The following is a 121,111-nucleotide window of genomic DNA, read 5'->3' as shown; positions in this document are numbered from 1 at the left end:
GGGGCGGTCCATGGTCCCTTAGACCTTGTGCAGAGCCGACTATATTTTGAAAGAAAGAAAAATGAACGAATTCCTATGCCCCACAAATAACCCAGACATGCATTTTAAATAAAAGGACACGCTTTACTCATGTAAAAACACGCTGATTCCTGGACCGTCCACGGGCCGGATTTAGAAGGTGATTGGGCGGGATCCGGCCCCCCCCAGGCCTTAGTTTGCTTACCCATGATGTGTATACGCCATTCTACCTGGAACTGACAGAACCATTCAGCAGACTTCTCTTTTTAAATGATCACAAGCAAAGGTTTACTGCAAGGCATTCAACAAAGGGGTAGGTGTACAATGTCCCACATTAAGTGACTGCTTGTTCTCTGTTCAACATTAAAAGGCCAACACATGGACTGTGGTTCCATGAACATGTTTTTTCTTTTTTGGAGGGGGTTATACATAATGCTTATTGCCATTATGTGGATGGCCTGTGACTTTTTGCACCTTTCTCTATAAACATCCTTCCCCTATGCATGGTCAGAAACACAGATTTTCTTGATTGGTTCATTTGGTTATCATTCTAGAACAGGCTCCTAGAGCTCTTTAGAAAGTTTAATTGCTCCAGAGAAGCCTGTGTGAGGGCAGGTGATCTACAATCTGCCATTTCACAACAGCAGTTTATTAAGACAACTTGAATGTTACATAAATCCATAGGAGACATAAGCTCCATAGGAGACATAAGCTCCATTCTTCTTAAAATGTCCTTCTCAAGCACAATAATGCACTAGAAGGACGAAAAGAAGCCAGACCTCCAGCCACCCTGTGTGTGTGCATAAATGTGCATTTAAAGAGTACTCATTTTAAGTATAACTCTAGAAGTGTAAACATTTCCAAGAAGACTCAACCCACACTCCTAATGTACTTGAACACTTGCAGAACAAAACATTAATTTTGCTTTCTATTCTGGTAGGCCTGTCTTTGAAAATCATGCCTCCCAGACACACACAGCTCTAGATTTTTCCTAAAACCACAATTTCCCCAGACAATTTGTACTTCTTTTTAAATCAGATTTATTATTCATTCTTGATCACAAGAGTTGTAATTTAAACCTGGCAGCTCGTCTTTTGCCTGTTATTAACAGCAGCACAGTAAAAAAATAATAATGCTCATGCCATCTCTTGCATACAAGAAGTGTGCATGCACACGAAAGCTCATACCAAGAACTAACTTAGTTGGTTTTTAAGGTGCTACTGGAATGATTTTTTTTATTTATACAATAAATAAATTAGGGTAGCCAGGTTGCAACCTGAAGGTTTCCGGTTGCAAACAGATCAAAAGCACTTACAGCTGCAGCTTAAAAAACAAGACTGCCCAGCTTATGCCGAATAACGATTTTCCTCAACAGGTTCACAGGGGGGTTATGGGTTCGAACCCCACATTGGATGAAAGATTCCTGCATTGCTGGGGGGTTGGACTAGATGAACCGCGTGGTCCCTTCTAATTCTGGTGGCTGGTGGTGCAACTCAGGTCTGACATCTAGCCTGAACCCTCCTAAGAAAGTCAAAGGTTCAGGATGCATAGCTAGTTACTCTCCTAATTAAGAACCAAAGGCCTGGCCATATAATAATATTTTTGTCCGGCACCTAGAAACAGGTTAAGAATGGATGCGCGGGGGGGGGGGGGAGAGATCACGATGTTTTGACTCGAAGCACTATATTATGATGCCTCTGCATACAGGATCTTGGGAATCGTGTTGCGAGAGGAGGCTTCCCACGGGCAGCTGTGAAAACAAGGTGCTGGACCACACGGGCCTTCGGCCTGAATCCGGCAGACCCCTTCCTTACGTTCTTCCGTAGCTCTGGGCTGCGTCAAAAGGTGTTTGCCGATGGATGGGGATATTCGGAGGTGACCCGTTGTCCCTTCCCCCGTTCTGCCGGCTTGGAACGAAGCCAAGCCCTGCCCTTGGATGTCTCGCGGCCATCGGGAATTCCCCGTTTCCGGCTACAGCCGGGAGGGAGGGACGGACGGACGGAGCGGCGAGGCTGAGCGGTGGTGGGTGGGGTGGCGCTCGGAAACGAAACTATGCGCATCCTCCAATAAGAAGAAGCCGAGCGGCGAGGGGGAAAGCGAAACTTTGCCGGCTTGCCTTGCCTTGCTCAGCTGCTGGTGCGTCAGAGAGGAGCGGGTTTCGCAGAAGTGGGGAAGCTTCCTTTCTGCTGAGCTGCGGGGTAGCCATTTCGGAGTTAAGCCGAGGTGAGTAACACGAAGGTGGCAGGTGTCGCCTAGGGAAGCAACCTGGCCGGCTTCGCGGCGTGACCCGTTAAAACCTTTTGCAGGCACCTAGGATAGAAACCTCTGCTCGCTTCCAAGCGGGGAAGGGGGGATGGCTTTTGCTGTCGCTTCTGCTAAACTTCTTGCAAGCTCGGGGTGAGGGGAGGGCTGGGACACGTTTTTGTGTTCTTTTGCCCGTTTGCTTTTTCCCCCGGCCGTGGGTGGCGGCGGCACCTGCGTGGATATTAAACGGAGTGGAACTGCAAAGGGGAGTGGGGCACGGTTTGTTACATCTCTTACACAGTGGTACCTCGGGTTACATACGCTTCAGGTTACAGACGCTTCCGCTAACCCAGAAATAGTACCTCGGGTTAAGAACTTTGCTTCAGGATGAGAACAGAAATCGTGCAGCGGCAGCAGGAGGCCCCATTAGCTAAAGTGCTTCAGGTTAAGAACAGTTTCAGGTTAAGAACAGACCTCCAGAACGAATTAAGTACTTAACCCGAGGTACCACTGTATATAGGACAGTTTGCAAAGTTGGGCGAGGAGGGGCGGGTAGCTTTCCTGGGTCTCCGCTATTGCCCTCGCTATTGAGGTGTGCTGTTGGTTTTACTGCGTTGGGAAGACGAAGAGGTCCCCACCTTTGCCCTGATGATATTGCGAATTTAAGCAAAGCGGCAGACCCTCCAAAGTCCGCTTCGTTGCTTTTGGGCTGCGGGGTCATGCGCCCCTCGTCGACTTTCTGTTTCACTTCCGTGAGCAGACGCTGGGCCTTTGGAACTTTCCTTTTTAATTTTTAAAGAAATAATGTTTATGGCATGCTCTTGCCGGAGACAATCTCCTGGATCTGGCAAGGATTCAATGGCTGGAATGGTCAACTTCTTGATAATGGCCTAAGTATGGGCCGTAAAGGTAAGAAAGGAAGTGGCTGTGTACCAGGGGGCAAATAGGTGGGGGCCCTCCCTCAGCTGGCTGTGATAGCTAAGCGAAAGCCCTAGGTTTGGGGTTGTTGTTTTTTTGAAAGAGTGAAATTTGTTCCAATTTGTGTGGTAAAAATAGTAATTTGCTGGAAACCAGCGAATAATGTGTTGCAAACATATAAAGAAAGTAATCTCAATGAATTCTGGGGTTTGTAGTGCAGCACCAGCTGCATCTACCAGTTGTAGGTGAGGTGGAGAGACAGAGACTGATCACCCGTTATATTTGCATAGTGGCTGCTGATTGGGCCATTGCACTATCTGGCCCCGGGCCTGGAGTCCCGGGGTTGTGTGTGCTGAAGTGAAAGCTTTTGTATTTCTCTCTCTCTCTCTCTCTCTTTCTCTCTCTCTCTCTCTGTCACTACAGTATTAGATATGGGGAAGAGCTGAGGCAAAATTTACAGACCTTTTGCACTCTTCTCTTGACTATTTCAGTTAGTAGTGTCCAAGCTATCTCAACATGTATGTTGCCAAGAGGCTATTTTGACCCCAATATTCTAGTTTTAAAATGGCAGCCGTCTCCAAGTGCCCAGTGGGGGGGTGGGCCTTGTGCCTTGCCACCCTTCGGTGGGTTTTCGTGACACGTTTCCCAATCCTTTAACAGTTGCATGTCATAGGCAGAAGTTAAGTGGGTGTAAGTGCCGCTTTGTCTCTTTGCTGCGGAAGGACGGCTTCTGCCAGGAGATTTTGAGGTGTGATCCTTTTGGAAAGCCGTATAAATAAATAAATACCAGAGGTGTTGTGAGGTGACAAGATCTTCCTGTCCTCGGCACCTTGTCTCAAGTGGAGGAGTCTGAGGAATGGAGCCAACTTTGTCTTTTCCCATCACCAGCGTAGGTGGAATCGTGAGGCAACAATTTGTGTTTGGCCTCCTCAGAATAAATAAATACATACATATACACACATATGTTCCTTTGCTGTTAAGGACTTGTAAGCCAAACTGCTATGACCTTAATGCACATAAGTAGCTGTACAAATAAGCTGCATTGTATTTAGCAAAATATCAGGCAGTGAAAGAGAAAAGCGATGGGAGATTACACTTGAATTGGGCCTTGCTGATTCAGTGAGACCATTGTGGGTTGATAGTTCAATACAAAAGCACTCTCCTGGTCAGTGATAAATTGTGGATAATGGAGTATAGTACTGACATAAGGTTTAGCAGTAACGCAGTATAAGCTTTGAAATCTTCATAACTGCATTGCGTTATCTCACAATGTTTATGTGGTGGACAGGATAAATGGTTCTTAGTCTTTAAAGGGTGAATGGCATTTCTTGTGTGATTTAAGACAGGCTGCAGTTTCTCTTTGGTTAGTTACTTATAGGTGAAGGGGAAAGTGTCTTTGTATATGTTCAAAGAAACCTTTTTCTTGCCTAGATGTAAATGTAAATACTGTAATTATGACCAGAGATAGGTTGGGGGTGATGCTAAATGGGCACACTAAAAAGAACAGGGATGGACCTACAAGAAGAATAGTACCTGCAAGAGAGACTTTAAATCACTGCTCCTGCTAACCGGTTTTGAGGAAGAGACAGCATGGGTGAGAAGACCACTTACTACTAGCTTTGATTAGTTGCACACTTTGTAGTATTAAAGTGTAGGTAAACTGAAGGCAGAAACTGAGCGAGAGATGTGGTAAATGCCCATCACCACTACTTAAAGCAATATACATATACCATACTGCACAGCCACTGCCAAAATAAATGTTTAGCTCAAAATACTGACATGCTTAGACACCAAACTACCTGAAGGAGAATCTCCACCCCATCATTCAGCCCAGACACCAGGGTGGATTTGATTTAAATCAAATCGATTTAAATCACTAGTCAGTAAGACTTGATTTTATTTTATTTTATTTTTAAAGAAAGACTCGTTCTTGCTGGTATAATCTTAATATTTACAAACAAAGGAAGCTTTCATTTTTGGAATAATAAATTTTCAGAGTAGTTTTTACAGTTATATCAAAAATTACTGATTTGGTTATACTATTAGAAATACATAGACCGATACTTATGAAATTATTGTGAGGTTTAATAAGTTAACTGTTTATATTTGGACAACTTTTCTTCTGTACTTTATTGGAGAGAGAAAAATAATCATTTTCTTAACAACAATTTAAACAATTTATTTAACTAAATCAATAACATTATAGCATATGTATCCATGTTTGTTAACTGTTGTGGTTAAACGTTGTTTCCCCCCAAAAAACTTAGACTGAGCTTTAGCACACATGAAAAACTTAAAACAAATCCTTATTTCCCGATGAATAGCCTTTGGACTATAATGTAACTTAAATAGAAAACTATCTTTAGAAAGATTTTTCCTCCAAAAGCATTTTATTTTAAAAATCAGATTTAAATTTTAAAAAATCAGATTTTTTTAAATAAAAAAAATTTCATTTTTATCCACCCTGCTGGACACTGAGATCCAGCTCCGAGGGCCTTCTGGCAGTTCCCTCACTGCAAGAAGTGAAGTTACAGGGAACCAGGGGCCTTCTCGGTAGTGGCACCCGCCCTATGGAACACCCTCCTATCAGGTGCCAAGGAAATAAACAACTATCTGACTTTTAGAAGACATCTGAAGGCAGCCCTGTTTAGGGAAGTTTTTTATGTTTTAAGGTTTTTTTTTAATATTCTTTTGGGAACCGCCCAGAGTGGCTAAGGAGGTCCGGCCAGATGAACGGGGTATAAGTAATAAATACTTTTTTTTATTACTTATTAGAACATCTTGCGGCAGGTTTGACGCATCATGACTTAACTTTATGTCTGTTCTTGGTTAGTTTTATAAGAATTCATTAGGGTTCATGAGGCAAAATACTTTGTATTAAAAGTAGTATTGTTAATATTATATTTACAATGAACTTTTCAGTCATTTAAGCCAAAGCAGTTTAAAACTATTAAAATTCACTACAAAGATACAAGTTATAACTTTGATTACGTTTTGATGTCTGATGTTAATTTTAGAATTATTGTAATTGAAACCTATCTGTATGCATTTTTGTGTGTGTGTTTGAGGTGGGTTCCTGTGTTTATAACATACTGTTAAAATACAGAACTAGTGAACTTATCCGGATCTGATGAATCATTAAGCAGAACTACATTTATTAATTCTCTATGAATATATGAAATGTTACTCCAGTTAGTTTCGTTTTACTGAGTGAAACAATATGCAAGCAAGTTGTATGACTAATGCCACCTCACCCCATTTGTCTTTCGTTTTCTTGCTTTCCAACAGGCTGGGAAAAAACTTCACCCTGGATCAGCAATTGCATGAAAAGGGCTTTAAATGCCCTGAATGTGGCAGTGCTCAGCCTGCATCTCACAAATTCTGCAGTGACTGTGGGAAGAGGTTAGCTGAGGCTTCTTCTACCAGCACACAAAGTAAGTGATTTACAGCCTTAACCAAGAATCACAAAATGGTGTACAACTACTTTCCAAGATGAATTAGGGACACAATGAAAATACGTAAAAGACATTGAAAGTTCTAGAATCATTGGTGTCTGTCTGGTTTATTGCCCCCCTTGCCTATGAATGTTCCGGACATTGCAGAGTTGTTGCTGGCTAGTCAATGTCCTTACCTCTCCTTGCCTTTTTGTGTTCCTGACACGGGTGGCACTGTGAGTTAAACCACAGAGCCTAGGGCTTGCCGATCAGAAGGTTGGTCGTTCAAATCCCCGCCACGGGGTGAGCTCCCATTGTTTGGTCCCTGCTCCTGCCAACCTAGCAGTTTGAAAGCATGCCAAAGTGCAAGTAGATAAATAGGTACCGCTCCAGTGGGAAGGTAAACGCCGTTTCCGTGTGCTGCTCTGGTTCGCCAGAAGCAGCTTAGTCATGCTGGCCACATGACCCGGAAGCTGTACGCCGGCTCCCTCGGCCAATAAAGCGAGATGAGCGCCGCAACCCCAGAGTCGGCAACGACTGGACCTAATGGCCAGGGGTCCCTTTACCTTTGCCTCTAACTCTGTATTGGAGAGTAAGTGTAAAATTCAACTGGTAGTACAGTGGTCCCTCAGTTTAAGAACAGTCCTGTTTAAGAACGATTCAGTTTATGAACTCTGCAAAACCGGAAATAGTGTCCCGGTTTGCGAACTTTACCTCGGTCTAAGAATGGAATCTGAACGATGGAAGGACACCGGCAGCAGGAGGCCTCATTAGGGAAAGCTTGCCTCGGTTTAAGAATGGACTTCCGGAACAGATTAAGTTCGTAAACCGAGGTACCACTGTAATTTAATCAATAATAGCATGAGATGTATATAAGTTCCAGTTTGTGCATATGTTATTTCTGTCTCTCTCTCCACTCTTTTCTCCCATACCATGTTTTCATTCTCTTTTGGAGTATTAGTTGTAGAGTTAAATGCACTGTTTTAAAAACCACTAAACTCATGCCCCCAAACCTTAACTGGGTAAATCTGTTGGGGTATGTGTTCCTGGAAGTCCAAAGAAGTGATTAAATTTCTCCAACAGCAAGACACACGCTTAGCAGTATTTTACGGATTATATTGCCTCCATTCATAGTTCAAGATATACATTTCACACATATGACAAGACAAGTTCTCCAAGCTTCTAAACACTAGTAGTTCCAACTTACTCAAATTTTACAGAAAGCAATTGTCCAAACGCCTGACTCTTGCAACTTCCCACAGTTTTCTGTTCTCCCAACTGCCCTCTTCTCTTCCTCAGGAATGTGGATGTGGGAGAATATTTCATATGCAACAGTACGTGATAAGTCACCCAGCAACTAGATAAGAAAACCACAAGCCCCTTGCAGCTGCACTTTGGAAAAAATAAATGAATGTCCAGCTTTCCCCCCTCCAGCTTTTTGTCCTTCACTTGCCCATTTTCTGCACTTTCCTAACACTTCCCTTACCTCATGATTCTTATTACACATCTACTTTCCCTTATGCTATAAGGTGAGGAACGCTACAACACTCTGCGATCTATGCAAACATAGATCCAAAAACACCTCTCTGTCCCTTACCTGAGAGATACTATCTTAAGAATATAATGGTGGTAACAAGAGGCTGCTCTTCCTTCTCACCATGCCATCTGCAGTGGGGGGGGGGAGTTTGACAAGCATAATTATGGCCCAAACATGCTAGAATAACACCACTGGGGGGAAACAGCTGTTAGAAGGCTTGTTATGTGACCCATTTATTTATTTATTTATTTATTTATTTATTTATTTATTTATTTATTTATTTATTAAAACATTCTGTATGTCTTAGACAAAATGCCAAACGTGGCTTACATAAAAAGACCAAATAGGCACAGCCAAATGGGTTGGTGGACATTAGTCAAACAGCTTGCATATGTGTTGTTAACACTGTGTGAAAAGAAACTGAAACATTAAGATATATACAGCAACAGATTAAAAAAAACACTGCAGACCAAAATGGCAATGGTGCAGTAGCCACAGAGAAAGTGTAACTTACTTTGTTGTTGTACATTAATTAAAAGAATTACTTTCTGCAGTATGATGAATGGGATGCGCTAATAAAATGAAATGTGAATTATAGAGACAGTATCTGAGATGTGTTGTTGCATCAGAAAGGCAAGCATATGCTCTTCAATTTCTTCATTGAAAGAGAGGTGTAACCTGGGCTCCATGCCTGGGGGTTCACCACTGAGACCCCCAGCCCTGCCTCTGAACTAATGTCAGACTTCTCCGTAGATAACTTTCTGCAATTCTTCTGTTTCAGTTGCAGAAAACAGAGATGCAAAACTGACTTCAGTGCTGGAGATGGAGCCTGGGGGCGAACTGAGAGTGGAAAGCTCCCCTTCCTTGGGATCTTCCGTTGATAAGCAGCCACTAACTGGGGAAGCACAAGGGGAGCCAGAAAAATCTTTATCTGAGAGCCCTGGGAGTCAAGCCTCTCTCACACAGAAAAAAGTGAGTACATTTGAGAACAGGTTGGGCATAGTGCAGAGATTTCAGAAATACAAACTTTCGCTTCCTGCTGTCTGCTATGGTGGAGCTGTTAAGTGTGCTTTGCTGATGCTTCTTGAAATGGCCACTTGGTTTAAAGTTGCTGCATTGATAGGCAAGCAGTTACAATTTGCTTACAAATGCTAAGCTCTCTGAAAGCAAGGCTATTTTTCAACAGGCAGTAAAAGTTGAGAACGATGTTGACTGGAATGAGTTGAATGAGGATGATAACCCTCCTTCCAGAAAAAGGAAAAAGGAGAAACCAGACCTATATGAGGGCAGCAGCCCATGCTCAAGCCCGCAGCAGGTAGTTTTTCCTATGTGCAGTGAGTAATTAAGTGAATTGGTCTGAAGTATCAGTTGCCAGTCAAGTGTCTGCTGTGAATTGCTGATTGGAAAAATGCATTTTTTGTCAGAATCCTTGACTAGTTCTTGCAAATAGAAAAACCCTGCCCAAAATCCTGGAGAGCTGCTGCCACTGCACTGAGCTGGATGGACCAATGGCCTAAGGCAGCTTCCTATGAAAGCTAGGTTTTCTCACCCATGGAAAATGGCAGCCATGGGTGCATTATGTTCCATCTTCAGATTCAGGTCCAGTTTCAAGGGCATATTACAATAATCCAATCTTGAGTTCACCAATGCATGAGTCATAGCAGAAAGTTATTTCTGTCCAGGAAAGTGCATAATTGCATACCAACCAGTTGATAGGAGGTGCTCCTTGCCATGGATTGAAGGACAAGTAATTAGTAGTACAGTCGTACCTCTGCTCCCGAATGCCTTAGGAGTTGAACGTTCTGGATCCCGAATGATTGAAAACCAGAAGTGAGTGTTCTGGTTTTCGAACGCTTTTTTGGAAGCTCGAATGTCCGACACAGCTTCCGCTATTGTTTCTGGCGTGCCTCCGCATTCGGAAACCAATCAGAAACCGTGCCTTGGTTTCTGAACATTTCGGAAGTTGAACGGACTTCCAGAATGGATTATGTTTGACTTACAAAGTACCACTGTAATAATAACGGATGTGCCTAGGTCTTTTCCATAGCTAAGAGTGGAAGCATATGCTGGGAAGGTTAATATTGAGGATGTAGGGTGAATGATCTATTCTTGCTTTACCTCTGAACCTTTAAAAGCAGGGTTTCTCCATTTTAAGAGGTGAGTGTTATTTTATTTTATTTTTTCCATCATGCAGAAGAAGAAAAAGAAGAAGAAAAAGAAAAGGCATCCCTCAGATGCTGAAGTTCAGGACTCCTCAATGACATCCTTGACAAGATGTTTTAGTTCAGCACCACCAAGTCTTGATCACTTTAGCCCTGAAGTGACAGATGCAAAAAACCAACCAAAGGAAATTCAAAGTCCAGAAGATAAATTGACCAAATCAGACAAGGAGTCAGCTGGTGACAGTGGAGGTCAGATTAAAAGTAGCCCCTTAGACATAAATCAGAGTCTAGCAGTTGTTGCAGAAAAATATGCTGGTGATATTGATACCAAGAGTCAGGATAGTAATAATGGTGCAGCAGACCAGCATGTTGGTTCTGCAGTTGCAGAAGAGAAGATGGAGGAGGAAAGCTCTGAAAAGAATGATGTAATTGGTGAACAGACAGGTTCTAGTAAAGAACAAAGTAAGACAAGTTCTACTGCAACTGATCTGTCTCAGGGAAATATATCAGATACCCAGACTTTGGTTGCAACACAACCTAATTCTGATGGAGATGCAGAGAGTGCCTCTTTGGACCCTTGCTGTACTGGTGAATCTTCCGAAAATAAAGTTGCAAAATCAAGTACAGAAGATCAAAATCAGGAAATTAAGACAACTTCGTCTGAATCGGAAGTGAGCCCGGGTCGTAAGAAAAAAGTTGAAGAGACCAAGCAACAGACAAGTGCTTCGGTTTCAAAGGTATGTTGCCTGCAGTCCTATTGGCTGTCTCGTTGTGTGGGCATATGTCTGCTTCCATTGCCTTCTTGGGTGTTTTCCTGAATAGGACAGTTCAAGCTGCATGTCATCCATTTGCTTATTAATGAAAGTAGACGTTGCATCTCTAGATGACCTCCCCTAGTCGTTTCATGCAGTTGCTGAACAGAGTAGAAGGCAATATCGAGTTCTGCAGGCGGTAGTGGACTTTGTGGTGGGCTGACGCCACTTACCTGATCTCCTGACAGCTGTGCCGCTTCTGCTTACTGGGGGGGAAAGGGCGAGGCAGCATGGAGGTTGGCATGGAGCAAATCCACCAACACAGCCAGTCCTAGCACCATTTTCTGGAATCTACAATCCAGGATGGACTAAAACCACTTGTTACCTGTTAATTTCATCCTAGAATGGTACTCTCAAAAGGTGCTGTGCTTGGTATCAAAAGCTGCCGAGAAATTCAAATAGGACCAACAGACTGAATCAGTTCCAGGTTTCAGGGGGGCCCAGGCAAAATAATCCTGCTCCTGTTGAATTTATCAGACATGGGGCAAGAAGCAGCAGTGAGAGGAGTACAGTGAACAAATCATCCTTGTCATCCTTCCCCAGTCTCCCTGGTGTTAAAAGATGGGTTAGTCCCTTATTTGCTGAAGCTTCGTTTGGTGCTAGGATTGATCTTTTGTTTTTAAAAGGGGTTCATTTAGCCTAATGGAGACAAGCTCCCTGCTCTGGACTGGATGGTTCCCTTTCAGAATCTTTCCTTTGTTGCCCACGGCTGTAAGATTCACTGAGGGATTGAAAAGGAAGCTGCCCTTTTCTGTCCTCCCAATTCCCCTGATTTTATGTTGCATAAGTGCATTGGGGAGGGGCTTAAGGGATCACTTGCTAGCTTGTCTGATCTAGTTGCATAGCGCACAGGGCCACAGAGGAGGAAAATACTTAAAGGGAGCCCATCCAACCTGACCCAGTGGAGCGCCAGGTGTTACCACCAGGATTCACCAGAGGTTGTTGAAAGAAGAGAGTCATTTGCGTGAAAACAAAATATTGTGGGGGAGATACCCCTACCCACCTAGTCCATGGCTTCTAAAATAACCCCTTCTGGTAACCTGTCTCAAACATAATTTTCTCATTGGGAGCTGGACACAAGATTAAGCTCCCCCCCCCCCAATATATGTGTGTGTTGTGTGTGTGTGTGTACACACAATTTATTAATTTTATATTAACAAAAACAAACATCAAAATCATACATCTTAATTGACTTCCCTCCACTCCCCCTCCTGGTTCCATTATTTTATACTTCTTCATACACGTCCACAAAATCTTATATTCTTAACTATCCAATTTTAAAACCTTATGTTGTTACAAGTGACCTTTAAAAGTTCAACTAATGTAAAAGCCTGCTAAATATACCTTGAACATCCCCCACCTTTTTAAAAAAAAGAAAGAAAACAATGTCCTTTTTCTTTCTAGAGTTTCAAAATGTCTAGTATGTCCTGCATAGTTCATTAGTTTGCTTTGCCAGTCTCCATCTTCTTTGGTGGTGGCTTCTTCCTTCTATAGGGATGGGCTGGTCTTGGCCTGGCATCCATTCTCAGATGCAGGAACAAAGTCTTTTGCATGGTAAATCCGTTAGGTCCTGTATCTTTCAGAATCATAGCTTCTGTTTTTTTAAAACAAAAGTCATTTTCAACATTCTCTTCAAATCTTTATATATCACTTCCCAAGCCTTCTTAATAATTTTGCATTGCCACCACATATGGTAGCCTCTCATACCTTTTACCTGCCCTTTCTGCTTCATCTCCATCACCGCCAAAGCTTCCCAAATCAATTCACACAAGGTGTCATTTTTGGCATAGACCACCCTCACTTTCCCTTGCATTTTCCTCAAACCTTGTACCTCAGCCTTTCCCATGTTAGTGGTGTGTGCATTCACTTCTTTAAATTGTCCCACAATCTCTGAAAGTAAATTAGTATTTTTCCGAACTAGAGAGGCTGCCTTATCAGCATTCTGCTTTATTTCTTTTGTCTGATTGAACAATTCTCTTTTAAATTCTAAAAGTAAGTCAAATAATTCATATTTCTCTTGTCTTACGGCTTTGCTGGTTTGTTTCAGCATTAAGATTTTTTCTGCCAATTCTAATTTGAGATGGGGCTGCAGTTCTCTTGCTGTTTCCCAGCTTCCTTTCTAAGATTAAATTTCAAAACAAAAAGTCCTTTCCCACCAGGGAAAGTGTTATTTTGGCTTTATCAGTACTTTGTCAAGGCCGTTTCACTAGACTCAATAAAAAAACCCCGTACTTCCAGCCTCCTCCCTCCCTCCCTTCTACTTTGCTCACAAAATCAAATTTTAGCAGATTTAACAATTGTATATCCCCTTCTTTACATCCATTAACATCAGAGTAATTTTTAATTGCCAATACTGTATAAATAAAAGTGAATTATTTAAAAATCTGATTTAGGCCAATATTAGCAATGAATATTATAGTCCTTTTTTATAATCTTGCTTTTTAACTAGCTGTTACCTTTTAATAAAATAAGTCCACAATTATAATTCCGTTAGGTTAGATGTCTTCAGCACTCTGAAAGCTCAAATACTTCTTTCCCACAAGTAGCATAAATTCAGAGGGTCAGTCCAATCTTTCTTCCTGAGAGGAAATTTGTGATATTCTTCCATACAATAACAGTGCAGTCCTTCTCCGGTTTAGCCTCCATTTAAAGTCAAGTTCAGTTGCAACATAGGATGGATTCAAGTTCAAATTCAAGTCAAGTTCAATGTATTTTTTTAAAGAGAAAATCTTGAGTGATTGGTATAAGAGCTTGGTGAAATCTTTTAATCCTTATTATTCATTAGCTAACATATCTTCCAAAGTGAACTTCATCAACACTTCACTTCTATGTATTTCGTGCTCATATCACCAGGAACGGGAGCGGACTTCCTTTTAACACTCCCGTTTTTTACCAAATCAATCAAATTGAGCACTCCTTACCTTTGCTATTGGCTTTGATCTTCTGGAAAGGTAACTGCTCGTGGCTGGATTGGAGGCTTTGCTCTCTACAAAGCCGTGTTGGTGCCTAGCTCACTGGCACACTTGGCTCCCCCCCCCCCCCACTCTCCACGCATTTCGGCACAAAGGCAGGGACCGGCAATACCAAGCGGCCATTGGTGAGTCGCAGGACCTCAAGACACCTCAGCGCTCCTCTTGGGGCTTTGGGGGGAGGTGTGTCGCCCTTGCGCTCTTACCCTTAGGCTCCATAGGGCCAAATCTGATAAGGGGATGTCATATTCACGGTCCGCTCGGCATCTTACAGAAACTTCTAAAATAACCTGTTCTGATTACCTGTCTCAAGCATAATTTTCTCCTTGGGAGCCGGGCACAAGATTAAGCCCCCCCCCCCTTCCAAGCCACAAGGGACTAGCACATTTTTTCAAGCATTTTGAATCACATATGCCTATATTACAGAAAGCCAAGTTGGAAGAACAGACTAAAACGGAAAACGTCTGCAAAAAAACAGAAGAAGCAACAACTCCAGCAGAAGGGTCTGAGAAGGGAAAGACTTCTGCTGCTACCAATGAGAAGAAGCAACAGAAAGATCAAAAGACTAAGAAGCAGCAGGCAAACCAGGAAGTCAAGCAGAGGTATAGCACATTTCTGTTTATTTCAAAAGTGGTATTAAATTGGAATTGGCCAGTAGCAGTTGTTGCATAGTTCTGATCTGAAAGGTTAGAAACACGAAGCTTTACTAAATCTGAAATTACCACAAATACTCATCTAACGCGCTTCACTATGTCCTGTTCATAGATCTTCCCAGTGCCACCAACATCTCATGAGTACCATTTCTAAAATACATTTCTGTAAAGCATTTTTTAAAAGACCGCAATGGATAAGCTAACTGTTGGAGCAATCATTTTTACCCACTCATTATTTCTGTATTGATCAGTTCATTTTATTTTTTAGGAAGAAGTCGGAAGATAATAAACATTACACCTTTTAACATACCTGCTTGTTTTCCCTTTTGACATAAGCCACTTGAGGGTAGACAATCCAGATTACAGGAAGCCAGTTTAATTTACCTTGGGATAAAATATGCCAGTGTGACTTAACCCTATTCCAAACTCTACTCAGAAGCCTAATGGAGGGAAAGAAGTCTTTAAAGTTGAGTTTGACTTATCCTACCCCTTTTGCTAGTGTAACTCTCACTGGGTTGCTAGGTCATATGACTGAGCTGAACAAAATTTGGAATAAGGTTAAATCTGCCTCTCCACACCCCCAACATGCCCTGGAACATGCCCCCCCCCCAAGGACTAAAAGCCTCACTTCAGCTGGCTGAGCCAGGATGGAGGACTTGCCTAGAATATCTCTGGCTAAGCCAGCATGAAAGCCTTCAGTTGGTGTAGGAGATTGCCTGTTCCAAACATTGCTCATCCTAGTGGATCTTGGGTTTGGATTGCTCCCTTAAATTGGTGACAGCCACAGCTTCTCTTGAGGTTGTACCATGCCAGCCCAGGCATAGCTCCACCCTTGCTGGTGTAAAGTCTTTGCATCTTATTTGGGCAGAAGTCTGTCCGCTTATGTACTGCTACACATATGGACTTGCTATGTCTTTTCCAACACATAATTGATGTAATATAGTATTGGCATAGGTAAAGGTAAAGGGACCCCTGACCATTAGGTCCAGTCGTGGCCGACTCTGGGGTTGCGGTGCTCATCTTGCTTTATTGGCCGAGGGAGCTGGCGTACAGCTTCCGGGTCATGTGGCCAGCATGACTAAGCCGCTTCTGGCAAACCAGAGCGGTGCACGGAAACACTGTTTACCTTCCCACTGGAGTGGTACCTATTTATCTACTTGCACTTGACGTGCTTTCGAACTGCTAGGTTGGCAGGAGCAGGGACCAAGTAACGGGAGCTCACTCCGTTGCGGGGATTCGAACTGCCAACTTTCTGATTGGCAAGTCCTAGGCTCTGTGGTTTAGACCACAGCGCCACCCGGTACTGCCAAAACTTTGGAGACTATGATGCAACTGTTCCTACCCTTGGCAGTAATAATATCTGTTCAGCTTGGAACTGAAGTTTGGAGGCTTCTTAATGGCTCTGCACTTAGAGCCAGAACAAATCTCCAGCTGAACTTTTTGGCTTGGGGGGCATGGAGGGCACGGGTGTGAAGGAAACACATACCGTAGTTTATTTCATTTGCCAAACCCCGACACCCTCAATTGGGGTGAACAGTATTCGTGAACCTTGTACATATTGGGTGGTGGTCAACTGTTAATTTCAACGGGTCTACTCAGAGTAAAACTTAAGGAGAGTGGCTAAATTAGGTCCTTTAATTTAGATGGGTCTGCTCTGAGTAATGCTTATTGCTTTTCGTTCCCAGCAATAGCATATTTTGGATTCTTTGAGTATCTGCATTTTCTGACCATAGGAACTATCTTGTATAGAATAAGATGAATAGTTTGAACTGATTTGTGAACCTGGATCATACTGTTTGGTATAATGAATATTCACTGAAATTTATAGGAAAAAGCTTGAGTTTTGATATCTCATCCTCTGTTCCTTGAAGCTTCTGAAAGAGTTCTCTAATTTTATTCATACAGTGATACTTTGTGTCTCTTCTTGGTAGTTTTCTCCCTCTCCTCTCCTCTAACATATAGAGTTGTGGTGTGGACTCTTCAACGCCATGGAACCATTTTCTGTTCTGATAAATTGTGGTGCCCTACTCCATAAATTCATCAAAATATGTTGTACTGACCATTGTTGTCTTCACTGTTGCAGCCATGTGAGTTCTGATGAAGGCGTTACAGTATATTTCCATGCTATACTTTCCAAGGACTTCAAGTTGGATCCTGGGAAGCACAAAGTTTTTGTCAGGGCACAAGGCATATCTGGCTATGTTAACTGGAGGGAAAATGTCTGTGAGATGACTTTCACAAAGTGAGTACAATTTTGTGCATTCATTCAAGCTTTGGAATGGATTCATTGGCCATAAAGAATATTGCTATATGTAGAAGTGCTAGATGATGGTAACAAATAATAAGATCTGGCAAGGTATTTAGTCTCCCCTTTGATTTTTTCAGTTCCTCTGTCCTAGCATTATTGCTTTATCTTTTTCCAACTCTGCGGTTACTAATTTCCCCCCTAGTTCAGATAAGACAGTTTTCATTAACCACTGTGTGATTGGGCCACGCTGATTGGGAACAGATGTCTACTTTTAAACATGTATCCAATTAAACATGATGACCAGAGGAGAAAGATGTTACAGAAAGAACAAACGTAATTTTTAATCTCTCATTAGCAAGGTGAAACTGTAAAACTCCTTTACTATTTTTATTATTGCCAGGAGGTATGATGTTACATTTACAGTATTGATTTTTTTTTTTTAAATAAATGCAGCAGCATACAAATGTTGTTATCCTTGTTACTTTGAAGTGGTAGTTGTGACTCTTGATTTTAAAAAACGTTTTGCTGCTCTCCTTGTTGTAAGCCATTTTGAGCAGTATTTCTCTCTCTCTCTCTCTCTCTCTCTGTGTGTGTGTGTGTGTGTGTATAAAGTTTGCATGATGATAATGAAGTATTGAACTGGATGTACTCTGGGGTGGAGGCAAACCCTGTATGGAGTGATGTGGCCAATACTGGACCAACTGTAAGGGAGAATTATGTGTCTCTGTGTAAACTCTCTCTCTCTTTTTTTTAAATAGTTTTTATTAAATTTTCCATTATACAAATTTGCCATATCAAACAATTTTCACAAATTTCAACTTTTTGGACTTCCATCAGCTTCTCTGCCAGTCATCCATATTTTCCCATTTTTACACATTTTCTAAATTTAATATTGCATTTTTAGATTACCCTTACTGTCCTATTTCTGTTTGACAATACTCCTCTCCTTTAAATCCCACTAGTGTTATTCGTTCGTCACATATACTTTTCAGATATTCTGCAAATTTTCCCCAGTCCTCGATGAACTTGTGGTCCCGTTGATATCTTATCTTCCCAGTTAGTTTATTCAGTTCTACATAGTCTATGAGTTTCATCCTCCATTCTTCAAGAGTCGGTAGTTCCTCCTGTTTCCATTTTTGGGCCATTAAGATTCTTGCTGCTGTTACTGCGTGTTGGAAAAGTTTGTGATCACTTCTATTTATCCCTCTTCCTGTTATTCCTAACAGAAAGGCTTCTGGTTTCTTTACAAATGTATATTTCAACATATTCAACTCATTATATATCATTTCCCAGAAACCCTTCACTTTCTTACACTCCCACCAGTCTCTGTGTGAACTCTCATACATCTCCTCTAGGAATCCCTTACTTTATATGCACATCAACATGCTATGTAGGCTACTGAATTCTTGCCCTCTGGCTACTAAGGCTGCTTGCTTGTTCCTCACATTTCAATAATAGCTATTAGGCTACATTATTCTTTTGTAGATTGTTCCATTATTAACCTCTTGAGAGTAGAATACCATGTATAAATAGGGGCCAGTGTTTAGAATAGTATCGTTCAACATGGGGGGGGAGTGGTGAGTTGTGTGTGTGTGTCTTCTTAATTTAGTATGTATGCATATCTGATCTAGCAACACTGTTTATTCCAGGTCATTATGTTTTAAGGCATATGACTATATATTAAATGGTAAATATTTGGAGGCCTCTCCTTCCATAAAAGTTAGTTGAAAAAGTTTTGCCTGTTGTCTTGCTTTACTGCTAAGATGTACATTTGTGTTTTGTTTTTTTAAAAATACTAGGGATCTTGGTGAGCATGGTCACCTAATGGAAGGCTGTGTCACTATTCATAAGGATAATATGGAGAAACCAATTCCCTATAAATACTATGTTGCACGTGGGAAGGACGGAGAGTGGGAATTCATTTACAAACCTTGTCCTAAAGGAATGATTGTAAATCGTGTTTTGTTTATAGAGTCAGCATTACTATATGGCCCAGGTAAGGAACTATCTCTGCCGTATGTGGTTTTGGTAATACTTTATAAACAGGGTTTGCGTAGTTCCCAAGAAAACAGAAATGGTATATAAAACATTTCTCCATGGAAGTTTCTGAAGTTCTGGAACAAGTGCTAGACGTAGAACAGAGTCCAAGTAGCTAGAAGGAAGGCATAGATGACAGTATCATAGATGAGAGAAGGGCCAATATTGGAGGGCTGCTTGAACATCGCTTCATTTCTCAGGCCAGCATCTGGGGTCACCTCCAAAGGTAGCCCCATGTAGAACACACTGCAGTAGTCCAAGCGGGAGATAACTAGAGCATGCACCACTCTAGTGAAACAGTCTGCGGGCAGGTAGAGTCTTAGCCTGCGTACCAGATGGAGCTGGTAGACAGCTGCCCTGGACACAGAATTGACCTGCACTTCCATGAGCAGCTGTGAGTCCAAAATGACTCCCAGGCTACGCACCTGCTCCTTCAGGGGCACAGTTGCCCCATTCAGGACCAGGGAGTCTCCCACACCTGCCCGCCCCCATCCTCCAAAAACAATACTTCTGTCTTGTCAGGATTCAACATCAATCTGTTAGCTGCCATCCATCCTCCAACCGCCTCCAGTCACTCACACAGGACATTCACCGCCTTCACTGGTTCTGATTTAAAAGAGAGATAGAGCTGGGTGGTATCCACATACTGATGAACACCCTACCCAAACCCCCTGATGATCTTTCTCAGCGGCTGCATGTAGATGTTAAAAAGCATGGGGGAGAAGACTGAACCCTGAGGCACCCCACAAGTGAGACCCCAGGGGTCTGAACAGTCATCCCCCAACACCACTTTCTGAACACAGCCCAGAAGGAAGGAGTGGAACCACTGTATAGCAGTGCCCCCAGCTCCCTCCCAGGAGGGAAATAACTTCTGTTTTTCTTCAAGAGTTTGTGCATGGCACAAAGTAGTTGCATGATTTTTCTCCTCCAGGTTGGGCTTTTGCAGGAGACACCAGCAATTAGTGAAAGAGATTTCCATATATGCAAGGGGATGGAAGAGGGTATTTGCCAGAGGGATGGCCTTTTTTTAATATGGGCCTGTAGGTGCATGGATTTATTGAAACCTGATCTTGTGTTAATGAAACCTAAAATATTTTTTAACAGATTGGCATCAGTATGACGATATAATATGTGTTAAACCATCTGACACTTTATGGAATACTATTAAGAACAACATTCCTGGGCTTAAAAATCCAGAGAAAGAGGTTGTGAAAGGAAAACAAATAGCAGCAAAGGTGATGCTAGAAAGTCTCTTCAGTATATTGAACACTTGGACTCCTCTCAATGTCAGCAGCTTCATCCATCAGTTCCATCAGTTTTTTTTTGTGTATTTGAAACCAATGGTATATGAGGACAAGCCAAAGGAATGGACTGATTTACAGTTTGGAGAAAAAGAGGTATTGTAAATCAAAAGAGGTATTGTAAAGTTGCAATTATCTAGAACAAGATTTTCTACATTCTGAGGTACCACATGTTTAAATGAAATTGCAGGCTTTTTCAATAGTGTTTCAAATATATGCAAGCACCCTGTTCAGCTGCTGCCTCACCCTGTTCTGCCCCTTTTTGTGACTTTTTGGGTCACTTCTGTGTTCGGCGCAATGTGCGTATACACAGTTGCACACACTGAACACATTAATACAAAGTTGCCTGTAATAAATCTGATGGATCTATAACATTTTGTGCAGCCTTTGCAGAGCTAGAGGGACAATACTCTTAGGCAGCTGTTGACCCAGCCCCGGACTAATTGCTGCTACCTTCACTTGGAATGCACTGGCAGAGAAGGTACTCGGTGGCACTGTGGCACCCAGGCCATGCAAGCACGCATGTGTGTGCCATCAACAGAACCCACCTCACTAGGTCAGCCCGTGGTGCCAATGCCCCTGGGTGCATGGGATGCAGAGGATTCATGAAGCCTGCACACCAGCTCAGCTAGTGCCAAGCTAGACCACGCTGCACCCCTGCCTGCCTGCCTACCTGATGCAGCCCTTGGTAGGCAACCCCCCCAAACGCTGGGCCATTCAGCAAGGGAGCTGGGGAGGCGGCAGCAGGGCCAGGCTGAGCGAGAGGGCTCAGAGACCCCCACCAGCAGGCAGGGCAGGACGGGGATCCCTGCATGGGGGCACCTGGCTCATACTCCCTAAAAAGCATGGGCCTGGGGCTATGGCCCCTCCACATACCCCCACGCTACACCTCTAGGTACACTGCTGGCTCTCTTCTTTTTCAGCTGGCATATTATTTATGCTGGGCACTGAGGAGGTTCCTTGGTACTAAGCATAAATAATGGACACATCACATCTGTAAATGTCACTGTTTTCTGTATAGAGGAGAATAATTATTTTGGAATGTGCTATTGGACATAGTATTTTCATTGATGCTGGCCATAAGCCATAGTTAGTCAAATCATGTGTGGTAGGTAGTGCAGGGAGTATAAGTTTTCCTCACTTTGCTCCTCCTTTTCTAGAGTGGGGAAACAAGTCAGCCACTCCATTGTTTAGCTTTGTGGCAAATTGGCAGCTATGGTTCAGTTGTGTGAAGCAAATCATGAGTGCTGGTTCACATGTAATGCCGAGGTAGCTACTCCATGGTTTGTTTACCCAACTCTAGAGAGGGACGAAGTGGGAACTTCTTGAGCTTCATGCACTTGTGCACAGGTTTGCTTGCTTGCTTATTTATTTATTTATTTGCTAGCCTTTTATAAACTGCACAATATTTTAAAACATCTCTTTGGTGGTGTATGTTTTAATGATCTTTAATATTGTACAACAATGAAACAGTAGTGTAAAAACTTCCAAAATACATATAAAAAAATAAAACTGGAATTCATCTAGTTCAGATGCATAAAACTGGTTCCAGACTTATGGGTCATGGAAAGCCTAGGCAGATAAATCCTTTAAAGACACTGGAAGCAACTAATGGTTTCTGTTTTATGTATGGCATTAGCCCTGATTTGTGGCCAGAATTCTGTGCCAATCTAACCATTTAATGATAATCTGAATAAGCATTTCAGATTAAGTAATTGTCTTCTAAAGAAAATAGGTGGAGTTGGTTTTTATTACTTTCATCCTTTTCTCTAGATCAAGCAGTTAATTCTCAATTATTTAAGAGAAACAGCCCACCCCCTCCTTAATCAGAACAATGCAAGCTGTCCATCTTGGAACAAGGCAAAGAAAAATAAGCTGGGCCTGGCAGTGATCATTCTTGTACTAGGAGAATATTATAGACTTCCAACATCAAAAGAAGATCTGGTGCAGTTATGTAGCCTTCTTTGTTTGGAGAAACCACCAGCAGATGAAGCAAAATCTTTCAAAGAACTGTTTCCACATGAGCTATGGTATGTAATTTTGGATTTGAAAATTCAGGTTTAGTGTTAATTAAATGACTAGTGTTTCAAGTTTGTGACATTGTTTTAGCAGTTCACTGATATGCAAAACTTCAACAGGCTCATAATTCTATACTTTAGGAGGAATTAAGTGTCATTCAGTTATGATTTTTCTGTCAGCACAAGCATTTTTGATTGACAAATAAAACAACCCTTGGGAGTAAGAGGGGAGAAATTTCCATTGTGCTAGTAGGAGCTATATCTCCATAAAGATGCACTTGATTTTTTTGCCTCCTAGAACAGGGTATGTCATTTTAGGGGGTGAAATTTAACCTTTGCAAATTTCTTCAGTGAGCAGTCTTTAACAGGGGTCAGCAAACTTTATCAGCAGGGGGCCAGTCCACTGTCCCTTAGACCTTGTGCGGGGCCGGATTATATGGTGGGGGGGGGGGGATGAATGAATTCCTATGTCCCACAAATAACCCAGAGATGCATTTTAAATAAAAGGACACATGCTGATTCCCAGACCATCCACAGGCCAGATTTAGAAGGCGATTGGGCCCCGGGCCTTTGTTTGCCTACCCATGCTTCAAAATATGTTTTTTGGTGTGAGGAATTCAACTGAGCTATTTTTGTGATTGGACACCATTTAGCTTGGTAAGTATATTAGATGAAGTAACACATAAACTGCTTTTGGAAAACCAAAGAATTTTAGTTTTGCTTTCTGAAAACATCACGTAAGACTAAATATTAATATATAATATATAATACTTGACAATCAATTCTAATGATTTCTGTGCAATTTTATTCCTACTCTACTATATTAAAATACCTTTTGAATTCTGAACTTTTTAGTACTCCTTGTTTTGTAATTTGTAAGTTGAAATATTCAGCATGCTGTACTCCTAAAGAAAAAGTAGTAACTTTATGAGACACAACAGAAAAATATAATTTGACTTGTTTTTTGTGTGCAATTTTAAAGATAGCTGGCTTGGTTCTGCTACTGGCAGAAGTGGAAGAGATGATTTTGCTGATTCCCTTTGGATGTTTCCTTCCTGTAAAATCTGGCTTGGAGATTGGCAAAAAAGTATCCCAGCCTTTTTCTACTGGGGACCTGCATTGCATTGGATTTGTTGCAGTTGCAAAAGAGACGCTTTCAATCCAAGCCCATTGTTCTGGCCTTAAACAGCTCCTGTGCCTCATTCAGAATGCAGCAGAAATACAACAAAACCAGAAATTAATTTGGGGCGACTATGTTATTACCTTTTTGTTGCAATGGTCTATGTATTTCTATATCAGAAATGCAGAAGTATTGTAGAGAGCACCCTATGCAGAGAACCACAAAGCCTTTGGTTTCATGCACAAGTACTTTTAATGCAGGTTTTGTTTATTTAGAAAAAAACCTTTACTGGTAGGCGTTAGTTTCTTATTTCTCTTTCAGTGTGGAACAATATTTGAAGAGGTTTTGCAATCATTGTATCCAAGAAAAAATTAATGAGTGGCTGTGGACAATCCCAGCTTTTCATCTATTTACTGCTTCTGTTGATCTTGAGCATGTTCATGTGAATACTCTGCTTGACTCTGAAGAGAAGTGTGCAGGGCTGGAAGGACTTGTATTTGTTGAATGCAGGAATAAACAGGATCATAAAAAGTAAGTTTTAAATGTATTTGTTACTTTATTTCATTCTGAAATTATCAGTAGTCACATTCACTTACTGCACTGAGAAGTGGCATGATTTGAACAAGCCTCCTGTCCTCCCTGACTTGTAGTCTCCTTCATCACCTTGCTTAGAGGATTTTCCAAAGCTTTTCTTATGGCAAGAAGTAGAATGGGAATGTTTCCTACAATAAAGGAAACCATCTAAGATCAGGATTTTCTTGTGGTGGTAGACTTGTGGTCAACGTGGCACCTGTGAGTGCCAGTGTGCCTACCAGTCCCTGTCGCAGTTGTGTGTGGCACATACAAAAGGCCCTTCAAAAATCTGTGGTACATGAGAGACTGGTTGCTATTCCTATTCTGTTCCTCTCCTACATTGTGCAATTGAGATATCTCTCCTTATTCATCCACCCTCTCAAAAAATACATCAGGACTGTGACCTACTGGGTATGTTAAGAAAAGGTGGCCTCTGAACCAGGTCTTGAGCTGTATCTTAAATGTTAGTACCAAAATATTGAGCTTGGCCTGATAGCAGACTGGATGCCAGTGCAGATCCCATAAGCAAGGTATATTATATGCTGGCAGCAGTTTGACCTCACAAGTTTATCTACCTGCTCTGTTCTCCACCAGTTGTAGCTTCTGGGCCAATTCCAAGGGTAATCCACTTGGAGCACATTGTAGTTGTCTAATATTGGGTTCCAAAAACATAGGCAATTGTGGTCAAGCTATGTCCTGCTTCAAAGGATAAGGATGCCAGCAGCCAGTACCCATTTGCAGAATAGTCCAGAGAGCAAAAGTCAAATCACAGAAGAGAAACCAAGTCTAATCACAGGCCAGGGTCACATAGGGAAGTCAGATTCTCAGCAAAGAACCATAACTAGTCAAGAAGCTGAAGGACAGAAGCTGTTCAAGCAACTTTCCGAAGGGATTGAAGGTTTTTATCCTGGTTTCAGCCACCTTTTTCATTTCAATTTCAATCCGTTACCCCCAAGGATGTGGACAGGCTGCTTGGACGCGTGAAACCAGCCACCTGTCTCCTTGATCCTTGCCCATCCTGGCTAATAAAAGCAAGCCGGGAAGGGCTGGGCGATGGGCTCTGCGGGGTGGTGAATGCTTCCCTCTGTGAGGGAACATTCCCAGATCCGCTGAAAGAGGCGGTCATTAAACCACTTCTTAAAAAACCATCTTTAGACCCGGCCAGTATGGCCAACTATCGCCCAGTCTCAAATCTTCCATTCTTGGGCAAGGTGATTGAGCGCGTGGTTGCTGAACAACTCCAGGCACGCCTGGAGGATGCAGACCATTTGGATCCCTTCCAATCGGGATTCAGGCCTCATCATGGGACTGAAACTGCCTTGGTCGCGCTGGTTGACGATCTCCGGCGAGCTAGGGACAAAGGTGAGAGTTGTTTCCTAGTTCTGCTGGATCTCTCAGCGGCCTTTGATACAATCGACCATAACATCCTTCTGGACCGTCTAGAGGAGCTGGGGGCACTGTTATACAGTGGTTTCGCTCCTTCCTCCTGGGCCGTGTTCAGAAAGTGGTGGGGGGGATGAGTGCTCAGACCCCTGGGGTCTCACTTGTGGGGTGCCTCAGGGTTCCATCCTCTCCCCCATGCTTTTTAACATCTATATGAAGCCGCTGGGAGAGATCATCAGGGGGGTTTGGACTGGGTGTCCATCAATATGCAGATGATACCCAGCTCTACCTCTCTTTCAAATCAGAACCAGTGAAGGCGGTGAAGGTCCTGTGTGAGTGCCTGGAGGCAGTTGGAGGATGGATGGCGGCTAATGGATTGAAGTTGAATCCTGACAAGACAGAAGTACTGTTTTTGGGGGACAGGGGGCAGGCTGGTGTGGAGTACTCCCTGGTCCTGAATAGGGTAACTGTGCCCCTGAAGGACCAAGTGCGCAGCCTGGGAGTCATTTTGGACTCACAGCTGTCCATGGAGGCACAGGTCAATTCTGTATCCAGGGCAGCTGTCTACCAACTCCACCTGGTACGCAGGCTGAGGACCCTACCTGCCCGCGGACTGTCTCGCCAGAGTGGTGCATGCTCTAGTTATCTCCCGCTTGGACTACTGCAATGCGCTCTACGTGGGGCTACCTTTGAAGGTGACTCGGAAACTACAACTAATCCAGAATGCTGCAGCTAGACTGGTGACTGGGGGCGGCCACCGAGACCACATAACACCGGTCTTGAAAGACCTACATTGGCTCCCAGTATGTTTCTGAGCACAATTCAAAGTGCTGGTGTTGACCTTTAAAGCCCTAAACGGCCTCGGCCCAGTATATCTGAAGGAGCGTCTCCAGCCCCATCGTTCTGCCCGGACGCTGAGGTCCAGTGCCGAGGGCCTTCTGGCGGTTCCCTCATTGAGAGAAGCAAAGCTACAGGGAACCAGGCAGAGGGCCTTCTCGGTAGTGGCGCCCGCCCTGTGGAACGCCCTCCCATCAGATGTCAAAGTGATAAATAACTACCTGACATTCAGAAGACATCTTAAGACAGCCCTGTTCAGGGAAGTTTTTAATCTGTGATATTTTAGTGTATTTTTGGTTTCTATGGAAGCCTCCCAGAGTGGCTGGGTACAAATATATTATTATTATTATTATTATTATTATTATTATTATTAATCTTCCTGACAATGCAAAAACTTGGGTGTACTCACTTTGTAGTCACTTTTGCTCACCATTTCTGTTTATTTGCTATTCTGATCTATATATTGAATATCTTTTCTTTCTTTTTTTCTTTTTGGTAGGCACTTGCTTACACTAATGAAAAATAAGAAACATTTGATGAACGGAGACAGAGCACTGTTCAGGTCATGGTTCACCCTGCTGCCTCTGGGGGACTTAGTTGAATTTATCTCTGAGTTTTCTGCTTATCCGTTAGATTGTCTTCTAGGAACCTTTCATCGACTGAAGAATTTGCAAATCGCTTACCGTAATTTTGAGGTTTGTTGTTTAATTCTGGTTCATTTATAGAAGATCACACCAGCACAAGTTATAATACCTCAGCTCCCCACAGTAACCCTTCAATCAATCAGATCTCATTATTTTTAAAATAAAGAACACTGGTCTTTATCCTGATAGTTTGAATGAGAAGCCATAGAATTGTTATGCATGAAAGGGACATTGAGGTCTCTTAAGTGAGACAGCATATTTTATGGGGAATGAACCTTTGTCCATACATAGTGTTCCATAAAATATACAGTCTTACCTTGGTTTTTGAACAGCTTAGTTCTCAAACGTTTTGGCTTCCGAACGCCACAAACCCAGAAGTGAATGTTCCGGTTTGTGAACTATTTTTGGAAGCCAAACGTCCGACGGGGCTTCCGCGGCTTCCGATTGGCTGTAGGAGCTTCCTGCAGCCAATAAGAAGCCATGCTTTGGTTTCCAAACATTTTGGAAGTTGAACGTACTTCTGGAATGGATTCCAAGGTATGACTGTATAGAGATTCCATGGATTCCCTAATCAGAACTGTTTAGGATTAGTATTGACTGATCTAGAATCTAGCTAATCATGATTACTGTGTCAGGACTGGGTCATGGGAATGCCCTACTCCAGCCTTTTCTTCTCTTTCATTAATCATACCTAGGGCTGTTTGGTGCAGCAATCTTAAAATTTAACACGTGATTTATTTTTTTAAAAAAAGAACACCTAACACTTAATAACTCAAACCATATAGATTTCAAGCCTGGCAAACATAACCATGGTTATTGTTAAGAAAAGTGCAACTACAAAAAGTTCAAAACCAAATTCTTATTGTTGTTTATTAAATTTGTATGCTGCCTTATATCTGCAGGTCTCAGGGAGGTTACAACATAAAATCACAATATAAAAACACAAATGGTCTTTTTTTAATAACTCCAAACCACATTGCCAAATTCATTTGGCAAATAAATAAATCTAATAAGTAATACTGATTTGAATGCATCAATAAGTTCTGTAAATATTCTACAATACTACAGTAGCACTTGCTTTATTGTTACTGAGGCTGAAATCCTGTACTTCCGGAGAGAGGAACCTTTTCAGCCTGAGAGCCTAATTCCCACATAGACAACCTTCCACAGCCCACAGGCCAGTGGTTGGCGGCACCAGAGGAAAAAGTTGGTAAAACAACAGATACTGTATAAGTAACTTCTGAACAGTAAGGTACATTCTAGCTATTCAAATGCCAGTTTTCTATACCAATCCATCCATCCTCCCAACTAGGCAAATGAGGCTAAATTGTCACAGTTCAAGGAAGCATTACAGCCAGGGGAAAGCACGTGAGGAGGGGATAGAGCAAGGCGAGATGAGGGGCGTGGCTTGGGGAGAGTCCCAAGGGCCTGAGGTTCCATATCCCTACTACTACAGTGAAGCATCGGTTTTCGAACATAATCAGTTCCGGAAGACCATTTGACTTCCAAAACGTTTGAAAACTGAAAGTGGAAGCTTCAGATCAATAGGGAAACTCAAAACGGAAGCCGCGTCTGAAAAACATTTACTTCCAGGTTTTCGGCGTTCGGGAGCCGAAACGTTCGATAACACAGGCGTTCGAGAACCAAGGTTTGACTGTATACGTACTTAATCAGAGAGAAAGTCTTATCTAAATCCATGAGACTTGGTCTTTAGTAATGTGTATATAAATCCACTGTTAATATGTGACTAAAAGTATTTGTGGAACTAATTCCCAGGTGGTTGAAGGGGAAATTCTTGAGGATGCTGAGTATTCTTTTGGATGGTAACAACTTGGCGTGTTTGGAGTGAGACTGCTCCGGAGTTGGCCAGCTGGATATAACTCCACAATTCATGGCAGCCATTGCATAAATACCTTTTGGATCTCTGTGCCTATTATAGAACTGTTTATCATTAGTTCCACCTCTCATTAGCTGCCCTGCTTTCTGCCCCACCAGACCCAATGAGCAGTGGCCACCGTTGAGCCAAAGCCCTAACCTAAAAAAGAGCTTTGAAGCAAGAGAGATTAGTAAGCAAAGAACATAACCAGATAGATCAATTTCATTGTTGCATGATTTGAAGGTGTTTTGTACAACATTCTAGTAAGAAATGATTCTGGTTCTCTGGCTTAATTTTTATTGCTTTCATAGGAAATAGAAAAGCTTCTGGAGATGGTGATAAATATCCTCTGTAATACACAGAATGGGTAAGTAAAAGTTGTACATGCCTTCCTTAAACATGCTTATCTGGAAAAAGTCCTCAAAGCACAAAACGGAGCCTGAGATTGCGATACAGTTATAGAAGGATTACAAAACATTTAACTGTCTCTAAAGAATCATTTTAATAGTTATGTCCTTACAATTATTACCTAGAACATTATTACCTCAGTTTTCATAGCATGCTCTCTGCCTTTAGAATCTAATTAGATGTGTTAATTCGCTTAAGTACAGTACAAGTTTTCCTTAGCTCTGCTTTACTAGTTCTTTAATTGTGAATGATCTCAATTTGTCAGTTTCATTGCTAGTTTTATCCTTGCTCTTGTTATCAAATTATGAAATGTGTTTCTCCTTCTGCCAGTAATCTAGTATCTTTTCACCCCGCCACACGTGCATATAATCTGCATGCAGGGCTGCACAATTTCAGTAATTATTCACATTCCATAGACTCTCAGAGGTAAAGGCTGCATTAGAGAAGCACTGCTTTCTGCACCCACAGTAACTAAAGTATTTCACAATTTAGCATGCTGCAGCAGGACTCTTGGAACTCGTATGTGTCAGTCTGTGTAAGACTTCATCAGATGATATGCAGCAAAGTTAAACTAGTAATTCAATACAAGATACCAGCTTCATCTGCTGCGGTTTTTTCAAGGATTATTGGACTTGCACCTTCAGAGGTGAGAATCTCTATATGATTTTGCACATTTTTTGTGTATCTGCATATTTTTCTGTGTTCACCTGAACCAAGTCACCAGGCCATCTGGAAGAGATTCTGTAAGGAAGCTCAAAAGGAAGGGGGAAAGAGGCTAAGTTTGGTCCCCCTATGTCTGATTGCCTTACTTTACTGTTGCCCAGTAGGTTCAGGAAAAAATGTAAAGCCTTCACACAGTGTATTATTTATAAATGTATACACCACATTTCTACAGAATTACACAAAGGTGGCTTATGCAAAACTGACACAGTATAAAATAAGCTAACAGTGCAACCTAAAACAAAGAGAAAATGCAAGCTAAAAACAAAGCAATTTAAGGAGCAAAACCATCAGAAACTAGAAACAAACAAGCACCATTTAAAAAGCAGATCACAGAGTAGAATATCTGCAATTCTTGCCTTTCTGTGGGTTTTTGTTTTTTTTTGCCAGCATTAACCAGGATTCCTTCTTAACTGATATTGACATGAAATCCCTTATAAGATATGATGGGTATGAGATTAGGTGACTTAAAAAAAAGAAATACTCTAGATCTGCCAATGTCTGTTACAAAGATCCCAAATGGAACCTCTCTGTTCAGAGACACATGATACCCCTGACGGCCAGATGCTGGGGATTGAAATGTGGTGGCCTTTACCTTCATGCCTTTTGAGTTCTAGAGGTGCATGGTTGGCTGGTATTGGAAACAGAATGCTGGACCAGATGGTGTCAGTGAAGATGCTAGGTGGACCTCGCTTGGGATGGCCACCTCTTTTTCTTTTGTAAATAATTACTAGTTTTCAAAATATCCATATTCCAATACTGTAAATCATGTACTGACAAACAGGGCAATAAAACGAAACTGCATTAAGAAAAATAACCACAGGTATGTGATAGTGTGGAAACTTGTATCCATTTTCTTCCCCTCCCCTGTTTTTGTTTTCCTCTCTCCATTTTGCTTCTGTTTTTAATGAACTGCAAATGGACAAACTGGTTAGTGTTTACTACGGTTTATTGAAAAAGCAAACTTTAAGTAATAATGATCCTGACTTGTTTCAATAAATACTAATTGACGCTAACTATAGTTCATGATTTAGTAATAACAACAAGCTGCAGTTAACTGGAAGTGGAGGAGCACATAAGCTGGTTTAAACCATTAACTGGTTTAAACATCTGCTTAAATTGCATTGGCTAAAGAAGATTCTCTTTACTCTGATATCTTACACTTCTAAATGTATTTGTATTAATAGTTCTAAAGTGTAGTTTAGAATGGAGCCTTTTTTAAAAAAAAATTAAATTACTGGCAGGTAAAGGTGCTTTGTGGGACATGGGTGGCGCTGTGGTCTAAACCACTGAGCCTAGGGCTTGCCAGTCAGAAGGTCAGTGGTTCAAATCCCCATGACGGGGTGAGCTCCCGTTGCTCGGTTCCAGCTCCTGCCAACCTAGCAGTTCGAAAGCATGTCAAAGTGCAAGTAGATAAATAGGTACCACTCCGGCAGGAAGGTAAACAGTGTTTCTGTGCACTGCTCTGGTTTCACCAGAAGCGGCTTAGTCATGCTGGCCACATGACCCGGAAAAACTGTCTGCAGACAAACATCGGCTCCCTCGGCCAGTAAAGCGAGATGAGTGCCACAACCCCAGAGTCGTTCGCGACTGGACAGTTGTCAGGGGTCCTTTACCTTTTTTTAAAAAGGTGCTTAATTCTAACCAAAATCTGGAATGGATTTTTGCATGTGAAATACCACCCAGTGCCCAATAATATGGGAGATGCATAAAGTAGAATGAAAGGTTGACATCTTTCTCCAGTATCAGTACTATCTCTCACTATTTAGATTGTGTACTGCATTCTTTTTTAAATATATAGAATATTCTGTATTATCTTAACCTCTTTATTATACCAGAATGTGCCTACTGTATTATACTTGAAGGAGGGAGCAGTAAATGCTGGGGGGGGGGGGAGAGAGACTAATGGAATCGATAGGAGAACTGTGTGATAAAAACCAAAATGTAAAAATCTCAATAGTGGTAGGTTGCTTTTGTATTCAGCGGTTTGTAACTTTCCCTTTTGCCTAATAGGTTGCAGGAATATTCCAAAGGCTCTGTGAAGATACCCGGACCTGGTTTCGTCAAGTTTTGACAAAACCTTTGCTAGAAAGTTGTTCATATTCATCTTCAGTTTCATTCACATTTCCAGCAGAACTTAAGGTTTGTATTTTCCAGCTAAAGCTATCCCAATCTTTGACAGTATGCAGTGGTTTTTTCCTGTTAACTTAATGAGGTTTTTTTAGCAGCTGCCCTTACTTCCTTCTCATACCTATGTGCTCCTTCTGACCTGTTAAGAAATGTCAGAGAGTTTATTGTTTGATAGCTTAAGATCTGTGGTTTCTGCCACCCCATAGATACAAGGTTTTACCCATCCAAAGTTGGTTCCAGAGAGCCCACCCTAGAGTCACTGTTGCTCAGATGCAAATCATTAAAGCCATGCAGAGAGAGAGAGATAGTGGAGTGCCACTCATTTCCAGACTGGGAATATATCCAAGTTAGTGTGGTGGCTCCTCTACATAGAGCAGGCGACTGCCAAGCTTCTCCTTAGTCCAGCACTTGAACCCAGCAGTTGCATTGAGTTCTAAGAGAGAGATTCTGTACTTCATAGTGACTGAGAACCCAGTGCTTTATTGGTGTGCAAAAATGACCAGTCATAGTTCCTAGCCTAATTATAAAAGTGGTGGGAGGAAGAAGAAGAAGAGGAGGAGTTTGGATTTGATATCCCGCTTTATCACTACCCAAAGGAGTCTCAAAGTGGCTCACAATCTCCTTTCCCTTCCTCCCCCACAACAAACACTCTGTGAGGTGAGTGGGGCTGAGAGACTTCAAAGAAGTGTGACTAGCCCAAGGTCACCCAGCAGCTGCATGTGGAGGAGCGGAGACGCGAACCCAGTTCCCCAGATTACGAGTCCACCGCTCTTAACCACTACAGAAAGTTTGTGTGTGTGAGAGAGAAAGAGCGAGATGGGATCTTAACGTATGCTCTCTTAGAGGTCACAGACTAGGAGTATATGCTCAGTAGGAGAAAGCATAGAGGAGTAGGCATGTTAGCTACGGACTGGTGTACATGCCTGGTCCCAGCTTTTTAAGAAGGCCTGAGTAGGTTTTCCCCAGAGGCTTGCCAAACACTGTGGGGCAAAGGTGGGACAGTTGATTGGCAGTTTATTTGAAAACAGCCCATTACAGTTCCATTTCTGCCAGGTAATCCCAGTTGCAAGTCAGTAAGCATCAAGGAGAGGTGTGGTCCTCCTTTTGCATGTAGTATTGAAATGGGCCTCTACCAGGTAAGCTGGCAGGTGAAGGAAGGTGAGGCTGGCATCTACAAGTCTGCCACTGCCAGGATCCCATGAGGTAAGTTCGCAGCCCTAGTGGATCCTGCAGAGGCCTCACGAAATGCCCCTCTCTTGTCAGATGCTGATGTCGCTGATGGGGATCTGGTCACTTATTTTTTGCCACTTTTTAAAAGCTCCTGTGAAGCATGCAACCTGTCTTCTAAAGATGCAGGCATTATCCCTGTTGTCTTTATCATTCCATTTTTTGTATTTCTCACCTACTGGGAAAGGGTAGGGGATTGTTGTCACATGCTGTTCTTTTCTTCTGCCAAAGATAAAAAAGAGGGCCTTGGCCAGGGAGAACCAAGGGCCTATGAATACAACCCCCTTCTGCTCTTAATTTGGGTTAATTTAACTGAATAATAATTTTCTTTCTTAGGCTTGGGATCATTTTTTGAAAATAGACTTTGCCAATACAACTTTCACAGAAGAGTGGAAGAAAACTTTAATCACAGATATGGAAGGCAGAATCAAAAAGGTACTGAGATGAATGGATAATATTGTATCATATGAAATGGAAACTACAGTGGTACCTCGCAAGACGAATGCCTCGCAAGACGAAAAACTTGCTAGACGAAAGAGTTTTCCGTTTTTTGAGTTGTTCCGCAGGATGAATTTCCCTATGGGCTTGCTTCGCAAGATGAAACTTCTTGCGAGTTTGTTTCCTTTTTCTTAAAGCCGCTAAGCCGTTAATAGCCGCTAAGCCGTTAATAGCCGCTAAGCCGCTAATAGCCGTGCTTCGCTAGACGAAAAAAACCGCAAAACGTAGAGACTTGAGGAACGGATTAATTTCGTCTTGCGAGGCACCACTGTACTACATTCAATCTAAATCAGGGGTGGGAAACCTTTTCCCCATAGCTACTTTTCAGCAATGAGCAGTGCCAAATATGTGTGGCCAGAGTTGAAAGTGGGCATGGCCAGCCCCACAATATTACACACCACCTTTTCCTGATGGACTCTAGAGCCAGGTAGCCTGTGTAAAATTATGGCATACCAGCCTAGACAGGAAGTGTCTCAATTAAATTGCATGTCAGTTCCGCCTTCTAGGCAGTCTTGTTTCAGGAAATGTCTGCTGTCACTCCATGTCACTATCATATTGAGGAAAGATCCTTTTCCTTAACAGAGCTGGGAAGCTTGACCAGCAGGGACAAGCAGAGAGTAACCTAAATTCAAGTTACAATCCCTTGCCAATCCTCATCTTTTGCTGATCCCCATCTTTTTTTTCTGGGTCAACACCTGGCCTTACAAAGGCAAATGGATAGGGAAAGGCAGTCTTATCAAGCCAACCAGGCCACAGCTCTGGCCCAGATCTCATTAATGAAAGCAGCCTTGGTGAAGAAGAGGCCTCTCCCATTCCTCTCAGTACCCCATTCTGCATATCAGGAGACCCCACCTTGGGTCATCAGAGAGAGATCTCCCTGCTCACAGAGACACTCCAGGCCCTTTACTCCCTTCCCCTATGAACCACTGATGCCAAATGCAATGTAGGGTAGCGGCAATGCAGTTCCTTATCAGATAATGACTCTGAGCCCAAGCAAGAGCAGCTGCTGTGGAAACAATTGTATGTCCCTTGATCTCTTTAGTACCTGTCTCAGCTGAACTTACGTTCCACTCCTGGAGCAGCTACCTCTTAAAGTGCAACTATTCCTCCCATCCACCAAGGTGACACAAAAATCTGTTTTGTCATTACTTAAAAAGTCTCACCTTTTTGCAATGGACAGTGCCACTTATCAGTAACAAAAATCCTCCAGTTATGCTAATCCACAGTACAGTACAGACTGGAGGATCATCAGGAAGTTTTTAAAGTTTGATGTTTTATTATGTTTTTATGTGTTGGAAGCCGCCCAGAGTGGCTGGGGCAACCCAGCCAGATGCGCAGGGTTTAAATAATAAAATTATCATTAGTTACTATTACTAGAAAAATATATTTGCTTTGTTTTATTGTCCTAAATTACTTTACCTCCATGTTTTCCTTATCTGGTAATCTTAAATAACTGGAACCAGGTAGAATGTTTTGTTTTTCTTTTTGCTCTTCCCTGATAGGAATCTGCTGTTAAACAGATTAAAGCCTACTGCTGTTGCCATGAGGAAATGGAACAATTTGACCCTATGATTAGCAAAGCTTTTGAAAACTGTGCCATAGACGCTATAAAATTAGCATACCAGGTACTATATCTAAAATCTTCTGAATCCTACACTTATTTTCCAAGTACTGTTACTTTGTTGAGATTATGCTACATGTGCCTGACTGTGGGAGTAAGCAATAATGGGTTTGTGATTCAATGCCACAGGTAAATCCAGCTTGACTTCCTGGATTGCCAATCAAGGCAGGCTGACAAATCATGTAACTGGGAGCCATTTTTTTGTGGCTAATCCCTGCTCAGTGACAATCCTAGGATTACAAAGTCATTCCTCAACTGTATTTTTGTCTCATCAAATTTATGATTTCTATTGCCATATAATTTACCCTTTGGGAAAGGACAGCAAATTATTTGGCAAATCTCACAATGAGCAGATCTGTGAAAGCAAGTTCCTTTTGGAATCTGTTTGATTGGGCTGCATTATGAATAGTAAACTTTTTAAAGTGATGTAGCAAATTTGTGAAAATAAAATGACAGACTCATTGCTATCTAATGCTGCCAGGTCTGGCCTGCCCGTGAGGCAAGGTGAGGCAGTTGCCTTAGCTCTGGATACCTGGAGAAGGTGTTTGCCTTCTCCAGGTATCCAGAACATTTGCATTGCCTCTAGCGGCAAAACATCCAGGGCCCTGAACCCTCTACATATTTTGTGTCATATGTAGGAACAGACTAATCTCCTTGAACTGATATCTCGTTACAATTTGAGCAAGCTGGGTAAACTTGTATCTGCTGCCATCATAAAATCATGGCCAACTGATTTAGCAGGGAAGCCTATAAGAGATTTGGAAGGCGTGCTGAATCATCTGCTTGTTTGGCCAGACATCAAGCATCTTTTCATCTTCAATGGTAAGTGCAGCTATCATTTAATGGGTAAAGTTCTGGGAGCAGGTGGGAAATATCTTATTATTGAAAGGAGCACAGAGGGTTATTTAATATCAAAACAGAGTTGGATAGGAGGAGAATTAGTATTGGACATTGTAGAAAGGAAAAGTCAGTTAAGGTTTAGTAACTGGTAGAGGATTTATGCTGAAACACAAATATTGTGCGTATTGGAAGAGTATGATGTTGCAGGCTATTGCAATTCTTTTATGTTTTATTTCTTCTGACGAATAATGGGTCACCGTTGTTGTAAGGAGGGCAGCAAACTTTCAAACTGTGTGTAGAACAGAGAGACGTAAGGAAACCTAAAGGGGTCACCTTGCTTCCAGCTGCCATGGGGGATGAAGTTATTTTAGCACCTAAGGACAAAGGTTGTTTGCTTGTTTTTAAAATACCTGACTGATCTAACAGGTGTGGTTGGAAACATTCTGGACCAACTTACTGAAGAAGCCCAAGAGCTAATGGCCAGCGCTGACTCTATATATACAAAGGTTTCTGATGAACTCATGACAGGCCATATCCTAGTTAAACATTTAGAGCTGGTTTTAAAGCACAAGAAGCAGTTTCTGTCCATTTGGGAATTCAGTAAGTGTGTTTTATCTGTATATATAAATGGAAAGATGTGTAAAATGTAGGACTGAAGTCCAGTTAAGAAATGCTAATAAATGTTACTCAATTAAAGCATATCCATTTAATGTCAATTTGAATTTGCATATCGTTTTAAAACTGCAGTTCTGAAGCAAATATAGTGGCTTTGTGTTTAGTTGACACATGTATTGTAGCTGTCATTTGCCAAATTCACATTTTGTAGTAAGCCAAACTATTGCTCACCAGGACCATGTGAATTTGTGAATTAGGAGTTTGCAGCTTGGTCTATTTTACTCCCATTCCATGCTGAGCTAAGCTAAGGTTTGGTTTAGTGTATTGCCTGAGCCCAGGATTATGGTTAAGCTCCTCCTCATTACAGACTGTAGCCAGTGTTCGTTCCATTCTCCAGTAGCCCACACATTTGCAGAGTCCCAGTAAGTCATGGCTTAGCATGACATGCAAACTAGGTTCACATACAATTAGCGTGCCTATTGTGTGTGAAAGATGGGAGAATATTTCTTCTAAGATAGTGATTGCTATTTGTTGCCTTTTATAAGGTTGGGGTGGGATTCAGCTAATGAGCCCTACCAGTGGAAGCCTTCTCAAGGACTTCCCCTAGCACAGTGGACCTTTTTTCACATGTTCCTCCCCCTGTGTCTCACTTGTCCACTCCCCTCCCCCCCCAAATAATTGGCTCAGCGGGTTGGGAGAACCCTTGGAACAGCATGCAAAGAAAGGAGAGGGGATATTGCTCCATCAGACAAGCAGAAATGCTTACACTGACAGAGCAATCTGCTTACCACTGTGTTGTGTTACTCCTGCTGTATTAAAGATATTCCTTCTTAAAAATGAGTGCACCCTTTGGTTGATCTTTGTTTTTATCCAATCGTGGGATAGGAGACAAGGGAAGCACTTAAGCCTGAAGCTTCACTTGGGCTCGGGGTGGCTTGTGCATGTAATGCTAAATCACCGTTTAGTGGTATTTGCACACCAGCTGTTGAGAAGCAGAGTTCTGGAATGCCCTTGTTCTTTAAGAGCTTATTTGGGAGATAGTGAGTCCAAGTTTTGTAAAAGGAAAGAAAATAGGGATTTTGTGCAAGTGATTGTAATTGGCAATTTTCATTTCAGGGCCCAAGCATATTTCGCTGTTTGATGAAAAAGAGCACAGATCAAAACTAGAAGGAATACTTGGCTTGAGGCTGCAAGAACTACTGTATGTCAAGAGGGAGAAAAACTGTTTGGAATCCCTCTTGAACATGTGCAGGAAAGTGCAAGAGTATATAAAAGGTATTTTTAAAGGGGGAGGGTAATTTTAAAACTCTGGCTCTGTTAGTTTTCCTTTGCAAAGATTGTTAAAGATTGGGAGTGGAAATAAACCGTGGAATGAGAATGTCCCAGAACTCTCCAACATCAGAAAAGCAGATTGATCCAAGTAGAAAAATTGGGTAGAAATTGCAAATTATTGTTCATTTTTTAAACAAAGGTCACAGTTTGGTGTTTGATGCTGCAAAGATAAGACCCACTGAAGTTTTTTGTGTGTGTGTCCAAGTTCTGATTTTCTCTTTACTTTCAGTGGAAATTTCTGAAATAGAGCAGAAGCACAGTGAAAACCTGGCCTCAAAAGCACTGGACGATGTTGTGAATGTGAGAGACATTTCCCAGAGTGCTGATAAAATTGAGACATATTACCACCTGAGTCCAGCCCTGAAGAAGATAGCGGAAATTGTGAATAACTTTAAAGAGAGTGACGTCTTCCAGTACTGCTGGGAGTGGGCAGCCAAAAAACTTGTCGTTGACGAAGACATTCCTGCTCTGGATCTTGATGAAGTGCCTCTCTCCCTTTTTGATCCTTGTTACAGTGAATTCTTGAGGCTGTATAACAGTCTGAAATCTGGGGAGCTCATGTTTTCTGAAGTAGACATGCTCTTCAGAGATTTTACTAACCGTTACGAGGATCTGAAAAAGGATTTTCAGGTTATGTGCAATCTACAGCGTCAGGATGGTAGAGAATGGATAGATGAGCGGATTCAACAAATCCAGCAATATCATGAATTGCATTTGGCCATGGACTCTGCTAAGGTTATCGACAAGGTCAGGGAAGGTTTGAATCTCTCTGGTGACTTCAGAGTCCTGCAACAGTTACTTAACTTCGTAAGTATATTTCTTTGAAACCACAGTTCGAGAGCTTATTCAGTAAACTTATGTAGCTTCATTCTGTTCAAAAGCCGACAGAGTGCACTTTTCATTGGGGTCTATACGTTATCACAGGAACACCAAATGTGGATTACATATAGAGTTGTTTAGTACTTTGGCTTTTTGGATCTCTTTAATTTCTTTAGCATGGTTTTTCTGCACTGAAGACAAGAGATGGGTTTTTTTGTAATTACACCCCATTTGTGAATTGCTTTCCCCAAGGATGTCCAGCCATTAGGTCCCCCCCCCCCCAATTCCTAACTACTTAATACTGTCAGGCATTTGGTTTGTAGAATTTTATAATCATATTAAAGAGGCAATTGTATGGGTTGGATTCAGGGTAGGTGCTTGCAAGACAGAACAATCCTCTCTCCTCCTACTGTGTACTGTATAAAATGCAGGGGCACATAAGAAGAGGAGAGGGGGAAGTCCTTTTGCATTGGTGGAACTTTTTCTGGCTTCCTCTAGCATGCCAACTTAGTTGAATCTAACCCTATACTACGTTTCTATTCCATACTGCAGAACCATCTACACGCAGTAGGCAATTTAGAGGGTATGCAATTTGGAGGGTATGCAAAACACATATAACTTATGGCTCAATTTGCCATGTGGATATTGTGTAACTGGAGAAAGCAAAACAAAAAAATAACAAACTTTTAAGGACATTTTGACGGGCAGAAAAATAATCTCTATGCTACTAAATAGTCTATCTATGCTACTCAATATAGTTTTTGGGAGTCAGGTGTGTCCTGATGAGTATTCATCCATGTGGTATCTACTGAGTAGTGGATCAAGAAGTGTAGCAACCAGTGCAATCAGGATATCAAAGGGCAGATACAACTAGCTACTTACCTCATGGTAACAGTTTCCAAATTTAACTGCATATGCTGTTCATTTGCCATATCTAATCAAGTTTAGCTCACTTGCATCCCCACAAAGAGTCAGAAGTAGTAAGGATGTGGTGATATTTAAATCATAGCCATTGTGGGCAGATTGGGAGGAAGGGGTTGAATTTAAATCTAGCGGAATAAAAGATGTGCCTAGGTGCTACAGGCTTTCATCTTACCTACATGGCTTTCACAAACTCTGCATTAGAGTTACAGGAGGCTACTATGTCATAAGGCCACTTGCCATCTACACTATACTCTGAGCAGCATCTCCAAAATGTTTCATCATGGGATGGCACGTTACCATAGTTTTCCCACCCTTGTAAAGACAAGGGGATTCCAGTTCTTGGGAGATTTTCCTTTCACTTTGTATAGAATCTGTTGTAGTTGCAACAAGCAACAAATGTCTCTCTATAAAGCAGCCTAACTCATTGTTTTCTGAAAGGGAAAAATATAAATAAATGTTCCCCTGCTGTATGGATGCCATGGTAATATCTGGTTCAATTTCTGATGTAGATATTGTGCTTCCACTGGTTTGGACAGCTAAACATGGCTTCTGTCTGATTTTATGATTTAATTCATTTTCCTTTCTACCCCCCCCCCATGCCTTCACAAACAAACAAAAGCCTTAGTTGCGGTCAGTGGGGCAGCAGCAGTAGGGTGATCCTCATCCCTTGCCATTGGAACACTGAGTGCAGCTGCAGGTTCCTGAGAGGGGCGAGGTGTGTGGAGCCATTCCAGTGTTCCTAGAAGGAATCATGTCTGAAACAATCCACGATGCCTCCTCTTGAAACCCAGCACCATGGGGCTGAAAAATGGGAGATGGAAATCAAGGGAAAGGTTTTGCACATCCTTAATGTGCAGTACAATCCTATTATTCCCTTTTCAGGTACAGAAATTCCAGTTTCAGGAAGAGAAGCTCTCCTCCATGAGTATTGAATTGATGCGTGTAAAAAAATCGCTGCAAGACATAACTGAACCACGTCGTAGGTGCCTTGAGGAGCTGGCACTCAGGAGGGATTTCGTCAGCTGGGTCAAAGAATCCCTGGAAGGTAGAACAGATGTGCACCTGACATTCTTGTTTCTTAGTTTTAAAAGGCTAAAAAGTTACTGGGACATATGATGTACATGTGAACACTGTTATATTATGTACAGTGGTACCTCTGGTTACGTACTTAATTCATTTCGGGGGTCCGTTTTTAACCTGAAACTGTTCTTAACCTGAAGCACCACTTTAGCTAATGGGGCCTCCCGCTGCTGCCACGCCGCCGGAGCACAATTTCTGTTCTCATCCTGAAGCAAAGTTCTTAACCCGAGGTACTATTTCTGGGTTAGCGGAGTCCTGAAGCATATGTAACCCGAGGTACCACTGTATAGGTGTATTACATGATGTATTTCCTCATTTTGTTTTCTGTACAAGCTGGCACCTGCAAGATGTCTCAGTGCAGGAGGGACCCCAAAATGGGATGTTGTATTGTCCATTTCTCAGCCACCAACTCCTTTCTCATTCCCTTGTCTCATGCTTCCTGTTTTTCTCCCTTAAATTTGTTATTTCCTTACACATTGAGGAACACATAGCTCTACACTCAAGACACATATGCATGTGCACACAAACTTAAATGTGGGCAGGGCATAGGAAGGAGGATCTCTTTCCACTTCATGTCTCCATCGTATTTTTATTTGTACAGGCAGCCTTATCTTTAAATGAGACATGCACAAGGTTGAGAGAAGCAATCATTTCAGCAAGAAAAATTACTGAACTAACAGGACTTTCCATAGCAAATTATTTTTGTAGTTTTTACTTGGACAGAGTGGTTTTAAGAATGGATCCATCATATATTTCCAAAGTGAATTATTTTTTGCCAAGTTACCACCTTTTATTCCTTCTCCCTCACATCCGTTGGAAAAAGCATGGCTTTCCTTGGACGTATGGAGAGCACTGAAAATGCATTTCTGTGTTACAGGTTTTGTTCTGTTAATGAACTCCTTATTTTATTATTTTTCATCCTAACACACTAAGGAAGGTGCACAGTTCCACTTTAGCAAGGTTGATGTATTATGCTAGCTTATGAGCCCCTCAAAAACTCCTGTTTGAAAAATCAGATTTCAGTGCATTCAGGGTGGCTGTGACTATGGCAGCTTTCTTATCAAATGTACCTCTTAATGAGGTGTGTGGGGAAGCTGCATAGGCAACTTCAGCAATGTTTATGAGGCATCATAATATTGGTAAATATGCTTTTCATGAGGTGGCTTTTGGGAGGCAAATCCTCCAGCAGGTTTGTTAAGGGGAAGTAATAGAATAGAGAGTCCACCCAATTGAGATCTTACCTTTATTCAATCCAACCATGCCACCTTTGGAAGGAGCAATTGTTCTCCTCTGAAGGGTGCATCTCAGAAGTGTTGAACACATGGCATGGGCCCAACCTACGATCTAGCTTCCTTATATAGGTTCAGAGAGTGCATCAAGGTTTTCCCTGTAGGTTGCCATGAAGCAGACTAATGTTTGGGGGGCATGGCCAATGGACAAAGAGCAAGATGCATTTCCTGTTTTTAATTTGAGAGGGCAGCATAGCCCACAATGTCATTTTTTCAGAACCTCTGAGAAACACCTTTCAGATTATCACAATAGTTCTTTTGCCTCCTTGTGGTTTACTCCACTTCACAACTTCACATAAAAAGCAAAGGAAGCAAACGTAAGTAATGCAGACTTTGTGTCAAGCACTGAATAAAGATGTAGGTCCTAGTAGAAAGACATGGAGCATTTCCAGGGGCGGAACTTACAGACAGTAAACTTTGGGGTGTCTTTCACTTTGTTTATTTGCCTTAGATAAGAATGAGCTGAAGGTATTTGTGGACTTAGCTTCTATCTCTGCGGGAGAAAATGACATGGATGTGGATCGTGTGGCTTGTTTCCATGATGCTGTCCTTGGCTACTCCTCCCTGTTGTATGACTTGAAACGGGAATCGGGATTTGGGGAGCTCATGAAGTGCTTGAGGAAACTTTGGAAAGCTCTGGAGAGTGACAGCAACCTCCCAAAGAAACTGGTAATTCCTGCAGTTGGACCTTAGTTCATCTGTGTATATCTGCTCTTATTAAGCTGTGTATTTTATAAAGATACTGCATCCAGTGTGAGTTTAAAGGTAAAGGGACCCCTGATCATTAAGTCCAGTCATAGACGACTCTGGGGTTGTGGCGCTCATCTCACTTCACTGGCCATGGGAGCCAGCGTTTGTCCACAGACAGCTTCCGGGTCATGTGGCCAGCATGACTAATCTGCTTCTGGTGAAACCAGAGCAGTGCACGGAAATGCCGTTTACCTTCGCACTGGAACGGTACCTATTTATCTACTTGCACTTTGACGTGCTTTTGAACTGCTAGGTTGGCAGGAACAGGGACCAAGCAACGGGAACTCACCCTGTCGCAGGGATTCGCACCGCCGACTTCTGATTGGCAAGCCCTAGGCTCTGTGGTTTAGACCACAGCGCCACCCGTGTCCTGGTGTGAGTTTACTGTAGATATAGTGAAGGGTAGAAAATTATTGGTGTGGACATTGAGATTTTGTAGGGATATCCACCTTGTAGCTACTTAAACCTACATTCTGCAGAGTAGTGTGTGCTTTGTATGTGAATATAATTTATGCCTGTGCTCTATTCTACCGCATACACTGCAGTTATGTGCATCATACCAGCTGGTGGGCTCAGTAGCTACTTTTAATTTCATGAAATATCTCTGGGCTTCACAGCACAGAATAGTGGAACAGAAATGTTCCAGATTCAAATAATCATGTCCTTGAGTGAGGGTTGTCATTTAGCAACACACCATGCTCCCTTGTCATCTATGGCTATGCTATTATCAGCATATGATTTGTTCTGGGATAAAATATGGGACTAATTCAGAGTATATCTTCTCCCTAAACCCTACAGCGTGATTCTGCGAGATACTTGGAATGGCTAAAAACAATAAAAGAGAGTCATGGTTCTGTGGAACTGTCATCTATCTCACTGGCAACTAAAATCAATAGCAAGGGAATCTACCGAATTAGGGCGCCAGCAGAAGGCCGGAAGGTGAGACCATACTTGTAGTATATTGTCCCAGTTTTTGTAACCTTTCTCCTCATCGCTCAGTAGCTACTTTTTCTGTATACCACACCCAAGAAACAGCCTGCTATAAAGTGAATGATATAAGCCTTTCTAAGTGTTTCTTTCAATAAACTGCTTCCTTTATCATTTCCTGGTGCCTCTCTGTTGTAACATCATTAAGTCGATCAGGGATTTCCTCCCATAGTGTTCATGAGTGGAACTTGAGAATTCACTATCACAGAGCTATTTTCTGTTGGTGGCATTTGCCACAACTTTTTACTGGCATCTTTCCAAAGACATTGCCCTCATAATTTGGTGCAACCCTCTCAGTATTTAGCATAAACCTATTTACCGCTGACAACTGCTATCTCTACATATAGTAGGGGGGAACCTTGTATGACATCATAAGGAAATAAAGCAATGATTAAATTTATTTCTAGGTTTCTTTGGATACTGTCCTGTGCCTGACTATCTCAGAAAGTCACGGTGGCCAAGAAGAGGAACGGCAGTACTCCCTAGAAGAGCTCCGAGAATTGATGAATAAGCTGATGCTGATGTCAGGCAAGGTAGAACAAGGTGCAGAAGTAGAGAGGTTTTCTGAGGTCAGTTTTCAGGCATAATTTCCTGTTTGTATTTTGAAACTCATATTGTCCTTTGAGGGATGTGTGGTGGGGGACAAGAGTAATGGGGTTCTTCTTCCAGTCATGCTGAATATCTGTGTCCTTTGAGAGATTGTAGAGATTTCAGTAAGTGTTTTCCCCCCTGAGATGTAAAATACAATTTGAAACTTCACAGAAGTTTGCATCACATTGAATTGTGATGATTTGTTGCTGATTAGGATGTTCCTTTGGGAATTGAATAGCTCCATCATTTGGCTCACTTGACCTTTCTAAATTTCAGTGTTCCTGATAAATTTTAAAACAATTAAAATTTTACACCCTGAATGCCCTTGGACCAGAGCTTGTTGACTGTTTGCCTGTACAGAATGTTGAAGGGAGAAAGGTTGAAGAAAAATTCAGGGAGTATATGTCTCTCCCCCCCCCCCATTATTTTAATACATATTGTGAACCCCTTTGAGCTCTATAAATGAAAAGTGGTGTGTCAGTTTTTAAATCAATAAATGTTAGGAGAACCAGTTTTTGATACCGCCTTCATGTATTTTGGTTAACCAGCTTAAAAGTTCAATTTGGCCATAGTTTCTGCTGGTGTAGCTCTGTCTCTAAGCAAATGGAGTTGGCCAACGCTAGTTTAGGCATTCTAGTAGTAAGGGTGGCAATGGGTAATGCATATTTCACATTCATTGGTGTTGTGATACTTAGATTCATTGTTCTGTCTTCTGCTGTGTTTCTTCTGCACCCAGGTATTTTCTAGTGTCCAGAGGCTTGCACTGTCTTTCATCGACCTTCATTCTGCTGGAAACATGCTTTTCCGCTCTTGGGTCGCTAGTGTATATTGCTCACCCAACCATGAATTCTGCCTTAGGATGAATTTCAATTTAAATTCTAGTTCTGTCCTTACTGGAAATGGAGATGTCACAGATGTTCTGCCACTCATTTGCCGAAAGATGGAGAGTTTCCTGGAAAAGTGGAACCAGTTTATGTCGGAGAAGCGATCCCAGTACTATTATTTGAATTACTATACGGCAGAACAGTTTGTATACTTGTGCAAGGAGCTTGGCTCAAAGTGCCCCAGTGAGGCTGCCTTAACGATGCTGTCATTTATAAAGCACAACTGCAGCAAGCAAGATATCCAGGAGGTCTCCAGCCAAGTAGCGTCTAAAAAAGCAAAGAGGAATTTTGCCGATTTATTTAGGCCAGTGGCAAGAGGGAAAGAGTTGGCTGTACAACTGGAGGACATCTGGGAGTCGTACATGGGAAGTATGGGCTCATTCCTTCCAGGCTGCCTGGACATTGAAACCCTTGGCATTTACTTGGCCACCCTGGCAGATCTGGAGAAGAAGAGTGTTATGCGAAAATTGCCACAAGGTCTTCATGCTGGCAGGCCTAACCTCATTCTCTGTCCTCGCTCTGAGGTGTTGGCTTCGGCACTGGCTATCTACATGAACAGTCCAGGGGAGATGCTACCCTCTTACGATGAAGTCCTGCTCTGCACACCACAAACCAGCTATGAACAAGTGGCACTGTTTTTGAGGCGGTGCCTCACTCCAGGCTATAAGGGGGAAAAGATTTACACCTTGCTGTTTGCAGATGAGTTGAGTTACGATGTTGGCTACAGGTCTGAGGAACTTTTCCAGAGTCTTCACTTAAAGCAGCAGGATGATTATAGGCTAGTAATTCTCTGCAACTGTGAGAGAGAGCACTGCTATGTCCCTTCTGTCTTCAGCCAGTTCAAAGTTCACATGATCCCTCAGCAGCCCCTGAAGGACATTCAGGGCTACCTTGGGAATCATTACAAAGCAACACAAAGTTCATCGGCTTCTGTCTTCAAGGACCAAATGTGTGTTGGGATTGTAGCTTCTGAAAGAGCTGGAGTAGGTGAGTGAACTAAGTACATCTAGTTTTCCATCTATGTTTCAGAATGCGTAGACTAAAACTCGAGGGTATAAAACATGGTCTGTTGTTTTTCCTTCTGTGATGCTCTTTCAGCTTGTGACTGGAAAGATCAGCACAGGAATAATGAGGGGCAAGGGGCACATTAAACAGCAGGCTCAGTGCCTGTCTAAAAGAGTAGTTATACTTGAACAGTATTTCAGCCTGCTGTTTAGTGTTTTTGTCCCAAGCTTAGACATAAATGTTGGAAGGAATAGTACCTCTTTTTACAGAGATGATTCCAAGATGAAAACCAGAGGTTACAGTGCAGGTGGTGGCAGCTGTGACTGGTACATTTTGGGATAAACAGTTAGTACAGCTCTAGCTGAAGACTGTATCCAAGTGTTTATTGGATCAGTTTCTCTCCCTCACCCAGATTCTTCCTACTTGTTGCTCAGCAGAAGCCCAGACCATTGAGTGCTCTGTTTCAAACCAATCCACCGTGTGCCTGCTGTGCCCATTAATAACTCAGATATGTTTTTATTATTAACAATAGGAAAATCTCTCTATGTAAAGAGGCTGCAAGAGAAAATGGAAGCAAAACTACATCACTCTGAAGTGCCATTAAAAACTATTAGGTTGATAGACCCCCACGTGGATGAAGCGAAAGTGCTGAAGTCTCTTCTCCCATTCCTGCACCATAAGTACCAGAAACAGCCTATGATATTTCATTTTGATATCACTTCTTCAGTGAGTATACCATGGTTTTGGCAGAACTTTGTCTCCTTACCCTACCCCTCACTTAATAAAGTTGGTTGGGGTTTTTTTTTTAACCTAGCAACTCAATGAGGAGGAAATTTTCATTTTTCTTTTTAAAATTACGTACTACATTTCTGTATTTTCCTAGGTTCATTCTGGAATTCCAGAATTTCTGTTCAAGCTCTTAGTTTTACAGTACCTGGCAGATATACATGGGAAACTCTGGCTGCGGAAACAGTGTCATTTGTATGTCGTAGAAATTCTTCAAACATCTTCATCACCAAGAAAACAAACTAGATCTGTAAGTACCTATGGGTATTTAACTACTGTGTCCTTAATTGCTAGTTGTTGTTTAGTCGTTTAGTCGTGTCCGACTCTTTGTGACCCCATGGACCAGAGCACGCCAGGCACGCCTGTCTTCCATTGCCTCCTGCAGTTTGGTCAAACTCATGCTGGTAGCTTCAAGAACACTGTCCAACCATCTTGTCCTCTTGTCGTCCCTTTCTCCTTATGCCCTCCATCTTTCCCAACATCAGGGTCTTTTCCAGGGAGTCTTTTCTTCTCATGAGGTGGCCAAAGTATTGGAGCCTCAGCTTCACGATCTGTCCTTCCAGTGAGCACTCAGGGCTGATTTCCTTCAGAATGGATACGTTTGATCTTCTTGCAGTCCATGGACTCTCAAGAGTCTCCTCCAACACGATAATTCAAAAGCATCAATTCTTTGGCGATCAGCCTTCTTTATGGTCCAGCTCTCACTTCCATACATCACTACTGGGAAAACCATGGCTTTAACTATACGGACCTTTGTTGGCAAGGTGATGTCTCTGCTTTTTAAGATGCTGTCTAGGTTTGTCATTGCTTTTCTCCCAAGAAACAGGTGTCTTTTCATTTCATGGCTGCTGTCACCATTTGCAGTGATCATGGAGCCCAAGAAAGTAAAATCTCTGCCTCCATTTCTTCCCCTTCTGTTTGCCAGGAGGTGATGGGCCCAGTGGCCATGATCTTTGTTTCTTTGATGTTGAGCTTCAGACCATATTTTGCGCTCTCCTCTTTCACCCTCATTAAAAGGTTCTTTAATTCCTCCTCACTTTCTGCCATCAAGGTTTTGTCATCTGCATATCTGAGGTTGTTGATATTTTTTCCGTCAATCTTAATTCCATTTTGGGATTCATGCAGTCCAGCCTTTCGCATGATGAATTCTGCATATAAGTTAAATAAGCAGGGAGACAATATACATCCTTGTCGTACTCCTTTCCCAATTTTGAATCAATCAGTTGTTTCATACCCAGTTCTAACTGTAGCTTCTTGTCCCAAATAGAGATTTCTCAGGAGACAGATGAGGTGATCAGGCACTCCTATTTCTTTAAGAATTTGCCATAGTTTGCTGTGGTTGACACAGTCAAAGGCTTTTGCAGTGTCAATGAAGCAGAAGTAGATGTCTTTCTGGAACTCTCTAGCTTTCTCCATAATCCAGCGCATGTTTGGAATTTGGTCTCTGGTTCCTCTGCCCCTTCGAAATCCAGCTTGCACTTCTGGGAGTTCTCGGTCCACATACTGCTTAAGCCTGCCTTGTAGAATTTTAAGCATAACCTTGCTAATGTGTGAAATGAGTGCAATTGTGCGGTAGTTGGAGCATTCTTTGGCATAGCCCAGTGGTTTTTCCTACTTTCTTCAGTTTAAGCTTGAATTTTGCTATAAGAAGCTGATGATCTGAGCCACAGTCAGCTTCAGGTCTTGTTTTTGCTGACTGTATAGAGCTTCTCTATCTTTGGCTACAGAGAATATAATCAATCTGATTTCGATGCTGCCCATCTGGTGATGTCCATGTGTAGAGTCGTCTCTTGTGTTGTTGGAAAAGAGTGTTTGTGATGACCAGCTTGTTCTCTTGGCAGAACTCTATTAACCTTTGCCCAGCTTTGTTTTGAATTCCAAACTGGCGCTTGCCAGTTGTTCCTTTTATCTCTTGATTCCCTACTTTAGCATTCCAATCCCCTATAATGAGAAGAACATCCTTCTTTGGTGTCATTTCTATAAGGTGTTGTAAGTCTTCATAGAATTGGTCAATTTCAGTTTCTTCAGCCCCAGTAGTTGGTGCATAAACTTTGATTACTGTGATGTTAAAAGGTCTGCCTTGGATTCGTATCGAGATCATTCTATCATTTCTGAGATTGCATCTCAGTAAAGCTTTCACCACTCTTGTGTTGACTATGAGGGCCACTCCATTTCTTTTACGGGATTCTTGCCCACAGTAGTAGATTTGATGGTCATCCAAGCTGAATTCGCCCATTCCCGTCCATTTTATTTCACTGGTGCCCAGGATGTCAGTATTTATTCTTGCCATCTCATTTTTGATCACATCCAACTTACCAAGGTTCATGGTTCTTACATGGTACTTTGCTAGTACACCACTGAAAAACCCTATTGCAAAGCTCCCATTTTTAATGAGTTTAATGATTTCTAACATAATCATGTATTTATGGAATGTTGATATTAAAATTGTATGTGTGCTAAGATAACTGATATTTTTTTAATTATCCAGGAAAATAGAATGAATGAGAAGCAGTATTAACTCGTCAGTTTAAAAGTTTAAAAGCTGTGGAAAAGTTACCAAAACCAATAAATAAATAAATAGTATGAGTGACCAAGATGTGTGATATTGGGATAACCTTTCCCTTCTTTCTCTCTCTCTCTCTCTTTTTTTTAAAAAGTATTTTCCAGGATTGAAGTACAACTTCATGGATGTGTTCCCCAAAGTAACCTGCAGATCTCCCAAGGAAGTCCTAGAAATGGACATGCAGAGGAATCTGTCCTATGATTGCTCAGACCCAGGTATAGATCAGGAAGTGTTCCGTAGCGAAGCCTTTCAGAGACCCTACCAGTACTTGAGAAGATCTAGCAGAGGAGATTGTCTTGACACATTCCAGTATGAAAAAGGCTCTGTTGAAGGGACACCAGCGGAGTGCCTGCAGATGCTCCTGATCCACTGTGGAGTGATAGATCCTTCATGGTCAGAACTGAGAAACTTTGCTTGGTTTTTGAACGTTCAACTGAGAAATTGTGAAACATCGGTGTTCTGTAATGCTGATTTTGTCAACGACACTTTACATGGCTTCAAAAATTTCGTGGTCACATTTATGATTTTAATGGCAAAGGATTTTGCTACACCATCTCTAAACATTTCTGATGAAAGCCCTGGGAATCAGTTTTTTGACATGGAAGGAGTCACAGAAGAAGATCTTGCTCCATTTCGTATTCGGAAGAAGTGGGAGTCAGAACCCCACCCATATATATTTTTCAATGCGGATTCTGTATCTATGACATTCATTGGCTTTCATCTCCAACCCAGTGCTAATGGTGGTATTGATGCCATCAATCCCTTGAATGGGAGTGTCATCAAGAGAAATGTAATGACAGCTCAGCTATACCAGGGATTGTGCCTTCAGAGAGTTCCATTCAACATTAATTTTGATGCACTGCCCAGACATGACAAAATTGAGAAACTTTGCATGGTTTTAGGAATACAGTGGCCAATTGATCCTGATGATACGTATGAGCTCACAACAGACAATATGCTAAAGATCCTTGCCATTGAAATGCGATTCAGGTGTGGTATCCCTGTTGTCCTCATGGGAGAAACTGGCTGTGGAAAAACCAGGCTAATAAAATTCCTGTGCGAACTACGTAGGAGCGGTGCCAATGCCGATAACATGAAGCTTGTCAAGGTCCATGGAGGCACCACAGCAGATGCAATCTATGCTAAAGTCAGGGAAGCAGAAGACATTGCTATTGACAATAAACAACAATACCAGTTTGACACCATCCTGTTTTTTGATGAAGCCAACACCACTGAAGCTGTCAGCAGCATCAAGGAAGTCTTGTGTGATCGTACAGTTAAAGGAGAGCCTTTGGTCCACAACTCAGGTCTGCAAATCATAGCTGCATGCAATCCTTATCGCAAGCATACAGGGGAAATGATTCAGCGCTTGGAATCGGCTGGCTTAGGCTACCGTGTCAAAGCAGAGGAGACCAAGGAAAAGCTTGGCTCCATTCCTCTTAGGCAGCTGGTATACCGTGTCCATGCGCTCCCTCCTAGCATGATCCCTCTAGTGTGGGATTTCGGACAGTTGAACAACGTTACTGAAAAACTCTATATACAGCAGATTGTGCAAAGACTTACTAGGTCAATACCAATGTCTGACGTTGAACTCCAGTTAATAACAGATGTGCTTTTTGGGTCTCAGACGTATATGAGGCAAAGGAATGATGAATGCAGCTTTATCAGCCTCAGAGATGTGGAACGCTGTGTGGAAGTCTTCAAGTGGTTCCACAGCCACAGTGAACTACTAATGAAACATCTGGAGAAGCAAGTTGCAGAGAGGAAGGCAGCTAAAGGTTTTGTCCAGCGAGACCCAGTACTTTGGTCCTTGGTTCTTGCAGTGGGTGTTTGCTACCATGCTTCCCTTGAAAGGAAAAGGGAGTACCGAAGAGTTATCAGCACCATCCTTCCAGAGCCATATGATGATGAAAAGGGAATCCTTGAAGAAATTGGCTTAGTTCAGGATCTCTTCTTGAGTGACCTACCTCTGAGGGAAACGATCGCCAAGAACTTGGCATTGAAGGAAAATGTTTTTATGATGGTTATCTGCATTGAACTTAAAATCCCCTTGTTTCTCATTGGCAAGCCTGGCAGTTCCAAATCTCTTGCCAAAACGATTGTGGCTGATGCCATGCAAGGCCAAGCTGCATATACTGAGCTTTATAAAGAACTGAAGCAAATCCATTTGGTGTCCTTTCAGTGCAGCCCACACTCTACGCCTGAGGGAATCATCAACACTTTCAAGCATTGTGCTCGCTTCCAAGAAGGAAAGAACCTAAAGGAGTATGTCTCTGTGGTGGTGTTAGATGAAATTGGCTTGGCTGAAGACTCCCCCAAAATGCCTCTGAAGACCCTTCACCCGCTCTTGGAAGATGGCTGTGTTGATGATGATCCACTCCCTCATAAAAAAGTTGGCTTCATTGGGATCTCTAACTGGGCGCTGGATCCAGCTAAGATGAATCGAGGCATCTTTGTATCCCGTGGAGAACCAAACAAGAAGGAACTCATAGAAAGCGCAAAGGGTATCTGCTCTTCAGAACGCTCCGTCCTGCACAAAGTTGACCGCTTCTTTCCCATCTTTGCAAGTGCTTATGAGGAAATTTGCAAGACCCAAGGCAAGGAGTTCTTTGGGTTGCGTGATTATTACAGTCTCATAAAAATGGTGTTTGCTTTAACAAAAAAACTGAAAAGAGAGCCAGCTTCCCGTGAACTAGCAGAGATAGTTCTCCGTAATTTCAGTGGTAAAGAAGGTGTTGAGGCCTTGAACATTTTTATGTGTAGGTTCTCGGATAAAGGAGATGTCATCCGTGAGGACATTGGTACAATTGATCTAGTTCAGCAGAACATTTACAGTGACTATGAGGATGGTGAATGCCGTTACCTGCTGGTGTTGACGGAAAATTATGCAGCCCTCCAGATCCTGCAGCAGGCTTTTTTCAAAGGTACACAGCAGCCAGAAATTATTTTTGGTTCCAGTTTTCCAAAAGACCAGGAATACACCCAGATCTGCAGAAACATCAACCGAGTGAAGATCTGTATGGAGACAGGGCAGATGGTCATTCTTCTCAACCTGCAGAATCTGTATGAAAGCCTCTACGATGCCCTCAACCAGTATTACGTTCAACTTGCTGGTCAAAAGTATGTTGACTTGGGTTTGGGGACCCATCGAGTGAAATGCAGAGTGCACCCTAAGTTCCGTTTGATTGTCATTGAGGAGAAAGAGGTGGTCTACAAACATTTCCCCATCCCGTTGATCAACAGGCTTGAAAAGCACTACCTAGACATCAATACTGTGTTGGACAGGAGGCAAAGAGACACTGTGGAAGAATTGAAGAAATGGGTGAACAGCTTCACAACAGTTGAAACAGAAAAATACTTTTTGGGCCAGCAGAAATATACCCCTTCTGATGTCTTTGTTGGCTACCATCCTGACACCTGTGCCTCAGTTGTCTTGCAGGTGACGGAGAAGCTGAAAATGGATGCTTCCCCTCAGGAACTGATGCAAAAAGTACAAGAAGAAGCCAAGTTGGTCCTGTTAAACTGTGCAACGCCTGATTCTGTAGTCCGCCTTGGTGATTCGCAGCTGGGTTCCTTTCTGGCAGATGACTTGGCCAGGGTATACTTTCAGCAGCAACATCACACTTCGCTTGCAGAGTTCCTTCGTGCTTGCCTTGAGACAGAGTCTAGGGGTCACACAACCTTTATTGAGGTGAGTTCTGAAATACATCTTTGTTCTTTTTTTAATACATTAGGAATTTTGCTCTCCTGAGATGGCATTAGAACTTTAATAATTCTAGACTACACATGGGAGCATATGGATCAGAAAATATATTTCTCTTCACCTTGGAGATCATTATTCTATATTGTCAGAAAACGTTAAGTCAAAAGTCTGGTCTAAGCTATATTTTACTGGTTGTACAAAGGTTTAAGATATTCCTCATGGGTAAAAGTGAAGCAGCCATTACCAGGCGTACCTTCATTAAATTGTCCATCAAGCAGTATTTACAGCAAGGTAAAATGTAGCTACTGGTCCAGTTCAGGTGTAATGGCGAGATACGGTTTGTAAAGAGAATGTGCTACAGCAAGCCTTGGGCTTGTGTGTGAAGGAGTAGGGAAGAGAGAATGCAAATGTAAAGCATACTGTAGATGCATCTCATAACAGCAAACCAAGTTGTATTGTTTTATTTGATCGTATTCAATATGAAACAGTGAATATCTTGCTATCCGCTTCGCCATGGGTGTTCCATGTGCCAGAAACATTTTGAAATTAAAAGTTCAAGCAGCAGATACAGGTGGCAGGTGATACAATTAATTTTGCTTTTTTGGCAACTCAGATGCCAGCATTCTTGGTGTCTCATATGTGGCCAGAGATCTAGAGAATCTAAATAAGATCTGTTTTGCCCATGTTTGTTGGTGGAATGATTTCCTAGTGCTTCCTTTGGCAGTGGAAAGACTGTCCAAGAAATTAGCAACGTCTAGACTGCTTAAGTCAGGGTAAAAAGGAAGGCATCTAAATACTACTCAGCAGATTATACCTTTTCCTTCAAACAGCAGTTTCATTTCTTTTTTCCTCTCTGCCTCCCTTTTAATTTTATTTTCATTCCCATCAGATTTAATAGAATTTTGTTGTCAAATAGGTGTAGTAGTTGACAACCAAGTTTTGGGGATTTGTTCTGACAGAAATGTTGGGTTCTTGATTGCTGTCAGCATCACTCAGATCCTAAGAGCAACTCAAGGGCCTCCTTAGTGTATGTGGTGCTGGTGGGGCTAACCTTAATTTTATTGGACATGAGACTACCATGCCATATTGCTTCATTTTGTTTCAAAAGGGTTTGCTGTGTGCAGTTGTGCAAAAATCTTTTTTTTTTTTTATAAAATTTTTATTGGTTTTACAAGAGTTTTTATAACAAACAAACATAAAAGAAAAACAGACAAACAAACAAATATAATTTCAAAATGTCCTTTCATAAACTTCTTTCCTCGGACTTCCCCATACCTCCCCTTTCTGCATCCTCATGTCCAAATTTTATAGCAACTTATAAATGTTTTTTCCGATCCTAATTCATCATAGTCCTTTCTTAATCTAATCTTATATTACTGCAACCCTTTCTCTCTGTAGAATCTCGACATTCTAAACTTCATCAAGTTTATAATAGTTCTTAAGATAAATCTTAAATTTCTTCCAGTCTTCTTCCGCAGTCTCCTTTCCCTGGTCACGAATTCTGCTCGTCATTTCTGCCAATGTCATATAGTCAATCACTTTCATCTGCCATTCTTCCAAGGTGGGTAAATCTTGTGTCTTCCAAAACTTTGCGATCAGTATTCTTGCTGCTGTTGTTGCATACATGAAAAAAGTTCTATCCTTTTTTGGCACCAGTTGGCCGACAATGCCCAAGAGAAAGGCCTCTGGTTTCTTAAGAAAGGTATATTTAAATACCTTTTTCATTTCATTATATATCATCTCCCAGAAAACCTTAATCTTCGGGCATGTCCACCAAAGGTGATAAAAAGTACCTTCAGTTTCCTTACATTTCCAACATTTGTTATCAGGCAAATGGTAAATTTTTGCTAGCTTAACTGGAGTCATGTACCACCTATAGACCATTTTCATCACATTTTCCTTTAAAGCACTACATGCCGTAAATTTAATACCAGTGTTCCACAACCTTTCCCAGTCAGCAGACATAATATTATGACCAATGTCCTGTGCCCACTTAATCATAACTGATTTAACTGTTTCGTCTTGTGTATTCCATTTCAACAGCAAGTTATACATTCTTGACAAATTCTTAGTATTGGGTTCTAACAATTCTGTCTCAAGTTTTGATTTTTCCACCTGGAAGCCAATTTTCCTGTCTTGTTTAAAAACCTCCATTATTTGATAATAGTGGAGCCAATCTTGTACTTTGGGTTTTAATTTTTCATGGCTCTTTAATTTCAGTTTCTCTCCATCCTGTTCTAAGATCTCACAATACTTTGGCCATCCGACCTCCATATTAACTTTCTTATGGGCCTTAGCCTCTAAGGGTGACAACCATCTAGGGGTTTTGTTTTCCAACAGATCTTTATATCTCATCCAAACATTAAACAACGCTTTCCTTACAATATGATTTTTAAAGGCACTATGCACTTTGATTTTGTCATACCATAGATATGCATGCCAGCCAAATGCATTATTGAAACCTTCTAAGTCCAAGATATCTGTATTCTCGAGGAGCATCCACTCTTTCAGCCAGCAGAATGCTGCTGCTTCATAGTACAATTTTAAGTCCGGCAGGGCAAATCCCCCTCTTTCTTTTGCATCTGTTAAAATTTTATATTTTATTCTGGGCTTTTTGCCCTGCCAGACAAATTTCGCAATGTCTTTCTGCCACCTCTTGAAACAGTCCATCTTGTCAATAATCTGCAAAGTTTGAAATAAAAATAACATTCTAGGCAGTACATTCATCTTAATCACTGCAATTCGGCCTAACATTGACAATCTCAAATTTGACCATATTTCTAAATCTTTTTTAATTTCTGACCAACATTTTTCATAATTGTCCTTATACAGATTCAAGTTTTTAGATGTTAAATTAACCCCTAGATATTTCACCTTCTTAACCACCGTCAGACCTGTCTCTTCTTGAAACTTATTCTTTTCCATATCTGTTAGGTTTTTCCCTAAGACTTTAGTTTTTTGTTTATTCAATTTAAATCCAGCTACCTGTCCAAATTGTTGGATTATTTCCAACACTCTTTTTGTACTAGTGTTTGGCTCCTGCAAGGTCAAAACAAGGTCATCTGCGAACGCTCTTAACTTATAGTGTTTGGTTCCGACCTTTACACCTTTAACCTGCTGGTCGTCTCTAATCATGTTCAGCAACACCTCCAGGACCGAAATAAAAAGCAATGGGGAAATTGGGCACCCCTGTCGTGTTCCTTTTTCTATCTTAAGTTCCTCAGTTATTACATTATTTACAATCAACTTAGCTTTTTGTTCGGAATATATTGCACCCATACCATTCTCAAATCCTTGTCCTACCCCCATCCCATGAAGATTCTTTTTCATAAAACTCCACGAAATATTGTCAAAGGCTTTCTCCGCATCCACAAATATCAAAACTGCTTTAGTATTTATGTTCACCTCTAACTTTTCCAAAATGTCTATTATATTCCTAACATTGTCTGAGAGGTGTCTTTTTGGGAGAAAGCCTGCTTGGTCTCTGTGAATCTTCTCCATCAGTACTCTTTTAAATCTTTTTGCTAAAATGTCTGCAAAAATTTTGTAATCCACATTCAGTAACGAAATTGGGCGGTAGTTCTTCAGTTGAGTCTTTTCAGTCTCTGTCTTTGGTATGAGTGAGATATATGCTTCTTTCCACGATTCGGGTGCCTTTTTTCCCTCTAAGATCTCGTTACAAACTTCCTTTAACGGTTGTATCAGCCATTCCTTTAAAGATTTGTAATATCTGGAAGTCAGTCCGTCTGGCCCTGGAGATTTGCCCAGTTGCATGTCCTGAATGGCACCCTCTATCTCTTGTTCTGTTATTCTCTGGTTTAGATCCACCTTGCTATGATGAGAGATTTTTTGTAATCCATATTTATTAAGGAATTTATCTATGTCCTCTTCATTTTGTAATCCTTGGGAATAAAGTTTTTTAAAATAACTCACAAAGCAATTTCTTATCTCGTTGGGTTTAGATATATTTTTTCCATCCACTTCTAGACTTGTGACTGTATTTAATTTCTGTCTTTTCTTAAGTTGCCATGCCAGAAGTTTACCACATTTGTCTGCCGACTCAAATGTCTTTTGTTTCATTTGCTTTATTTTCCATTCTATCTCTTGGTTCATCAATTCCATATATTGTGTTTGATACAACTTAATCTCCCTCAAAATCTCCTGGGACTTTGGTTTTGATCTTAATTTTTTCTCTCCTTTTATCTTTTCCAAAATTTTTTCCTTTTTCTCATTCTGTTTTCTCTTCTTTATTGAATTTTGTTGAATCAAAAATCCTCGCATCACAGCTTTACTTGCGTCCCAGATCACTCTTTTTTCCACATCGCCCTTTAGATTGATTTCAAAATAGTCCTTTAGAGTTTTTTGGGCCTTCATGTGGATCTCTCTATCTCGGAATAGGGTGTCATTCATTCTCCATCTAAACTGACCAGTTGTTGTAAATTTCATTTCCATCTTCACGGCGTTATGGTCGGAACAGGTTTTTGGGCAGATTTCTACCTTCTTAATCTTCGGAGCCATTCCACTAGTAACCCATATTTGGTCGATTCTGGTCCAGGTCATCTTTGCATGGGAGAAAAAGGTTCCCTCTCTTTCAAGAGGGTTCCTTGTTCTCCAAATGTCTATTAAGTCCATATTTTCAGTCATTTCGAAGAAAGTCTTCGGGAGTCTCCCTTCTTTAGTAAGTGTCAGTCTTTGTGTCTTGTCCATGTTTGTAGAGACTACACCATTCATATCTCCCATGATTATCATATTGTATTCCAAGTAATCCGTCAAAGTTTCATGGAGTTTTTTGAAGAATTCTGCTTTACCTTCATTTGGTGCATAGATCCCAATTATCAGAAATTTTTCTCCTTGTACCTGAATCTCCACCGCTAAATATCTTCCTTGTTCATCTTTGAACATCATTTTTGGAGCCCACTTCTCTTTTACATAAATCACAACTCCTCTTTTTTTCACTTTGTCCGACGAAATAAATTCTTGTCCCAATTTTTTATTCATAAGCAGTCTCCTGTGTGCTCTAGTTATATGGGTTTCCTGTAAGCAAATCAAGTCCAGTTGTTCTCTGTACAAAATATGGAATACTTGTCGTCTCTTCAAAGGACTGTTCATCCCATTACAATTCCAGCTAAGGAATTGCAGGGCCATCTTGTTATTTTTCTGGTATTCCTCCAACAGCTCCCAATTGTTGTTCCTCCTCTGTTGGTGGTGGAAGATTCTGTCCAAACGAAAGGTTCAGGATGTCTATTACACTCTTTTGCTCAGCAATTGGGTCTACAGTTCCTTTCTGTAAATCTTCTTGATTTCTTTGCAGGAACCTGTCTTTATCCTGTATCGTCTTTATTTTCACCTTCTTCCCCCTATAGTCAAAAGACAGTCCCTGTGGAAATTCCCACCTGAAGAGAATGGTGTTCTTCTTCAACAGGTAAACCAAATCCTTATAAGAAGCTCTCAAGTCCAAAATATGTTTAGGAATGTCTTTAAAGATCTGTATCGGTGAGTTCCCAATTTGTAAGGCCTTTTCAAAGTGCAGTCTTAGAATTTTGTCTCTTTCCTCCTTCGATCTCAAGGTAATCAGACAGTCTCTCGGCGCCTTTCTGTTCTGTCTTCTGCCCAGTCTAAATGCTGTTGTAATTTTAAATTCGTCTTCCTCTAGATCTTCCCAGGAATCAGCAAACTCTTTCGTTAAAAAGTCCGTAAGATTGTCTCCTTCGTCCTCTGGAATTGATCGTAGTTTCAAATTCCTTTCTTTTCTTTGTAGTTCCCACAATGCCAGAGTTGCGTCGTGGTCATAGACCTTCCTGGCAATCGGTTCTAATTTTTCCTGGGTCTCTCCAGCAATAGTTCTAGCTTCCTCCGCAATTTGACGTGTGGCAGAATTTTCTTGCGTAAGCCTGTTTATAGATTCTGTATTCAGGTCAAGTCTTGTTGTTAAATCTGTCAATTTCTGTGAATTCTCTGTCAATTTCTTGGTATTTTCAGCCGTCTGCTTTGTTAGATTCTCCAGAGACTGGTTTATCTTAAGAAGGGCTTGCGACACTGCATCCATGGAGACTGCTGTACCTTTTTCTTGTCCTGTTGTCACTGTAGGGGTTATGCCTGAGATCGAGCCTCTTTTCTTGTGTTGCTGTAGCTGTTGTTGATATTGCCTTGTCTTGGCTCTCGTGCTTATCTCGTCTGCTGGGCCACTCATATCCCAAGGTCGTTTCCCACGAGAGCCTTCTCCTAAAGGAAAATTCCACTGTCCCAAAGCGTAGCAACTTTTAATTTACCCTCTAGAGGGAGCAAATCAAAATGTCCGCAAACAAAGGCAAAGAGTATTTAAAAAGCAAATTTATCGGGAGGCTTCTATATGTATATTGCAACACTTTCCCAATAGATAGAGTCCCAGCCTTCCCTGATATATTGTGTCCACAGAGTCCCAAAACTTTGTAACAAATAAGCAATGAGACTTCCACTTTGTTACTTTCACAGGAGTCAAGTCAGTTCAGTGTTCCTTTGTTTTAATAGCAGTTTGTGCCAGGTTGAAGGCTGCAGAGAATTCCCTTTCCTTTAAGTTGGTCATGCAGCTTATAAAATCACTTATTCCTCCCCTCTGCCCTGCAAGCTAGAGGGGATAGTCAAAGTCCAAATGTCGGATTCAAGCAGTTAAAGACAATATCCCATATGGATGCAGCTCAGTAACTTTCGTTGCTTTAATTGTCATGCAGTCGGGGGAAGGCAGACTTCCTTAATTTTCGCCTTTCCCGTTTTCAGCCTAATTTCAAGTAGTTTTGACACGAATAAAGGTTCAATCTTACTCACGGGTCTTTTTTGTCCAGATTATTCAGGAAGGGAATCGGCGCTCTCCACTAATGGCGACGCGGCTTCACCCTGCGGGCTGGGTAGCGATTCTCAGCACCGCGCTCCCCGTTGTCGTTCCGGAGCCTTTAAAAAGGCTCTTTCTGCGGTAAAGGGGGGTGCTTCAGGTGCCCACCGAATCTCCTTGTTCACAGGCTCCGTTCCTGTGATTTTAGGGGTCCCCCGCTTGCCGTAGCGGGTCAGACCCGAACTCGCAGAGCCGTCCTCTCTCCGGAGCTCGGAGAGGGAGCAGCCATTAGCACTGGCGCCGAACCGGAAGTCCCAGTTGTGCAAAAATCTTAAAAGGCTTTGTACATCTCTGACAGAGAAATCTCGTATTTTTCTTTACGTTTCAGGTTACAACTTTCTCTAGACTCTTGACTGCGGCAGACACAGAGACTTTGAAGACAGAACTATGGGACAATGTAGGAATTCCAAAAGTTCTTTTCTTGCAACAGTTTGACACAGAACATTCCTTTTTGAAAGAAATTCGGTGAGTGGCTTGCGTTTCTCAGTCCACTTGGTTTGTAGACCACATTGAAGATGACAGTAACAGAATTTTTGAGTGAAATAGAATTTTTGAGTGAAATAAGCATGGGCTTGTGGTAGCATTTAAGGTTATGTTATAGATTCAGATTGCTGGGATAGATGGAAGTTGATATTTATTTATCTATCACCCACCCTTCACCCTAAGGTGCCGTGGTGTGTGACAATATTAAAAACAACATATAGTCATAAAAAGTGGGGCCTAAAAATATACAGGAGTTGGGTCTTCAGCATTGTCTGGAAGCTGTAGAATGAAGGTACCAGACACACATCTGTGGGGAGGGAGTTCATAGCTTAGGGGCAGCCACAGATAATGCCCTTTCCCAGGCTACCACCACCACCCCAAACCTACCAAGAGGACCCCCTCTGCCAGTCTCAGCACCTGAGATGGTCTATAGAGACGGAGGTGGTCTTTCAGATATTTGAAGTCTGGGTACCGTACTGTTGTGTGTGATGATCCACTCTGTGCCTGAAATACAATACCCTTTTAACCATTCTTGTGACATCTGTTGTTTTCTCCCAGGAATTCTCTTTCTGTTGCGCCTGGAACTAAAATACTGATTATTCAGACTGACTTTGAAAATGGATCTCTCAGTGCCCAGATTGTTGCCTCAGCCAAGTATGTTATATAGCATGTGTTGTATTTTCCAGCTTCTTTATTAGAGCAGCATTGCACTCATGGCTAACAGTTACCACAATCTTTTTCAAGGTCTACCCTTTTCAAGGTCTAGTAAAACACTTGAGGAAAGTGTGAGGGAAGATAAGCTTTTGTGTGAAGCTATATGAACATAGTGAACCTTTAAAGCTTGGTGTTAGGATGGGGTGGAGAAGTAAGCCTTGTAAGTGTTGCTATAATGAGATGTGATTAGGCAGTAGCGTCCTCTGTACTGCCGCTTGAAATTGCCGACAAGTGTTTCCTTTCCCTTACAGATACTCAGCTGTTAATGAAATTAACAAAATAGATCTGTGTGAAGCCTCAGTGTTTGTGCTCTTCATCACTAAGCTATCTCGCATTGAAGGAGGAAGTTCCTATGTGGGATTTCATGGAGGTAGGACTGCACGACTGGTGCAGTGGGATGTAGAATAAATACGAGGTTTTCAGTGAGTTTGGAGTGCTGTTGCAACTCTGAATAAATGCCTGATATTGGCGCAAATAGAGAAGAAAATAGGGCTATTTTGTGAAGTATCAAATTGAGGTCCAAATTGAATCTTGTGGTCAGGACACTTCTCTAATAAATGCAATATTTGCTGTCTTTTGCTTTCTTTTGAAAACAATACAAAGAGAGCAGACGGAGTTAAAAGATGCCCATACTGTGAATACCTTTTGATGAAGGATGGTATATAAGTCTAATAAATAAGAAATCAGTATTATTGAGCCTCTAGGTAGTTAGGCTCATCCCTATCTGTCCTGCACTGGATTTTTCTTTTTTTTTTTTAGATCATCATCATTTTTTATTTGTATGCTGCCTTTGCACAGTTAAAAAAACAATTCTCAAGGCGGCTTACAGCGTAACAAGATTTACATAATTAAAAAAGTCATAAACAATAAATAAACCACATTAAAAAATACACAACCAAATGGGAAACAATTTCCACGTAAATCAAAATCTAAAACTAAGAATACAGCATGAATATCACAGTTTAAAATGACATAGGTAAAAAATAACAGCAATTTAAACAAAACAAAACGGAGCCCTCTCTGCCTAGCAGCAGCAGCAGCAGTCCTTTATAGAGCCCACCAGGCCCCGTCCTGGGCCAGGTGGTGAGTGGCAGGACTGGGGCCCTCAGGTGCTGAGCCATGATAACTTCATGGCAGTAGTCACCGAAAGTATTTCTGTCTATTGCTAGGAATGTGGCAGTCTGTGCACATTGATGATCTAAGGAGATCCAAGGATATGGTTTCTGATGTAACTTCCCTGAGGAACATAACCCTCAGCCAGCTGTTTTATGAAGATACGGGGAAGTCTGCACAAAAACGTGAGTGTAAGAATTTCAATAAGTGATGTAGCATTAACTTCTGACAACTTGTAGTCATTCCCGGTGTCCTTAATTTTATCAGTAAGCAAAATTCAACCCATGCAATCTTCTGTATTATTTGCAGCTGTGATTATGGCAAAGGAAGAAGAACAAGATGAGGAGATGGATGTGGTATCAGCAGCACCCAAAACAGAAAGATTGGCTGTAAGTTTCAATGTATCTCACTTTAATTATTTTATTTGGCTACCTTTGAAAACAGAGAGTGCTTCCCCCGCTCCCCTTATTCATGCTGAGGACAAATCATAAAAATCCCAGAGGTATTATTGTACTTGTTCTCTGTTATGGTTTCCCCTCCATCCCCCCCCCCCAAATGGTATGGGAGCCTGCATATCCCCAAATTTTCTCAGGTGTAGTGAGGAAACATCTAATAAGCATGGATTATGCTTCCTCATACCAGAGGTTGGGTTCCTTTCCCTGTTTTCCTGGGCTTCAGCCCTTCTCCCGTCTGCTCTGCTATCTTTGCATGTTTTCTGCCCCCACCTCCCAGCCGCCTTTGCCTTTTTCCTTGCTCCCCTTATTGTCCATTTCTGCTCTCTCACCTGTACATTGTTTCTGTGGCTTTCCTGAACAAACAGGCAGATCTGTAGTAAAAATGACCACCCATGTTAGAATGGTGAAAACCTAAGGGGTGGGAATTCTGGCTGCTGCTGCTGCCGCCATGGAGTCTCCAAAAGCAAGTCTCTCCAGAACATGTGTTCCTCTTGAGCACAGGGATCGCTCTGGCCTACCGTTCCAATTGATCCCTAAGGGAAAGTCTTCCTCATCACAGAGGAACAGGTTGGCTACCTCCAAACTCTAGACACCCCTTCTAGACACTAAACAATTAGTTAGGGCCCATTTCAGCCAGCTTCCATCTCTGGGCTTCTACTGAGCCTCAAAGACAGTGGTGAATGGTATCACCTCAAGGGCCTCTTCTCTCCCTAAGAACTAACAAACCTTATGATCATCCTCTGAGGTCCTTCTTTGTGTGTCTCCTCCATGAGAGGTCTGGAGGGTCAGAAAACAAGAGTGGACCTTTTCTGCAGTGGCTCCCCATTTGTGGAATGCTCTCCCCAGGGAGGCTTGCCTGGCACCTTTGTTACATACAGTATATTTAGGTCCTGGGTAAAAACATTCCTCTTCTCCTAGGCCTTTGGCTTATTAGCTAATTTATGGCCTTTTAAATTGTCTGTGTTTGGGTGGGGGCAGGTTATTGTTTTTGTTTGCTACTATGTTATGTGTTGTAAACAGCCCTGTGATCCTCGGATGAAGGGCAGTATAGAAATTTAATGAATAAATAATCACAAAGTCTGCAGGCGTCCCTTGTTAGCACTGAGAGTAAGCCCAGCATTTTCCTGGTGGCCGTCATTTTGTTAGCCTCACTATCATCTGTTTACCAGAACATTACAGGAGCTCCTTTTTAGTGTCTCCATGCTTCTGTACTCAATTCTTGCTCTCCCCTCTGCTCCCAGCACTAAGCCTGTTATTGGACTGATAAAACATAGATCCCATGCTGGGTCTTCTCTTAAACACTCCAGAAAGATCAAGGACACCAATTATCGCAAGTGGAGTAGATCTCCAATGCAGGAAGTGGGTTCTTCTCACTTCTCCACCATAACAAAACAAGTACTTACTGGTTTTTGTTAATAGGACCTTGCTGTGCTATCCCTTTTCCTTGCTTTTATGACTGCTCTTCTCCAGGCAGATAAATATGCTGATTCCTGGCTGCAGGGGAGATCTTGTATCTTTGTCTCCTGTATTGGCCAGCAAGCAAGAGAGTCATTACAGGCAGAAAGCTCTTGTTTACATCAGTTCCCTTTTTCAGAGAAGAAATGTGCACCAGGTTAGTCTGTGTTGCTTCACAATATTAATAGGCTCTCTTTCTCTACTCCTGGAAAGCCCAAAATCTTGGACACCACCGTTCTTCTGAGGAGCTGCGTGCAAAGTGCTGTGGGGATGCTAAGAGACCCAAATGAGAGTTCCAGCCGCAGCACTAGGAGGATTGAAATTCTCCTTAGCCTTCTTTCTGAGGAAAGTGATTTGAAAGGTATGAATGACTAGGAGCATTTTGTTTTGTACAGTGGTACCTTTTGGTTATGGGCCCAGATGTGCCACAAGATGTGGCAATAAGGCAAAATCATATCAGTTAAAGCTTTTAGTGCTTCCATCTTGCCAAGATAACAGCTGTAGTTTACTGTCACCTAGTCTAGTTTCTAAACACCAGTGCAGCACATTTGCAACCTCTCCTACTTCATGCTGAGCATTCTGTAGATTCAGTATACTCTAAACTCTTCACTCATCCCCAGATGACGACTCGCAACAATTTTATATAGATAATACAGGGTGAGTCTTTTAAAAGAGGCCCCATGGAACATGTGTACACTGTATCCATGGGGCCTCTTTTAAAGGACTCACCCTGTATATTTGTAATTTTATAGCTGACAGTCAAGCACTGCAGAAGTTTGTGAAACCTTAACTGGTGTTGATGATAAAATCGGACTAAATTAGCTATCGGTCCAATAGAAATAGATACCTTTTGTTTTGTCTTCAACACTTGAAATCTAGCCTTAAGGAATACCAGTTAGCACACTTTCTGCTATTTTTCAGCTTCCTTCCTGAAGATAACAAAGATTCGCCTCTTAACCCTTTTGAGAAAGCAGGAGGAGAACTCTTACATCATGAAAGAGTGGGTGCTTCGGGAGGCATCAAACCTCAATGCCCTCCAAGAAGCGGGAACTTTCAGGTATACACATTAGTTGAAACTAGTCGTATTTCAGCAATCTAAAAATATAGGCCAGTATCTAAAGAGTAAAAAAGGTAAAGGTAAAGGTACCCCTGCCCGAACGGGCCAGTCTTGACAGACTCTGGGGTTTGTGCGCCCATCTCACATCTATTGGCCGGGGGCCAGCGCTGTCCGAAGACACTTCCGGGTCACGTGGCCAGCGTGACAACGCTGCTCTGGCGAGCCAGAGCCGCACACGGAACGCCGTTTACCTTCCCGCTGGTAAGCGGTACCTATTTATCTACTTGCCCCCGGGGGTGCTTTCGAACTGCTAGGTGGGCAGGCGCTGGGACCGAGCAGCGGGAGCGCACCCCGCCGCGGGGATTCGAACCGCCGACCTTTCGATCGGCAAGCCCTAGGCGCTGAGGCTTTAGCCCACAGCGCCACCCGCGTCCCTATCTAAAGAGTACACCTCTCTTAAGATGGTTCCATGCACTCAGAGGAATTATAAATTTATTGTTCCAGCTGTAGCCCCACAAGCTACATTTGATACTTCTCCAGAGGGTCCCCTTGAGCTTTGGGAACTTTTCAGATGGGTTTAAGGGCCGCAGAATCAAGGTGGTGTTAAGAGTTTGGTAAATATATTGCAGTGGTATGCTGAGCGAAATAATCTAGTAAAACAGCTGGTTGAAAGGAGAAATAAAACAAGGTTTATTAGTCATGACAAAGTCATTCTGAGTACAGGCTTTAAAGGTAAAGGGACCCCTGACCATTAGGTCCAGTCACAAACGACTCTGGGGTTGCGCACTCATCTCGCTTTATTGGCCAAGGGAGCTGGCGTACAGCTTCCAGGTCATGTGGCCAGCATGACTAAACCGCTTCTGGCAAACCAGAGCAGCACACGGAAACGCCGTTTACCTTCCCACCGGAGCGGTACCTATTTATCTACTTGCACTTTGACGTGGTTTCGAACTGCTAGGTTGGCAGGAGCAGGGACCAAGCAATGGGAGCTTACCCTGTCGCGGGGATTTGAACCGCCGACCTTCTGATCAGCAAGCCCTAGGCTCTGTGGTTTAACCCACAGCGCCACCCGCATCCCCATGTACAGGCTTTGCATGTGGCCAAAAGTAGTGTCACTAGCACATGCTAACTCACACAGGGCTTATCCACGCCTCCCTTTTCCTTACCTCTTTCCCCCAGGAAAATCTGCGGTTTAGCACTGAATTGGAACAAACAGCAATCAGGTTTTCCATGGATTCTTAAAGACAGTCTTAGGGTCCCATGCCTAAGAAAGCACAGGACAAGTAGAAATGAGGGCGAGCCCTGAATCTGTTTTGAGCAAATGTAATACAGAGAAAATACAGGAAGGAAATAAAAGTCTCAAATGAAGTAATCTATTTCACCAACAAGTGGTTACTAAGAAAGAATAAGCAGGGGGAGAATAAATTGTCATTTTGTCTATTTCCCTCACCATCACCACAATGGTTCAGGTAACTTACTGCAAAGCATTGTTGCTTTATTCCCAGGAGGTGGAGGATCTGAAATTTCTCACATGTTTTTCTTTTTTTGTTTTCTGCAGTCAACTGCAGTATTACAGCTAGTTAAATATCCTGGCCCTTTTGAGTTCAGAGCATTTACATGTGTAGCTGGTGCAAGATGGGAACCAAAACTCTTAATAAAACTGGGTGTTGTTGTTTTCTGCAGTAATAGCTGTGTGGGCCAATAATGTTTGACTGTCTTTCAAAGTTTCTGCCTCTGCTTCAGGTGGTAACATTCCATATGTAAATAGTATAAACTTTGCTTCAAAACCATGGTTCACAGTTGGAAAGGTGCTTTCAAAAGAAGAAAGAAGTATATACGCAAGTCAAAAAAGGGATTGCTCTTTCTTTATAACATTCTCCCTTGAGATTTTCAGTCTGTCAGAATGCTCCTGAAAGAGTGCGTGATTGTGTCTGAACAATTTCTTCTTAATATTGGGTATTCTTTCTTTCTTTCTTTCTTTCTTTCTTTCTTTCTTTCTTTCTTTCTTTCTTTCTTTCTTTTGTTTTGTTTCCTTTACCTCTCTTGAAACTTGCAGGCACACCTTGTGGAAGCGGGTGCAGAGTGCAGTTATACCATTTCTGGCCTATATGGTGTCTGTCCTAGACAGAGACGGCAACTTGGACCTGTTGGTTAGACCAGAAACAGAAAGTTGTGTGAAAGATCTGTGGATGTTCATCTTCAATGATCTCAATCTTCTGAACATCCCTTACATTATGAGTGAGAAAAGGTAAGTGGCACAACCAAGGCAGCAATGGTTGCTGGTGAATTGATTTGTTGTTAAATGTAAATGGTGAATGTGATTTTGACTCCCATGTGAAGGAATATTTTGAAAGCTGTTTGTTCATTTGGCAACTATGTATGCCAGTAGAAGGCCATGACAGTTTGGCTTCCCATTTCTCAGTAGGTTTGGCTTACAGCAGAACTCTTTAATACCTAGGTTATATCACATACTTCTAGCCTAGACAGGAGAACCTTGCTGCAAATTTGAAAACTGTCTCCTCCATTTCCAGGAGCTTCTCCCATTTTGTCTTCTTGTCTATCCTAGCAGAAGTCCTCCTTTTTTTCCTCCATCCTTTGCACAATTTAATCCTCTTCGCTCCTCAACTTGTTGGGGGTTTTTCGCTGTTCTACCCTGGGGTCTAAATCCAAAACCCTGGCCTGAAAAAAGCAATAGTCTATCTTGAAATCTAGGCAGTAGATGATCTTCTCTCCCATGAGAATTGGGTGAGTGAGCTGGGTGGACCTGATCTTACCCAGCTGCTCCCATAGTACAGTACCAGGCTAGTCGGGGTGTGTGTGTATGTATGTATGTAGGCCTTGTGAATTGCTATCCTGTGGGACCAAAGAGAGTTCTCCAGACCTGTAGTATCCTTTTATTCCATGTGTTAATTATAGTGTCTCTGAAATGCATCCACTACATTCATTCATCCATCCATCCATCCATCCATCCTTATAGAATAAGTTATTGAGGCAGCCCTCATACTAATTGTATCCTGTAATCCATTCATTCTGCATTCATTGTTTCTTTTTCTATATAAACAGATTGCATTTTACATGCACCTTGATTAAAGGCTGGCCTTATTATCTATTTTTTGTTTTTTTTTAATAGTAATGATTAATAGATTAAAGAAAAGTAAAAGTAAGTTTCCCCGCTTGGTAATGGAATTCTACCAACTTTCTGATTGATTTTGCATGTTTCTTGCCCAGCTCCCAATCCAAGACAATTCTGGTGGAGAATTCCTTTCAGGTATTTACAGATGCTGGCAATGAACTACCCTTCAGCTGGAGGATAAAGGATTTTTTGGAAGACCTTTGGGTTCAAGCCCCATATGTCATTGGTGATGAAGGTGAGAGTGCAGGGATGACACTGAAACTAGTGTCACTCATAGGAACCTTTAGATAAATATGTCAAAAGGATCTGAAGGCAATAATGAGGCACCATCCCTTTTCGATGTTTGTTATGGGGTTCAGCTGCTGTCCTCTATGGTTCTATTTGCCAAAAAAACCCCAAAACGGACATTTTGCTGTTTTTCTGAAGTTCCCCCCAGGCTCTGTTTTCCCCATAGGAACCCTGTTCGCAAATTCTCCCTTCGTAGAGAAGGTGATTGAGAGGGTGGTGGCACAACAATTGCAAGTACTCTTGGATTAAACATGATCTCGGCCCATTTCAATCTGCATTCAGGTCTGATTATGTGACTTGATTGGGTCTTGGTCATCCTAATTTGTGACCTTTATCAAAAGGAGGACAGGGGAGTGTAACTCTATATTCTTATTTGATCTATCAGTGGCTTTTGGTTCTGCTTATGCAAGTTTTTAGTCCCTGAGCATCTTCTGTTTCTAATTGCTTTTATAGGCATATCATAAAGTATACAGACAAATGTTCCTACTGAAAATTTACTGCATATCCAAGAATGTCCTGGATTTATGTCCAGGACATGACAGTCCTAGGTGCTAGACTTGCTAGCTGCTAAGAGCATTGCTTTGGGACTAAAGGAGTGATTTGGGCCACATTTCTGGTGCAATGTCAAATTTTCTATTTCTCAGTAGTTACCAAAAGACTTCTTCATAAACGACAAACAGCTTTCAGTGTTTTGGGTTATGAGTCTTACAAAGTAAAGGGTCATCATACTTTTAACTTTTGAAATAGGGCCGTGCCACTGCTGCATGGTATTTCTGGGAGATATTTATTTATTGAAGCATTTATATACTATCCTATCATAAAATGTCAGGACATTTTAAACAATATAAAAACAAAATACCATCAAAAAGCAATACAAAACAACCTTTAAAATGACTGGCAATTCAAGAAGATTCATGCCTATTGGCATAAAGAGATACTATGGCATTTAAAATTCCCATCTAATCTAGTTTCCTCCCATTGTACTCCTGACCTGCAGGCCATGCGGAGAAGTTTGTAGGACTCTTTCAGAAGACACCACTGGGGCAGCATATTGCTGGTCTCTCTGCTGAAGAAAGAAACATCATTTTCCACTGTTTTATCAGAGACTATATCCGTCTGATAATGCATGTGGCCTCTTCGAAGGAGCTAAATGTGAGTATACCAGTTAGAGATGTTGAGCTGCTTTGAAGAAAGCATGTGTCAGTTGCTACGTTCACAATTTGTGTGCTGTAGCATCTTCAATAAATGGTATTGCTGGTAGTTGTCTTTCATAAATATAAGTCTGCTTTGTCAAGATACTGGAAGCGTTAACCACCAGAATTACCTACCAACAAGGTTTCCCTGTAAGTACCAAGCTATTTTTAAAACAAAAACCTAACCTAAATAAGAGATTATAGCCATTGTAACACTGGGATTGTTAGGACATTTATCTAATAACCATTTGGTTATTAAGGAAAAAAAACACAAAAGCAACTTTGAAGAAATTAGATTGTTTCAACCGGATATGTGATTACTATAAGATTTCACTTATTTATAAAGACTTGTTGTTCAATTTCCAGTTGCTGCAGACAGCTCTCTTATCATGCATAGAGGAAATGAAGGCAGCCTTGCCCAGTGCGGCGGAGGAGGTGCTGCCCATCTCCTGGATCCATCTTGGTTACCATCAGTTTAGTAGTCGTCTGCAAAACCTTTCCAGGATTCTTGCTGTGAACCCTGAGGTGCTCAATGCTCTCACTGAACATATTGAGAAAGGAGGCAGCCTCTTGCATCGCCAAATGGTAGGAATCATATTGGGTGGGTGGTAATATTTTAGAAAAAAACACAGCCTCTGAAGTACATGGTATTCTTCCGTTGCTTTTCTAAAGTATTAGGAGAAACTATACTGCTTTTAAGGAGAGGTACTAAAGATCACACAAGGCTTTAACACGTTCGTATCTGCTATACTCCTAATAACAAAGCTAATCAGCATACTGCCCTGCATCTTTTGTTGGGCTCTGACTTGAATTAGCCTCAACCAGCATTGCCTCTCCCAGGGATGATGGGAGTTGCAGTCCCAACAACATCTGGAGGGCATCCCATTGGGCACCTCTGTCTTAACAGTGTATCTGCCCTACTGTGAGAACACAAAGATCTTCTATGAGCTTGTGAACCAAATGATTTATACATAATTGCAGTGCCAAACAGCCGTGCAATCAATCTGTTGTGGACATATGTACAGTGAGCATATTCCACAACTCTCCTGAGATGTCTGTGGAAGATAAGATTAGAGATTATGCATGGGGGATTATGCAAATACTCCCAAGGCAGAATTACGGTGAAAATTGCTGGACTGAGAGCAATAAGGTGAAATTGAATAGTTAGTGTAAAATTCTATGGAAGGAAGAAAATAGAGGTGTTAAAGGTTGGGTGATGGAATGTGCCCTATTTAGAATAGAGGGTAAAGCAGGACATTTGTTTTAAAAGAAATAGATGGGATAAACAGAAAGGAAACCAACTATACACACTGCGGAAGTGTCATTACGTGTTTATGAAACTGGTAACGCGGATATCATCATAGTTCTTCTCAAGTTCTGATGCCAACTTAAGGGAGAGGGATATTTATTTTCTGTAACTTGCTTAGTTAAGGGGGGCATACAGCCTTACTAGTGTCTGAAGCGAATGTATTTTTCTTTACTATCCATGTCTGTATTAAAGCCCTGTTCATGCCTGATTGCTTAGGTTTTGGATGTGCTTGCCACAATTGCTTGTACTGAGATGTTGGAAGAAAAACTGCTGAACTGCAAATCCCAAACGTGGCTCCAGCAGGTGAAGAAGCTTCAAATGCCAATTGAACTTGTGTGTACAGCAAACTACTTTCAAAGCAATGAGAGCCAATGTGATCAGCTGCTCCAGGAAGTCAGGTAGGTCTGAGAGGCAAAATATGAATTTAAAAGTATAGTAATGTTTTCCTTGAGATTAATTGCATATGACATTGTCACTTGGTTACATTGTTGTTTCACCCATTTGAACTGTTGTGGTAGTCGCCCATTTGCAAAGCTGCTTCCCTCTTAATACCCTCAAATCCCAGATGACATGTTTCCTGTGTTATCACACGCACACACAGCTTAGTAAGTGGTATAGTGGTTAGAGAGTCAGACTAGGAGCTGGGAGACCAGGGTTCATCACCTCGCTCAACCCTGAAGCTCACTTTTCCTACCTCACAGGATGGTTGCAGGGATCAAGGAGGGGAAAAGAACCTTGTATGCCACCTTGAGGTTGGGATATAAATGCAATAAATAGTAAAAGTAAAATGTTATTATGGAATCTACAAAGGAATATGGAATGAAAAAATTACAGTAGTCAAGTGGCTCTGTGAGCCTCCAAATTGAAGCTCAGTGGAACAGATGTAGCTTGTTAAGTAAAAGAATAGTAAATGGAGAGGCTGTGCATCTGTGCTGCTGCACTCACTTGAGTACTGGCCCTCTCCTTAGTTACATTTTACTAGTGGGTTACTAGTCTTTTCCAAATCAAGTCTTCAGTGACACTGAATTTTATGACGTGCTCTGCAAAAGGCAGTGATGATCTCTTCTTATACAGCAGGAGTCATCCTTCAATCCAGTCATCTGGTACTTTGTTCCTACTTTCTTGTCGTCGTCCCCCCCATATATAAATAAGCCATAACTCGCATTTCTCTTTGAAACAGGAGCCGATGGAATCGGGTTTTCTCAGTCTCTCTCTTTGTGGAACATGTGCTACTTGGAGCAGAAAAGGCGATCCCAGAGATGGTGGATCTGATAAAGCAATACACCACAAGGCTTGGAAAGGTAAGGACCCTTTTTGCATTTGGAGGGAAACATCACTTTAAGAAACATCCTTTCCTTATTTGGCTGGCCATAAACAAGTTAAATATGTACCAGTTTTATTTCAGCACTCAGAATTTGCTTTTCTGTTCATAGGTAGAATGGCACTTCCAATTTGTAAGACAGAAACAGCAATAAGCATAGTGCCTCAAATGCCTAAAAAAATATATGTTTTAATCTGTTAATGTTGGTGCCAGGCAGGCCTCACGGGAGGACATTCTATAGCTGGGGAGGGGTTGTGTACACATAATACTTGTAAAGCAAAGTAGAAATGCATTCTTTCCATCAAAGAATTCTAGGTACTGTGGTTTGTGGGTTTATGGGAACTGTAACCCTGTGAGTGGTAGACTGCAGTGTCCAGAATTCTTTTAGGGGAAGTGTGTTTCAAAACTTCTTTAAAGGTATAGTGTGTCCACATCTTAAGTCTTATTGAACTTGGCCCTTCTGCAAAGACATGTATCATTGCTGTAGTAAAAATAATGTAATAAAGTCAGTTGGAGTAGCTTATTTGGCTAGCTTGTTAAACCCAGTTAGAACAAATGCATGTTCTGCTATTGCAGTTACCAGAACGATAAATGTGCAGACTCCTGTGGTTACTGCATTGTTTGCCTACATTTGAGGGCCTCTTCCCATTCACATTGTTTTTATTCTTTTCAGTGTTTCCAGTGGAATTCTGACATCAAAACTCTTAACACATTCACTGCAGTGATGAAAGTGCTGTGCGACTGCAAGGATGAAATCAGTTCAGCATTTTGCAAGTAAAGCTTTTGGGATGAGTGTGTGAGGAGGGCTGGGGGAAAGGCAGTTTGTGGGGAAGCAGTGGGATATAAGTTAAATGTGAAAGGAGATAAAAAAAATGACATGAGGTGAACTGAAATCTTTTGAGAGCTGTGGGAGTTTGAGAGGGGAAAAATTAAATTAAAGGCCTTATTTGTTTGGCATCTCTGGGTGAGCAGATTTTGCCTAAAATGGGATGACTGACTCATAACACCTCCAGAACCAATGTCTATACTTGTTGATTAAAATTAAACTATGGAACTCCCTGCAAGAAAAAAATTGCGGTGATGAAGAGTCTAGTGATTTCCAAAGAGGAGTTAGATACAGGGGTACCTTGGCTGTCAAACTTAATCTGTTCTGGGAGTCCGTTTGACTCCTGGAACTGTTTGGCAACCAAGGCGCGACTTTCAACTGGCTGTAGGAACTTCTTGCTGTCAAACTTAATCCGTTCTGGGAGTCCGTTTGACTCCTGGAACTGTTTGACAACCAAGGCGCGACTTTCAACTGGCTGTAGGGACTTCTTGCACTCAATTGGAAGCCGTGACGGACATTCGGCTTCCGAAAATCATTCAAAAACCGGAACAGTCACTTCTGGGTTTTTGACATTTGGGGCCGAAAAGTTCAGCAACTAAGCTGTTCGAAAACCAAGGTTTCACTGTATTGGCAGAAAATTTTGCCAGCAATTGACAAGTGATTACACCAAATTTCACCTTTTTATGACTTGCAGCCCCTACGCTAGCATTTTGTGATTGCAAGGGCAGGCAGGGCTCAGTAATTTTCAGTCCTCTCAAGTGGACCCTGAAAGGGGAAGGGTATAAAGTTTGAGCATCCCTGACTTCGGCAATGGGCTCTACAATTAAATATATGATCACATTAACTGTGGCTCTTGAATTCACAGGTATGGCTTAAGACCGTGTCCAATATGTATGGGAGATCCGAAGGACCCAGTCAACCTACCTTGTGATCACGTATATTGCCACAGTTGTATCAAACAGTGGCTGGTGGCAGGACAGATGTCCTGTCCGCTTTGCCTGGTTGAACTACCAGAAAAATATTCTATTGAAGTATCCAAGGAGCTCAGGTAATGCCTTCTTCTGATTAACAATCTATAATACTGGTAATGATTTAGAGACACTGGCCTTAATTTCTGAGGACTTAATATAACCCACTAGCTATGCATTTCTTAGCATTTACACATGTGCTTTGTGGTGCAAGTTGCGGAGTTGACCAGATATGTAATGGCTTGTGCATTTTCTTCACAGTATTTGCATAGAAAAAAACACCCAGTTCCGTAAGTTTTGCAACAGTTTTTTCATAGACCTGGTTTCTACTATGTGCTTCAAAGACAATGAACCCCCAGAAAAAGCTGTGATCCAGATGCTGCTGAAACTCCTGTTTTTCCATACAAAGCCTTTGAGAGGTACGTGCACAAGATCTTTTATCAGCTGTCTTGTCTTGAATAAATAGACTTTTCCATGTCTTTATGCAGTGTTTTATTACTTCTTTAGGAAACCCCAGGGTGCATACAAAATCTCTGTCCCCTTTTAACGATGTGGTAGATAAAACTCCTGTAATTCGTTCCGTCGTGCTAAAGTTGCTTCTAAAATACAGGTAAGGACTTTCAATTGGGACTTTCAACTACCCTGCTTCTTCTTCAGCGTTTATCCCACTGATGCATGTTTTCGTTAAATTGAAGTCCTTGTGGTTCTTTCCTGGGTTCAGCTATTGCTTTTCAGAAACTCTTGTTGGCTCTCACCTTGGCTCTGTTGTACAACTGAAATGCATACTTCTGACAGTGGAAATCTTTCATTTTGAGTAAGGAGAGTTTTCTCTTTTTCTATAGCTTCAACGATGTGAAAGTCCATGTACAAAATTATTTATCAGAAGTAGAATCAAGCGGCATCCTAGACAAAGATGATAAAACAAAAGTGTACGTGCTATTTGTCAACTGCCTTGAAGTAAGTATACTTTCCAGTTTCCTTGTTTACTTTGCAGGGGTGACCTGGCCCAGTGGTAGAATCTTAAGTCATTCCAGAATCTTAACTTTTCAGAGACATAGAAGAGATAGTATAGAGCAATCATTGCCTGCTGCACATGTGTACTGGAAGGAAATAGACTAGATCAGAAGGTGCTTGCGATTAGATGTAGTCATTTGCAGTTGACTTCTGTGGCGCAAACAGGATTTCCTCATCATCTAAGCTTACACACCACATTTTGTTTATATATTTACCAAGCTGTCAGCTGATGGATCAGGTAGGAGGGAAATACCTTTCCTTACTCGACAAAGCCTGGCACAGCTTTTGCATTAGCATCAAATTCAAAAATTTCAAAACTGAAATGAGCCAGTGTGGTGTAGTGGTTAAGAGCAGCAGACTCGTAATCTGGTGAACCGGGTTTGCGTCTCCGCTCCTCCACATGCAGCTGCTGGGTGACCTTGGGCCAGTCACACTTCTCTGAAGTCTCTCAGCCTCACTCACCTCACAGAGTGTTTGTTGTGGGGGAGGAAGGGAAAGGAGAATGTTAGCCGCCTTGAGACTACTTCGGGTAGTGATAAAGCGGGATATCAAACCCAAATTCAAACTTAACTAGCACTTGGGAAAGATTGAGGGCACAAGGAGAAGGGGACGGTAGAGGATGAGATGGTTGGACCGTGTTCTCGAAGGTACTAGCATGAGTCTGACCAAGCTGTGGGAGGCATTGGAAGACAGGAGTGCCTGGCGTGCTCTGGTCCATGGCGTCACGAAGAGTCGGACACGACTAAACAACAACAAACTAGCACTGTGTGTTTTGATTATTGGAGATGGTAGCAATTTCACCCCCTGATATTATTTTGAAAAGCAGTGAGTGAAAAGCCATAATGACGATCATGAGTCATTCTTGAAACATTTGGAACTGTGTGACTTGCTTCTTGATAAGCAAGCCTCGTAGTTGTTCAGCTTCCTAAAATTGCCACAGTCCCTACTAGTTTGCTTTTACCTGAGTATTTTACATGCCCTCGGAGCATTTGCTTGGACTAAGACTGCACTCCTAACCCCTTACCTAGGAGTAAACCCCATTGAATTCAGTAGTACTTTTGAGTAGACATGGTTAAGATTGCATTGTAACTGGTGACCAAAATGTTTCCAGATTGGATTATTTATTTCTAAAGCACCACGAGAAAGCAGAAAAAGCTTTGCAAGCTGGCATACCTGTCGGCTTGGTGGCATTCCATGTACAAAATGGTGTGTGTGCGCTTGCATGTCCGCAAAGGTGCAAACTACAAATGCAAGAAGTTTAAACAGCTTAAACTGTATGGTATGGAAACTTATTTGTAACCAGGAAACATGGTTTCATTTTTCAGGATTCTATGTGTGAGAAATCAGGAGCCTCCTCTGAGGAAAGCAAAGCAAACCGGCTAAGAGAGGATGGGCGTTTCCTGGAAAACTACTTACAGTGGAGCAGGAACAGCGGTGACACCCGTCAAGAAGCCACCATCGAGTATTTGCAGGGTGTGGCCCACATCCAGCTGTGCATGGACAGGGCTGCAGAGCTGCTCTTTGAGCTTCATGGAGCTTCAGGCAAGTGGGATTCTGGTAACCAAACAGGAATGCAAATGTACCAAAGAAATGGCGTGTGAAAGAGTTCCTGCTGCTAGATGATTTTTATCTGTCATACACTTTTTAAATTGTGACCTTTCTATAGCACGGCATAGGGAATAAGGCCATGTTTTCTTTCTCTCTCTCTGTAGATGGTAGTGAAGAAACAGAGAAGCAACTCTACCTGCAGAAAGTGAAGCGCTTCTGCTATCAGACTAAAAATGACTGGTATAGAGTTTACCTTGTCCGAAAGCTTACTAATCAGTATGGAATGGAGTTCACACAGAGGCTTTCCAGTGAACAACAGTATCTCTGGGTATTTCCATCGGAAGTAATTAAACAGCAACAGGTAATACATATCTGTCTCTATCGTTAATAAATTTGAGATGTTTATTTCTGAGCTATGGCTTGGTACACAAGGGCCAAATGGAATGGCTCTTAAGAAGGAATTTGCAAAAATAAAAGGAATTTGTTTTGCTTACATTGAGATTTCACCCTCTAAGCTAAGAGTTATTCACTCAGGCCTTGGGTAACTAAGCTGGTTTCTATGGTGGTACTCATCTTTTTGTGAGATAGGCAGGACTAATTTTATTCAGTGAGCATTTTAGGTATATTGTGCTATACATGCTTTAAATTTTCTGGTTTTAGTTGTTTTAATCAGTTTTTTTATCTTGTAAGTCACTTGTATTTTTTTTAAAAAAATGTAACTAACAAATATGTGTAATATTAATAAGCAAAATATATTGCTTTGGCTAGAGAGCCTCGTGATAACTTAGAATGATTGGGCAGGCATCTATTGCCCTTCTGAAGTTTGAAATTCAATTGCAGATTTGTTGGGCAGATTCTGTAGTTACAGCACATTGTTTAGAATGTGCTTTCATATTCACACTTTTTAAAAATGGGACTTGGTATTTTGTGGCCTCAGAGTCATCAGCACAATCAGATGGATCGGTTCCTGGTATGCGGCAAAAACTACAGAGTGGTTCGTGATGCTTTGGGGAAAGCAATAATAGAATGCCAGGCAGATGGTATTGCAGCAGCCCTGAAGGTAAAGCCATTTATTTTGATTTCATATATTCCTGATGATTTTTTCTTCCCTCCTTCCTTTGTATATGTCAGCTCTATTAACAAAGTTTTCTTGCTTACTATTGGTGTCTTTAAGTTGTCCAAAGCCCAAATATTCACCTGTGTTCTACTGTTTACTTGTGCTTATCAAATGACAAGCCATTCTTGCATTGGCTGGAGTATCGGGGCTGAATTTCAGCGTGCTACATGTTGCATTAGAAACATTGACTCTGCTAATAAGTGATGGACTTCCTTTACTGTGCCATTTTGTAGTGTCCTTCATATGTTTTCATCCAGATCTGTGTGGGTCTGCTACCTACAGGAAAAATTTGGCAAATAAAGAAATCCCAATTGAAATACCCTTGCCATAGGTGATGGAATCTTACTGGTTACCAGATTGGAACAGTGTCAAGGAAACATTTACAAAAGTTGTGCCTTTAGTGTCCTTTTTGGACACATCTAGAGATATATTTGGACTGATGCGCTAGATGAAATCTTTGTGACCTGGTACCATTTCGTGTGGGCGTGTTTTCTGTAGCAATATCCATGACTACTAATAGCCAAAGATGGAAGCTTAACTATTGATAATCTCTCATTTCTTGCCCTCTTCTCCACCCTTCCCCACCCCCAATCCCAGCATTGTAACTTGTGCCTTCTTTTTCAGGCATGCAATGTCTCCAAGTCTGTCCAGGCTGTTCATTTTCTCTTGGCTGTCTTCAGAGAGTTCACATCTCTGTATGGATGCAAGGAGCAGAGTCTTCATCCGAAGCAGGAGGTAAATGCCTTTGTCTTGGTGCCAGTTTGCATGTTGCCTTGTGCACAAGTGCTGCTTCCTTAGGAGAGAGGAAGATTTAGGATATCAATTATAGAACTGAGCAAAGGTGGTCGTTTCCCCCAACTTTAATTTAAAAATCCATTGAAAGGCATTGACCTATATGCATTATTAATCATCTTCCAAACAGTTGATCATCTTAGTTGGCCATAGTTCGTATGAAGATTGAAGTGAGTCTAGTTGACAAATCTCACCTTACTTTTTGAAAAATAATTTCCTTCTTATTTCAGCAACGTGATGTTATCAAGGAGTTCATCCAGAGCTCCAACGTTCTTCCTTCTCCAGAGCTGGAGAGATTTGCAGAATCTCTGATGGATAACCATCTCCCCTCACTGGCACTGAGCCCCCAAGATTCCAGCCACAAGAGGGTAGTGATTGAAATGGCAATTCACACTGCTGCTGTCTTGCTGTCTGGCCAGAATCGAATCCTTGAACCTCTAAGGAATCTGGCATTCTCACCTCATACCATGCAGGTAAAGTAGTGAATGTTCCATTTTCCTTTGCAATTCCCATCAGTTCCTGCACTCATTACTGTTTTACTTGTATTCCATCACACAGAAAAAGCCCTCTCCTGCATGCAAGCATAACACACTTTAGCACTTGGCGAAAGATTTCAACTGAAGATCTTGATACATGAGCAGGAGGGCACTGCATATTATTCTAGTTCCACTTTGATATTCTCCTTCTCCCCTTCTAGGGTGCTTTTCTGCCAACAATGCCAGAAGACTTACTGGCTCAGGCTGTGAGATGGGAAGCAGCAGCAGGACTTCGATGGTATAGTAAGTACCATGCTCAAGCTTGGGAGCAGTCTAGAGAGCTATTTTTCCCCAGTGGTGTCTTGTCCCCCGAAAACAGTGGAAATAATCCAGGGTATGATGGGGATTGCTTCCATATATTACTCTCCTGTCAAATTACTGTGTTGTATCTATCCATTTAGGCACAAAGACATATAGTTTAGTGTCAGTGGGTGGTACCCAATTCACTCATTCTTTTAGTGCAAGGATTTCCACTTCCGCAGCAGATCCCCCCCCCCCATCTTTCCTCCCCATACACCCCCATGACCTCTTCAGAACAGCTTCAGGGGGTAGAGGGAACCCCAGAACAGCCCACAGTCATTGTGCTGACAGAATGAGCTTGTTGAATACCACCCAGTGTGGACTTTTTAAAAATAATCTTGATAGTAGTGTTAACTTCTCAGAAATGTAAAGTAGTTATCAAAAATAACTTTAAATGTACTTGTAATGTAATGTAAGTGAAATAAGCAGACCTAAAATCCAAATTATTTTGATGTGTACCATGGGAACAAGTAGCAGATTGATAGAAATATCCAGAGGTGTTCTGAGATCAGATTCTGTTGTCAGAATCAGCAGGAATTTGTTCATATTTGCCCCATCATGCATCACTTTGCACTAGTTTACATTTTATCGCATTTGCCATTTTACTGCCCAGTATCTTAGCTTGAAGAGAATAAAAAAAATCCTTCCAGTTGCACCTTAGAGACCAACTAAGTTTGTTATTGGTATGAGCTTTCGTGTGCATGCCCACTTCTTTCTCTCCCCAAGGAGGTTCGCCTGGCACCATCATTATACACCTTTAGGCGCCAGCCAAAAACTCTCCACTTTAGACAGGCCTTTGGTTGATTGACATCCGATGCCCTTTAAAAAGGGGGGGGGGTTATTGGGTTGTTTTTGTTTTTATTTTGTTATGTATTTTGAGATTTTATATTGTGAACTGCCCTGTGACCTGCAGGTAAAGGACAAATGAATGAATAAGTAAATAAATCCTTTCTTTTTTTTTCCAAATCAGCATGTCCAAATGGCCATCCCTGCACTATTGGAGAGGTAAGCGCTTTCACAGATTGTGTGTGTATTCTTGTTTATTTTTTTAAAAGCAGTTTGTGCTACCGTTTGTGTAGCACTTCATTCTCCTTCAACATTCTGTCATGTTTTCAAGGACTGCTTTGTAAAGCAAACTAAATCAGAACTTTGCTGTGTGTGTGGCTTTTGCTTGCTTGTTTAGTTTAGTTTAGTTTAGTTTAGTTTAGTTTAGTTTTGCAATTGCTTAACATTTTGGAAAATAGTTGAACCTTAGCCTAAGCTTTACCAAGCAGAATTACTTCAGTTTTCTGCTTCTAATATTCCCTCCCTCTCTCCTTTCAGTGTGGCCGTCCCATGCAGCGTGGTTCCTGTAATGAGTGTGGTGCTGTAATAGGAGGTGTGGACCACAAACCAGTGGACGGCTTTCATGAAGCACGGTATGTTTTTATGTTAGCTTTTTGGAATGTGGAATGGCATATACTTTTTTAGAGTGTTCCGTAAAGATTGGGAGGTGGGATATTTGCAGCTATTTAAGGTGAATTTATTCTAGAACAGGGCTCTGCCCCATCAAGTTATAACAACTTTAGAGGTAGAAAAAAACTAATTTACCTTCCTAGAATACTGCAGTGATTTCCAGTTCACCTATTTCAATGTCCATGTTCAGAAGAACAACCAAGGCTTCAAAACCTTCTATTTAGGAAGTTGTGGCTGTCCCCTTCCCTATCCTTTCCCCTCTTCCTATCATGTTCCACTTTTGACCCAAAGACTGGGCTTGTATTGAGCTAGCACTCCCTATTTTATGTCCAAAGTGGAGAACTGTGGCTTCCACTGCTCACAATTATCTGAGAGTAATTCTCAGTTGGACTTACTTCTGAGTAGGCATGTATAGAACAGGCATTAACAAACAAGAAAGAAGCCAGGATCGTACTATGGCTTTCCTAATTTCTTAACTTTGAGCCACCACCCCTCATTTTTATTTATTTATTTATTTATTAGAAGTATTTCTACATCTCTTTATATAAGGCATGTCAAGGCAATTTACAGGATAAACAGTTCACTAAAAATACAACAACGGCATTAAAAACAAATAATTAAAGCAGTGTATATAAGTCAAGGGGGTATTTTAAGTGGAAACATATATAACAGCAAATAATGGTATTTTAATATTTTATATACCACGTATGTAATATGTTTGTATCTCTTGTTTTAGTGTGATGATAATTACTGTCTGGATGTCTGGGAATCAGAATTTTTAAGTGTGCAAAAGTACTGTTTTGTAGCAAGTGTGCACACACTGTATATATTATTCTGTACAGGAATATTCAAGACAGGTCACAAACTGGCCATGTGCTTGGACAACCTGAAAAAAGAGAGGCTAAGGTTGCATCTGAGAGGGAGATGTCTCCAGCTGTCCTGATTCTGATTCGCTTGCTCACTCATTTGTCGCTGCTTTTGGGAGCCACAAAAGATCGCCAGGTATTTTCAAATAAAACTAGGAACCACACAATTCTGTTTGAAAAGCATTGCTGCATGGAAACTAAGAAAGCATATCTGAAATGGAGCTCAATTTTTATAAAAAGGTTTACTCTCAGTATCGTGTGAAGGAGATGATCGGATGCCAGCAGGACTGGCCTGGGATGTGTTTCCACTTGAGGCAAAGTGCCCCACTGGGGTTTTTTTTAAGTATTTTTTTTTAAAAAAATGTGGTTGTTAACGATTCATGCAGAAATGCATTTGTTACATTTCAGTAATACATGGAGGGAAAGTAAGACTGTTAACAAGCTTCATATATCGATAAATGTTTCCTAGAAACTGAAAAGGTACAGTAGTACATCAGTGTACAAACTTAATCCATTCCAGAAGTCCATTCTTAAACCGAGGCACACTTTCCCTAATAAGGCCTCCTGCCGCCGGTACCCTTCCACCGTTCGGCTTCCGTTCTTAGACTGAGGTAAAGTTTGCAAACCAGGACACTACTTCTGGTTTTGCGGAGTTCGTAAATCAAATAGTTCGTAAACAGGGCTGTTCTTAAACCAAGGTACCACTGTACTCGGTTTCTCATACTATAGTGGACACTTGTGGTAGACAGTTCATTACAATAGACCTCTGGCTTCCTCAGGGATGAAATAATTTATCACAGTTGTCCAGCAATTTGGCATCAAGTGGCATTGACATCACACAGATGCCTTCACTATACTCTTTCCAGCACCTCCTAAAAACAATTTTGTTTAGACAAGCCTTCTTTTTGTTTAGACAAACCCCCAAAACGTATTGCTGGTTTTTAATTTTTAGAAATGTTTTGATTGTTTTTACTAATAATCTTCCTGTTTTATTCTTTTTGTAAACACTTTGAGATTTTTCACTAATCAAGCAGCATATAAATTTTATGAAATAAATAAATGACTGACTGTTAGTCTGCATGCCTTGCAATAGAACTGCATATTGATCGCTCTGAACCTTGCATTTTGTTCTTGAAGTCCCTGCTACAGATCATAAAACCACCAGTTGAGGATCCAGTGAGCTTTCTCATGGATCATATTCTTAAGGACTTGGAGCAACTGATGAATACTCTTGGGAAGTGTGCTGATGAAACCACCAACGTTGTCCATCTCATTCTTTGTAGCCTTCTCAAGGAGCCTCACCAACAGACAGGCCAATGTAAGGAGAGCAGCTTGCAAAACGTGGTTGCTTACATTTCTAGTAAAGCAGACATAAATTCACAGCATTGACTGTGACGTTATATTTCAGAGTTGATTGAGGCAGCCATGGCAGAGTTCTCAAGAAGAGCTGTATTGTACCTATTTCTAAAAATAAGTAACTTTTTTCTTGTGAGTGGCATGTGTGCTCTTAACCTAATTTCATAGTCTCATTGCTTTTATTATTTAAGTCTCCACTTTTCAAAATAGTCCTATTTGCATTACTGGTGGTTCTGGGCAAGTTCTTTTATTGGGCTTTGCATTATTGAATCATAGTACTGATAAAGTGAAGAATGCACACAGAGTATCTTGTTTTTAGAATATACACTGTAGTGCAGTCCTCATTTATATTCAAGAATGCTGCCCGCATTGAATCGGCTTGGCTCCTTTTGTAACTTAGTGTGAGTCACTTAATGTCCATACACAGAATAGGCCTGTGCATCACCATGCATATATAGAAGCTAAACCAAATTGACACATTCTGATGTTTTAGAGCTGTTACACCCTTAATGCTATGGTTCTCACATAATACTAAGTCATGGTTGGGGAACTTCCTTGGCTTCACAGTCCAGATACTTATCAGGCCTAACCTCACCAGCCAAATTTGGCAGGTGGACACTGGTCAATAATCCGATGCCACAAATGTCACGATGAAATCAGGTGATTTGGCACTTTGAAGTCCCAAATTTGAGACTTCAAAGCTGTGTGCAGGGTGGTTGGCAAACTTGCCAAGACTCCTGCACAGTACTTTAAATCTCCTGAGACTGGCTGTCTGGTTCATCAGCTGATGGGTTGTATAGCCAAAGCTTGCTTTTTGAAGACATCAGTTCTTCGTGTGAATTCTCCTGTGAGAAACACTCATGCACTGCTGATCCAACAGGCTTTGGTTCTCCCACTCATCAGTGAATAGGCAATGTGCCTTCCTTTGCCAATGTGCATACTTTAAGTTTCCATATTCTGCACTGGCAGCTGGGTCTCTATGTGTCCCACACCTGAAAGCACATATGATGCCAGATGTAGGGCAGGTGGGTGTGGTTTGGAGGAAATTGCCTTATGGGCCAAGTTTGGCCCCCAGCTTAGTGTCATGTGTGAACTCTGTTCAGCAGCTAAACCATGGTTTGTTTACTAGCAACAAACTATGATCTGAAGCCATGGTTTGTTGTTGACTTACAAGTCTTGATTTGTTAAACATGGCTTAGCATTATGTTAGAGCCTGGCACCCTCCCTTAATCATGGTTTGTTTGACCATCCCATTCCAGGAACTCACCAAGCTACTAGGGCATAAAGCAGGAACAACAGGAAAACAAACTTTGACAGAATAAGCTATGGGTTGTTTGTTCATCTGTGGGGCAACTCTTTGTTACATCATGGTTTGTTAAAGGAACGATAGCCTTAGTATTTTGTGCAAACCAGGCTAGACAATGGGAGGATGTGTAGCTTATGTGGTAGTCAGGGGAAGGAACCAGGTTTTTTTTCCTTTTAGAGGCTAATGCAGGCAGAAGAAACTGGGAATTGCTATCAATAATCTCCAGCCCTTTAACAAAAGCAGGGACAGAGAACTATTAATTGTTACTGCTACTGCCACTTTCCATAGCTGACCCATGTCAAATTGAACTGCATGCAAGGAAGCAGAGATAATAAGAAGGTGTTACATGCAATAAATGTCCTTTTGCAGGGCCAGTGCGTTTTGATGGTCAACTCTCCAAAAAAGAGCAAAGAAACAACTGGGAGGGAATTGTTGCACACATCATTCTTCCTGAACTGGAGGTAACATAAAACACACTCAAAAACTTGTATTTTCTGACAGTACACAGACTAGCCCTGTGTATATTTCATTAGCAGCCGATACAACATACATTATTATCCTGATTACAGTGGAACACTGTGCATGTATTTGTACCTGTTTGTGCAGGGATGTGTATGCAGGTAGGTCTGTCACTTCTGCAGGGCTGACAGAGTATCTGTTGAGCAGGGGAGGGAAAGCACAAGAATGAGAAATCTTTCTCTACTGCTAATTTAGCAACAGATAAGGCCACCTGTCAGCAGCAGGAAGTAGTGGGGTTTCTAGCAGATGCTACGTTGACCTCCCCATTCTATTTGTGGTGCAAAAGAGAAAGTAAGCACGAGAATCCTATTTTTGAAATCTAACGTGCCCAGTAATTCCTTCCAAGGCTAGTGGATAAAGTAATGGTGTGCACTCAGGGAAGACATTGGCAAGGGCAGGTTTAGCCCCATCCATTCTTAGTGTCCGACATGAGGACCAGATCTTGTCCAGATTACTGCATAAAATTGTTTGGGAGTTCCTAGGGACTGAGGAAGTTGTCCTCTGCAAAGCTTCACTCTGGGTTCAGTTTCTTGCTGTGATGCTACTTCAGGACTCTAGAAGCTAGTTTTTTATTTATATTGATAGGAGTACATTTGAAAGAACAATTACTAATTAGAAAAATGAAAGACTTCTCTTTCAGAAGTAACTCTCCTTGATACCCCACACCTGCAATTTTCATAATAGCTCTAAGGAAGTGAGCATTTCACCTTTTGAGAGCTAAGGTGTTCAGAACCCTCAGATGAACTACCAGATTCAATTATTCAAGATGCAGTTAGAATCACACCAATTCCTGGATCAGTATTAAACCCCACTTCCCAGCCCTGCCTTAAAGTGTGTGCGTGTGTGTGTGTTGAGAGAGGCTGCATCTTAATGGTTATAACCCTCACTCCCTCATTTCCCCCATGCAGGTTCTGGATAAAACACTTCTGGAGTTGAATCGACGAATCAGTGAAGATGAGAGAATCTCTTCGAACCCAGTAGTGAAAGTTGTATATGGGGACCCTGCAGCCTTCCTGTTCACACTGACCAACAGCCCTGTACACTGTTCCAGGATGTGGAGCTGCAAGAAGAGGATCTCCATTGAGTACCTGGGGCACGTTGTCCAGCAGAAAGGTGGCAAGGACACACTGCCCATCTTATGGAAGTTTCTGCAAAAGGTGAGCATGCCCAGATTTTTTCCTGGCCCTAATACAGGAATACATGAGTCAGAAACTGCCATGCAAGGGACCCAAGTGTATGCTGCTCTTCATAATTAATAAAGGGGAAACCCCAATATATGCCCTTCATCTTCCTTTCTCTTTTCCTTCGTTTTATGAATGTTATGACTTTGTTCTTATGAGCAGAAGTCTCCTGTCAGCTACTTGTCAAAAGCTGAAGTACATCAGTAAGCATCAAACCAGGCAGGTGCTTTGAAATATTAAAATCACAGTCATAGCATAAGGTAACTTTGTGCTGGTATCTGTGAGGTAATGACTATCAGAGACCCAAATCTACTTTACCATCCAAAGGTATTGAGTGCTGTCAGAACTGGATTAAGGGAACTATTATGCATGTTTCTGGAGCTGAGATTGAGAGGAACGTAAGGACAAGGGGCAAATTCTACTGTTAGAAGTTTTTTTCTTGATCCAACACCTAGCTGTTTAACCCTTTTCTGCACCTGGATACCACTTGCCTTACCATCTGTGGGGTGGGGGGATAAACTGGGTCACAGTATCTTTTCTTCCTTTGGATGGATGAACATTTGGGGGTTCCCAGCTTTCATTGCAGGGTGGGGGGAAATGGACACAAAATTACACTCCACCCCAATGTACAACCAGTTTTAGCATCTACTTGCCTCTGGCAAGCAGTAGAAGTGCTTAGACTTAGGCTTCACCAAGAAGCTGAAGAAAAGTTTCATGACCACTTTTAGTACTCATTTATAGCAAAAGGAGATGTGTTAGAATGATGTTCAGTTTATTTTGTGTTAAAAATATTGTGTGAAGTCTTATGTAATGAGAGGAGCTTTGCACAGAGCAAGGTCTACTTGCATCAAGCAGATCTCTGCCCAGAATGACTTAAAAGTAAATGCTTCATTTATACCCTTTCCTGGTGGAAATGTTACTAGAATTGAGAATATATTTTTTGCAGCTGAAGAAAAATAAGGGGCAAAGTGAAGTAGGCAAAAAGCCAGAGGGGATGCATAAAATTGTGTAAAGCTGAAACCAGGAGAGAGATTGTGCAGGGGTCCTGCTTATTTCTAATTCTGGTAGCCCCTTACTCAATTTGCTTTACAATGAAGTTATACCTGTGGAAAACCATGTTCTACGGACTTGCTAGATATGAAGAGTTCTGTGTGTATGTTAATTTCTCCTTATTTACAATCACCAGTGCTGATTCTTCTACATGGGAATGGCTCACCCGGTGAGGCAGAGCTACAGTTGCTTCCTGGAAGCAGCATCACTGTGAGGTGACAGCAACAGGGTGGGGGGGCTGTGCAGCAGCAGCACCAGCAGAGGCAATGTGGTGCTCTCACTAGTGCACCTACATGGGCCCAGCCTCACTGCAGTTTCGCTCCTGGCTCTCCTGGTAAGTGGCAGTGATACCACTGTCTGGGCCAGGTGAAGCAATTGCCTCCTAAGGGGAAAGCCACTCATGCTTCTGTAGTCTTTCAACTCCTCTTATCTCATTAGCACTACTCTGCTTCATTTTAGGAAGCTGAATTGCGACTGGTAAAGTTTTTGCCAGAAATTCTGGCCCTGCAGAAATACTTGGTGAAAAGGTTCCAGAACGTGTCAGAGCTGGAATACCGAAAGATTGAAGATTTTCTCAACATTTCCGCAGGTAGACTCTTCCATATTAAGTTAGCAGAGCATTAAGGCGTGTAGTTAACACCAAGCTTCACATTTATATGAGTCATCCCTGTTTTGTGACCTTGCACAGAGCAAAAAAGAGGAGAAAGTCGAGTGACTTCCTGGTTAAAATGGTCACCTCATTGTGGCAATGCATCCTTCAGGAAAACACAGCCATTGTTTTTGTAGACATAATGGACATGATCCAACTAAAATTAAGCATTTTGAAGTCCCTCTGATTTCAGTGGAAACATTAGGGCCATGCTTAAATTTCTGCCATTGAAATCATTGGGATCCAGAAGTGTTTAACACAACCTGGATCATGATCCATTTTAGCAGTTGGAAGCTAGCATTTGACCAGGAGATAGAACTTGCTTATATTTGTAGCAGTATTTCATCACAATTAATTTGGGGATTCAGTGCAACAACGTACAATGGTGGACACTATCTTAGATGGCTTTGAACGATGGCATTCATAGAGGATAGGTCTACCTGAAAATTAGGCATCTTAGTGATGCGGGGTTGCCTGAAACCAAAAACTAGATATAAACATCAGGAAAGGGTGTTGACTTTGTGCCATGCCTGGGGCTTCACAGAAACATGTGGCTGGCAGCTATGGGTACTGGTTTAGGCAGACCTTTGGTCTGCTTCAGCTAGGCTGCTCTTCCATTCTAACTTCCTGAACCAAAACTTACTTGGGCAATAACTCCCTTTGAAAGACATGCAGAACTTTGCAATCTTACATATGTCACATGCTGTTTGTTTGTTGCATTCTCCAGAAGGCAAGAGGTGCCTTATGACAAACAGAGTGAAGATATTTCTAACTGTTTGGAACAAACTCAGATCTTCCTTGGAAACCAGTGGTGAGTGGCGAGTTTACACCATTACTCTAGAAAAATAGTAAGATTGCGAGGTCACCTGGTGCCATCTAATGGTAACTTGGGTCTTTAATGCTGGAAGAAACACTCTCTAGTCTTGTATCCTGAAAAGAGTCTAAAAAGGTTGTTCCATTTAGCAGTTTCTCCTTTTACAGTACTCCCCCACCCACCCTTAACATAGGACAGGGTGAACTAGTAGAACATAACATAGGACATTTGAGTTTAGAGCAAAGGACTGTGCAATGGGTTGGATTGGCAACTTTGAGATTATATTTAAGTGGCAATAGATAGGAGGGACCCAGTGTTATGTGAGAACTAAAAAGAGAGGTACCAAGCTGAAGGCATTACCTATTCCAGAACAATAGAAGGGAAAGAAGGATGGATCGTGTGTCTCTGGCCTTTGGATGCAGGGGTGGTAGCAATCATTGGGTCTATCCATTATGAGTGCTTGGAAGTCAGACACCCTGGATTTATATTAACAGCTGCTTTGTCATCAACCCAGGAAGATGGAAGTAATAGGCAATTGAGGGCAGGTTGATCCCGTCTAGATCTCCTTGAACTCCTTATGGCATGGAGCTAGTCTTAATGGTGATGGGTGGTTTATGTATTATGTGCCTCTCTTGGAGACCTAAATATGCAATATATAAAAACAATGGATATGGAACTAAGGGAGGGAACACTGGGGGAAGGAGGTGGAGGTCAAGCTAACTAGGAGTGGAGTGATTTAGACTGATCTGAACCAAAAGGATCGGCTTGGGCAGCTCAGGATTGTACACGGAAGGCTTAGTGGAATCTCTAATAGGCTTGATCATCTAATGGAGACGTTTTCTTCGATCAAAGGGAGAGGAAACTGCATTTAAGTTGCAAATTTCCCCACCATAGCTGGCAAGTTCAAAAAGTGTGGGTGAAGAGAGAGAGCTTGAGAAATACTCATGTAATTCTGGGTGGAGATTCTGATCCTTTGTTAATGCTAATCAATGCTTATGGCTGACTCTGATGTCTTTACCAGTTGGTTCCCAGCACTTCAGGCACGAAACATCTTCAGTCAGGGCTCTGTAATGGCCATATTAGTGGACACCCCTTGAATGGCATTTTCATTTTATGGAGTGTGCATTTCTCTTTGCTTAACTGTTTGGAGTCATTCCTTGTGAACATGCTGAAGGTGATCTTTGCCCTGCTTTCCAACAGGTTTTCTTAGTTCACCACTTTCTGAGACAGAACAAGAATGTGGGAGTCGAGGTGCTGAGGCATACTTAAAATGAGCCAGCGTGGTGTAGTGGTTAAGAGTGGTGGACTCATAATCTGGTGAACCGGGTTCGCGTCTCCGCTCCTCCACATGCAGCTGCTGGGTGACCTTGGGCTAGTCACACTTCTCTGAAGTCTCTCAGCTTCACTCACCTCACAGAGTGTTTTTTGTGGGGGAGGAAGGGAAAGGAGATTGTTGACCGCTTTGAGACTCCTTAAAGGGAGTGAAAGGCAGGATATCAAGTCCAAACTCCTCCTCTTCTATCTTCTTGGTAATGAACAAAGATAATTAGAAACCTGGTCACTCACTAATGTTTTCTGGTCCAAATGCAGGTGAAATTAAACTCCCCAAAGATTATTGTGCTTCTGACCTCACTCTGAATAGTGACTTTGAGATTCTTCTGCCTCGCCGACATGGTCTAGGCCTCTGTTCCACTGCCTTGGCCAGTTATCTCATTGGCCTACACAATGACTTTGTCTACACCGTAGAAAAATATACAACAGATGCCGAAAGGTATGCCTGTGTGTGTATGTGCTAGAATCCCCACTACTTCCTGCAGGGTGACAGATAGCCTTATCTGGTGCCAAATCAGCAGTAGAGCAAGATTTCTCATTCTCTTGTGTTCTCCCTCCCCATCTCAACAGATACTCAGTCAGCCCTGCCGAAGTGACGGATCTACATGTGATCACTTACGAGGTGGGGAGGGACTTGATCCCACTGATCCTGTCCAACTGCCAATACAGCGTGGAGAAAGGAGGAGAAGCCCTCCAGGAACTGGAACTGGAAAAAATTGAGCAGCAAATTACTAGCAGATTCCTACAGGGAAAGCCTTTAATCACATTGACAGTATGTATCATAGAAGCTTAATGCTGCCACATAGCTTTCCTGGTGCCTTGTGAGATCCATTTTTCAGGTTAGAGAGCATTATTGCAAAGGCCTGCTCACTGGCATATTTTTTCTCTCTTTCTCACTAGGGCATACCCACTCTGGTATACAGGCATGACCAAAATTATGAGCGTCTCTTCAATGATATCAGAACCAAGCTGAGCCAGGTGAGCTTCAGAGATGGGAGAGAAAGAATACAAAAAGTGGCTGATTGCATTTCAGTAAAGTTTTGTTATAATTAGGATTAGCTTCTTGCTGCACAGTGCCTGATTCTGTGCTTGCTTGGTTTTTGTTGGCATCCTTCTGTCTCGAGAGATAATGGAGTGCATTGCAGGGGTGAAGTTAAACCACTGGAGAATCACAGCGCCTGCTGTGGCTGTAAAGACCAGTAACTTGTAACTGCATTGTTTTTGCTGTGTTAGTAGCACTGAAGTGACCCTCACCAGGTGAAAGCCTGGGTAGTGTGTATGGAGGTCAAACAACTCTGTGTATTGCCCAGAGGACAAGACCCCACTCTTGGCCTCGCTGATGTGGTTCATTGGGCACCAGATTGGCTGCTGGTATTGTCGGAAGGAGGGTGGATAAGATGCCATCCAACCATCTTAAGGACTCCACTGCGGATTTGTGTAGGGTTTACTCCTTAGCCTCCCAAGATGTCCCACAAGGCAGCAAGTACATTGGTAGCCCTTTGGAATTCATTGGGACACTTCCTTGTAGGTGTGTGCCCAGTTTGCTGTCCAAGTCAGGGCCTGGCAAACTGCTTCTATAACGTGGAAGAATCATTGCAGAGAAAAGGAGTGGACTATATAGAGACTGACTGCAGTGTTTGCAACTAATCTGTGCTGAATGATGGGTGTTGACTGGCTTTCATTCCCTTGAATTACAGAGCTCTCTGCCAAATTCCACAATTGGCATGATCAGTGGGGAGCTGCTATCCTACAGTGACATCTGTGAAGCTCTGTCGGTCACCGAAATAACCTTAGGATTCCTAGCTGTGGCTGGAGGAGACCCAGATATGACTTTGTCTAAGTATGTTGAAAATATCCTGCAAATGGGCCATCAGATAAGTGACCACGTGATGAAGGTGAGTGCAGGGGAAAAGAGGAAAGTAGACTAGGCTGAACGCGATGACTGTCTTACATGCCCCAAGCTAAAGGAGGTGCTCTCTCCACCCATTTTTTTCCAGAGGTCCAAGTTCCATTCACCTTTGGCCTTCCTTTTGACATGGAATGGGGGACCATCCCCACAATTATACTGTCCATTGGAGAAAGCACAATGCAACTGTTGTCTTCCAGCTTACGATTTAAGTCCCTTTATTTTGGCTGTTTCTGACTTTTTAAAAGAACATCTTTTTGCTATTGCAAGTTTTCAGTCAAACCGTTTTTTGCAAGAACCTAAAACTACCACACAGCCTAATGATTTATCCACACGCCACGCTTTCCAGGCATGGTCCTCGCATTAAAGCTCCACCTGCTCTGAATTGCAGCAGAATTGCCATTAGTTGCGCTTCAGCTTTAAAGAGCAGGTTTTCGTGGGGGAAAGCTCCGGGGTGAGAAAGAGAGCATTCAGATACAGAGCTTTAAAGCTCAGGCCTGTGCGTGGAAAGCACAGGGCAAAAAGTAAGTCCTAGCACCTTACTGGTCCAAGACATTCTGCTGCTTCAAGGGGTGTTAAAATGTCACAGAAGGGGATGCTGGTTTCAGTTTAACTTGATACAGATAAAAAGTCAGTTATGTATACACAAGAGTTGAATAACAATAAACTCTTGGGCACTTTAGGATGAGTTTCAGTGAAAACAGAAACTTAAAGCTATTTTTAAAGAAAAAAGATGTTGCTGGTTGCAAATTTATTGTCTCTAGAGAATATACGTGTAACAGAATGTATATATTCATTTCATTTATTTAATTTCTTTGCTGCTTTTCACTCACACGAGTGATGAAGCGGCTTACATAGATAAATAATAACACAGTAGAACATCACAATTGCAACATAAATCATGCAAAATAATTAGCAAATCGTCAGTAAGATAATTACAAATCATCAGTAAAACAACCACCTTCTACTAAACATTATTAATGAAAAACAACTTTAAAAATATATTTGCATTTCTTCTAAAGGAATGTTTAGCTATGTCCACCTCATCTTCATAGCTGTTGTATACCTAGTTCTGAATTATAGTAAACTTAAAAACGGTCAAACATTTGTGTGTTTCTTACAGGTGCTGAGCCGATGTCACCTAAAGCACATTATTGCACTGTGGCAGCTCCTTTCAAGCCATAAATCTGAACAGCTGTTGCATCTGAAAAAGGTAGGAATCTGAAAGGGGTGGGGAGGATGAGATAACTTGATGTTCTGTGCTCCTGTTCTCCCTTCTTCCCCTAACGATGCTGTTGTGTGTTTCTTCCCAGGATCCCTTCGCAGAGGTCAGCGAATCCTATAAAGAGGAGCTCACTCCAGAGAACACAAAACTCCTCAATGCCTTCCTTATGCAGGCTGGGCTGGAACCCTTCCTCCAAGAGTTGCACGAAATGATCATCCTGAAGCTGAAACATCCCAAAGTTCAGGAGGTATTCGATCCCAAGTGGAGGTAAGAGCCTGTCAAGCCCAAACTTTGCATATTTTCTTCATCACCTGAATGTAGCTCTTTTTGTGCTCATTAACAGTGCCATGTACTGCAGAATAGCTGATTATACTTTGTGCTCACTCTCTTTCTCTCTTTCCCAGCCTTAAAGAAACACTTGTTTCATACCTCGAAACAAAAGGGAGCAACATACCAGAAGAACTAGAGGATACATTCCCAGAAGAGATCCTGCTCTCCCAGTGTATCGCTGCCTGGAAAGTGGCTGCCACTCTTAAACGAGACCGAAGGCTTGGTTAAATGCAGACACTGTGCTGCTTCCTCTCTTCTTGGCCAAGCCACTTTCTGGAAGAAGAAAAAAAATCCTGGAGAGCAAAGCACTGGATTTAGGTGCTGCGTTTCTTGCACATAGCAAAAACGAAAAGCACCTTTTGGATAAAAAAACACCCCTTTCATTGCTGAAGGAGTTCCTAATGGAAAGTGTCGCTGCGCGATATTAAGAATAAACTATAATGTGCAAATCTTAATTTAAGCCATAGAAGCCAAAATAAAAATGCTATTTATCCCCCAGTAGAGCACAAGCCGAAAGATGCAAGCCACATTCAGAGGAAGGCAAAAAGACCTTTTCAGTGGCAAGTTTAGTGGCTAGCAACACAGGTCCTTAAAAAAACAAAGGTATAAATGGTCAGTATGGGGCTATAGAGCAGGGGCTGTGTGTCACCTTTCTGTGGGATGTCTCTTTCCCCTTAAGTCACTCAGGTCGGCAAGATACAAGGAACCAATCCTCTTTCCCTCAGGTTTTTTCTTAGTCTTCCTAAGTGCTACCAAAGCTGCCTTCTCTACTACTAGAGGCATCGTTTGTTTGTAACTTTTATTTTGCCATGGTGTGTCTGTTAGTCTTTGGATCAGGACACCCAAACAAAAATTGTCAAAGCTTGGTCAAGGAAGTTTTCTAGGTGGCTTTCTTAAAGCCATTCAGCAGGCACAGACTCAGAACTAGCTTGACGTCACTGCCTACACGAGAAGCAGCCAGTCAAGGTTGCCTAACCTGCCTGTTGTTGGCCATTGTGAATAGGTATATTCACTCACTTAGGCAGCCTTCTTCATAGTCACATGAGTGTCAAAATCCTCTTGTTTTGCCGCTGGACCCTTGTATGCATAAACCTGGTTTTCCTTTCTTTGACCTCCACGACTTAGATATTCTATTTGATGTTAGTGCTTTGAATATAACAACTGATTTGCTGCTGTTAAATTTGCAACTGTGATCATGATTAACTATGCCGTCTTAATTTCTGTTCGGGCCGAAAAATAGCTTAAGCACATTTCTCTGATCAGCTTTATGAAGGAAACAGTGTTGAATTTATTGGACCAACTAGGATGCTTTCAAAAATAAGATGGCTATTTTAGTTCATTTAAATAATGTTATGTTTAAACTGTCAGCTATATACAGCGCATTTAGCAGCTTGAGATGCTGTGCCTCATTAAAACAACAAAAGGAGGAGATTCTGTGAAAGTGATTAAGATTTCTTGAAGGAGGAAGAAAATACCACTTACTCCTGTGTGAACTGGTGCACCATTAATTGAAGGAACTTTTTCAAATTTCTGTTGAACTGTATTCATGTGGATTTTTAAGCATCTTTCCCAAAATATTCTTGTCTTGACAGGAGGATGACAACGACAACCCAAAATATTTTTGGGAGGAATTTCTCAGGGTGAAAGTAAAGTAGTATCTGCCACTGCTGTAAATGATACTAGCCAAGTTCTGCTGGTGCTCTAAATTTTATGTGCTTTATAAATAACAGGGTTCTTAACAGGTAATCATACCACATGTGCTTACACATACTTCAGTTCACTGAACTTTTTCTTAAAGGGCTATCAAAAGCTCATTTCACATATTCTGAGTACTTGCATTTCTGGCCATCTGCATAACTTCCCTAAACTTGACCTGTTCAACATGCATAATCTATTGATAATCTACACTGGGTACTAAATACAGTTTGAGTCACTGCTGATCCAACTGATCGTTATTTAAGTAGTTACCTTATTACTAGAAAGTTCTGAGTCTGGGGCTGAGTTGCTTAGACTTGATCTATTTCCAAACAAGAATACAAGGGACAGAACACAGTGAAGGAACAAAATCCATTATTCTCCTTGTGGATGATGCATTTGGCTGTAATAAAATTAGCACTGTACTGGCGAAACAGTAAACTGTGGCTTTGTTTACGAGTATACTGAGTTGGCGGACCATAACCAACAAATGTTTAAAAATTATTTTGTATTTTTTCCCCTCCTTTTAATAAAAAATGGCTACACAAGACTTGTATTGTGTTTAACTGTCCTGAAATTTTGCTATCATGATGAATTCAGCCTGGAAAGTTGATTGTGTTCCTTGCTACTTACAGCAGATCTCTACTTACACCATTATTTCTTGGGTTGGCAGGGGTGAGGTTTTCTATAAACTTGCAATTCAAAAGCAAATCAGCATAAGCGTTTCCCAATTATTAATCAATACGGTAGGTCTGAGATGCTTTTCTACACAGAAGAGGGACATCTCTTCAATACATTATCGGCTGATTATCTGCTCAGCATGAAAATTCTAAATTCACTTGGGGGGGGGAGAACCCCCACCCAATCTCCTTGCCATGCCCTGTATGTATTTTTCCACAACAAAGGTGGCAACCCAATCAGCAGAACGTGCCCTTTCCAACCCTAAGGTGCGCCTTTCCCTATCCCGGGACGCGTGCGCTCCTTTCCATCACTGAACTGCAGTGCAGGGAGAGCGAGCGCCCTTGGATCCGCTCGGTGGGGGCGTGATCAGTGCAGGAGCAGCCCAGGAAGTAGTAAGGCGGGAGGTCCGGCTGGAATGGCGGACAGGGCTGAATCCGAGGCGCGGGTGGCGGAGGAGACGTTGCGCGCCTGGGAACGGTAAACTGCAGCGGAGACGTCAAGTCTGTCTTTCAAGGCGGCAAGCGGGAGCGCGCTATCGCTGGGGGCTGCGGGATTTGCATTGTGCTTTCCGGGCGGCTGAGGCTGCGGCTCGCTCGTGCGCCACCTCCTGGGCTTACTGCTGCAGTCCTTGCTATTTCACAGGCTTACCTAATTGTCTCCCGGCGACGAGCGCGCCACCCGGACTGCTCACGCGCACGTCCCTTTTGCATGGTTATAAAATGCCTTTCCTAACGCTGCAGTGCCTCAAGGGACCGTTGCGTTTGGGAGCCAGGAACTAGTCAACGTTTCTCGCCTAGCAGCAACAAAGCACCTTCTCGCCCCGAGGAGTAAAAACCTTAACAGCGCGACCAGAAGCTGGTTGGTTTACTGGGAAGCCAGCGCCATCGATTCCGAGCGAGGCTGCTTAGGATTTGAGCCTTAGCGCTATCTTTGCTGGTCAATAAACAGCCCACTCCTGCAGTGCAGTCCTACACGTGTCTCATTAGCAGCAGGACCCACTGATTTAAATTGGTCTGATTCCCCAGGCAAATGAATTTAGGATTGCAGGATTAGTGCCTCCTGCTGTTGGGCTGAATAAAAGTTACAAGGTGCCTGATAAACCTTACCAAAAGAAGTTGGTTGGGTTTGGACCGCTGTGTTTCACAACACTCCGTAGGGCAAAAAGTTCAGGTCACCTAATCTTGCCAGCTTTCCTAAATCTGATACCTTTGGACTGGATTACAACTCCCATCAAGCCTAGCAATTGGCTGTACTGGCTGGGGGTTGATGGGAATTGGAGTACAGCAGCATTGGAGTGCCAAAGGTTTCCCAGCCCTGAATTTGGCTTTGCAGGGTCACTGGTGAGAAAGTGGGTGGAGAAACTTTGAAGGATTGACTCCAGATAGTAAATATACAGTGAAAGGTATGGATATGGGTATATTTGAAAGCAGAATGGTTTGTCTGCTTATGTGTTGTTCCAAATGTCAATATGCATTCCCTGAGATGGAAAGCAACAAAAGCAGACCACTGTCTCCCACCATCTCCCTCCCACACAATTAAAAGATAAAGGTATCCTTTAGGCCTTAATTTGTTTGTGCGGGTTGAAGAGAGATGTTCCTGTATTTATGGAAAGACACATGTTGAAGCAAAATGAGTTGGTTTCATAAGCATTCTGGGCCAACAAAGGTCTCCTGTACTGTATATTCTTATTAGTCTGGAGACAGAGAAGATGTTTGAGGTTTTTTAAAAGAGCTAATTTGTATGGTGGAGGCATCGTTGGTGTATACATTTACTGTGCCTACACTATCTCAGGGTTAAACAGATTGTGCAGGATTTCAAAAGGCTACAAAAACCTGCAGAACCTTTGAACCAGAGGCAATCAAGGGATAACTGAACAATTATGCTTCTATCATACTCTTCCAACACATTGAAAATTGCCTGTTCCTGGCCTGTTCTGGTGCTGGAAACAAACAGATGCTACCTAGTTCTACTATGTTTCATAGTGATCAAGCACAGCTGAAGGCAGATGTAATTGACCAGGACACCCAAGAGTGGCAAAGCAACCCCTCCTTTGCTGGACTGCAGAGAGTTGGAGGAGTGGACCTGTCTTACATCAAAGGAGATGACACAAGTGCCTGTGCTTCACTGGTGGTGCTCAGCTACCCAGACCTTGAGGTAACCATCATAGATCTCCCAGGTTCTAAAGTTGACAACAGAAGGAAGGGCTCTTCGAGTTCTGGTAGAGCTAGCATAGAAAGGATAATAAATGTCAAATGTTACAGTATTCTTAGTTGCTAGCTGAGTAACTTTAAATTAGTAGTTCTTTAAATAAGATTATGGCAGCAGTTCAGGGGTAATTCAACAAGACACGTGAGTTTGAGGAGTTTCTGCCAAATTATGATCGCTTGATCACTATAGGCCAGACATAGGCAAACTCGGCCCTGCAGATGTTTTGGGATTACAGTTCCCATCATCCCTGACCACTGGTCGTGTTAGCTAGGAATGATGGGAGTTGTACTCCGAAAACATCTGGAGGGCCGAGTTTGCCTCTGCCTGCTATAGACTCTTATGAGGATGCTAAGATGGTGATGTGTGTATATTACTTCACTTGCTTGAGAATGTGGTCAGCCACTCTTGCTCATTCTGCTGAGTGAGTTACTCCACAAGGAAATATTTCACTCTGCATTCTCCCTTGATCTTTTTAGGTCCTGTATGAAGACTGTTGCATGGTAGCTGTGAATGCCCCATATGTGGCAGGTTTCCTGGCCTTCAGAGAAGTCCCTTTTCTTGTGGAGGCCCTGCAGCGGCTAGAGCAAAAAGAGCCTGGTCTCAGGCCCCAGGTGTGATATTTCCCGCCCTATTCTCAATCAGACCAAGAGTCCATCTAGTCCAGGATATTTTCTTTCCTGCAGTGGCCAACCAGATCCCTCCAACAAGCTCACAAGTAGGGCTAGAAAGCAACAACCCTCTCCTGCTGTGGTTCCCCAGAAGCTGATATTCTATCATCATCATCGTGCCAATTAATTTTTATATTGCTTACATGCTGAAACGTCTTCTAAGCAGGTAGCATACTGGTTCTGAACGTGGAAGGTTCCCTATTGGTATCAGCAGCTGCTTTTCTCTTTCCTTTGTGGGAAATTGCCACTAAGGACATCTTTTCTGCATAACAGTTTTGTGCCAACATCTGCTTCACAGGAGAGCTCACCAGGCTACCAGCCCCTGTGCAATCTGTGCAAAAAAAACAGGGATGCCACCTATGCTTATTTATACGGCATCTGTAAATGAATGCAGATTGCTAAATCAGTTTTTTTGCTCCTGATTTAGTCTGTTGCTCTCTGTTTTGATTTTACGTGCTCCTGTTTTAATATTTGGTTAAGTTTCCTTTTATATTGCTGAGTTGTTGTAATCTTTTTTAAAAAAAACAAGTTGCTTTTTTTTTTTAAGTTGCTTTTTAAAATTTGGATCCAGACTTAATCATGCTTTTGCAGTCAACGCAGTGAAATCAGTGAGACTTAAGCGAGCTTTGCTAGATCTGAGCTTCGCAGCAGTAGCCAGCCAGGTGCCACTGCCACCCACACCTGTCTGTTTACCTGCTCAGCACGTTTCTCCTGCTACACTTCCCATTGAAGCATGTGCAGGGAAGCAAGGAGCTGCTGCATCTCTGAGCGCATGCCGAAGGGATCCAGGGGATCTCTAAAACGGCCTATGTGGAGTCATCCACAACTGCTACAGGAATTCCCTCACAAAAGAGGTAAGACTGGAGGGGAATATTTGGAACCAAAAGGATGGTGAGGCCTGAGGAACAGGCACTCTGCCACATGTTCCTTCTGAACTTGAGGTGAGGGAATTGTGTACATTGCTCACTTCCTACCCCTCAGCTCTACATCCTCAATGAGGCATTCCTGGGGTATGACTCTGTGATTGCATCTCATCTCTTTTAGCATTGGGGGAAGATGGTGTGAATATGTGGGTGCATTCTCTCTCACACACCTTCAGTTATTGCAAAAATCTCCCACCCTACATCACCTGTCACTTATGTCTCTCTTTGTGGCTTTTCTAGGTCCTGCTCGTAGATGGAAATGGCATTCTCCACCACAGAGGTAAGACTCTTGAATTGGCTTTTTAGTCTAGCAACAATCGGATTTCCCTTCCATGTTTGGTTGGTCTGTTGTTGTGCCTGGGAATTCTAGAGATGCCAGCATGGGGAGCTTCTCTCCAGCGCCTGCTCGCATCTTTTACAGTGCCCTTGGGAAAGACGCCCTCAGTTTACACCCTCTCTCACACAAACACCCCACTCAAAGCGGGCAGACCACTTCCTTGACGCGCCGCGTAAATTAATAATGCAGAGTTTTTAAGTGAAAAAATAAGAGCTTTACTGAGTTAAAATAAACTTCTTCATAAACAACATGGTTCCAAACAGTTTGACTGAGATTACATACTGACTCTGCTCACAACTGAGGCAGACTGACTCTGACTAAAATCTTACTGAGAACACAGAGAGAAAATGGCTGCTACTTATAAGGAGAATGAGTCACATGTCAGAGTGACTCAACAGGTAGCAGTTAGGCCTGAATAACTTTAGTAGGCTCAAATGATTGTGCAGTCCCAGCACTTCCCAGCCTGCTTTGCTGCTTCTTTGTCGCATGACATTCCTTGCCACTGTCCCCTCACTCACCCTTTCCCTCTGGAGTCTGGACCCAGTTCTCCCAAAGGCTGCGCTTATCACTGCTTGCATGCTTGAGGAGAGCAGGTGAAGGAGCACCAGCAAGATGGGAGAGGAGCACCAGTCCCACAACTGGGTGGGGGCCTCCATGGGTACCCTGTTGATGCTGACCCCTGACCCTGGGTCCAGCTCCTTGCAAACGTTTGTGGGCTTGCCTCTTTTGGCGTGCTTTAGCTTTCCTTTGACAGTTTGGATCTCGCACCCTCCTAAAGAGACCCGCAGCAAGTTGGAAAGCTCTCTCCCTGCCTTCTTTGCTTCAGCGTCTTCTTCCCACTTTTCCTTTGGCAGGCTTTGGCATTGCTTGCCATCTCGGTGTGCTCACAGGAATCCCCTGTGTTGGTGTAGCCAAAAACCTCCTGCAAGTTGATGGTCTGGCCAATGATGAGCTGCACAAGGAACAGGTAAGTCCGGGATAGCGATTCTGAGCTCACGTTCCAATTCTCTGGCTCAGTGTAAGGAAGCTTTCTACGAATCATAGATCAAGTGAGCCTCTTGTAGGAATTGTAGAAGATTTTGCTGGTTTCTCTGCACTGCAGTTGCAGTTCCAACTATGTACGTGTGTGTGTGTGTGTGTGTGTGTGTGTGTGTGTGTGTGTATTCGTGTATTCCATTAGAAGGGATGCATTGACCAACATGCACTGTGTCAGGGAACCACAGCCAATCTTGGATTCCTGACATGTGTGTGCATAGACATGCATTTGTTGCATGCACCTGAGAACGGTCTTATGGGTAATTGTAATGCGTTTTACGCATTGTGAAGTGGCCCCCAAAGGGAAGTCACTCCTCTTTGCGTGGCATGATCCCTGCAAGTGAGAATTCCACCCAGGCTACTCCTGCCCCAGATGCTTCCTTCAGGGACTTGCTGTACAGAGCTGCAGGACTGAACAGATACTAGCAAAGGAAATGCCTGACGAGTGTGATCCCAACCTCTTTTTCTTTTTTTTAATTGTCTCCACTTACAATTCATAGACTTTTTCACAGTTCGTTTACATTTATTGAGAGACAGTTTTGTCATCAACATCTTGCAGTTGGGGGTGGGGGAAAGGAATAGGTGGGGAGAGAAATGGGGGTATTGTTCTTTCATTCTGTTGCCTATGGTTAGTGTAGGGATTTGTGTCTCACCATCATGTCCTTCGTTTACATATATATTTATTTTTATTGATAAGGCAAGAGATTAGGGGTCCTGAGCTTGGTTGCTTGCATTCAGTTGCTTGCAGTGTGGCTTGTTTGTATGTATGTGTAGGGGTGAGGGGGGATATTAGGTTGTTGGATCCCAACCTCTTAAAGCAGAAGGAATTCTAGGAAGTCACCTTACGATCAAGTTTATAAACCCCATGGACTCGTTTTAGCTGCAACAAACCTATTGTATTCTAGATCCAAGACCTTCAGGCAGGAGGAGACACATTCCCCCTATTGAGTACTTCAGGGAAAATCTTGGGTATGGTAAGTACTGGGGTGCAGAGAGGAGCACTGTTGATAGTGAGCAGAGTAGGAAGCACTGAGCCCCTGCCAAGGGCGTCATCAGGTAGATGGGGAGTAGGCCCTGGTGGATGTTAGCAAACACTCCTGGGGGGGATGGCAGACCCCCAGTACCTCCGAGCATCTCCCAGTGGGCACGTCTCTGGAATGGCATGTCCCTTCACTCCAGAGTGCCCCTCTGCGACACTTCTCATATGAAAAGTGGACACAAGTCTTCTGGCATCACACAGCAAGAAGATAGAAACATTTGTAGATCTAAACTATGTTTTACTCACAATATATACAGAGAATCCATAATCACGTCTGTGTTCTCCAAACTCTGGCAGAAACAGAAAGCATACAGCAAAAGCGAAAGTACAGTCCAATAACACTCTCAGACGGAAGAGATAAGACAGTCTTCCGTTCCCACACCCTTCTCAGACATCTCATGTGATTTATACTAATCACATTAGCCAGCATCGGCTACATAAAATCCTAACAGTGGGTCCTTTGCCTGTACTTGAACCAGGCAGAGGGCCTTCCCGGTAGTGGCACCCTCCCTGAGGAACGCCCTCCCATCAGAGGTCAAGGAGATAAAGAACTACACAACTTTTAGAAGACATCTGAAGGCAGCACTGTATCAGGAAGTTTTTTATGTTTGATTTTTTTAAAAAAGTATTTTGGTGGAAGCAAAATAAAACCCAGCCAGATGAGTAGGGCATAGATTATAAAACGATGATGATGATGATGATGATGATGATGATGCTCCTCCATCTGAACTGGCTCCAGTTGCTTTGGCGTTTGCACCCAACTCGTTGTCACTTATACCATCTTTTGTTCATTTGTTTTTAAATCTGCCCTAGGCTTTGCGCAGCTACGCCAAGAGCACCAAACCCGTGTACGTCTCTGTGGGCCACAAAATGAGCCTTCTGTCTGCTGTGCAGTTAGTGCATTCCTGCTGCAGGTATCGGGTTCCTGAGCCCATCCGGCAGGTGAGAACAGGATTTCAGGTGGAAGGGTGGTGCTGGCAGCCTCAGGCCAAGGGACCAGCTGATCTGCCAATTTGCCGCGTCAGTTGTAGGCTAACGCTTCGAGTGGTGGTTGACCTGATGGCTGCTAGAAGGTTGCAAACATGGCGATGACCATTGTCCTGTTGTTTGTCCTCAGTGTCTTGTGTTCTTATGTCCTGTATATGCGAAGGCTCCAGTTTAGGTATCTTGGCTGGTGATAGCCATCAAAGATCTGTCCTCCATGACAGGGGGTGGTAGCCTGCTGGTTTTGGCCTAAATTGCCAAAGCACTCAGAACTTGGGCAAGAGCAATCTGTCTCTTCTTTAGCAGGATTAGCAGAGAGACAGAGAGGGATGGGGTGGCAGATACAAGGAGTGGCATGGCAACCCAGCCAGATGGGCAGGGGGATAAATTATAAAATTGTTGTTGTTGTTATGGACCACTTTTAGCTCTGGCCCCATCCGCTGCTGACTACTACCCTGCCCACTCCTGGCATGTGACCACCAGCAAATTACACCTGTCATGGCCGCCGGCCACCTGCCAGCTAGCCAGCCTCTGGGCCATCTAAGGGGAGGGTCTTCCTGGCTAACACAGAGTGTAATCCTCTGCTCAGCCGATTCTTCCTTTTTAAATTACTTGCTGCCACCAGGTAAAGCAGGGGAACTTTTTCTTTCTATCTTTTTTTACAATACTGCCTTAAACTTACAAGGCTGCCTTAAATCAGGCTTAAACTCTCCCCCGGGGTCTCCCTGAAACTTCTCAAGGTACTGCAAAGTTTATGGCTCCCAGGTAGGAAGGTGTTTGCAATCAGCTTAGACACCCCCCCCCCAGGTTTATGAAAAAGCAAAAGGAAATGACTAAGATTGGATGTTTTAAAGAAAAGGTATTACAAGGAAAAGTTACAGAAAAGCAGTATATTCCCCAATGGAGCAAAATATCAAAATAGATTAAAATGTGATCCTCTTTTCCTCTTCTCTCATTTCATGCACTGGAGCTGGTTCTCACTTATTCTCACAAAGCCTTTTCTTATCACACTGAGACCCATCTTGGTCTGCTCACCTCCAAACTACAGTGGTACCTAGGGTTACAAACGCTTCAGGTTACAGACACTTCAGGTTACAGACTCCGCTAACCTGGAAGTAGTACCTCAGGTTAAGAACTTTACCTCAGGATGAGAACAGAAATCGCGTGGACCTCCGAAACGAATTAGCTTCTTATCCCGAGGTACCGCTGTATTCTAAATGCTTTAAAAAACAAAAACAAAACTTTGTTTACCTGCCCCCACTTTATATCTTCAGTTCCTCCTGTCAGGCTGCACAAGTTCACCTTCTAATCCCCAACTGGATGTACGAGATAGTATACAGCATTTCATAAAAGCAAGGCTCAATTCCTTCACAACCTTCAAGGCGGGGAATCGCCGACCCATAAGCCGAATTGGACCTGCCGAAGCTCCCCATTTTGTTTTGTGTGCCGTTTTAGCTAAGCCATGCCCATGCATGCATTACATATGACATGGGCCAGATCTAGCACTCCAGCCATTCCTTTTGCTTCCCAAGCACGTATGTGCATGCCCTTTTATGAGGTAAAAATCGTAAAAAAGCTCAACAACTTCAATCCTTAAGAAATCTCAACAACTTTGGTTGGCCCTCTGGTTGGCCCTCATGGACCTTCACTTTATCAAATCTGGCCCTCTTTGAAAAAAGTTTGGACACCACTGTCCTAGCCAATGGCATTTTCTCCTGTCACCCCTCTGTCAATCATGCCACTGCATAAGGGGAGCAATTTGCTTTTACTGAGAAAACTATAGGGTGCCCAACTATAGGTGGATGAAGTCTCCCATCCGAATTTCATGCCTGGGTGTTCCTAGAGTGCAGGATTTGATATCACTGCATGATATATTACTGCCTACGATGCGGGTGGAGGTTGCCCACAAATAACTGGCAAACCTGCACATCAGCAGACTTAAATGGCAAACACGATGATAAAAGGAGTAGGCTAAATTGTCCACCTCCTTCCTAAGGCCTCTCTTTTCTTGACATGGAAATACCTTGCCAGCTGCAGCCCCTTTGAGAGGCTGTGCGCTGGCTGGCTGGCTGGCTGAATAGCTCTAGCGGCATTGCTCACATCACCAGACTGCGGTACTACCTCCGGCTCTGGACCCTGCAAGAGGGTCTGCAGAAGCTACCAGTTGAGAATGCAGCCAGAAGGGGGCAGTGCTAGACCACCTTTCTTAACCTGGAGGCTGCCTTTGAGCAGCGGGAGATTGTAGAGTGGTGTGTGGGCAATCAGACATGCCAATAGCCTGTGCCTTTGCTGACTGCAAGGTAGGAAAAAGTTCAGGAGAAGCGGCTTTTCCCTTCTCTGTAGCAGGGCCCAGCTACCAAAACCGCAGGGAACGTTTCTTAGTTGGCGGAGTGTGCGTAGTTGGGGCTCCCTCTTGATCTGTGGTTGCTTTGCACGAACTTGCACATGCTCATCATTTATTGGCTACAGCATTGCCTAAGAAGCCATAATAGTTCAAGCATCAGAGGGAGGGAACGAGAGGGAGGGAGAAAAATGCTTGTGCTGCACCACATCAGCACAAACACAAGGCCTTTCGGTGCGATCGGTTTGCGTTTCCAAGTCACCAAGTGTTCAGTGATCCAAGGTTTTGTGTGCGCTTGAGAATGGAGCTCATTCCAATGTATATTTGAAAAGAAAAACTGCTCCAGTGCTTCTGTTTGATTGCTGCAGCGTGCCCCACATCTCACTACCCTCTAGTCATGGTGGGCTGCTTCACCCCTACCCCTGCTCTCACTGCTACACAGGAGAAAGTCCCCTGTCCAAAAAAGGGCAGGAGGAAAGCTTGCTGTGTAATTTTAGGCCCTTCTTTCCATGCTTCCCAGCACTGGAATGAAACAGATTCCAGTCCAGTGGCAACAGAACTTCCATGCTCCACAGTCTCCAACCATGCCCTGGGCTGATATGCCCAAATCTCTTCCCAAAATACTCCCGGCATAACCTCCAGCCCCTAATGCTGCTGCTGCAGCTAGTCTATTCCAAAAATAGGCGTGATCTGGGGGGATTATTAAGGCAACATGATCCATCTTATTGATTAGCCTCTTGGTTTAATAAGCCGGGTTAAGCTGACTCTTAGCACAGTGCTAGGAGTGAAGACTGGCAAGACTTTTTTGCAATATAAAAGGACACTTAATGATGCATCAGATAAACTTGCTTTGGGAGTGTCTCCCAAACCCAGGCTACCAAAAGTGAAATGAAGGTAGCTCTTGATGCTGCTACCAGTTAGTGTAACACTTGATAAACTAGAAATGAAATGCCCCATATTCTATTGAAATATACTGGAATGCATTTAAATCCCCTGGTTATGAACCCATTTGGGCCACTAGGGACTGGAAGTCCCTGGTCGTGAATTTCATTGCAAAGCCAACTTTTTAAACAAAGAAGCAGAGTTATTTGTCAGCTGGGTGTAAGATGAGAGAAATTCATCCAGTGAAACAGTTCCACCTAGAGCCATTTTCCATTTTCACTCCAAATGGATGGATTTATTTTGGAAGAACAGGGTGGCTTTTAGCTTCTACTGTAGCATACAACACAACTTACTTGTTTGAGCCATCTAGATTCCCTTGTCCCGAAGGGAATTCTGGTATGGAGCTGAATGATGGGGACTAATGAAAAGTGTAGGAGAAGGAGTCTCAAAGTTTGTCATAATGAACCTTCCCAATGTTGAGAGATGCTGGTAGCTGGCAGGCATTGAAAAGCAGCACATTGCGAAATTCCCCTAATCTAACTCTTATTAAATGTACCGTCTCAGTATGGACCTGACAAGCTCTAGTGGAACGGTGAGACCTAAGAAGCAATTGGGCTGAGGGCCTGATACAATCAGCCATGTCATTTTTTGACCACAGTTCCCATTGCATACAAAGACTAACGCTGCCTCTGTGTATACATGTAAGCTTCTCTCTCTTCAAAGGCATTAGTTGAGCTGCAGTGGTATTAAAGAATATTAGCCAGTTATAGGGGGAGAAGAGGAAATCTTCATTTTTAGCATTCCCCAGTGAAAGTGGGGGGGGGGGCAGCTTTGCCTTGGGCAAAAGAGAAGAAGAGGCTTGAGGGTGTGCAGGACAACTGTGTAGCTACATGGAGGAGAGGGAAAGATGCCTAGCTGGGGGACAGGAGGAGCCGTCTCTGCAGAGGGCAAGGAGCCTGGCTGCTGGGGTCCCCCAATTGCCAAGGCGATGGGAGGGAGACTCTACCAGGGACGCTCTAATAGGAGCAGCTGCACTATGTTTGGGGGAGAAGAAGGACAACGGCTGAATGCCATGTATTGGTTTGAAATAGTTAACGAAAACCAGTGGTTAACAACAGCAGAAAGAAAGTTAACCTGTCCAAATATGGGCAAACCAACTTTGTCCTGCGGAGTGCTGCAGAAACTCAATCCCAAGTCATAGGGGTTGGGGAGGCAGATTATTCTGTGATATTTGGGAAGCCTGGAAGATGGTGAAACTGGGTATTGGCTTGTACATCAGGCCTAAGCATTGCAAATGGAGCCCTTCCCTTGCTGCCTCCATGGATTCAGTTTACAACATGCAGGCTTGGGAGATCTAGGGCATGCATGGGGTATATTGTGCCCCAGGCCTTCTGCTGGCTCATGGCACGAAATGAGACCTTCCTCAGATAACTCTGTAGGCAAGGCAGGGAGAGTCTGAGCTGTACCATGCAAGTTACAATAGGCAGCTCTAAGCACTGGCAAAGGCCAATGGCAATTCAGAGGGACTGGAGACTTGTGTGCAGGCCTAAGGTGGCCTGGTGATATCCGTTCTGAATCCTGGCTGGCCAACCACAGGAAATGATAAACCCTCCACCCCATTCTCAGCCCTGGCACAGGGACTATCTCAAATGACTGCTGGTCAAACACACCAAGTCTTTGCCCCAAGTGGTGTGAGAAGTGGTCAGAAATTGGGAAGGGCGGGTTGTGGGACGTCTTTATTGTCTACCATCTGGTGAGCTCTGAGTTAGTGGCAGCAATTTCCCCCGCAAGGGTGATGAGCCCATTCAGATGGTTCGTCCTTGGAGATTTATTGGACCTCATGGGTTCCTAAATCTTTCCAATGAGGAAAGCTAATGATCCCGTTGCAGCCCTGGTCTTGCTGTCAGATATATTTGTTTTTAAAAGCATTGCTGTAATTATTGACATTATTTTATTGTATACACCACTTAAATATTTTTCTGAGTAAGCAATCTATAATCCCATATATATATATATATATATATATATATATATATATATATATATCAATAAACCCAGCCAGACCACAAATCCTCCACCAAGTATTGGCTTGTTCTAGAATTAGGAAGTGATTCCCCTGGGAAGCCTAGTGAAATATGTTTCCCAAGGAAGCATGTGACAACCCGTGATGAGAATTTTGTCCCACTGGCTCTCTGCTATTTCACTCAGCTCAGCCATTTTGGCAGCATGCGCCTGCTCACATCACTTCATTCTGAACACTGAAGTGGCACACCTGCTGTTTGAGCCGGCGAATCAGTCAAAAACTCTCACATACATACACGCACATGCTCACATACAATATATTCATAGCCTAGAAGTAACTGCTTGAATCGCCTTTGGGAAATCTCTAACCTGCTGAACAAGTGATAGGTATAGAAGACCGTTTTCTCCAAGTTATTCAGAAGGCACTTCCCATTGAATCAAGACATGGATTAGGGAAGGCTCACAGCAGCTCATGCCTGCAGAGTACATTCTGTGTGTTGTTGTTGTTGTTGTTGTTTAGTTGTTTAGTCGTGTCCAACTCTTCGTGACCCCATGGACCAGAGCACGCCAGGCACTCCTGTCTTCCACTACCTCCCGCAGTTTGGTCAAACTCATGCTGGTAGCTTCGAGAAGACTATCCAATCATCTCGTCCTCTGTCGTCCCCTTCTCCTTGTGCCCTCCATCTTTCCCAACATCAGGGTCTTCTGCATTCTGTGCGTGCAGAAGGTCAAATCCCCATCATTTTAACTTTTAGAAGGGGTCAGGTCAGAAGTGACAATGAGAAAGATGGCTTCCAGAGTGGAAACACCCAAGGCTAAGTGGGCGCAGGGTAGCCTGACCCTTCTACAAGGCCTCTGGATTTGTTCCTTGATTTCAATGCCCGTTCTGTAAAAATAATAATAATAAAATGGCACCCATGGCCGTAGACGGGTGCCAGGGATGTGTTTTGCTGCCTAATTACTTGAGCCAGATTGGAGCGTAGCCTGGAATTAATATGGAGGCCTTGTGGTGAGTTGTTGGGTGAGAGGTCAGTCCAGAAAATGTTCCTCAGATGGTTGGCCTAAGCATGGGCAGGACTGGGCTTTGGGCGTTTCTTCTTCCTTGTTCATTGGGTGTTATTTATTCCCTCTCGTCCTACCACAAGCTCCTCAGATACAACCGCAGATATCAGCCAGCCAAAACAAACTGTGTGTGTGTGTCCCCCCCCCCCCGGTTCTGTTTTCTGCCCTGATTCCAGGCCGACATAAGATCCAGAGAGTACATCCGGAAACATTTGGAAGCCGTCTCTGCATCACCTCAGCCAAAGAGGTAGGTGTGGGCGATTGGGTGGGATGCGTGGCCGCGCATCCCCTTCGGGCAATCTGCTTTTTTAATGCTCTTCGGTAATGGCATTAAAGGGACAGCTAGGGTAACTTGGCAAGGTGAAATGACCGCAGGGCCCACACAGCCTCCGGGAGCAGGCTATTTCCAGCAAAGCACCGTGTTGCGCCGTGTGTTCTCTGGGGAATCACGTGGCTGGGCATGGCAGAAATGCGTTTGGTTCGCAGTTGCCTTCAGAAGGTCACAGGATTTGCTGTCCTTTGAGCAAATGCAACAGAAGCCGGTGGTGGTATTGCAGAAGAATGCAAGTCCTGAAACGGATGGGGTAGGCAGAAGGTAGACGTCTGGGTGCTCTGCAGTAGATTTACCAACAGTTTCTTTCCCAATTCTCACTTCTTCTACAATCGCAACAGCAAAAATGCTTCGCACAACCTGCCCTTATGAGTTAGGCTACTGAAAAGATGAAGAAAGCTTGGGGAGAAGGTGGATTTTTGTGTGTCAGGATTGTGTAGCTCAGTTTCTGGCACAGTGAAAACCAATTCTTGGGCTGAGCGTGAGCTCTGCACTACCCTGTTCCCTGGTTTTCTGCTGCCACTATGTTGAACCCACTTTCAGTTGGTTCTTGTAACGAAACCAAAGTTGATCCTGCAAGCCTAGAGGTTGCCCATTCCAGTTCAGAGTTGCAGGACTCTGGCTGCTCTGGGCATTGAGACCGCTGCATCTTCTATGCTGTGTTAAATCCGCAGTCACCCAGGTGATGTTTTGCTCCTACAAACCAACCCACGTCACTCCGGCTTGCAGCCAGGGCAGATTTGCTCTGTTCGGAGGGGGAGGGTGGCGTTTAGGAGGATAGTTGATGAGGAAAGGGATTAATCTCTGAATGGTGCAGCAGAACTTTTAAAAAGCATTTGACCTAGCGTGGTGGGGAGGGGCAGATTAGGTGCTGTGGATCAGGCGGCAAAATGTTTTGGTCTGGCCCTGTTTGCCACTCTGCCCCAAACCCTGCTTTCATTCCAATTCATTTCTGCTTCGTTCCAGATCTGCAATCCAAATGTGATGCTATGTCCAAATAATAAACCAGAATCCATTTTTTAAAAAAATGCTGTCCTTATTATTGTCCTTTCACCGCACTTATGACCTGCCTGTTATCTGTAGTGGCTTCATTTTCAGCCCCTAGTCTCATTTTCAGCCTAGAATGTCCACTGACCCTGGGACCACCTCCATTCATAATACGCAAGCCCTGCCTTGGAGGTTAAAGGCAGCCAGGGAAGCTGTTTTGGAGATGCTTCCCCTCTGTAATCTGACAGTTGCCTTCAGGCTGAAGCTCTTGGAGGAGCAGGGATCGTAATCCTGGCAGGGAGGGAGTGATAGGTGTTTTAAGTGAGTGCAAGTGTCAGCCCCCCTGAAAGGCTATTAGCATTTATCTGAAGGCGGGATAATGGAAGAGGTGAAGATGAGGCAGGCCAAGTCCCTCTGCAGAGAGCTGGCAAATTGCCCTCCTACCCTTTGGAGCCTGATGCATGCAGGATTCTGCATTCGTTCAGGGCACTGGGGTTTGAGAAACATCTGCCACCGTCCCAGCTATTGTTGTCTCTGTTCAGCTCAAGGGGTGCTGAGTGCAGGATACACCCCCAGCATGAGCTGCCCCAGGCCAAGGCTCTTGTGCCCTCCCGTCCCATGTTGCTCCTGCTTTTTATGATACGCCTAGTTGTGTTTGCATGTGTGTGTGTGTGTGTGTGTGTATGTGCTGGGAGTGTTTACCAGGGCTGCAAGTTTTTAACAGGTTTGCGTTGCTCAGTGTAACCCCCAAATGGCGCTGTGCTTGATCTATTCTAGATTCAGGTAAGGTACATGAATTCTGATTTTATTGTTATTCACATTTTATACTGTATTTTATGCTGTTTTTTGTTGCATCAATTAAGTGTTTTAAAGTTGTTGTTAGCCACCCTGAGCCCGGTTTTTGAACCGGGAAGGGCAGGGTACAAATACAAAATCATTATTATTTATTATTATGAGCGGTGGATTCTCTCCACCCCAGATCATGGATTCCTCGGTGCTTTTGGTTCTATGCTCCTTTTACACATTCTAGCCTAAAAAGGGAAAGACACTCAGATGTAGGTGCTTATTCTGCCCACACCTTCCAAAAGGTACAAGCTACCGTATTTTTCGCTCTATAACACGCACCCGACCATAACACGCACGTACAGTGGTACCCCGCAAGACAAACGCCTCGCAAGACGAAAAACTCGCAAAACGAAAGGTTTTTTCGTTTTCGAGTTGCCTCGCAAGACGAATTTCCCTATGGGCTTGCTTCGCAAAACGAAGCTTGCCCCGGGGACAGCGGGTCTTCTCTTTTGAAGCAAGGGGCGGCGGGGAGAAGCGATCTTCTCCCCGCAGCCCCAGGTCCGGGGACAGCGGGAAGCGCTTCCCGCTGCCCCCGGACCTCTTTTGAAGCAAGGGGCTGCGGGGAGATCGCTTCTCCCGGTGCTCCGAAGCCGGGCGGGGGGGAGGGAACACCTCCCGCCGCCGCCCAGCTTCGGAACGGTGCTCCGAAGCCGGGCGGGGGGGAGGGAACACCTTCTGAAGGCGGGCGGGGGGCGAAAGTCTTTGCTCCCCCCTGCCTGCCTGTCCCGGAGGGCTTTTGAAGGCAGGCGGGGGGGGAGCAAAGACTTTCGCCCCCTGCCCGCCTTCAGAAGAGGTCCAGGACCTCTTCTGAAGGCTGGCGGGGGGCAAAAGTCTTTGTCCCCCCTGCTTGCCTTCCCAGGGGCTTTTAAATCGCCCCGGACAGCAGATAAGTCCTCCGCTGTCCCGGGGCGATTTTAAAATGCCGCCCGCCAGCATTTTAAGATCGCCCGGACAGCGGAGAAGTCCTCCGCTGTCCCGGGGTTTTTTAAAATGCTGGGGGTGGGAAGAAAAGCCCTTGTCCCCCCCCCCAGCCTTCAGAAGAGGTCCGGGGACAGACTGTCCCCGGACCTGGTCTGAAGGCAGTTTCCCTAGGAATGCATTAATTGATTTTCAATGCATTCCTATGGGAAACCGTGCATCGCAAGACGAAAAACTCACAAGACGAAGAGACTCGCGGAACGAATTAATTTCGTCTTGCGAGGCACCACTGTAGTTTTTAGAGGAGGAAAATCCGTAGGCATGCCACCCGTAGGCATTCCCTCCATAACACGCACAGACATTTCCCCTTACTTTCTAGGAGGAAAAAAGTGAGTGTTATGGTGCAAAAAATACGGTATTTTGATGCCTTGAATTTCACCTCTTTCTTGCTGCTGTTTGCCCCGGTAATAGGTTTCCAACGAGGCTCACACTGCAGGGTCAGAGCTGGGCAGCAGCACATGTTTGCGATGGAAATCCTGTTCCAACCAAGAAAAATATTGCATGCCATCTCTGCTTAGGCCCTGATTTCTCTAGTGCCCGGGAGGGTGTGGGTATACAGTTCTAGGGCTTCTATTCTGCACAATTCCGATACCCACCACCAAAGGCACACTGCCCTATGGCTGATCTTGTGGGGGCTACATCTCAGAAGTGGGAATGGCTTAAATGCAAAAGGCCACAAGCGAGGCCTGCAGTTCTCAAGGCTGCTTTCCGAAAGCCTTTACCGTCAACTATTCCACGATGTCTTAAGTCATGCCTTATCATTCATTATTGATTATTCAGTTCAGGAAAAAACAGATTAATTTTTTATTGAAGGACAAATAGGGGTGGGGGTGGGGAGGGCGCAGTGTCCTGGGGAATCACAAAAAGCTTTTTAGATCATGGTGTCACAGCAGGAGGCCAGTAAGGAAAAACGTCCTTCATTGTGTGTGCTTTTTTCAAAATTAAAAAATATATATTGGCTGGGTCAAATGTGGCAGGTTGTGGGGTCTGCAAAAAAACAACAACTCCTAGCATCAAAGCAGGGGACCTTCAAGAGCAATGTGTGTGTGTTTAAACAGGGTTGAGGAACATTTTTCAGTCTGAGGGCCACATTCGCTTCTGGGCAACTTTCCAAGGGCCGTCCGTATCCCTGTGATAGGTTGGACTTGAGAGAAAAAATGAGAAAATGTAAATTTTACCCTGGTGCATTAGGCTTGTTTCTACACACACACACACACCCCTTCTCTATCCCCCATCCAGACAAGGAAGAGATACTAACAAGAGTTCTAGTATTTATTTTAGCGGGAGTACGAAGCAGGACGAGGGAGAAGTAGAGTTCTGAGGGATAGCTAGAGAGGCCTAGCGGGCCGCAAATGCCTGCCGCCATTTTAAAAGATGGGCACATTGAGAAGGGACCCAGAAAAAACATTTGCAGTCATGGACTCATAGTGGGGGACTCATGCACGCATAGAGAAAATAAATAATGCTTAAAAAAATAAAAAATACAACTTTGTGGTAGTGAGTTTTGTGAGGGGGCAGGGCAGCCTACGGCCTGCAGGGTCTAGCTTAGCCATTCCTTGTCTAGTATGAGCTGTGCCAAGTTGCAAGGCCTGAGTCCCGCCCCCGCCCCCCCAGTGGAGGTTGGTGTTGAGGGCACTTTTCTTTAGCAAGCCAGTGCACTTTGGCTGAGAAGTCCCACTGCATTTTGAAGGGCTTTACTAGAAAGTAAATGAGCTGAGGATTGCCGCTTCTGTTCCTCCAGGTATCACAGCAGCCGCCTACAAATACAGAAACCTGTGACTGTAGGAACTGTTCCCGTCAATAAGTAATCTCCAAATAGTGGCTTTTGTTGAGATACTGAAAATGTTACACAAATTGGCTAATTAATTAGCTAACAGCAAGGCTGTTGATGAGATTTTTTTTAAAAAAAACAAAACTCTAATTTGTTTGGCAGCCGTGGAAATGTTCGTTCTTTCCCCCTCTTTTTAATACCTCCTCTCCTCTCTAGGATGAGTGAAGACACAGACTCTGAACATTAATGCAGCATTGAGGACGTTCTTTGAAACCTCTTTGTCCGGGACAAGTGACACAACGACCTCCCAGCTGCTCTGTGACTTCTGTTGACTCCCCTGTGCAGACGTTCAGCAGAAGGAACAATGGAGCTTCAGTGCCACCAACATCGTGGCCCTGATCCCCCAGTCGTACAGCTGGGGCAATCTCGGGGCTGCTTCTCACCTTTGGTAGCAGGAAATACTCTGTTGGTTACCAGAGCCCGGACTAGATGCAATGTTAGTTGCACAAAGAAGAAAATGTACACAGCACTACTGCTGGGAACAGGTAAAAGTTCAAATCTGTGTGTCGGGGCAATGGGAACAGCATTTGTGGGGACCCTGGGAGTGAAGTGTAACTCTTTCCTTGCCTACCAGCGTCCCACCTCTTCCCCAAAGCTGCTATTTGCATTTTGGAGGAAGGACTTGTTTACACTTCCACTTCTCCTGTGCCTAGAAAGCAGTTTTGCACTTGACCTTTGTCCCGCAGCTTTCCCCTGAAAAACGCACTCTTCGGTGCTAAATCGGAACAAACAGCAAACCTAGTTGTGATTAGCCTCAGGTTCCCACTGGCACTAATAGAAATGCAAATAGTTATATAGGAGAAGCAGGTCTTCTTGGAACCACAACAGAGTTCAGGTCCCCTTCCTCCTCATGGTCTTGAGGCTGCTCCCTCTTCCCTGCGGGCAAATTGCATTCACACAACTTGCATCGCCTCTAGTTCAGCCCTTGATTGGGAAACTGCATTCTACCCCGGTTGCTCTCAATAAAAATTTGGGCAGGTCCATATATTACATTTTTCTATGCACACATTTGGAGAGCATTGTATTAAGCTTGCAATGTGTGAAGAAGAAGCCCCAAGTCCTGCTGTGAAAGGAGTGGAAACCTGTGCCTGTGCCTGTCTGTCTTCTTTCCTAACACAGCCACACATAGGTCAGGAAGAAAGCATTGCTTCTGTTTGTAAGATCTTAGTCATATTTGAGATCTTCAAAGTGCCGAAAATAAACCTTTGTTGGTAATCTCTGAACGATTGTATTTCCCACACACACGCACACACATGTGCGGTTTGCCAACAAGGAGGCGTCCGAGAACCTGTGCTCAATTCTACAGCAAGAAACCAGACTGTGTAGGGCCGCTAATGGGGAAATAATACGGCAAGGAATGGGAATTCCAAGGGAAGGGATTCCATTAAAGGCTGTGAGTTTAGCCAAGCAATATGGCTCAACTCATTTGGGCAGTGTTCTCTCTCTTTCTCTCCTCTCCCCCCACCTCCCGCCCTTTTGCTTGAGCTTTTCTAGCGACATCAAGTCACTCAGCCTCCTGGCTCATTCTGCTCTCCGCTCTGCTGTGATCGTTTCTGCCACTTTCACACCTCCCTTGGGAGCAGATGCTGAATCCCCAACTCCTGATGGTCCCAGCAGATGGATAGTGAGAGGACTCTGTGTATCCCGTGGGTGGGTGTAGCTTGAGGAAGCCAACAATCTGCCTCCTTGTTTTGTAGGAGGCCCGGGCGACGCTCAGGCTGCAGAATCTTGCCGGGTGCCTCAGTTAAGCAGCCTTTACTTAGCCCACAAGGGTGACAGTGTTTTGCCTTTGAGAGTTGGGCTTGCAATGGCCAGCAGCGTCTTATGGCAGCCAGAACTGGAAAAACGAGATTCATGATGCCTTGGTCACATGCTCTGGTCTGGCATCGTATTAGCGGGAGCCTGACCAGGAAACTCCAAGAAATGCATCAGACCTATGAGGTTTTTTTTAATATAAAAAATGTTTATGTAGCTAACTTTATTTTGCGTGATATTAAAGCATTAGTTAAATCTAAGTAAATGTTCATAGTAGCGAACTGTTAGTAGTCAGACCAAATAATAGGTTTCATTATTTCATTAATTGTTGTGCCTTATGGAATTAGTCCACAGTTGCTCAGGGTGTATGTAGAGACTCAACCATTCAGCCCTGCTCAGTATTAACAGGGGAAACAACTACTGTAGAAATAATACGTATATTGTATACCTATTTATTCTTGTGGCAACTGGAACAACAGGCCTCAGGAGAAACGCCAGCATGTGTTTTTTTTTTAAATAGTATTTATTAAAGTTTTAAGTTTACAAAAAGACAAAAGAAAAAACACCAAAGTGAACAATAACAAAACCAACACATCACAATAAAAAACAGAAAAATAGAGACAATTAAAAACAAAGGGGGAAAAAACAAATTGAACCTTCCCACTAACTTATCTTTCATTTGCTTGTTTCCCTGACCTTTTCACACCTCCCTTTTTTGTATTCTAAGTCAATTATCCATTTCAGCAAATCCTTTCCCTCTCTTCAAAATTTTTATCCTGAAAATTTATCTTGATCTTGATATAAGTTTACTTTCCCTCTTTTCACCAATTAACAGTCTATTTTTCTTAAATCTTTGATACATTTTTGCTAAAATCACCTAGATTCATTCCAGCATCATTCTAACATTCATTAATTTTACAATGTTTCTGTAAATAGTCTTTAAATTTCTTCCAATCTTCCTCCACCGACTCTTCTCCCTGGTCTCGGATTCTTCCAGTCATTTCCGCCAGTTCCATATAGTCTATCACCTTCATCTGCCATTCTTCCAAGGTGGGTAGATCTTGTGTCTTCCAATACTTTGCAATAAGTATTCTTGCTGCTGTTGTGGCGTACATAAAGAAAGTTCTGTCCTTCTTTGGCACCAATTGGCCGACCATGCCCAGGAGAAGAGAAACGCCAGCATGAGCATTCGTCTCATCCTCTGCTTATTTCGGTCCTGTGACCTACTGCAGATCAACTCTGACAATGGCACTTGGCCTTGACCCATGAGTGCATTTGTCGGATCTCTCCCTCCTTGCCCCCACCCCACCCTTCAGGTTTGCTAATGCCCTTCAATCCCATCCCACAGTCCACCTGTTACGCAAGGCCTGAGCTCCTCCCGTCCATGTTGAATTAAGCCCCACGTCTCTTCATTTTGACCTGCAGCCCCCACTTCACCCCCAGCTGCACAGCCCAACTCTCGGCTCCCTTTTCCTCAATCCCATCCCACAGTCCATCTGTTATCCTGAGCTTTGGTTCTCTCCCTCTTTCCCATTTATCGTGATGTGCCATTCGAACTCCTCCTCCACCGCCCTCTCTCCTCTTAAATCCAATCTGCAGCATCCTCCTCTTCCAACACCTTGGCTTTCCTCCGCCATCTCTGCTTATGCTGATGGCACCAAATCCTGGGCCTGAGTCCCTTTCTCCAGTGGCAATCCAGGTCCTTACAGCATCTGAGACCGCCTGGGTACCCAACACAGCTTTGCAAATATCCTTGCCATCAGCAGCCTTCCCTGGGAGCTAGCTCTTTGCTTAGTGAGTGGCACAATGGCCCAGTGCTGTCAAGGAGCCAGACAGGGGGGGGGGAGTCCTTGCAGCTGGCATTTCCCTTTTGCAGCAGCCACAGTCTCAGCTCCCAGATGTGAGCTGGATGGGGAGCTCAGCTGTGACTCAAAGCTGGGGTGGAAGTCAAAGGGCTGGAGAAGAGGGGGTGTTAAGCAGCTTCTGCCACCCAAGCATCTTGTAACGGGAAAGGATCTGCAGAAAGTGTCATTGGCGAGCTCTGCCTGCAAAAGCAAATTCACTCTGGCTGAGTGAGATGGTGCCATCTGTGCACAGCTGTTGAGGTGGCAGTGCCTGAGCCCCCAGGCCACCCGCCAGATGGGTCCATCCATCATTCCACTGCTCCACCTGTTCACCTACTCGGGTTCTGTTGGTTGCTTTGGAACGGGAAGATCTCTTGCCCAGGTATATAGCAGGGCCGTTTGGAAGAAAGCCTGCAAGCTGTCAGAAGGAAAGAAAACAGAGGGGTGTGAGAAAGGAATGGGATACCCCGCTTACTCTGTTTTCTTAGAGAACAGAGCCCAAAATTAGCAAGAGGTTGAAGAGCAACAGTGAGTGAATGGCAAGGGGTTCATGGACCCAGCTGATGCAACCTGGAAAGCAACAGAAAAAGACACACACAGAGAGACCACTGTCTCCCATAGTCCTTTGTGGCTTCTGAGGACGCAGGAAGGGAACCTTCTGGAACACTGGGCAAGACAGGAGGGAACCCACCCCACAGCACAGTGTCAGCTAGATGCCTTTTTCTTTTTCTGCCTGCTCTCCGCACCAGCAGCAGGAGAATGGGAAAGTGCCTTCCTACTCAGTTCTCTCCTGCCTGCCACGAAGAGCAACAGAATGTTCATTTTTTCCCCCAGAGCTGGTTTCTGTCTCCAGAATTCTCCCTTCTGCCGCCCACTTTTAGTCAAAACCTTCCCTCTGTCACATTAGTTATTTCGTTAGTGTGTGTTGAATCTGGAGGGAGCATCAAGGCGGCAGGGGAGGGTGGCGTGATGCGAAGCCCACCAGCAGGAACGTTGGGTTGGTTCAGCTGGCACGTGTCTGTACCACATGCTGACCTTGCCATGTCCTCCCGCTCTCCATCCTCATAAGCAGCAACAACAACACACCTGCCAGGAAGTCAGGCAAGAGCTTCCATCACATCAGACCACCCACCCCTGAGCACCCTCCTATCGCCCTTCATAGGCAGATTTAGGGGAGTGGGACCGGTTTGCCCACACTGAGTGCCACAACAATGATGTAGAATGAAAGGCAAGAAGGGGAGGGGTGCCGTGGCCCTGGATTTTGGTGTCACCCAGGGCGCTGCTGACATTTGAAAGCCTGCCACTGCATCATTGTCCATGCTGGCTCGCAGTTGGGAGTACAACAACATCTGGAAGACCACAGGTTTCCTATCCCCAGCCTGTAGGAGTCGATCAGACTGCACAATTATTATCTAGCACCTAATACAAAGTCCTGTAGGTGTGGCAGAATCTGGGTATCTTCCCTTAATTCCTTTTTAAAAGGATAAGCTTTTAACTCTCCTGGTTGCAGACAAAAACGGGGCAGCTTTTGCAAAGCTTAGGATAACTGTGACTGTGTATGTCTGGGTGAATTTCCAATAACCAAGGCATCACTTGGATATACTATTCATTCCCCTTACCCCTGTCTTCTGCATAGTTACACAGCTGTTACCTCCTTTAACATGCCGCAGAAGTCCTTGCATAGCACACCAGTTCCAAAGGAGCTTTGTTGGCTGCCAGTTTGCTACCAAACCACATTCAAGATGTTTGTTGTGGCATATAAAGCCAGATCAGGGACCTAGAACAGGGATGGGAAAATCAGTGACCCACCCAATGTTACTCCTATCAGCTCCAGCCCCAACCAACGGCTGCAGAATTATGGGACATCATCGAGCAACGTCGAGAGGACCACAGGTTCCCCATCCTGGACCAGGATTCTTGACGGAGCCCTTGTTCCCATAGGCATCTGCCCACATGATTTCATCTTGTGTGGATGTCCTCTTGACTGCCACATTTGCCAAACATCCACTTTGTGGCAACACATGTGAGGGTGTTCCCAGTGCTAGTGCCCCAGTTATGGATTACCCTTCAACTGGTGCCACCCTGATGGATTTTCAGTGCCAGTTTCACCCAGACTTTTGGTTAAACTGTTTATTGGTGCAGCTGGTCTTGTCTGCCCCCCACCAAACCTGTTGACTTGTTCCTATTTGCTGTTTTAAGGTTGTGTTGGTTTTAATTGTCTTTTTAGTTTATCATCTTGCCCCCCCCCCCGATTATATTTAATGCAATGTGGACTATAAATCTCACAAATAAATACGTTTCAATGAAGCAGCTACGTTTAACTCAGCTGAGTTAAACGCACACCTACCTTCTCAGTACATAAATCCCATTGTTTGGTTTCTATTCCTGACCCTGCAGACACAATGGCGGATTAGCCTGGTCTTTGTCTAATTGGTTTAGAAACAAGAAACAGGAAAACCTCGTTCAATATTTGTGGATCGCCAGCCTTAGTGGAAAGACCCTTAGTGGAAAGACCCTTTAAACTCCTATCCACTGGATACAATCCCTGGCCAAGTTTTATTATATTATGCCCGGTGATTGTTAGCAGTAAACCTATCTCTCCAACAGTGTCTGAGAGATTTTTGTGCACC

The 121,111-nt window shown here is 43.0% G+C and overlaps 2 protein-coding genes across 5 annotated transcripts; both read left to right on the top strand.

Moving 5' to 3' along the window:
- Positions 1 to 2,078: 2,078 nt before the first annotated feature.
- Positions 2,079 to 96,277, top strand: LOC309526970 (E3 ubiquitin-protein ligase RNF213-like). 3 transcript variants are annotated; one of them, XM_082213391.1, is made up of 68 exons: positions 2,079 to 2,241; positions 6,469 to 6,614; positions 8,933 to 9,123; positions 9,338 to 9,469; positions 10,346 to 11,050; positions 14,521 to 14,696; positions 16,831 to 16,989; positions 18,795 to 18,991; positions 20,137 to 20,429; positions 22,107 to 22,363; positions 23,793 to 24,002; positions 26,764 to 26,959; positions 29,096 to 29,151; positions 29,685 to 29,838; positions 31,926 to 32,054; positions 33,606 to 33,704; positions 35,270 to 35,392; positions 36,027 to 36,210; positions 36,655 to 36,828; positions 37,960 to 38,118; positions 38,405 to 38,982; positions 40,801 to 40,963; positions 42,739 to 42,956; positions 43,836 to 43,976; positions 44,432 to 44,593; positions 45,352 to 46,486; positions 47,037 to 47,230; positions 47,388 to 47,540; positions 49,948 to 53,544; positions 60,750 to 60,886; positions 61,463 to 61,558; positions 61,870 to 61,988; positions 62,788 to 62,916; positions 63,041 to 63,120; positions 64,855 to 65,002; positions 65,563 to 65,698; positions 67,755 to 67,946; positions 68,927 to 69,066; positions 70,117 to 70,271; positions 70,679 to 70,897; positions 71,838 to 72,019; positions 72,802 to 72,922; positions 73,616 to 73,716; positions 74,634 to 74,816; positions 74,998 to 75,155; positions 75,244 to 75,346; positions 75,579 to 75,693; positions 77,076 to 77,292; positions 77,463 to 77,659; positions 78,236 to 78,358; positions 79,040 to 79,150; positions 79,438 to 79,680; positions 79,905 to 79,986; positions 81,014 to 81,048; positions 81,367 to 81,461; positions 82,341 to 82,500; positions 83,502 to 83,682; positions 85,396 to 85,487; positions 86,454 to 86,702; positions 88,236 to 88,365; positions 89,153 to 89,236; positions 90,830 to 91,010; positions 91,142 to 91,343; positions 91,472 to 91,549; positions 92,269 to 92,466; positions 93,601 to 93,690; positions 93,791 to 93,969; positions 94,107 to 96,277. In XM_082213391.1, the coding sequence occupies exons 3-68, from the start codon at positions 8,974 to 8,976 to the stop codon at positions 94,258 to 94,260; spliced, it is 15,489 nt and encodes a 5,162-aa protein (XP_082069517.1). In that variant the 5' UTR covers positions 2,079 to 2,241; positions 6,469 to 6,614; positions 8,933 to 8,973; the 3' UTR covers positions 94,261 to 96,277. The 3 variants fall into 3 exon arrangements, with proteins under 3 accessions (XP_082069517.1, XP_082069515.1, XP_082069516.1); XM_082213389.1 differs by lacking the exon at positions 2,079 to 2,241 and having other exon boundaries at positions 9,338 to 9,466; XM_082213390.1 differs by lacking the exons at positions 2,079 to 2,241; positions 9,338 to 9,469.
- Positions 96,278 to 96,757: 480 nt separating this feature from the next.
- On the top strand, positions 96,758 to 115,958 carry ENDOV (endonuclease V). Of its 2 annotated transcripts, XM_082210970.1 has the most exons (9): positions 96,758 to 96,885; positions 98,391 to 98,562; positions 99,093 to 99,227; positions 100,448 to 100,487; positions 101,399 to 101,511; positions 102,485 to 102,553; positions 103,432 to 103,560; positions 110,086 to 110,156; positions 115,039 to 115,958. In XM_082210970.1, the coding sequence occupies exons 1-9, from the start codon at positions 96,824 to 96,826 to the stop codon at positions 115,067 to 115,069; spliced, it is 822 nt and encodes a 273-aa protein (XP_082067096.1). In that variant the 5' UTR covers positions 96,758 to 96,823; the 3' UTR covers positions 115,070 to 115,958. The 2 variants fall into 2 exon arrangements, with proteins under 2 accessions (XP_082067096.1, XP_082067097.1); XM_082210971.1 differs by lacking the exon at positions 115,039 to 115,958 and having other exon boundaries at positions 109,993 to 110,117.
- The last annotated feature ends 5,153 nt before the right edge of the window (positions 115,959 to 121,111 follow it).

The sequence above is a fragment of the Podarcis vaucheri genome, assembly GCF_965113315.1.
Source record: "Podarcis vaucheri genome assembly, chromosome: 2".
In the NCBI taxonomy this organism is placed as follows: domain Eukaryota; kingdom Metazoa; phylum Chordata; class Lepidosauria; order Squamata; family Lacertidae; genus Podarcis; species Podarcis vaucheri.
Note: the sequence above shows the minus strand (reverse complement) of the source record. Positions and strands in the feature narration are given on the sequence as shown.

Bases quoted from the DNA above. Each gene is read 5' to 3' on its own strand.
- LOC309526970 (XM_082213391.1), top strand. From the start codon at position 8,974: ATGGAGCCTGGGGGCGAACTGAGAGTGGAAAGCTCCCCTTCCTTGGGA. The intron at 88,366-89,152 runs GTAGACTCTTCC...TGCATTCTCCAG, and splicing joins TTTTCTCAACATTTCCGCAG to AAGGCAAGAGGTGCCTTATG. The intron at 92,467-93,600 runs GTGAGTGCAGGG...TGTTTCTTACAG, and splicing joins TAAGTGACCACGTGATGAAG to GTGCTGAGCCGATGTCACCT.
- ENDOV (XM_082210970.1), top strand. From the start codon at position 96,824: ATGGCGGACAGGGCTGAATCCGAGGCGCGGGTGGCGGAGGAGACGTTG. The intron at 100,488-101,398 runs GTAAGACTCTTG...TTCCTTTGGCAG, and splicing joins TGGCATTCTCCACCACAGAG to GCTTTGGCATTGCTTGCCAT. The intron at 110,157-115,038 runs GTAGGTGTGGGC...TCTCCTCTCTAG, and splicing joins GCATCACCTCAGCCAAAGAG to GATGAGTGAAGACACAGACT.